Source organism: Microcaecilia unicolor, chromosome 10, assembly GCF_901765095.1.
Source record: "Microcaecilia unicolor chromosome 10, aMicUni1.1, whole genome shotgun sequence".
Classification (NCBI taxonomy): domain Eukaryota; kingdom Metazoa; phylum Chordata; class Amphibia; order Gymnophiona; family Siphonopidae; genus Microcaecilia; species Microcaecilia unicolor.
In genome coordinates this window covers 204,825,187-204,969,365 of record NC_044040.1, presented here as the reverse complement: position 1 = coordinate 204,969,365, position 144,179 = coordinate 204,825,187, and the positions used below count along the sequence as shown (strand labels likewise).

The 144,179-nt window shown below is 43.4% G+C and overlaps 1 protein-coding gene and 1 long non-coding RNA gene across 2 annotated transcripts; both read right to left on the bottom strand.

Moving 5' to 3' along the window:
- Positions 1 to 44,037: 44,037 nt before the first annotated feature.
- Positions 44,038 to 126,857, bottom strand: LOC115479241. The gene is made up of 5 exons (XR_003943635.1): positions 126,787 to 126,857; positions 76,727 to 76,898; positions 72,803 to 72,881; positions 47,706 to 47,941; positions 44,038 to 44,157 (listed from the first exon to the last, which is right to left on the bottom strand). It is a non-coding gene; the product is annotated as an uncharacterized LOC115479241 (long non-coding RNA).
- On the bottom strand, positions 116,979 to 118,558 carry SOX2 (SRY-box transcription factor 2). Its single transcript, XM_030217075.1, has one exon. It carries the CDS (start codon positions 118,236 to 118,238, stop codon positions 117,297 to 117,299), a length of 942 nt encoding a protein of 313 aa, XP_030072935.1. The 5' UTR covers positions 118,239 to 118,558; the 3' UTR covers positions 116,979 to 117,296.
- Positions 126,858 to 144,179: the final 17,322 nt, after the last annotated feature.

The following is a 144,179-nucleotide window of genomic DNA, read 5'->3' as shown; positions in this document are numbered from 1 at the left end:
ACCCACCCTAAATGCCTGATCCCTGCAACACAACAGAAGTAAAGTATGTATTGGACATAACACAACTCTTCCGCTGACTGCTCAAAATGAACTCTTTATTACCACAACATCACTTTGTATTTGTTCACACCGAAGTCTGCGAAGGCCTCTCCGGTACTGTGTAAGACACATTGAGCCTGCAAGTAGGTGGGAAAATGTGGGTGTAATCGATAATACTGCACATAGTTTTTTGAAATGCTGACAATACGCCCATTTCCACATCCATGGCCATGCCCCCTTTTCAACTGCGCATTAGAATTTACGTGCACCACGTTATAGAATGTGCCTAGAAAGTTGTATGTATAAGTTCTCATTAAATCCAATTAGTGCTGCTAATTGGTGGTTAAATACCAATTATCAGCACTGATTACCTTGTTAATCAATTAAACTGTGTGCACAATTTGGCCATGCAACCAAATTAGCGTGCACAACTTAAAGGCGCCAGACCACCAGGGCAGCAATAAGGGGAGGAGGGTGATGGGGAGGGGGAGTGATGGGGTGTGTGACAGGGGGGAGGGGAAAATGTGACAGGGGCGGAGCGAGGGTGTGAAAGGGGGCGGGGCAGTGTGTGAAAGGGGGCATGGTGGGGTGTGTGATGGGGCGGGGCATGTGTCCTCCTTTTGGGGGGACAAAATATGGTAACCCTACTCACGCGCTACCTGGGCGGTAGGCATGCAGGGCTAACACACTGCCATTTACAGCCGGGTAAGTGCCACATGGTCGTGGTAGAAAATAGACCATATTTCCTACCCCGTGTTTTTGGCATGTGCCAAATTCAGAACTACTGACCAGGGCACACGGTAGCCGGGCGGTAATGCCGATTTGGCGCACATTGGACATGCGTAGGCCTTCGCGTACCTTTGTAAGAGGGCCCCTCAAAGCAGTTTACAATCTCAAACAGAAGCAGAAAGGAACGACAATAAACAGATAGGATAGTAAAAAATAATACAAAAAAATAGATAGCATTTCGAATACCACTGCTCTCCAGCTGAAATTAGACACGGCGAATATTCAAACCAACCAATGCATCCGAAATGACAGTGATTTTTGCTTTGCATTTTTCTATGGGAGTGGAAGGGGCGCAGTCTATTTCAGAGAAACTGTTCACCACCATAACAACAAGGCATTAATGTCACTTTCATAATAATGGTGCTTCATTTGTCTAGCCATCAAAAGCCTATTAAAGGCATCAGTACAAACAAATCGTTGGATCATGAATGAGTCTGACTTTGCGATAGGACTAAAAATGTGGGTTTGGAAGAAGCTACCACATCTGAGAAACACATTTTGAAACAACTTACAAATCAACTATCACCTGTCAAACGATATCTCGGTGGAAAATGATGTAATTGCTCTCGGTTTGCTTAATGCTAGGAAAAAGATGACACGGTGGTTCAAGGGAAATAAGGGTTAAAAACAGTTAACATTATTCTGCTTGAATTCAGGCCGCTCTGAGGCCTAGTCCCAGGGCTTATTTGAGGAAAGATTAGCTTGACAAATTGGATAAACATCTTATGCATGACAGGACGCTGATGGAGAGTCTGTTCTGCAAGCACACCTGGTGATAGTTTGCTTAGTGTGTGACCAAGGCGTTCAGCTAACCCTAAGCTCTCTTAGGGAGCTTTGTTTACCGTTTGACAGGTATAGGCAGATCCAAAGTCTAGGCCTTAGTAACCGTTGCTGCAGTCCTTGCAGATGTATTACCTTTTTTTGTTTTTGTTGGATAAAATAACTCCTGGCTAGACTTCTCCATTAAGGCCTACCTACCTCAGATTTTCACAAACGATCATGCTTAAGAAGGCCTGCTGTCTGGTCCTGTCTCAAGCCAACGAAGATGGCAAATGCAAAGAAGCACGCCAAGACGACACCTCTTCATAGCTGCCAAATACACTGGAGTATTTCATACGGTTTTAACGGAATTTTTGATAGGTCTGCAGGTCGTAGGAGCCAATTTTTCAAAATTGTTGGGGGTGCTAAACCCAATGTAAATTACCTCTCCCTGGACACAGTCAAGGAATTTGTCCAATATCGGGGGTGCTCCAGCACTCACTGCACCCACAGAGTTGACTCCTATGCTGCCAGTTAAACGTAAAGGTAACCCAAAATCAAAACAGGGGCTGTTGCTGGGGAAGCTACAATGTAGCCTCAAACCACAAAATAGTCCACAGTGCACAATGTTAAACTCTAGCTGTAAAATGGTGTGAAAAGAACGCTCATACATATATTTATAAATATGTGTACTCATACTTTGGAAGAGACCACCACAGATCTTGAAAATCATATGTCATGTTCACATACTTATAATCACTGCACTCAGGAGCCCTTTTAAAGAGCGGTGGTAAGACCAATGCGGACTTGCCGCTCGCTATTCCAGGACTACCGCTGGACCAATGTGGGCTTACTGCTCACTATTCCAGGACTACTGCCAGCCCAATGCAACCACCGGCGGTAGTTGTGGGTCGAGTGCGTGCCATTCCCTGGGGGGAAAAACCCCTGAAATGGTTTACATGGCAGTAACCTGGCAGTAATCCAGCATCGCCACATCCTGCCTGGTTACCGCCGGGTAACTGCAGAAGCCCTTACTGTCACCTCAATGGGTGAACCAATGCTTACATTTTTTGCTCAAAATGGAGTCACTTATCTTTTGCAGGGTTCCAACATGGCCCACGTTTCGCCAAGTGCTTCACCAGGGAACCCAAAATTCTATATGAGAAATAGTACTTACATAGTAGATGACGGCAGAAAAAGACCTGCACGGTCCATCCAGTCTGCCCAACAATATAAACTCACATGTGCTACTTTTTGTGTATACCTTACCTTGATTTGTACCTGTCCTTTTCCGGGCACAGACCGTATAAGTCTGCCCAGCACTATCCCCGCCTCCCAACCACCAGCCCTGCCTCCCACCACCGGTTCTGGCACAGACCGTATAAGTCTGCCAAGCACTATCCCCGCCTCCAAACCACCAGTCCCGCCTCCCACCACCGGCTCTGGCACAGACCGTATAAGTCTGCCCAGCACCATCTCCGTCTCCTGCCACCGGCTTTGCCACCCAATCTCGTCTAAGCTCTTTAGGATCCATTCCTTCTGAGCAGGATTCCTTTATGTTTATCCCACGCATGTTTGAATTCCGTTACCGTTTTCGTTTCCACCACCTCCCGCGGGAGGGCATTCCAAGCATCCACTACTCTCTCCGTGAAAAAATACTTCCTGACATTTTTCTTGAGTCTGCCCCCCTTCAATCTCATTTCATGTCCTCTCGTTCTACTGCCTTCGCATCTCCGGAAAAGGTTAGTTTGCAGATTAATACCTTTCAAATCTTTGAACGTCTGTATCATATCACCCCTGTTTCTCCTTTCCTCCAGAGTATACATGTTCAGGTCCGCAAGTCTCTCCTCATACGTCTTGTAATGCAAATCCCATACCATTCTCATAGCTTTTCTTTGCACCGCTTCAATTCTTTTTACATCCTTAACAAGATACGGCCTCCAGAACTGAACACAATACTCCAGGTGGGGCCTCACCAACGACTTATACAGGGGCATCAACACCCCCTTTCTTCTGCTGGTCACACCTCTCTCTATACAGCCTAACAACCTTCTAGCTAGGGCCACCGCCTTGTCACACTGTTTCGTCGCCTTCAAATCCTCAGATACTATCACCCCAAGATCCCTCTCCCCATCCGTACTTATCAGACTCTCCCCGCCTAACACATACGTCTCCCGTGGATTTCTACTCCCTAAGTGCATCACTGCATTTCTTCGCATTGAATTTTAATTGCCAAACCGTAGACCATTCTTCTAGCTTCCGTAGGTCCTTTTTCATGTTTTCCACTCCCTCCGGGGTGTCCACTCTGTTACAGATCTTAGTATCATCCGCAAATAGGCAAACTTTACCTTCTAACTCTTCTAACTTCAACATGCTTCAGATAAACTTTGACATGCCGGTCTATAACTGAACAAACGTCGCCCTTAAATTAAACATAAAGAGCAGAATGGTAAAATGTGAAGACGAGGATATGTGTTCCATTCTCGCCATTTAACACCTTTTCACCTAGTCTCAATCTTCCATCTCATCATGATGCAGTCTCTAGGGATGGGCTCTCATTTGCAAGAACATGGGAAATGTTAATGACATCCATGTCATTGGATGTCATTAACAAATTAAAATGAGCAGAAAAAAAACCCACATTTGGGGCTGGATTCAATAAATCACGCTCAAAAATGGGATGCCAGAAAAGATCGGTACTAAGTGCGATTCTAGAAAGGGCGGAATCCCACACCTAAACTTTAAGCATCAGACTTGCACCTGCTGAACCTGGTGTAAATGTTGGTGCCCGAGTTGGACACACTGACCTGATACTCGATAACTTTGCATGCAACTTTTTGGAACACCCCTAACATCAGGGGCGTAGCCAGACAGCAGATTTTGGGTGGGCCTAGTCAAGAAGTGGGTGGGCACCAAGTGTTCTCTTCCCCACCCCCCCAATGCGATGAGGCCAGTATCAGCAGCTTAGGAAGCTTAGACTGCTGAAGTGGAGAGCAATGTTTTCAGCACCATCAGGGGGAGGTCTTCAGCTGGCGAAGCTTGGGATCGCCACTAGCTAGTACTAAATATGTGCTGCTGTTGGGTGGGCCTGAGCCCTAAGTGGATGGGCCCCGGCCCACCCAGGCCCACCTGTGGCTACGCCACTGCCTAACATACCCATATCCCTCCCATAGACACACCACCTTCTAAATCATCTCAACTTTAGGAAATTACTCAAGACCAGCTTATTCGAGAAAGCCTACTCCCAGGATCCAACATAAATCCCAAAGTCTTCCAAAGCAATACATTAATGGACTATTTTGGATTCTTTTATCTTTCCCTTTCTCCTATTTTCTACTTGTTCCTTCTACACTCTCTGTTACCACATTATATTGTAATTGTTTAATAACCGGGTTGGCGATTGCCTTTTCTGTTTAATGTGAGCCACATTGAGCCTGCAAACATGTGGGAAAATGTGGGGTATAAATGTGACAAATAAATAAATTACACGCTGGGAGTTAGGTACACTACCTTATAGAATAGCATGCAGACAGTTATGTGCACAAGTTCTAATCTGTGCCAATTAAGTTTCAAAATTTGTTGTTAGCACCTAGTTCTGAGTCTGATATTCACTTAATTTGCAATGCGCATTTTGGGAGCCATATATAGAAACTGGGGATTTGTGTTTTTTCCATTTGCTGATAATAGTGCACTGTGTTTGCAAAGGGTGCACAATATCCCCTGGATTCTATGCAGCACGCCTGGAGTTACGCATGATTCTGCACATAAATCTAGGTGTATTTTATAACTGCACACGTAGATTAATTGTTTTAACAAGCTGTTAAGCATTGTTAACAGCTCTTAACAAGCAATAATGAGCACTAATTGGTACTGCGCCTAAATTCTAACGTGCACAAGCAAAAAGGGGCATGGTTAGGGGGTGTGGTAATGGGCGTGTTGTGGGCGTTCAAAAAACCACGCACGTTGTTATAAAATATGGGCTGGTGCGCGTAAATCTATGTGGAGGGATTGACACCAGCTTTTCATTGGCCTAAATAGATTCAGTCGCATTAAGTACACCTAAGCGTATTCTAAATACTGCACGTAGATTTATGCATGGTATTTAGAATACACTTAGGCGGAATTGCCTAGTGCATGTTAATTCTAGGCGCCATAAATAGAATTGGGCCCTACTGCCAACTCTTAATGTCGTTACTCTCATAACGACAAAATTTATTTTATTTTTGTTACATTTGTACCCCGCTCTTTCCCACTCATGGCAGGCTCAATGCGGTGGGCAATGGAGGGTTAAGTGACTTGCCCAGAGTCACAAGGAGCTGCCTGTGCCTGAAGTGGGAATTGAACTCAGTTCCTCAGTTCCCCAGGACCAAAGTCCACCACCTTAACAACTAGGCCACTCCTCCACTCCAAAATGGTCAAGAAAACCCAAATAAAATAAATATTTGCATAAATGACAAGGGTGTCAACATGAAACAAACGTTTTCCAGCTGCCTGTCCCTAGTAGTCTCCGACTTCAGCAATAAATACAGCTGATTTCCACCCTAACTGAAAAAGCCACCGTGTATGATAACTTTTTTGTTTGGTGTCCTATCCATTCCAAATCTGCCAGAAATATGAAGGCAGACATGCGAACTCTGACATATACATAAGTGAGGTTAACAAAGTTATTATTATTATTTGCTGCATTTGTATCCCACATTTTCCCACCTATTTGCAGGCTCAATGTGGCTTACATTATTCCGTAATGGCGATCGCCATTTCCAGAATGGAAAATACAAAGTGGTATTGCGTTAATGTTCATAAGTGACAGAGTAGATTAAGCAGTCAAGTATAGAGAATTCGTATTCGGAATGAGAAATAAAGTGGTATTGCATTAAAGTTGTGGAGGAGTGGCCTAGTGGTTAGGGTGGTGGACTTTGGTCCTGGAGAACTGCAAGGGCCGACTTCTACATGGAATGTTGCTAGTGGAATAGCAACATTCCATGTAGAATCTCAAATAGTAGCAACAGTGGAGGAGTGGCCTAGTGATTAGGGTGGTGGACTTTGGTCCTGGGGAACTGAGGAACTGAGTTCAATTCCCACTTCAGGCACAGGCAGCTCCTTGTGACTCTGGGCAAGTCACTTAACCCTTCATTGCCCCATGTAAGCCACATTGAGCCTGCCATGAGTGGGAAAGCACAGGGTACAAATGTAACAAAGATAAAATAGATACTATTGGAGATTCTACATGGAATGTTGCTACTCTTGGAGATTCTACAGGGAATGTTGCTATTCCACTAGCAACATTCCATGTAGAAGGCTGCGCTGGCTTCTGTTTCTGTGAGTCTGACGTCCTGCACGTGCAGGACGTCAGACTCACAGAAGCAGAAGCCTGCGCGGCCACATTGGTGATCTGCAAGGGCTGACTTCTACATGGAATGTTGCTAGTGGAATAGCAACATTCCATGTAGAATCTCAAATAGTAGCAACAGTGGAGGAGTGGCCTAGTGGTTAGGGTTGTGGACTTTGGTCCTGGGGAACTGCAAGGGCTGACTTCTACATGGAATGTTGCTAGTGGAATAGCAGCTATCGCAGATGCTCTGCTGTCAATACCAGATAATCTAAATACATATAAAGCAGAGTTTTTTGTCTATGAGGGAAAAGTCTCAACCACTACAGCTATATTCTATACACCTGAGTGTTCATTTTATAGCCTGTAGAAAAAGTCATCATAGACTTGAAAAACCCTCGATTTTTTTCTTATATAGAATTTTTTGTTTTCTTTATCAAAAAGTAAAATCACTTATCTTGCCAAATATTCATTTGGACAGGCGCTTAGTCCAATTAGATCATGAAATTGCAATGGTTCCTACGGTCCCGTTTCGAGTCTCTTCGTCAGGGAACCTTCTTGCACCTAAAGTACTGCGCCAAAAATAACTTTGTTAGTTTATGACTAAATCAAAGCAGGGAAATTTTAAATAATGTGTTCTTACACTTTTGTGAACTTATATTGTAATCATAATACCTCACAGACAAATCATGTCATCGTACCTTTGTTAGTTTTCCTCTGAGGAAGATCGTGTCTTCTGTAAAGAAATTTGTTGGCGTCCTCACCTGACTTTGTAAAACAATTAAAAGGGAGCTCTAACCAATCCTGCATTAGAACGTCATGTGCTGCACTTGTGACTCAGTCCAATCACTGACTGACACGTCACAGCTCGATCAAATAGTTTGAAAAAGGGCGCCTTTTATCCTTTACAATTTATATGTAAAAGAATATATGTGTGTATGATTCGCGCTGGACACAGAGTTATAGAATGCTGAAATTATAAAAAAGCTCCCCATTGTATGGTCGCATTCAAACCCCGGGGTTCCAAAGTATTTAATCTATGGATCCATCGTTGTTCAGCCTGTAACAGCTGTCTACTGCGATCTCCACCTCTGATGTGTTCAGTCACATGGTCGATCACTGAACATTGAAAATGTCCAAAATTATGTTTGAATTCTTTACAATGGGAGACTAAAGGAGCTCCTAACTTTAGAGAATTGATACATGACTTGTGTTCACTCAATCTTGTTTTTAAACTCCTGTCTGTCTTGCCTATGTATAATTTGTTACACGGACATTTCAAGAAATATATCACATGATCAGTCTTGCATGTGGTGAAATGTCTGCGTTTATACACTTTATTGTCTGAAGGATTATGAAAATTGACACCTTCTATCATTGTATTGCAGAACGGACAAGATCCGCATTTTGTATGAAATCCATCCTGAGTCTTGGTTCTCAAAACGATATCAGCTGGACATAATAATTCTTTTAAATTGCGTTCTCTTGAAAAAGCAATTTGAAGCTCCGATTTGTTGAACATAGAATGTTGTTGTATAATGTCCCAATTTTTTCTAACTAGATTGGCCACCTCTTCCCCGCCCTTCTGGTATTTTATAACAAATGTCTGTTTACGATTTCTGTCGTCATCTCTTGGTCTTGTGTTGTTGGATAATAATAACGATCTGTTGTTGTATTTCGCTCTGGTGAATGATCTCTTCAATACATGTGTTGGATAACCTCTCTGATGCAGCGTATAGGCCAATCCTTTAGCCTGCTGTTTGAAAAGGTTATCATCTGAACAGATTCTTTTGTACCTCAAAAACTGTGAAAAAGGTAAACTGTCTTTTAGTGATCTGGGATGACAGCTGTTGTACTGTAACATAGTATTTTTGTCTGTGGGTTTTTTGAAAACAGTAGTTTGGAAAATACCCGCTATTAATTTGATATCCACATCAAGAAAATGGATGTCGGAAGTTGAACTTTCGCTTGTGAACTGTAAGGCTGGATTTAGAGAATTCAACCAGATGACAAATTGATTCAAAGTATTGTTATCACCTCTCCAGAGGAGAAAAATGTCATCAATAAATCGTTTCCAAATCAATATGGAATCTGTCCACACATGATTCTGGAGATATTTGTCTTCAAAACGTGCCATATATAAATTGGCTACCGACGGGGCAAATGAAGCCCCCATCGCTACTCCTGAAATTTGTTGAAAAAATTCATGTTGAAACAGAAAAAAAAATTTTTGTAATGCTAATTCAGCTAATTCTAGCAAAAATTCTGTAGGAATCTCATGAGGTCGTGGACGTTCTTCTAAAACCTCTCTGATAACTTCCATTGCTTCTACTTGAGGTATTGAAGTATATAAAGATTTTACATCTAAAGTTACCATAATAACCTGAGAATCTGGTTCCAAGATCACTCCACCCAAAATGCTTAAAAAATGAGTTGTATCTTTCAAAAATGCCAATGTCGATGCGACAAAAGGTTTCAAAAAAGAATCCACAAACACTGAGAGAGGTTCCAACACTGAACCTCTCAATGACAAAATAGGACGGCCTGGTGGTTTTTCCATATTCTTGTGAATTTTAGGTAACATGTACAGAACTGGAGTTCTTGGGTGTTTGGAGTTTAAAAATTTAAACTCTTTTTTTGTAATAAACCCGCTCGCTAAACCCTCCATGGTAATAACTTTGATGATGTCTTGAAGTTCCTTAGTAGGATCTTGGTTTATTTTTAAATATGTGTCCGTAACTGACAATTGCGTGAATACTTCCTCTAGATAGCTGTCTTTATCTAACACAACAATGGCCCCCCCTTTATCCGCTTTTTTAATAACTATTGATTCATCAATAGTTTTTCAAACTATTTGATCGAGCTGTGACGTGTCAGTCAGTGATTGGACTGAGTCACAAGTGCAGCACATGACGTTCTAATGCACGATTGGTTAGAGCTCCCTTTTAATTGTATTACAAAGTCAGGTGAGGACGCCAACAAATTTCTTTACAGAAGACACGATCTTCCTCAGAGGAAAACTAACAAAGGTACGATGACATGATTTGTCTGTGAGGTATTATGATTACAATATAAGTTCACAAAAGTGTAAGAACACATTATTTAAAATTTCCCTGCTTTGATTTAGTCATAAACTAACAAAGTTATTTTTGGCGCAGTACTTTAGGTGCAAGAAGGTTCCCTGACGAAGAGACTCGAAACGGGACCGTAGGAACCATTGCAATTTCATGATCTAATTGGACTAAGCGCCTGTCCAAATGAATATTTGGCAAGATAAGTGATTTTACTTTTGATAAAGAAAACAAAAAATTCTATATAAGAAAAAAATCGAGGGTTTTTCAAGTCTATGATGACTTTTTCTACAGGCTATAAAATGAACACTCAGGTGTATAGAATATAGCTGTAGTGGTTGAGACTTTTCCCTCATAGACAAAAAACTCTGCTTTATATGTATTTAGATTAGCTAGTGGAATAGCAACATTCCATGTAGAATCTCCAATAGTAGCAACAGTGGAGGAGTGGCCTAGTGATTAGGGTGGTGGACTTTGGTCCTGAGGAACTGAGTTCGATTCCCACTTCAGGCACAGGCAGCTCCTTGTGACTCTGGGCAAGTCATTTAACCCTCCATTGCCCCATGTAAGCTGCATTGAGCCTGCCATGAGTGGGAAAGCGCGGGGTACAAATGTAACAAAAAAAAAAGTTCATTTGTGACAGAGTAACTGAGGCAGTCAAGAATAGAGAGTTTGGTTTTATCCAGTTCTGGTATGAGTTTCGTTGTCTGATATTTAGGATGTTAACACAAAAGGGGATAATTCTTTTTCAACCAGAGCACTCACATATAATCAAGTACTAAAGTGTGCTCCAGACAACTACTTTCTCTTCATATCCGATTTATTATATACATAAGTGACCATCTCTGGGAAAAGGTGACTAAAATCACTAGAAAAAAAATGAGGTTTTAATGAATTTTGTTAGAGCAAATCATTTGTAATACAACAGTCCCAAACCCTAACCATTTATGTGAAAAAAGAAAAAAAAAAGTTTCAGAAGTTCAAACATGTAACTTTTGAAGGCTGCTTATGGACATTTACCCATGTCCTGAAAAATCGGCCATTCTCAACATTTTGCATCTGTTACTTTAGGGGCCCTTTTAAAAAGGAGCGGCAAGCCTACCCCGGGCTTGCACGGGCCAATTCAACACTACTACCGGGTTCGCACCCCCCACCGCGTGCCATTTCTGGCGCTTAAAAAAATATATATTTTTTTTTAGCTGGGAACCCTTACCACCTCATAAATAGCTGGCGTTAAAAGCTCCCCCAGGAAATGGCCGTGCGGCAACTGTTTAACTTACCGCACGGCCATTTCCCTTTTTTTAAAAGCCTTTTACCAGCTGCAGTAAAAGGGGTCCTCGGTGCATGGCAAATCCACGTGCAGACCCTACCGCAGGGCCCCTTTTTATCACAGTTTGTTAAAAAACTACAAACTGCCCAAAACACAGCAGCTCGACTTATCTTCGGAGCATCCAATTTTCAGCAGTTCCAGACCTCTTCGTGAGAAATTACACTGGCTTCCTGTACAGGAGCGAATAACTTTTAAAATTTGTACCCTAGTCCATAAGATCCTCTATGGAACAGCTCCAGCATATATGGATGCCCTTGTCAACTTACCACCAAGGAATTCATAAGTACATAAGCACCGCCATACTGGGAAAAGACCAAGAGTCCATCAAGCCCAGCATCCTGTCTCCGACAGCGGCCAATCCAGGCTTCAATAATAATAATAATAACAATAATATCTTGGTGATAAAATGGATGTGAATACCTGTGCTCTAATGGCAATATTAGTGCACGGCCATTAATTAAATAAATAGAAAATCTGGGTTTTCTATGGCCGAGGTAAAAATGGCCTTAGCTTGTGGGAAAGACCGGCATACGGGTTTACTAAGGCCATTCTTTACCGTAGCTTAGTAAAAGGATTCCCTAGTTTCTAAGCTAATGATTTTTGAGCTGTTCACAAATTGTCAAATGGCCGAGAAGAAAACTGACTTCTAGTCTGCAGCTTCTTTTTCTGATTCACAAAACTTGCGCCTGAAGTCAGAAGACTTTTGATCAGTAAAAGTATTTTAACAGTTGCGGATGGAGAAACCAAAGCTTCAGTCAATCTCATTGGAAAATGTATATTTTTTCAGCTGAAATCCACTGACTAATGTAGTGCTCTGATGGATAGGTAGAATTTAATGACTGCTTTTCCTCCAGCAAATGTTTGTTGAAGCAGAATCCATTATAAGCAAGTGACTTATTAGTTTGATTTTCTTTCATGCTCTTGCAGTGACCATGCAATTGCTCCTAACAGATAAACACCACAGGGCAATCATTTTTGTACACAACTATGGCATGAATTCAGGTCTTTTTTACTATGTGGTGCTTCCTTGTGGCCAATACACATGTTTGATAGATGTGTTTTTCACCACTTGGAAAATGCTGCGTCAAGTCCTGTAAAGGATCATTTTTATAAAGGTATTTTTATGAGTATATGACAGCATGGGCGTAAAATGCCTCTTATAAAAACAGGTAAAAAAAAAAGTAGGGATGGATAAATGACCTTCCAACTGAACTCAATACGAGGCTTTTAACATTTTTTTTACCTGGTATCAAGCGTAGGGTATATTCGCCTATCTCTTATAAGAGCAGGCCACAATGCACTTACTTTTAAGCAGCTCAGGTGTAGACATTCTCTGGGGCAAGGAGAGAATGTTATAATTCATTAATAGATTTCTGCAACATCCAACACGAAGCAATTATCTCGAATTGTAAATACGTTAATTAAACCAGAATTATCATTGGTCTTAAAAGCCAGATTGTTCCTTAGAAGCTACACTGAAAGACCTTGCACTACTTTTCCAGGAGAAGAGAAGAGCTTTGTTGCGTCAATTAAATCCAGTTTCAGTGGAGCTGTCTGATCTAGCAAAGCCTGATTGTGGTTGACCTCGCGGTACCAGTGAAGCGTTTATGATCAGAATTTGAGATCCCGAGTATGGATGAATTTCTTACGTTATACAATAAATTCTCCAAATCTTATTGTCAGATGGACGCCTTAACAACAGCTCCTTCAGCCTTTAAGATTTGACTTTTTACTACAGTTGTAGAGCATTTGTCTAGGGGTCTATTTTGGCAACGCTTGTGAGATATTTTATTGAAACCAATTTCGAAAGCTCCTACCTCAGATGTCTCGCAAGCGTGTAATTATCGGCCCATTGCGAATATCCCTTTATTTGTGAAAATTACAGAGGGTCTGTGGTTAGACAATTAGAAGACCTACTTGGATCAACATGATTTGCTTTTGAGAACACAATCTGGATTTAGGCAAGGTTTTAGCACTAAGGTGTGCTGAAAAAATGGCCTGCGATGTGTATTGGAGGCACGCAGGCCCATTTTTTCAGCGTGCCTGTGGCAATGGAGGGTTAAGTGACTTGCCCAGGGTCACAAGGAGCTACAGTGAGAATCGAACCCAGGTTGCAGGATCAAAGCCTGCTGCACTAACCGTTAGGCCACTCTTCTCTCCTTTAAGCAGTTGCGCCACTGAATATTCACAGATAACCACGGACACGTGTTTTAAACAGCCAGGAGCCTCTCTGGGACCTGCTTTGAATATCAGGCGGAATTTCTTAGTTCACCTTGATTTTCCTTTCTCAACTAAAATACAGATCTTTCCTATAAAATGCGCAGCAAGTTAATTAATAATATTTTGTCAAGTAGAGTTTCATTCTGCATAGGAAAGTGTTGTTACTTTCTTATAAAGGAATTAGAAGCAGAAAAGAGCCTATTTATCTGCCACATAGTAACATAGTAACATAGTAGATGATGGCAGAAAAAGACCTGCACGGTCCATCCAGTCTGCCCAACAAGATAACTCATATTTGCTACTTTTTGTGTATATCCTACTTTGATTTGTACCTGTGCTCTTCAGGGCACAGACCGTATAAGTCTGCCCATAGTAACATAGTAAATGACGGCAGAAAAAGACCTGCATGGTCCATCCAGTCTGCCCAACAAGATAAACTCATATGTACTACTTTTTGTGTATACCCTACTTTGATTTGTACCTGTCCTCTTCATGGCACAGACCGTATAAGTCTGCCAAGCACTATCCCTGCCTTCCAACCACCAGCCCCGCCTCCCACCACCGGCTCTGGCACAGACCCAGCACTATCCCCGCCTCCCAACCACCAGCCCCGCCTCCCAGCCAATGGCTCGGCACAGACCATATAAGTCTGCCCAGCACTATCCCCGCCTCCCAACCACCAGCCCCGCCTCCCGATCTTGACTAAGCTCCTGAGGATCCATTCCTTCAGCACAGGATTCCTTAATGCTTATCCCACGCATGTTTAATTCCGTTACCGTTTTCATCTCCACCACCTCCCGCGGGAGGGCATTCCAAGCGTCCACCACCCTCTCTGTGCAAAAATACTTCCTGACATCTTTCCTGAGTCTGCCCCCCTTCAATCTCATTTCATGTCCTCTCGTTCTACCATCTTCCCATCTCCGGAAAAGGTTCGTTTGCGGATTAATACCTTTCAAATATTTGAACTTCTGTTTCATATCACCCCTGTTTCTCCTTTCTTCCAGAGTATACATGTTTAGTTCAGCAAGTCTCTCCTCATACGTCTTGCAACGCAAATCCCAAGTTCTGCCCATCCACACAAACTGGAAAACCAAAGGTTTTGTCTTCAACTATTACAAAATGTGGTTATCACATTTTTAAAACTGCTAAGAAATCCAAAAGGCAGTAACCTGCCTTATTAAAGAGGCCTCATCGAGACATCCTGGGGGAAAGAAAGAGAGTATGCCACTTAAAATATGAACACTTCTGATTAAATTCAATTTCTTTTTAAATTAAACTGCATAGTAAATTTATATTTTAGAAAAAAAAATATTGTAAGAAACCACTGGCTTTTTTTTTTAAATTTTTGCCTAACAGCATCTTCCTTATTCTTGTTACTTCAGAACTGGCTTCCACTGTCACAGTTCTCCAGGGTTAGATCCCCCTCCATTTTTAACCCCTTTTTGTCCCTCCAATTGAGCTCAGCCATCCATAGTAACAATCTTTGGCCAGGGACACAAACCATTCACCCTGAGCCTTGCCCAGCAGGTGTTTGCGGTTGCAGAATGACAGGGGCACCCTCCCTCCTCCTGGCTAAAATCACCGCTTCTTGGAAGATCTTGAGAATAAAAACGTATAGCCGTTCATGAGCCAACAGCTTTTGGATCAACTTTCAACTAAAGGTTAAAATAGGTAGTTGGAAAAAGCAGGCAACCTATTCTGGGAAGTCGATACACAAGATATGGTTGAGATTTATAGGGCAGCCCGATTGCAACCGCATTAAAGCTAAGTGGCATTGAGCTTCACTTTTTTGGGCATATCATGTTTGATGTTTATAAATTAAAATTTTTTTTTAAATAATTGGCACAGTGGAGGAAGGTGGGTAAGTGACCGATGATTGATATTGTAGTGACGCTCATAGGAGCACAAGGGTTTCAGCGTGTTCGCTGTATGTCACTTATCTGAGGTCCTTCCCACCATTTCTAATTCAAGCAGTGAATCTGTCTCGTAAACCCGCTTGTATTTTCGTTGTTCATCAGATTTTGTATGCACATAAACTAGTTCACACACAGCATGTTGGTTCTCTGTACCAGCGACCACTGTTCCCTGTTAAGCTGAGTAGGAGTGTTCCATCTACAGTCCTGCCAGTAGGGGGTGCTCTTTCACTATCACATTTTCAATAGTGAAGGACCGGCACCACCCCCCCTACTGGTAGCGATGCAGTGGAGGACACGCCCTCAGCTTAGAGGGCACAGTGCCAGCGACATCAATAATTTGTTATTGTTTTGATTCATTATTATCATTATTATGGTCAATATTCAGCTGGCAGTGGTTAATGTTTCTTTAAATGCTGACTGCCCCTGAATATTCGGGTCTTTGATGATGGCCAAAAATTACGAGGGTGCTGCCAATATTCACTACCGTACCCACACAGCTAACCTGGCATAGCTGCTACTGCCTTCTATGTGGTCCTACATACCCAGTTATCTACGCATGCCGAGGCCCCCTTTTACCACAGCGGGTAAATCGAGCAGCGCATTTAGATTGTAAGCTCTTTTGAGCAGGGACTGTCTTTTCTTCATGTTCAATTGTGAAGCGCTGCGTACGACTGGTAGCGCTATAGAAATGATTATAGAGTAGTAGTAGAAGCCTGCCCTTGCAGATCAGCAACGCGGCCAGCGCAGGCTTCTGTTTCTGTGAGTCTGACGTCCTGCACATACGTGCAGGACGTCAGACTCACAGAAACAGAAGCCTGCGTGCCGCGTTGCTGATCTGCAAGGGCAGGCTTGTACATGGAATGCTGCTAGCGGAATAGCAACATTAACATTCCATGTAGAATCTCCAATAGTAGCAACAGAATCTCCAACAGTAGCAACATTCCATTTAGAATCATTCCTATGTGTCCTATCTGTCTGTCCTGCCCTTATCCCTTCTTTGTCCTGTCTGTCTGTCCTGATTTAGATTGTAAGCTCTTTTGAGCAGGGACTGTCTTTTCTTCATGTTCAATTGTGTAGCGCTGCGTATGACTGGTAGCGCTGTAGAAATGATTTGTAGCAGTAGTACCCGTTTAGTGCAGGGTATACCTACTCTCTGCTTCCAAACATATTTTATATTATTTTAACGCAGGATTGGTGCGTGCTGATCCCAGGACTACCATCTATCATTAAAACTTCCTAAAAATCTTTTTCTCAATGACCACCACAGTTTGAAATTCTAGCGGCTTCTAATATAGCATAATCCTCTCCCTAAGCTCAAAGCTGATCAGCTGGTTAGGAGATTCCAGCTTCTAATACTATAAAGCTCTGATCAGTAACAGAGCCTGAAGATAAGTATTTTGCATAGAGGGAACAATGATCACAAAAGGATAAGAATATAACAGAATGTATCATATATCAAGTGGAATTAAATAACAGAGGATTTGTGAAAAAGCCAGGATGGAATGAATGTAGAATTCCCGCTTATAAAATAGAATCTATTCCCAGCAGGCGCCAGCTCTGTGGGTGCTAGGGTACCCCCAATATTCTTTCCAGCACTGCCCAGACATCAGAGCTGAAATCTTCCAGATGTAGAGCTGCAGGGGAAAGCAGCAGTGTTGCCAGGTGGAAAATATTTTTCCCACCCAATCCAGCGTAAAAACAGCCCAAAACCCGCCCAAACTCAAACCCCGCCCCTGACACCCCCACCCCCGCGTCATCACCCCCGCCCTCACCGTCATCAACCCCGCCCCTGCCGTCACCGGCCCCGCCTCCCCCGTCACCGGCCCCGCCTCCCCCATCACCGGCCCCGCCTCCCACATCATCGGCCCCGCCCAAAACGTCACTAACCCCGCCCCCGTGGCCGAAAAAACCACCCGAAAAAACCGCGGAAAGAAAAAAAAGTAGCCCAAAAAACCGCGACCCGCCGCGGGCAAAATTTCCCGCGGCGGGTCGCGGAAAACCGCCCAATTGGGCGGTAAAAACCGCCCACCTGGCAACACTGGAAAGCAGGAAGAAGGCTGTGTTTCTGCAGCTACTGCTCCCGCCTTCCCTTACAGCTTATTGGCTGCCTAAGGATATCTGACCAATGGGCTAATAGCAAGGAGCAGAGAAGAGCAGGAGTAGAGGTCAGATAGCATTTCTCCCCAGTGTTGCCAGGTGGGCGGTTTTACCGCCCAATTGGGCGATTTTCCGCGATCCGCCGTGGGTAATTTTTGCCCGCGGCGGGTTGCGGTTTTTTGGGCTGCTTTTTGGGCTTCAGGGCGTTTTTTGGGCGGCTTTTTTGCCTTTCCTCGGCCGCGGGGGGGCGGGGTTTAGTGACGTTTTGGGCGGGGCCGATGACGTGGGAGGCGGGGCCGATGACGTGGGAGGCGGGGCGGTGACTGGGGAGGCGGGGCCGGTGACGGCGGGGGCGGGGGTGATGACGCGGGGGGTGGGGTGTCAGGGGCGGGGTTTGTGTTTGGGCTGCTTTTTGGGCTGTTTTTTGGGCTGGATTGGGCTAGAAAAAAATTTTCCACCTGGCAACCCTGTTTCTCCCCGTTCTCTGTGATACACCAAAGGCAGGAAGCCTGAGGGAAGCTAACACACAAACAACAATTGTGCTGTTATCCCCTCAGCAACGCACAGAAACTTCAACAGATGATCATTCAGCAAGCAACACGCCGGCACAGACAAAAACAGAACTTCGGCTGTCGGGGTCCCCCGTCAGCACAGGTACGCGATGGCGGCAGGGGAGTGTTTTCGTTGGGAAGGGGGGTCGAGGGGGTCGCAGCAGGGGGGTCCAGGGGTCCGTAACGCAAAGGGGGGGGGTGTTGAAATTGGAAGGAGGGGGGAGTCTGGAACTCGGTGGGAGGGGCGTGAGGGGGCCTTGAAATGGGTGGGTGGGAGGCTGGGAGCCTGTGTGGGTGGGTGGGAGGAGGGGAGGGAGGGAGGCCTTGAACTGGGAGGGAGGCAGGCCGGCCAGCCTTGAACTGGGAGGGAGGGAGGAAGGCAGTGATGGAGGGTGGGAGGGGGTCTGGAACTCAGAGGGGGACAGAGCGAGACAGCGAGGGGGGGTGGGGGGATTGCCTTGCTAGTGCCCATTTCATTTCATAATGAAACAGGCCTTTTTTACTAGTATATATATATTTAATAATGTTCAATGGACTTTTCCTTCAGGAATCTGTCCAAACCCCTTTAAACTCCGTAAGGCCAGCTGCTGTCACTACATTCTCTGGTAACGAGTTCCAGAGTCCAACTACACGCTGAGTAAAGAAAAAACTTTCTCCTATTTGTTTTAAATCTACCATATTCTAGCTTCATCTGTGTACCCTGGTTTTGTTGTTGTTTGAAAGTGTAAACAAACGCTTCACATCTGTCCGCTCTACTCCGCTCATTATCTTGTAGACTTCTATCATATCACCCCTCAGCCGCCTTTTCTCCAAGCTGAAGAGCCCTAGCCACTTTAGGCTTTCCTCATAGGGAAGGTCGTTCCATCCCTTTTATCATTTCGTCGCCCTTCTCTGCACCTTCTCTAATTCCTTATATCTTTGTTGAGATGCGGCGACCAGAATTGGACACAATATTCGAGGTGCGGTCGCACCATGGAGCGATACAACGGCATTATAACATCCTCGTGTTTGTTTTCCATCCCTTTCCTAATAATACTCAACATTCTGTGCGCTTTCTTAGCCACCGCAGCACTCTGAGCAGAAGTTTTCAACGTCTTATCAACGATGACTCCCAGATCCCTTTGTTAAATCTGCACCAGCCAAATATTTATTTATTTTTTGTTGCATTTGTATCCCACATTTTCCCACCTCTTTGCAGGCTCAATTTTGGAGTTTTCCAAGTCCGTTTAGTAGCGGTTTATGGACAAGTCCATAAACCGCTACTAAACGGACTTGGAAAACTCCAAAATTCCAGGAATAACATGTATAGAATGTTTGTACGTTTGGGAAGTCGCCAGGTGCCCTTGGCCTGGATTGGCCGCTGTCGTGGACAGGATGCTGGGCTCGATGGACCCTTGGTCTTTTCCCAGTGTGGCATTACTTATGTACTTATGTCCTCTACTTGGCTCACTTTGTATTACATAGAGCAGTGATTTAACCTATTGTGATGTCATAGTGGCTCATTCCACCAATAAGAGCCAACCTCATTAGTGATGTCACAATGGCTTGATTGTATAGAATGTTGTACGGTACGTTGGGAAGCTCGCCAGGTGCCCTTGGCCTGGATTGGCCGCTGTCGTGGACAGGATGCTGGGCTTGATGGACCCTTGGTCTTTTCCCAGTGTGGCATTACTTATGTACTTATGTCCTCTACATAGCTCACTTTTATTACATAGAGCAGTGATTTAACCTATTGTGATGTCATAGTGGCTCATTCCACCAATAAGAGCCATCCTCATTAGTGATGTGACAATGGCTTGATTGTATAGAATGTTTGTACGTTTGGGAAGCTTGCCAGGTGCCCTTGGCCTGGATTGGCTGCTGTCGTGGACAGGATGCTGGGCTCGATGGACCCTTGGTCTTTTCCCAGTATGGCATTACTTATGTACTTATGTAGATTTATTTATTTATTTATTGCATTTGTATCCCACATTTTCCCACCTCTTTGCAGGCTCAATGTGGCTTACAATACGTCATGTATCCCCACCCAGGTCACATCCCCTTGGAAAAATTCAGAAAAATACTATAACACACGGTTTAATGTGCATTAACAGACAAATTACTGGAAAAAAATCTTTAAACACGTAGCCTGTTACCACACGCTAACCGCGTGTTAAGTGCGTAACACACTTTAGTAAAAGGGGCCCCTTATTACGGGAACCGTGAGGATATTCCTAGATTTTGCCTTTGCAGGAGCTGCATTAAGGGGTCCTTTGCAGGAGCTGCATTAAGGGGTCCTTTTACTAAAGTGCGCCAAAAAAATGGCCCGCGCTGTTGTAGGCGTGTGTATGAGACGCGCGCAGGTCCATTTTTCAGCTTGCCTGCAAAAAAAGGCCTTGTTTCGGCCCAAAATGGACGTGCGGCAAAATCAAAGTTGGTGTGCGTCCATTTTGGGCCTGAGACCTTACTGCCACCCATTGACCTAGCGGAAAGGCCTCACGTGCTAACCGTGCAGTAATGATGATGATAGACGCTACACTTTAAGGAAATTCAGCACGGATCAGGGGCGTAACCAGACTTCGGCAGGAGGGGGGGCCAGAGCCCGAGGTGAGGGGGCACATTTTCGCCCCCCCCCCGGCGCTACTGACCCCACCCCCTCCGCCGGCCACCAACTTTGACCCCCCCCCCCCCCGGCGCCAACACTTTTGACCCTCTTTTCCTGCCGCACCAACCCTCCCCCACCGCCATCGCCATTGGGTACCTTGCTGGCGGGGGACCCCAACCCCCGCCAGCGAACAGTCCTCTTCTTCGGTGCAGCCGCGATGCTGGCTGATCTGCAAGGCTTCGTTTTGTTTCTGTGAGTCTGACGTCTTGCAGGACGTCAGACTCACAGGAAACAGAACGGAGCCTTGAAGATCAGCCAGCAACACAGCCGTGCCGGAAGAAGAGGACCCTCGTCTGGCGGGGGTTGGGGGTCCCCGCCAGCAAAGGTAGCCGGCGGTGACGGCGGGGGAGGGCTGGCGGCGGGAGGGGGGCAGTCGAGAGGGTCGTCGGCAGGGGGGGTCCAGGGCCAAATCTACGGGGGCCCAAGCCCCCCGTGGCTCCTCATAGCTACGCCCCTGGCACGGATATAGAAAGTCCTTATGTCAACCAGGAAGTGAGAAGGCAGTATCAGCTTCTTGTCTTTCTTCTCTTGGCTGGTTTTCATGTATGACCTCAGACTTGTATGCTCAGGTCAAACTCAATGCCAGTTCACACCGACTGTGCCTGCCTGCCTGCCCATCATACTTTATAATTACTAACTATTTTTATTACTGTTTATAAATGCCAGGCTTTTCTGGAAGAACGCCAAGTGCTCGAACGGCAGCTGTGTTTGCCATGGCTTTTGTCGTTCCTGGAAGCTCCTCCTCCGAAAAAAGTGCGTTACGTTTCCAGGAACCACATTGCCGAAGTCGACTGTTGAGGTTGTAACATGATTCCCGCAAGTGCCGGCCATCCGTGGATCGTCCACATAATGCTACTGAGGCTTTCTGCCATATCATGCTTCCAGCCTCATTGAAGTCTCACAATGGTCTTAATTGAAGGGTAGACACAATAGCTGTGTTTTGGGTCATATGTTTCAAGCAACTTTCACTAATGTAATTGAATCAATCGGGTTTGTAAGTGTTTCATGTGCTGTTGTGCCAAGATTTGGCACAGCATCAGTCGCATACGACCGTTTCCAACAAGTGAACTTATACAAACTACCTCTTGGTTTTCAGAGATTCCTTTTCAGTGTGCGGTTTAACTTTGGCAGCTGCTGGGCTGTGTTTGCAGAGACATCCTATGCCATTATTTTATCTGAGCACTTGTATGATGTCCTAAAACTGGCTACTGTACGACTGATTACATAGAGCTATAGAGAGTTCTTCCACAAAAAAGCTTATAATCTGAGCGAGTGCCTGAGGCAACAAGAGACAAAAAGTGAGTCGCCCAAGGCCACAGTGAGTGCTCATGGCAAATGCGGGATTAGAAGCAAACATTTTCTTGGACTCAGTCTATTATTTTCTTGTCTAAGCACTGATCGCTTTCACTTTTGCAATCTATGATCGTTTTATACGAGACGGAGATATTGTGCCTGGTAAGGGGGTAGCAAACAGGGCAATTGCCCTGGGCCCCCATACTACAGGGGGGGTACCCAAACCTGCCTCAAGCTGAAGAAGGCATTAGCTGAAGACCAGCTTTGCAGCCCTCTTCCCAGTTTTTGCCTTGGAGAAAATACGGCTGAGGGGAGATATGATAGAGCTCTATAAAATAATGAGTGGAATTGAACAGGTAGATGTGAAGTGTCTGTTTACGCTTTCCAAAAATACTAGGACTAGGGGGCATGCGATGAAGCTACAATGTCGTAAATTTAAAATGAATCAGAGAAATGTTTTCTTCACTCAACATGTAATTAAATTCTGGAATTCATTGCCAGATAATGTGGTAAAGGCAGTTAGCTTGGCGGGGTTTTAAAAAGGTTTGGACGGCTTCCCAAAGGAAAATTCCATAGACCATTATTAAAATGACTTGGGGAAAATCCACTGCCTATTTCTGGGATAAGCAGCATAACATTTATTGAACTTTTTGGGATCTTGCCAGGTATTTGTGACCCGGATTGGCCACTGTTGGAAACAGGATGCTGAGCTTGATGGACCTTTTGGTCTATCCCAGTGTGGCAATACTTATGTAACCCCAGCCTTGTGAGTGTTCACCTTAGATGTAATATTTGTGTGTGAATTGCTGAAAACCTTGCTCTTTGTTACAGTCAGGATCTAAACACCCAGAAGGGTCCACTAGAGACTACACTGTTTTTTCACCTGTTGAACTAGAAGGAAAGGTAGAATATTCGTGCAGGGGAACTCAATCTATTCCTCTTAACCTACGAGAGATGCATGTATTTCACAATGGGAACAGGATCTATAAATTTAAGAGAAGTTAATTAGCCTAAACTGTTTTGGTGTAGTATATAGAGAGAGATTCCTCTAGTTCTCCAAAGTGCATACACACCTGTGTTGGTTTAGTCTGGACAGTATTACATCTTTTCTGTAGCCCTCAGGTATTTTCACACTGATGCTAACAACCTCTTTGTGTTCTTATGCCATTTTATAACTTTTTAAACAGCACCAAATGTACTTGTAGAGTATATTGTAGGCACATTGTGGCCTGTGTTCTCATAGTAATCCAATCATTTATGAGCACAAGAACATAAATATCACCATACTGGAACAGACCGAAGGCCCATCAAGCCCAGTATCCTGTTTCCAACAGTGGCCAATCCAGGTCACAAGTGCCTGGCAAGATCCCGAACAATAAAACAGATTTTATGCTACTTATCCTAGAATCTGCAGTGGATTTTCCCAATTCCATCTTAATAATGGCTTACAGATTTTTTTTTAAGGAAATTAGCCAAACCTTTTTTTAAACCCTGCTAAGCTAACTGCTTTTACCACATTCTCTGTCAATTTCGAGTTTAATTGCTCGTTGAGTGAAGAAAAATATTTTCTCTGTTTTCTTTTAAATTTATTACTTAGTAGCTCCTTTGCATTCCCCCTAGTCCTAGTATTTTTGTAAAGACTAAACAAGCGATTTACATCTACCTGTTTAACTCCACTCAGTATTTTATATACCTCTATCATATCTCCCTTCAGCCGTTTCTTCTCCAACTGAAGAGCCCTCATAGGCAAGTCGTCCCATCCCCTTTATCATTTTTGTTGCCCCTTCTCTTTACCTTTTCTAATTCCACTATATCTTTTTTGACATGCAGTGACCAGAACTGCAGACAATATTCGAGGTGTGGTCGTACCATGGAGTGATACAAAGGCATTATAATGTCCTTATTTTTGCTTTCCGTTCCTTTCCTAATAATTCCTAACATTCAATTTGCTTTCTTAGCCAGCACTGCACACTAAATATTTATTTAGATTTTGCTCACACCTTTTTCAGTAGTAGCTCAAGGTGAGTTACAGTCAGGTACACTCAGGGCTTTTTTTGAGGGGGTACTTGGGGGGTACTGAGTACCGGCACCTTTTCCATTGTCTACTAAAATTGACCCATGGTCCCTAAGTTTTAATGAAAGAACTCAGGCTCTACACACCAGTTCTGCCTTGTCACAGATTCTGTGACTGGTTGCAGGGAGCCTGGCTATTGTGGGGTGGGTCCCTCAGTGATCACCCCCATCCCTGAAGAATGGTCTGGCATTTGAGTACCGGCACCTTTTTTGCTAGAAATAATGTACTGGGTACACTGGATATTTCTGTGTCCCAGGAGGGCTCACAATCTAATTTTGCACCTGAGGCAATGGAGGGTTAAGTGACTTGCCCAAGGTCACAAGGAGCAGCAGTGGCATTTGAACCCAAATCGGTGCTTTAACCACTAGTCCACTCCTCCACTCCACTCCTATTTGGTAGGTGGTAAGAGCTCATGAACTAACTCCATGGAAATTGGACAGCATGCGTCAATGTGGCTGCGCTGCCAAATTACTACCAGGATCTTGCCTGGTATTTTGGGATCTTGCCAGGTATTTGTGACCTGGATTGGCCACTGTTGGAAACAGGATGCTGGGCTTGATGGACCTTTGGTCTGTCCCAGTGTGGCAACACTTATGTACTTATGTAACGTCCCCTGCGGTAGAAAATAGAAAATTATTTTCTTCCACGGGAAACTGCGTGCGCCAACTTTAGAACAACTGCTGGGCTCCCGCCTTACCCTGGTGGTAGGGCCAATTTGGCACATGCTACTCACATGGTAGCCCTGTTGTGCCTTTGTAATAAAGCCCCTTAATGCAGTATAGTAAAAAGGTCAAATCGTCTCACAACACGAAACCTTAAGTGTTGACATCTCTTGAAAACGCGAGTTGATATCATGCATTCCCAGAGCCGATTCCACCTCTGACCAAAAGAGGAGGAAGAAAATATAGACCACGACCGAAAATATTTCTCCAAGGAAACATCTGTAAATTAATAACCGTTAGCCAAAACTCCACATGACTGTTCAATGTTTCCAGGGTCCAATTAAGCCTGGAAATTCCTCTTTAAAGCTGAGTTAGACAATGTTCTTACAGTACTACCATTGTATGACTTAATTGATATGAAGCTTGATTAGACTGCAATTTTCAGCAGCTGAATTGCAACAAGATGGAAGTAACACTGATTGTCATCAGCCGCCATCGGTACAATTGCTTCCTCTCCTTTCTTTTTTTGGATGACTTATAGCTGTAGCTAGAAAATATTCATATAATCTTTCTACATAGTTTCCATAGAAACATGACGGCAGATAAAGGCCAAATGGCCCATCCAGTCTGCCCATCCTCTGTAACCCTAAGCGATCCCACGTGCTTATTCCATGCCTTCTTAAATTCTGACACAGTCCTTGACTCCACGATCTCCACCGGGAGGCCATTCCACGCTTCCACCACCCTTTCCGTGAAATAATACTTTCTTAGATTACTCCTAAGCCTATTCCCTCTTAACTTCATCGTATGCCCCCTCGTTCCAGAGCTCTCCTTCAGTTGAAAAAGGCTCACTTCCTGTACATAAATGCCCTTGAGATATTTAAACGTTTCTATCATGTCTCCTCTCTCCCTCCTCTCTTCCAACGTACACATGTTGAGGTCCATAAGCCTGTCCCTATAATTTTTGCATTCAAGACCGCTTACTAATTTCGTAGCCGCCCTCTGGACCGACTCCATCCTGTTTATATCTTTCCGTAGGTGCGGTCTCCAGAACTGCACACAGTACTCTAAGCGGGGCCTCATCCGAGACTTATACAAGGGCACTATTATCTCCTTTTTCCTGCTGGTCATCCCTCTCTGGCTTTGACCATCCCATTTTCTACTTGTTTGGAAGCTTTAAGGTCATCAGACACAATCACCCCCAAGTCCCCCTATATTGTACTGTTCCCTCGGATTCTTGTGACCCAAGTGCATGATCCTGCATTTTTTAGCATTAAATCTTAGTTGCCAAACATCGGTCCATTCCTCCAGCTTTGCTTAGATCCTTTCTCGTGTCATTCACACCCTCCAGGGTGTCCACCCTGTTGCAGAGTTTGGTCTCATCTGCAAAGAGATAAACATTACCAGACAGCCCTTCCGCAATATCGTTCACAAAGACATCTCATTGCCTGCTCACATTTTCTTCTCACCATCCCCAGCACAAATTTAAATTTGAGTAGAGGTTATTGCATTTTCGCATTTTTTTAAATTTCATTCAGAGATGGCTTGCAGTCTGGTTTTCGTGCATCTGTATGGTCCCTTATCTGGGGTTGATATTCAAAGCACTTTAACCTTACCAGACAGATTTGGCTCCTGGCTGGTTAAAATTGCTTCTTTGGGGCAATCCACTGATTTCATCGACACTCAACTGGTTACTACAGCTGAAAATCACCACAGACCACTAAACTGAAACCAGCTATTTTGTGGGCAGTCCAGAGGCGGAGTCAGCACTGATGTAATTAAATCAGACTATATAAAAGTCAGTCCTGTCTTTATGCGGTGTTGCTTATTTATTTATTGTGATTTATTAACCGCCTTTTTGAAGAGATTCACCCAAGGCGGTGTACAGCAGGTACAGTTTTAACATAAAACTTACAATTTTGTTAACAGCATAACAATGGTAAAATGACCAAGAATAAACATAAATACAATAAATGAAGTAAACTTCAAAAGAGTAAATTAAAACCTAGTAATAGGACTTCCATGAAAAGGGATCAAAAATATACACATTTAACAGCACCGAAATTCAGAGAACAGAGATATGATATGATGTCAGCATAACAGTGATGGACTATCTAATAAACACACAATTAGAACAGTCAAATAACGTAGATATGATAGAAATGCTTTTCTACAATACAGCTTACCATATAGCTGAGGGGTCAAATGCAGACATACAGATGGGGACAAGATGGGTGGTACCGAGACAGCTGGGATAAATAGACGGGTGGCTGAAACTAACGGATTTAGAACGCACTGATTAGTGTGCTCTAAGGGTCTTATTCTATGAAGGTTATGCTCCCAAATATACGCTCCCAAAACCCATGCTTCCAAATTCATGGGCACTTATGCAGTTAAGTGCTGAATATGGCACTTAAGCACATAGGAGATCGTTGGCTGCATAAACCCAGATATTGAATGCCAGTGACCTCACATTTAATATCTGGGAATAACGTCAGTGGTGGTAAGAAATTCCTGCTTACCGCCACCAGCAGAATATTGACCCCCACTGTTTTCAGACGAGCTTGCACTTTTGAAGGTGTCTTGCCTACTTAGCTGTCTTGTTTATTTTCTTCTATAGAAAGTCTTCTTCCTCCTCTGCATATCATATTTCCCCCTCCGTATTCCCTCACACTTTTTAATTTTTCCTCTCCTTCACAGGCATAGTTAGACTTTCATATTTGAGGACAGGAGGCTTCATAACTCTCTGCCTGCTCCACTCCTTATATCCTCTTAGCCTGCTCTTCTCACTTCTCCTTGACCCAGCCTTCTGTTTCCTTCTGCTCACCAGTGAGTTCCAGTATAAGTACTTCAATAGAAATCAAACAAAATAAAACATGGAAAAGAAAATAAGATGATACCTTTTTTATTGGACATAACTTAATACATGCCTTGATTAGCTTTCGAAGGTCGCCCTTCTTCATCAGATCGGAAATAAGCAAATGTGGTAGCAGATAGTCAGAGCCGTAGTGAGGGGAGCTGACACCCAGGGCGGGCCGCCGCTGCGCACCCCCCCCCCCCCCCCCCGGGTGCAGCACGGCGCACCCTCCTCCCGCTGGAGCGCACCCCCCCCCTGGAGCGCATACCTCCCCCCCCCCCAGAGCGCATACCTGCGGCGAGGGACGGGCGGGAGGGCCGATCCACCCCGACTGCACGTTGCTGGGGTGTGTCGGCTCCGCGCTGGTTCACTGCTCTCTCTGTCCCGGAACAGGAAGTAACCTGTTCCGGGGCAGAGAGGGCAGAGAACCAGCGCGGAGCCGACACCCCCCAGCGGCGTGCACCCGGGGCGGACCGCCCCCCCCGCCCCCCCTTCCTACGCCACTACAGATAGTATATATGAGAGAAACATCAAAGCATTACTTTGACAGTCTGACAGAGTGGGAGGGTGGGGGTATGCATGGGGACATCAAAGCATTTCATTGATATTCTAACAGAATGGGTGTTGGTAGGTGAGAGGAGGGTAATAAACAGAGAAATAAACAGAGAAATACAGCTTATGGTTTATAATGGGTTAGAAAACCCAGATCCTTATTAAGTCCTGTTTGTTGTGTGTATGCCACACTGGGAAAAGACCAAGGGTCCATCGAGCCCAGCATCCTGTCCATGACAGCGGCCAAAATCCAGGCCAAGGGCACCTGGCGAACTTCCCAAACGTACAAACATTCTATACATGTTATTTCTGGAATTGTGGATTTTTCCCAAGTCCATTTAGTAGTGGTTTATGGACTTGTCCTTTAGGACACCGTATAGCTCTCCCAAGGCAGTTCCCCTTCTAAGCCGGTTTTGCTCACCCATTCCGTCACCATTTCCCACTTCTTACTCTCCTATGAAAATATGAGACTTCCTTCCATTGGAAGGTCTCTTTCTCTCTTTGTGACCCCTCTTCATCTCCCACCGGCTTGGAACGTTTCCATGCTCAACTCTCCTTGGCTCCAGGCATATCCCTGTTTTCGGAGACTGGTCCTGCTTCCCTGCAGCACTTTTCTTGGCAGTTATTGATTTCAGGCCAGTGGCCACCCCCTGCCTGCAGAGTCCCAATGAGGTTTCCTACCACAGTCCCATCCTCAGCCTGGAAGCACAGCAAGGATCACAGCTTGAAACCTTGCATTCTGGGTAGGAGAGCATGTTCCAGTAGCTCTGGATATGGGAGCGTGCATTCCTATTAGTCCACTGTTTTCTGGCCTGCCTACCTGATACTGCTCCAGTGGCCAAATATCCAGTTTGGGAAGCTGAGTCGGGAGCTGGGAGCTATTGGCAGAGCTTTACCAAGAGCAAGAAGGGGATCAAGGATTTAGTGCTTGAGCAGATAGACCAAACAGGAAGCATACAGTTTCCTTTCTTTTGTCTCTATGTTTATATCTTTTTTATACTCAGGCTGTCTCTCCACAGCCTGCTACCTTCTCTCACTGACTTCTAGTTTTACCCTTCCTGCTATTCCCCTTCCTTTCTTCACTCATTGATGCTTCTCAGTACCTTTTCTCAGTCTCCTTCAACTAAGTTCTACATTGTTCCTCTTCCAGGGCTCTTCATCATTCTGCTTCTCTTGCTTTGGCAACCCCCTCACCCATTTCTCTTGGTATCACAGCCCATGCCCCATAGCACCTCCCAGCTTCCATTCCCTTCAGCTCTGTTCTCCTCACAACCCATGCCCTCCTCTCTTTGCCAAAGCAGAAACCTTCTTTCATCATGATGACTCGGAACACCTAAAGCACATCACTGTTAAGTCTAGAAGATGGAATAGATCAAATTAACTCAAATGCAGCAAGTCGCCAGCATTGGTCTACATTCAGCTACAGTCTTAAGAGAGATCAACATTGCTAAGTTTTTACTAGTAATCTGTTGGTCATAATACATGGGGTTTGAAGAGTGGCCAATGTAACCCTTAAGAGAGAAGTTACACTGGCTCCCACTTAAGGAACGCATCACTTTTGAAGTATGCACACTAGTCCACAAAATCATTCACGGTGAAGCCCCAGCCTACATGTCTGACTTAATAGACCTGCCACCCAGAAACGCTAAAAGATCATCCCGAACTTTCCTCAACCTCTACTTCCCGAATTGCAAAGGCATAAAATACAAAGTGCTGCACGCATCAACCTTTTTTCTTATATGAGCACGCAATTCTGGAATAAACTACCACGCAACCTGAAAACGATTTACGAACTAACCGACTTCCGCAAACTATTAAAGACTCATCTCTTTGATAAAATCTATCGAAAAGATCAAAACACTTGAAGTCCACACACACTGTTAGCAATGCATCAATACATTCTCTCCTGAATTCTCATCCCCCGTAATTCTATTAAATTTAAACCTTAATTTACAGATAAAATGTTATACCCGAATTGTTCCCTTACTATTGTTTTATTGCCCTATCAGCTTTCGTTGTTCCTCCATTGTTCTTCTTACATTGTTCTATTCCCCTTAACGATACTTTGACCTTGTCTTCACATAACTCACAATGTAACCCATAATCGAGTTGTAACAAATTGTATTTCCATAATTCACAATGTATTGGAAGCCGCAAATAGGTGGGAAAATGTGGGATACAAATGCAATAAATAATAATAATAATGCCAATTTTTAAAAAGGACTCCCAGAAATTAAATACCGGGCCGTATCTGGCAACTGGCATTGAGGGGCCCTTTTACAAAAATAGCCTGCAGTAGTGTAGATGTGTGTTTTGGGCACGCGCAGAATCATTTTTCAGCATACCTGTAAAAATGTTTGGCAAAAATGGACGTGCAGCAAAATGAAAATTGACGTGCGTCCATTTTGGGTCTGAGACCTTACTGCAAGCCATTGACCTAGTGGTAAGATCTCATGTAGTAACTGGGTGGTAATGGTCTACGCACGTAGAATGATGATTACCGCCCATTTACCTCCCGTGCGCTAGAAAATAAAAATATTTTCCCGCGCACATAGCGGATGCACATCAAAAATGAAATTACCGCGAGGGCCACGCGGTAGCCGGGCAGTAACTCAAAATTGCTATACATTGGGCGTGCGTAGGTGCCTACGTGGCTTACTAAAAGAACCCCTGAATGTTTCAATCAGGGACGTATCTGACCTTCAGCGGTAGGGGGGGGGCAGAGCCGAGGTGAGGGGGCACATTTTAGCCCCCCCCCGGCGCCGCCACCATCATCATCGCCTACCCCCCGTTGCTGTCGCCATCATCATCGCCGACACCCCCCCACCGCCGATGACCCTCTCGACCCCCCCGCCCGCTCGCTCGCCTGCCCGCTCACTGTCGCCGTCGCCTACCTGGGCTGGTGGGGACCCCAGCCCCCGCCAGCTGAAGTCTTCTTCCTTCCTTTCAGGTTTCTGAGTATGACGTCCTGCAGGTGACGCCCAAGTAGGCGACGGCGAGCGAGCGGGCAGGCGAGCGGGTGAGGGGGTCGACGGTAGGGGGGTCCAGGGCCAAATGTAGCAGCGACGCCCCTGGTTTCAATGTTTCTGTTTAAAATCTGGACAGCTTTCTACATTGCCCTTTAATTATAATGAGATCTGAGGGGTTGTAAGTATCATACGTTCATACTTCGTTTGCTGTCAGACTTTACCAAAACTAACTCTTAACACAAAATAATTTGTGAACTACAATATTCTTTTTCCTTTAAGACATTTCCTGTGACTTCCACCATCCTTTTAGAGCATTAAACTCATTGTTTAAGTTTTAATTGTATGGTGTCACCTCGTTTATTGTAAAGACGGCGTGAAGTATTTTGCATTCAGAAGCCTGACACGAAGTGCCGTCCACAGTTTATTTCAAATTCTCTGGAAAATAATTAGCCTGAGAGCTGAAATAATTTTCCAAACTACCAACCACTGGCACTCAAGCCGTGTCAAAATGTTACTGACCAGAAACCAAATTCCGAAAGCCATCGTTGGGAGAAGACATGAGGCCATTGTAGAAAAATGTCATGTCTTGCCACCTGGCTGGGCTTGTTTCACTTATTTTATTCTTTTATTTTTAGAATGGGAAATCAAATTCATCTGGAAAAACTCAATATAATAATCACTTGCCAGTCAAACAATATGTGAAACTGACAGGCTGCTGATTGACATTGTTTCTGCAGAGTGGTATTCAGAGTGATTCTTTCAGTGCAAGAAGACAATGTAGATATTCCATAAATCTGAGCTGTTTATTCTGTGTCCCACGCAGATACATATCATTTGCCATACAAGCTGGAGGGCCACCCCAGAACTTACGGGCACTGCTGCCTGGGCTCAATTCCTGACCACGGGCCAGTCAGTAATTTGGGCTGCAGTGCAAAAATGTTTCATAGAAACAATTGCCCTCAATAACTACATCTCAGACAGGTGTAGTTAAGGTTTTGCAAACACGTCTGTAGAAAAATCGTACATGTCTGTTATAAAAAGTAGACCGATACACATATATAAACAAAGAAATAATTTATTCAAATCACGATAAAAGCAGTACCCGACGTGGCCACGTTTCGCCCTCAGGCTGCGTCAGGGGTAAAACTACAAATAAAAACATAAAAATAGTGATAACATCATCTCAAGTTATGTACATATATATATATATATATATATATATATATATATATATATATATATATATATAAAGTCATAACAGCAAATGATAAAATAAAGTACAATAAATGCATTACACATTCAAAAGTAAAATGGAGGAGGAGATTTATATACATTTTACTTTTGAATGTGTAATGCATTTATTGTACTTTATTTTATCATTTGCTGTTATGACTTTTTATATATATATATATATATATATATATATATATATATATGTACATAACTTGAGATGATGTTATCACTATTTTTATGTTTTTATTTGTAGTTTTACCCCTGACGCAGCCTGAGGGCGAAACGTGGCCACGTCGGATACTGCTTTTATCTTGGTTTGAATAAATTATTTCTTTGTTTTTATATATGTGTATCGGTCTACTTTTTATAACAGACTTTTATGTAGCAAGTAGACTGTTGCCTTTTTTGTTTTTCTTTTGAAAAATCGTACATGGACATTTTTTCCTGATTCCTTTGCAATGACCTCCGCTACGCATACTAGAGGCAAATGAGGACAGCTATTTATTTTTTTGTTGCATTTGTATCCCACATTTTCCCACCTTTTTGCAGGCTCAATGTGGCTTACATGGTACCGTAATCGGCGTTAACCAATTTCGGTATGAACAAATACAAGTTGCGAGTAATATCAAGGTGATATTATGGTAGAGTGAGATACATGTATGGTAAAGACAATTGGGGAGAACTTAGAGAGGGAAAGGAAGGGTTAGGATATGTCCGTTACGATCTTTGGTTAAGTTGTGTCGCAGATGTCCAGGTTTTTTATGTTGGGTCGGTGGGGTATGCCCTTCTGAACAGTTCTGTTTTTAGTGCTTTCTGGAAATTGGGGAGAACTTAGAGAGGGAAAGGAAGAGTTAGGATATGTCCGTTACGATCTTTGGTTAAGTTGTGTTGTAGATGTCCAGGTTTTTTATGTTGGGTCGGTGGGGTATGCCCTTCTGAACAGTTCTGTTTTTAGTGCTTTCTGGAAATTCATGTGGTCGAGTCTGGTTTTTACTTCTTTTTGGCTAAGGCCTATTTAACTGTGTTTTTATCCACCAAATTCTATATGGTTCTGCTCCATCATATATGAACAATCTCACTGAATTACCCCCACGTAATGCTGTATCTGTAAAACAATTCACAATGCCAGTTTCTCATATCAAGGTACTAAAATTTGGGATTCTCTACCAAAACCAATTAAATGCCTAGATGATTACCTGTCCTTTAGAAACCTACTGAAAACTCATTTTTTTTCCAATTTAGCCTTTCAGAATTCTATTTGAGCATTATCCAGTCGTACAATTAAGTTCACGTCTTCTTTCCTCCCTAATCCTATCTAGCCCTAATCGTACCCACATTTATTCATCTTCACTTCTTTGTTTACAAATTTAGGGGTATGATTACTAAGGTGCATTAGCGTTTTTAATGCACCTGTAAATTTAAGGCGTGTTAAACGCTAATGCGCCATTACATTTCTATGGGCGCGTTAGCGTTTAACTTGCGTACACCATTTACGCGCGTTAAAAATGCTAACACGCCCATAGCGCCGCTTAGTAAACATAGGCATTAATTATGATTTAATCTTCTTTTCTATCCATCTACCCTTGAAAACAGTTGAATCCAGGTTAATTCACCACTTGTGTTATATTTGTTTTACAAATCCAATGTTATGAAATTACTTATTGTACTTTATAATAATCTGTTTATGTAATTTTACTATGTATCATTCATTTAATTGTTTGTTATATAAGCCACATTGAACCTGAGTCACTCTCGGGCTAATGTGGGGTAAAAATGTCGTAAATAAATACAAATAAAATACATTAACATTTTGCAGTTGCTACTCATTAATGGCCAAAATGAGCATGTATTAACATCAAAACCTCGGCAATAACAAGAGTGTGCCCAGCATTTTCCCAGAGACAATATGCATGGGGAGTAAATTCTATATAGTGCACCAAAGGTTATAGTAGACGTCAAAATTCTGGGCACTAATTCTGGGCAAATTCTATAATGAGATCTGGGGGGGGCATAATCGAACGGGGGCTCCCATCTCTAAGGGTGCCCATCTCCGGGAACAGCCCCGGGAAGGGGTGGAGCCAACCGTATTATTGAACAAGATGGGCAGCCATCTTTTGTTTCGATAATACAGTCGGGGCCGGCCAAATCTCAACATTTAGGTCAACCTTAGAGATGGTCGACCTAAATGCTGAGATCTCCGGACTTAGAGATGGCCGTCCTCGGTTTTCGCTAAAAGCCGGCCATCTCAAAACCGGCCAAATCCAAGCCATTTGGTCATGGGAGGAGCCAGCATTTGTAGTGCACTGGACCCCCTCACATGCCAGGATACCAACTGGGCACCCTATTGGGCACTGCAGTGGACTTCACAAATTGCTCCCAGGTGCATAACTCGCTTACCTTGTGTGCTGAGCCCCCCAAAACCCAATCCCCACAACTGTACAACAGTACCATAGCTCTTAAAGGGTACCGGGGGGTGCCTAGATGTGGGTACAGTGGGTTTTGGAGGGCTCACATTTACCACCACAAGTGTAACAGGTAGGGGGGGATGGGCCTAGGTCCACCTACCTGAAGTGCACTGCACCAGGGACCTCCATACTGCTGTCATGGAGCTGGGTATAACATTTCAGGCTGGCAAAAAAATGTTTTTAATTTTTTTTTTTTAGGGTGGGAGGGGGTTGGTGACCACTGGGGGAGTACGGGGAGGTCATCCCCAATTTCCTCCAGTGGTCATCTGGTCAGTTTGGACACCTTTTTGAGGCTTGGTCCTGAAAATAAATGGACCAAGTAAAGTCGGCCAAATGCTCATCAGGGCCGCCCTTCTATCCATTATTGGCCGAGGGCGCCCATGTGTTAACCACGCCCCCGTCCCGCCTTCGCTACGCCTCCGACACACCCCCTTAAACTTGGCTGCTCCTGCGACGGACTGCAGTTGAGGGCGTCCATAATCGGCTTTCGATTATTCCGATTTGGCCGCCATTAGAAGGGCGCCCATCTCCTGATTTGTGTCGGAAGATGGGCGCCCTTCTCCTTCGAAAATAAGCTGGCTGGGCACCCAGATTCTGTTATAGATTACTATTGTAAGTCAGTATTCATGTGCCAACACTTAGGTGTGCCAATGTGCAGGCGTAAATTTGCATGCCTAAATCCTGCTCTTTTGTACGTAAATGACATTTTTCTATAACATATGTATGTAATTGTGGGAGACTTCCATGCCCACCCATTTAAACGCTTCCTTGCATTTACGTGCTACGCAAGTTATGCTCTACAATTATGGAATACCACTTATGGCCAGTTTAAATAAATGGCGTGCAATTAAATTGCCTAATCAGCTAATTAGCACCTATAACTGGACACTATCAATTATTGGTATAATTGGCAACAATTTGGATTTGTGACTGCGTCTTGCTAGGGGCTATTCAATAAAGTTCTGAATGCAACTCCAAAGGGGCGTGGTCATGGCAGGAGCATGGACGGGTCGGCGGCATTCCCTAAAGATGTATGCAGTATTACTGAATTTCGGAGGTCCGTACGCAACTTACATGCTGGGATTTGCACCTGGCTTCAGTTTGGTGTAACTCCTCATGCCCAAAGTTGAGTGAGAATCCCAGCGCTACGCACTCGTTTATAAAGGGCACCGATCCCAGAGCGCTTGTTGCAGAATACCATTCAGCACTGATTTTTTTAGGCACCGCATTTTGAATGCCATTGATAGAATTTTCCTCTTATGGGTCCTTTTACTAAACCGTGTAAGTGCCTTAGCGCATCCAACATGTGCCATTTTTGAGTTACCGCCCAGCTACCGCGTGGCCCGGGCAGTTGTTTCATTTTTGGCGCACATCCACTGTGCATGCCAGAAAATAATTCTTAGTTTCTGGCGCGTGGCGCTACTGGGCGGTAAAAGGCATTTGACGCATGTAGACCATTACCACTTGGTTAACGTGTGAGACCTTACCACTAAGTCAATGGGTGGTGTGGTAAGGTCTCAGACCCAAAATGGACGCGCGTCAATTTTTTATTTTGCCACACATCCATTTTTGGTCAAAAATTTTTAAAAAAGGCATTTTTACAGGTGTGCTGAAAAATGAAATTGCGTGTGTCCACAACATGCGCCTACATTACCGCAGTCCAAATTTTCAGCACACCTTGGTAAAAGGATCCCTTAGTGTGAACTAACCTTTATGCAAAATCTGTAACATTCACGAGTTAAGTGCCAGGTATTCAACAGTCTGAATGCACAAACCATGCACAGATTTAAGCACTCATAATGAGGGGATTCGTTTTTACACTCACTCCACACTAGCTGCAAATCCTGGGTGGTCACTGTTATTGTTAATGGTGTGACATTTACCGCACAAGGCTGACACTTCCTGCACATCTTTAACAGCCTCTGAGAAGAAGAAATGTCTGCCACTATGCAATAAGTACTTAGGGTGAATGGTGAGTCCAGAGCCCACCCCTTTAAAGAGGGGACAAGCTAACCCCCCCTCCCCCAGTTCGACCAGCATGGTGGGCTCAGGTTGGGGGCCTCCGCACAGTCCCAGATCACGACTCCACCCCAGGTTTCCTATAGAACTTTTCAATTATTCAATAATTCAAACTATAGCAAAACATAAACGCAAGACTTCTGGCTATTTTATTCCCCCGAGACTATAGCTTCCAATAGCTCAGTTCATAGAAGCACCCAGCTCACAGTCTTATCGTATCAAAGGGAGCTTTAAAATCAAAACTTTCTCCAATTGGCAGCAGCGAAGGCCTCAGCTCCCCTGCGCCTCTGCAATTTCAAAAAGGCATTCCCTCCCCCAATTCAAAGCAGTCTCAAAAGTTCATTCAGCATTTTTGACTTCCTCTAACTAAAGTCTTCTGTACCCGCCCCTCAGAAAATATCCTGAGGAAAGGGGACCCCCCACCCTTTTTACACACCAGCAATTAAACTCCTGGTATCCGTCCCATGGGTCAAATTTTTCAGTATCAGGCTCCTATTCCATTCCCTGGAAACCTGCTCAGGTGCTTCCATTAAACTTTCCACATATTGAAACAAACTCAAAGCCAAGGTTGCTAACGGACCCTTAGATTTCCCACTCTTTACCTTGGCCAGAGCAGACGGTCCATGGGCCCTATTTCAGTCTCTACATCTACATCTTGAGTCCATAAAATCCCCTATGCTGGCATCCACTCCATGGACTCCACCTCTCCTCCCTTCTCCCGCAGATGCTCATAGTCCTTAGCATTAGCCTGTCTGAAAAGGTCATGGGACTCCCCCTCGGGAACCTGGGACTTGTAGTCTGGTATAACCTCTTTCAAAGAGTCCTGTGACCCCCCCCCCCCCCTCCGAGGATCCTGGGAATTATAGTGTGGGTTAACTCTTCTACAGGATTCAAGTGACCTACCCCGGAGAAGCTGGGAAATGAAGTACCTCAATAGTTCCTGTGGACATCTGCCCTTCCAGCGTCTTCTAACTCTTCCGGGTACATCACAATGGCCATGGGGTATTTCCTTTATCGCCGTTTTGTTTTGGGGGGGGTGGAGGGGTTGCCCGAGCTGGAGCTTGTGCAGAAGGAGGTCCTTGCGGATAGTGCGTCAGTGTTCACCAGGAGATGAGTATTGGGCCACAGCTCAATACAAACATGGAGATCCATGTCTGGAATGTTTAGCCTTGCTTTTCTGGTGGGTAAAAAAATTATAGTTGGCTACGACTCCTTGCTGTGAAATGGCAGGTAGTCAGGTTGTTATTTCTAAATAAGAATGTCACTTGTTTTTTTTTCTAGCCAGGGTTTTAATAATATCACCAATAAACAAAGCTGCGGCTTGTTTTATACCAAGTGTGTTCTAGTCTCAATTATATATTTACTAATATTTGCATTCTTCTTGTATGTTATTATGTTTTGAGGGAGAAAAGGGGGGGTGGGTCTTATGTCCCCCGTTACAGCTACCAGCCAGACTTGAGATGCATTGCATTCTGGGTTCTAGAGGGTGTTGTAGTCTGTGGCTCCTCTTGAAGACTGGTGCAACAATGATTGGGCTAGACAGGAGGAGTTCAAAATGTGGTAAAAAACCTGGGGAATGGTGCTACATCCTCAGTAGAAGCCATTCCGACTGAACTGGGAACCAAAAGGGTAGAAGAAAGCTACCGGGCAAACAATCTACAAATATGGAGGGACAGTAGTTGAAACGGTACCACTAGTTAGTTCTCTGGCTTTTTTTCCTGTAGGCTGGTATACATCTGTATTTCACAATATTTTTGGTGGGGTTTACATGGCTTATAAGATGTCTGTTCACATCTAAGAATGTGACATATTTTGGCAAGATCAACACTCATCAAATCAGAAGAAAGAAGAGAAGTTGAAAGGTTCATTCTCATTTGCAGAATAAAAGATGAATGGAGGTGAACATCTCCCAGTTTTTGTTTAGACTTGTTTCATCAGGCACAGAATTTGGAAACCATTTAGATGATTTAATTCAATCTATAAGTGGAAATCATGGAAAAACAACAAAAGTAGTAACATAACATCAAGTCTTTATTCACTTCTGAAACAAACCACATTAACGAACTAGGAAATCAGTTCAGAATTAAAGACCAGAGATAGTATTTGATCCATAAATGAATTTGTCTCACTCTGCTGGAAAGTACACAAAACTTTATTGCTGGGACATTTTTTCCATCAATTTCTTGAGAAGCTCGGATCATAGTGTAGCGTTCCCAATGTCTTCTTCATCGTATCTATCTCTTCAACAGGCATCATCATTCCATTTCTGCTTGACTTTGAAGACTGACGGATTGAACAGGGGTAGCCAATCAGAATGTCCTCCTTTGGAGTCCTCCAGTACCAGTTAACCAATAGGCACAGTGAGCAGGTGCCTTGTAGTTCCCAAGGTTAGGGTCTTTCCCACCCTCATAAGTTGACTGCTACATAGTCTATGCCAGTGGTTTTCAACCCAGTCCTCAGGGATCCCCTGGCCAGTCAAGTTTTCCCGGATACTCACAATGATTATGCATGACGGATATTTGCATGCTATGGAGGCAGTGCATGCTGATATATCTCATGCATATTCATTGAGGATATCCTGAAAAACCAATTGGCCAGGTGGTCCCTGAGGACTGGGTTGAGAACTATTGGGCTAGGCAGTATTACTGACAGCAAAAGACGAAATTGAAATCCAGGCCTCTGAGACCAAGAATGCTCAAAGACCCTGTGTGGCCCTCACACCCTCGTCCAGTATTGACAATGTTCCCTAGGAAACGTGTGCAAGAGGAAGACCTGCAGAAGTACCTAGAGGCCCACTAGAGCCTTGAGGCCCCATGCTGATGTTTTGTTCTGTGACAAGCACCCTATTCAGTCTCACCCCACCCTCACCCCAGCTATTTACATAGTAACATAGTAGATGACGGCAGAAAAAGACCTGCACGGTCCATCCAGTCTGCCCAAGAAGATAAATTCATATGTGCTAATTTTTTTATTTGTACTGTCCTCTTCAGTGCACAGACCGTAAAAGTCTGGCCAGCCCTATCCCCGCCTCCCAACCACCAACCCCGCCTCCCACCACCAGCTCTGGCACAGACCGTATAAGTCTGCCCAGCACTATCCCCACCTCCCAACTACCAGTCCCGCCTTCCACCACCAGCTCTGGCACAGACCATATAAGTCTGCCCAGCACTATCCCTGCCACCCACCACCGGATCTGGCACAGACCATATAAGTCTGCCCAGCACTATCCCCGCCGCCCAACCACCAGCCTCGGCACAGACCGTATAAGTCTGCCCAGCACTAGTCCTGCCTCCCAACCACCAGCCCCAGCACAGACCGTATATGTCTGCCCACACTAGCCCCGCCTCCCAACCACCAGCTCTGCCACCCATTCTAGGCTAAGCTCCTGAGGATCCCTTTCTTCTGTACAGGATTCCTTTATGTTTATCCCACGCATGTTTGAATTCCGTTACCGTTTTCATCTCCACCACCATTTAACTGTGGCTGCAACAGAGTATAGATATATTCAGTACATAAACCTTAATTATTCATATAGGTAAGCTTTATAGAATTGTTTTGGCTGCATTATGTTATTGTACATTGTTTTATATTGGATTACATGTGTTTGTTATAAGTGGTTTGGTTTTTATTGTTAAATTTGCCTATGGTTTTGGATTGTATGTTTGGCTGTAAGTCAGTTCTTCTTTTCAAGCAGTTCCCAGGGAAAAGAGAGAGTGTAGCAAGGTTCATGGAATCTAAGAATAAAACAGGAGAATTACATAATTTCAATATATCAGAAATCAAACAATTTACAAATATGTTTAATTAGTAGGTCTTCATCTGGAACGGATAAAAGATTACAAAAGATAGTACACTTCATCAGGTGCACTGGCTGTTCATTCACAAAACTGAGGCAGCTCAAGACAAGGCCCTTTTATGCATTGGGGGTCTGTTTACTAAAGGAAATTTTATTTATTACTAGTCTGATTACTAAACTGAGATCAAGTTCTTTAACTGCAAAATGTTGCTGCACAGAAACGTTCTTTACCACCCATTAACATGCTTATTTTAGAAACTCTGGGGTTTAGATGTGCATAAACTGACATTTAGACATTTATACTGCATAGAGGGGCATAATCGAACGGCGCCGCAAAGAGCAGTCCCGAACCATATTATCGAAAAAGATGGCTGGCCATCTTTCGTTTCGATAATACAATTGGGACCGGCCAAATGTCAGCGATGGTCAGGTTTGAGATGGCCGGCATCGGTTTTCGCCCATAATGGAAACTAATGCCGGCGATCTCAAACCCGGCCAAATCCAAGGCATTTGGTCGTAGGAGGGGCCAGCATTTGTAGTGCACTGGTCCCCCTGATATGCCAGGACACCAACCGGGCACCCTAGGGGGCACTGCAGTGGACTTCAAAAATAGCTCCCAGGTGCATAGCTCCCTTACCTTGGGTGCTGAGCCCCCCAAAACCCACTCCCCACAACTGTACACCACTATCATAGCCCTTAGGGATGAAGGGGGGGCACCTACATGTGGGTACAGTGGGATTTGGGAGGGTTTGGAGGGCTTAACATTTACCACCACAAGTGTAACAGGTAGGGGGGATGGGCCTGAGTCCACCTGCCTGAAGTGCACTGCACCCACTAAATACTGCTCCAGGGACCTGCATACTGCTGTCAGGGAGCTGGGTATGACATTTGAGGCTGGCATAGAGGCTGGCAAAAAAATATATATATTTTTTTTGGTGGGAGGGGGTTAGTGACCACTGGGTGAGTAAGGAGAGGTCATCCCTGATTCCCTCAGGTGGTCATTTGGGGCACCTTTTTGAAGCTTGGTCCTGAAAAAAGAGGGACCAAGTGAAGCCGGCGAAATGCTCGTCAGTGCCGGCTTTCTTTTTTCCATCTCGTGAGCACGCCCCTGACCCACCCTGTCCCACCTTCGTTGCCCTACCAACACGCCCCCTTGAAGTTTGTCCGGCTCTGCGACAGAAAGCAGTTGGCGCCAGCCAAAATCGCCTTTTGATTATACCGATTTGGCCAGGTTCAGGAGATTGCTGGCCATCTCGCGATTTATGTCGGAAGATGGCTGGCGATCTCCTTTGAAAATAAGCTGGATAGTCATCTAAATCCTGAGTTTATAAATCTGGGATGTACACGTCTAAGCTTTAAAATATTCATATGGCAAGGAGACTTGGACTGGGTGTGTTCTGGGCAGGACTAGGGAGGATGTAAAAAATAAGCATGTGTCCCCCAATTGCATGTCTATGTCCAAAAAGATTGACATTGCCCTAGGATGCTAAGTTTTTGGGAAAATGCTCCTATTAAGCAGCACTCTAAGCAAAGTCACCCCCCCCCCTTAATCCCCAGTGGTTAATGTCCCCCTCGATAGTAAAATTGGCAGGGATACTGGGCTCTGTGACAGCTTCAGGAGAAATAAGCATTTATGATTCCAAAATGGCTGACATAAACATTTATGTTCTTATGTCATAATTGTTTTGGCTTCATTATGTTATTGTATATTGTTTTATATTGGATTGCATTTTAGAATCATAAACGTTAAGTGACTCTGTTGACCCATCCATATTTTAAATATTTATGATTCTAAAATGGATGTTCCTGCTGCATGTAATTTGTGTACAAGTGTTCACTTTACCATATTTTTTAGAATAGGTTGTATGACAGCAGATCCTGTTTTTAAAATACTAGTGGAACTTCCAACTTGTACATCCCTTCTAAAATCCGCCTCCACCTGTATTTGCAGTTAACACAGGTGCACAACTGATAGCACACAGCAAAGTACCATGAGCTAACTCTCAACCTGCCCTCTACGCCCATTCTCTGTCCATAACCAACCAAGTTCCCGCTCCCATAACACAGCATGTAGTGAAAACACAAATTAGTGCATGCTGTCATCCCAGTGTGTGCTAATTCATGAACTGTTTATCGCACTTTAGAAAACAGGCCTCTTAGTGTTTCGCCTGGGAAAGTCTATTGTTACCTCATCAGGTGAAAGTCTATTGTGACCTCATCAGGCGAAAGTCTTTTGTTACCTCATCAGGCGAAAGTCTATTGTTACCTCATCAGGTGAAAGTCTATTGTGACCTCATCAGGCGAAAGTCTTTTGTTACCTCATCAGGCGAAAGTCTATTGTTACCTCATCAGGTGAAAGTCTTTTGTTACCTCATCAGGCGAAAGTCTTTTGTGACCTCATCAGGTGAAAGTCTATTGTTACCTCATCAGGTGAAAGTCTTTTGTTACCTCATCAGGCGAAAGTCTATTGTGACCTCATCAGGTGAAAGTCTATTGTTACCTCATCAGGTGAAAGTCTTTTGTTACCTCATCAGGCGAAAGTCTATTGTTACCTCATCAGGCGAAAGTCTTTTGTGACCTCATCAGGTGAAAATCTATTGTTACCTCATCTCCCTCTCCTTCACTGCGCATATCCAGCAGACAGCTAAGACCTGTCGCTTCTTTCTCTATAACATCAACAAAATTCGCTCCTTCCTCTGAGCACACCACCCGTACTCTCATCCACTCTCTCATCACCTCTCGCCTTGACTACTGCAACCTACTCCTCACTGGCCTCCCACTTAGCCATCTATCCCCCCCTTCAATCCGTTCAGAACTCTGCTGCACGTCTGATATTCCGCCTGAACCAATATACTCATATCACCCCTCTCCTCAGGTCACTTCACTGGCTTCCGACCAGATACCACATACAGTTCAAGCTTCTCTTACTAACCTACAAATGCACTCGATCTGCAGTCCCTCAATACCTCTCTACCCTCATCTCCCCTTACGCTCCTACCCGTAACCTCCGCTCACAGGACAAATCCCTCCTCTCAGTACCCTTCTCTACCACCGCCAACTCCAGGCTCCGCCCTTTCTGCCTCGCCTTACCCTATGCTTGGAATAAACTCCCTGAGCCCATACGCCAAGCCCCCTCCCTGCCCATCTTCAAATCTTTGCTCAAAGCACATCTTCAATGTCGCCTTCGGCACCTAACCATAATACCTGTATTCAGGAAATCTAGACTGCCCCAATTTGATTGTCTGCACTTTTTGTCCTTTAGATTGTAAGCTCTTTGAGCAGGGACTGTCCTTCTTTGTTAAATTGTACAGCGCTGCGTAACCCTAGTAGCGCTTTAGAAATGTGAAGTAGTAGTAGTAGTAATTGCAGAGAATAAATGCTCATTGTGAAAGAATGTCTTTGAAGATGGACATGGGGATTCCAACGTAACTTCTCTATGTGAAATATCAGCTGTCATTTCTCCCTTCCTCCTCCAGGTTACATCCCAGGTAGCTATAGGCAAGTGAACTGTCATTAATGCACATCTATACAACATTTCCACTTTATGTACACCAAACGATTGAGAAGACATAAGAAGAATGAGTTTGAGAGGAGATGTTTTGGCAAACAGCCTCTGCTTGGTACTTAATATAAAAGTGAAGCATCAGAAATGTGTGCAGTTTTGGTACTTTATGCAAAGTGCTGTTAAGTACAGTTTCTGCTTTAACTTGGCTTAGTTTCCAGACAGAAGAAAAAAAAAATGTTAAAATATCTACTGTGATGGTGTGGAACTTACAGAAGAAAGCTGTCAATCAAGCTAATGCCAACCCTCCGGGCTGATGTCAGCAGGAAGCTTTTGCCACCAGTGGGACTGGGAGCCAGGGGGAGCCCCACCCGCAAAGCCAGGTGTCTGTGATGTCAGAAAGGAAAGTCATGTTTTGCACAAGGCAGTTTTCCAGAAGGATTCAGGGGAAGGTGGGAGGGAGGAAGGGAACAACGGAAGAAGTGGCTATCACTGTGGGTCCTTTATGTGAAGCTGCCTTTGAGAAGTCTCCAGCATATGAATACCAGGCAGTCATGTGGGCTCAGGCAGTGATTCTCTCTCATCATCTCCCAGACCGCCTACAATAGAAAACAGATACCTTGGAAGGGCTGAATTGCCCATTTATCGAGTAATGAGAGCGAACACTTGGAAGTCCTGGCAGAACTGCATAAAAAGCACCTACTGGCATCAAGCCCTCATTTGCTCTGCTTTTTGCCAATTTATCACCCTTTCACTGTAAGTAAAACAGTGCTGTCATTTTTAGAGGCATAAAAAAAAAACGAAAACGAAGAAGGTAAGATTTCTGCCTGATGTCCTGCAGAAAGAAAATGCTCACAGTGAGGTTTTAGGCATTTCTATCAGATAATCCACTGCAAAACCTTGTGTTTGTTATCAACCGACTGGGCAAACGCCGTTGACGGTACTATGTAAGTCACATTGAGCCTGCAAATAGGTGGGAAAATGTGGGGTACAAATGCAATAAATAAATTACATAAGTACATAAGTAGTGCCATACTGGGAAAGACCAAAGGTCCATCTAGCCCAGCATCCTGTCACCGACAGTGGCCAATCCAGGTCAAGGGCACCTGGCACGCTCCCCAAACGTAAAAACATTCCAGACAAGTTATACCTAAAAATGCGGAATTTTTCCAAGTCCATTTAATAGCGGTCTATGGACTTGTCCTTTAGGAATCTATCTAACCCCTTTTTAAACTCCGTCAAGCTAACCGCCCGTACCACGTTCTCCGGCAACGAATTCCAGAATCTAATTACACGTTGGGTGAAGAAAAACTTTCTCCGATTCGTTTTAAATTTACCACACTGTAGCTTCAACTCATGCCCTCTAGTCCTAGTATTTTTGGATAGCGTGAACAGTCGCTTCACATCCACCCGATCCATTCCACTCATTATTTTATACACTTCTATCATATCTCCCCTCAGCCGTCTCTTCTCCAAGCTGAAAAGCCCTAGCCTTCTCAGCCTCTCTTCATAGGAAAGTCGTCCCATCCCCACTATCATTTTCGTCGCCCTTCGCTGTACCTTTTCCAATTCTACTATATCTTTTTTGAGATACGGAGACCAGTACTGAACACAATACTCCAGGTGCGGTCGCACCATGGAGCGATACAACGGCATTATAACATCCGCACACCTGGACTCCATACCCTTCCTAATAACACCCAACATTCTATTCGCTTTCCTAGCCGCAGCAGCACACTGAGCAGAAGGTTTGATGTGCTGTTCACAAGCAGGAAGAGATTCTCCCAGTACCTTAGCCTGCTTATCAACCATTGTGCTGGCTAAGTTTTACATTTCATTAACATAATCTTGGAGTACAATAATGGGATTTTAAAATTGTTTCTAAGGTTCAGATGATAGACCATATGAACGTTAAAATTGCCGCATGTCTATTTTGAGTCTGAGACCTTACCGCCAGCCATTGACCTAGCGGTAAAGTCTCATGTGGTAACCGGGCGATAATGACCTACACGCGTCAAATGCCACTTAGCACGCGTCCAATACTTGCGTCTGAAAATAAAAATTATTTTTCGGATGCACGTATCGGACGCACACCATAAATGCAATTACCGCAAGAGCCACGCGGTAGCCAGGTGGTAACTCCATTTTGGCGTGCGTTATGTATGCGTAGACGCTTACGTGGCTTAACATAAGAGTAGCCATACTGGGTCAGACCAATGGTCCATCTAGCCCAGTATCATGTTTTCCAAGCAGTGGTCAAGCCAGGTCACAAGTACCTGGCAGAAAGTCAAATAGTAGCAACATTCCATTCAGAATCTCAAAGAGTAGCAACATTCCATGTAGAATCTCAAACGTAAGAGTAGCCACACTGGGTCAGACCAATGGTCCATCTAGCCCAGTATCCTGTTTTCCAAGCAGTGGCCAAGCCAGGTCACAAGTATCTGGCAGAAACCCAAATAGTAGCAACATTCCATGTAGAACCTCAAAGAGTAGCAACATTCCATTCAGAATCTCAAAGAGTAGCAACATTCCATTCAGAATCTCAAAAATAAGAGTAGCCATACTGGGTCAGACCAATGGTCCATCTAGCCCAGTATCCTGTTTTCCAAACTGTGGCCAAGCCAGGTCACAAGTACCTGGCACATAAAGATCACAGTCAAACTAGGGATGGAGCAGGATAGAACTATATAAATTTGCTAAATAAATAAGAACATGCCTTTCTTTTTTTTTTTATTTTGTTTGTTACATTTGTATCCCACATTTTCCCACCTATTTGAAGGCTCAACGTGGCTTACATAGTACCATAAAGGCGTTCGCCAATTCCAGTATGAACAAATACAGTAATGTTGTGGTAGAATAAGGTTCGTGTGTACAGACACATTAGGGAATCGTAGAGAGGAAGAGTTATTATATGTCTATTATATGACCTTCATAAGGAGAGTATTGCGGCTCCCTATAGATGAAATACTTCAAGACCTGTACATATCCATTTGGTCAACTCCTAATTCAGTTAGACCAACTAAACGAAATTCAGATTGGACCAATATTGGAAGGGAAATAAAAGAATGATTGCAGCGTGTGTTTGTGCATGTGTGCGTGGTGGTGGGGAGGGGAGGGGAGGGTCACATCATCTTTTGAGCATAAAGCATGAGAGGCACTGGCACTTTGTTTCTGCTAACAGCCTAAGGCAATGTTTATCTTTGGTATGCAACAAGTGTGGGTATTTTGCTTAGCTGCGAAAAGTTTCTTGTTAATACAAATTTCAAGCTTTTGCCCAGAAAAGCTCTCTGTAAAAGTTGAAAATGCAATAGACTTTTTTTTTTTTTTTTTTTAAGAAACGATTTAAGCTGAAAACCGATGGAGAGGAGCACTCACTGCCTCTAAAAATAACCATTTGTAAGTCTTTGACTCAGTTCTGTTTGGAGCCTTTGTTCGGAGCAGGTCATCCATTGAAAATCAAACCCTGCAGCTCATTATGTATTCTGCGCCAAGGGTGACCAGAACTGTGGTCCTGAACCCTGGTCCGGGTGATAATTACCTGCTCAAGCACCTTGTAAATATTTCACAGAAGAGCTCACGCCACATTTTCTGTTGTTAACATGGGTAGGCTAAAGCGCCCCATTCAATAAAGTGGGCAGTGATGAAATGTTTATGCAGCCCAAGTCGACAGTCTCCGGACAGCTCACTGTACATCATTTCCCTCCACATTCATCCAGCAGGATGACATTTTCTTGCTCGCTGCACAAGGATAAGGCCAGAAGATCTTCTGGTGATCTGAAAATGCAAATGAGTGCCTTAGAATTCACATCACCACTGCTTTATCCATCTCTGTATAAAGTAGAAGGGCCCTGTGCCCTACAGTGCAAACTTTCAAAGAAGGTCCCTTTCCTTTTGCTCCATGAGGCTAACCACAGAATATGCACATTTCACTCAGATTAAAAAGGAAACCATGACACTGCCTCGATCACGACCTCGGCATTGAATGTAAGTGCTTGTATTTCAGCACAATTATAATAACCTCCCAGGTCCACTTTCAGGCTTATTTTCGAAAGAGAAGGGTGCCCATCTTCCGACACAAATCGGGAGATGGGCGTCCTTCTCCCAGGGTTGCCCAGATCGGCATAATCGAAAGCCAATTTTGGGCGCCCTCAACTGCTTTCTGTCGAGGGGACGACCAGAGTTCAGGGGGGCATGTCAGAAGCATAGCGAAGGCGGGACTGGGGCGTGCTTAACACATAAGCATCCTCGGCCGATAATGGAAAAAAGAAGGGCATCCCTGACGAACACTTGGATGACTTTACTTTCCCTTTTTTTTTTTTACGACCAAGCCACAAAAATGTGCCATAAATGACCAGATGACCTCCCCCTACTTCCCCAGTGGTCACTAACCCCCTCCCACCCTAAAAAAAATTAAAATATTTTTCCAGCCTCTATGCCAGCCTCAAATATTATTCCCAGCTCCGTGACAGCAGTATGCAGGTCCCTGGAGCAGTTTTAGTATTCTGTGCATTCACATGCACAAGTGGCATGTAAATTTGGGTGTCCAGTCATAGAACTGCCCTTATAAATTATATTAATCTATATGCATACATGAATAATCTAGGCATAAACATTTTATATCTGCTCAAGAGCAGGTGTGACTGTCCCCAACTGCAAGGTAGACATGATTTAATAAGAACATAAGAATAGCTATATGGGGTCAGACCAATGGTCCATCTAGCCCACTATCCTGCTTCCAACAGTGGCCAATCCAGGTTACAAGTACCTATAGCAGCAACATTCAATGTTATCAATTCCAGGGCAAGCAGTGGCATCCCCATGGATGTTTCCTCCAGGAACTTGTCCAAACCTTTTTTTCAAACCCAGATATGCTAACTACTGTTACCCCATCTCCAGAAATGAGTTCCAGAGCTTAACTATTCATTGGTGAAAAAATATTTCCTCCTATTTGTTTTAAAAGTATTTCCATGTAACTTCATTGAGTGACCCCTAGTCTTTGTACTTTTTGAAGGAGTGAAAAATCAATTCTTTTACTCACTCTACACTATTCAGGATTTTGTAGACCTCAATCAAACCCTCCTCAGCCATCTTTTTTCCATGTTGAAGAGCCCTAACCTCTTTAGCCTTTCCTCACATGAGAGGAGTTCTATCCCCTTTATCATTTTGGTCGCTCTTCTTTGAACCTTTTCCTAATTCTGCTATATCTTTTTTAAGATATAGCAACCAGAATTGAATGCAATACTCGAGGTGAGGTTGCAACATGGAGCGATACAGAGGCAATATAATATTCCTGGTCTCATTTAACATACCTTTCCTAATAATTCGTAGCATCCTGTTTGCTTTTTGGCTGCTGCTGCGCCAGTGGTGTAGCCACAGGTGGGCTTGGGTGGGCCAGGGCCCACCCACTTAGGGCTGAGGCCCATCCAACAGTAGCACATGGTAATGAAAATGCCGCTCTCCACAATACTGGCACCTTCGCATGCTCAGTTTTCAGCGCATGCCTGCTGCAGACTACCAAGGTGGAGACTGGAGAGAAGCATTTTCCCACCAGCTGAGATACTTTTTTTGATGTGGGGGTGGGGGAGAGGACATTTGGTGCCCACCCACTTCTTGCCTAGGCCCACCAAAAATCTGCTGTCTGGCTATGCCCCTGTCGCACTGGGCTGAAGATTTCTACCACTTACATTTTTATAAGAACACATAGAGGGGAATTTTCAATGAGCTAAGTTCGACTTTGGATGTTTTGCTGAAAATGTCCAAAAATCAAGTAGTAAAAACATCGATCTTTTTTCTTTGAAAATGACCATTTCCTAGATATTTTTGTGCTTAGTACATCTATCTTTTTGGACCGTTAAAAAAAAAAAGTCCACGTGCAAAACACACAAAATCAAGCCAGTGGCACGTAGGAGGAGCCAGTTTTCCTGGTAGACCTGCCACACAGGCATCCCAACAGAGCAGTGGGGCACCCCTGGGGGCACTACAGGGGACTTCACATAAAAGTACACATCCCTTATATTGTATGGTGAACCCTTTAAACCCCATGAAAAACCTACCGTACTCAACTATACACCACTGCAATAGCCCTTATGGCTGCAGGTGTCAACTATATGTGGGTACAGTAGAATTTGAGATTTTGGGGGGGGAGGGGAGCTGACACTTTCCACCGCATGTGTAGTAGCTAGAGTGGATTGTGGACTTGGGTCACCTTCTCTGCACTGCACTGACCACTAGGCTACTCCAGGGACCTGCTTGCTGCTCTAATAGGACTGGCCATAATATCTGAAACGGTCATAGAGGCTGGAATGTCCTGTTTCATTTACATCTTTGCAGGGTGGGAGGGGGTTAGTGGCCACTGAAGGAGTAAGGGGGTGTCATTCCTTTATTCCTGCAGTGGTCATCTGGTCATTTAGGACACTTTTTTGTGGCTTATTCATTAGTAACACAGGGCTAGGCTAAAACTTCCAACTTATAGCCCTGGGTGTTTTTGTTTTGTTCCGTCACGGCAGAAAAACGTCCCAAGTGTTAGGAACGCCCTAATCCCGTCCCCGACACATTCCCTTGTGATTTGAATGCACTTCTGATGGACTTCATAGAAAAACGTCTAAAAATTGGTTTAGAAAATACCAGTTTGGACTTTTTGGTGAGAAAAACGTCCAAATGAGAATGTATGCCACTTTTGGGGCGTCTTTCTGTTACATAAGTACATAAGCACTGCCACGCAGGGAAAAGACCAAAGGTCCATCAAGCCCAGCACTCTGTCTCTGACAGCGGCCAATCCAGGCCCCAAGAACCTGGCAAAAAACCCCAAAATTGAATAACGATCGATGGACTTTTCCTTCAGGAATCTGTCCAGACCCCCTTTAAACTCAGCAAGGCCAGCTGCCGTCACTACCTTCTCCGACAATGAGTTCCAGAGTCTAACTACGTGCTGAGTAAAGAAAAACTTTCTCCGATTTGTTTTAAACCTACCACATTCTAATTTCATCTTGTGTCCCCTAGTTCTATTATTGTTAGAAAGCGTAAACAAACGCTTCACATCTGTCCGCTCTACCCCACTCATTATTTTGTAGACCTCTATCATATCACCCCTCAGCCGCCTTTTCTCCAGGCTAAAGAGTCCTAGCCGTCTTAACCTCTCCTCATAAGGTAGTCGTCCCATCCCGTTTATCATTTTTGTCGCCCTTCTCTGTACCTTCTCCAATTCCTTTATATCTTTTTTGAGATGAGGCGACCAGAACTGAACACATGGAGTGATATAACGGCATTATAACATCCTCATGCTTGTTTTCCATCCCTTTTCTAATAATACTCAACATTCTGTTTGCCTTCTTAGCTGCGACAGCACATTGAGCTGAAGATTTCAACGTCCTAGCCACGATGACTCCCAGATCAACCTTGTAACAACTTTTTGAAAATGAGACCCGGTAGGCACCTCTGCCTTTATTAAATGTTGTCTAAGAAGGTGCCTATATGGCCCCTTGACCCAGGAGTCCTGTTATGAACTTACCTCCTTTCTAATAGGTTGTTGGCGTGCAGTACTGTTCGGTTCAGTTCTACATCCGATGTATCTGAGTTGGCAGTGTTGAGTGGAATTGAGCAGGTTAGTATCAGCACTGTGGTATGAGGGATCACTGCGGTGGACCAGGAAAACCCGTGAAGCTTAAACATTTTTCAAAAGGACAAAAGATCTTCCTGCAGACTGTAATAAAGTATTAGCACTGGGGTGATTTGCAAGCATGTAATGAGCTTTTGTTGGGGTCTGTTCCTCTGTCCTTTCACTTATTCTGTGTCTGCTCCCTGCAGGATCTCAGTGTTTCGCCTCCTCAGCTACAAAAGTTCAAAGTTTGAGTCCCTCCTCCTGCTATTTTTCCTGCCACCCTTATCCTGGCCATGCTTCCACGTAGTGTTTCATCAGAAGATTGTTAGTCAACCTTGTAACAACTTTTGGGGGGTCTGTTTATTGACTCTCCCACACGGCAGTGAATTTATTATTCATAACTTGCTCATGGTAAAGACAATGCTGGTAGAGGAAATGTTGAAGGAGTTGGAATATAAAAGCTACACAAAATTACTCAAGGGTGGTGGACTTTGGTCCTGGGGAACTGAGGAACTGAGTTCGATTCCCACTTCAGGCACAGGCAGCTCCTTGTGACTCTGGGCAAGTCACTTAACCCTCCATTGCCCCATGTAAGCCGCATTGAGCCTGCCATGAGTGGGAAAGTGCGAGGTACAAATGTAACAAAAATAAAATAGATACTATTGGAGATTCTACATGGAATGTTGCTACTATTGGAGGTTCTACATGGAATGTTGCTACTATTGGAGATTCTACATGGAATGTTGCTATTCCACTAGCAACATTCCATGTAGAAGGCTGCGCAGGCTTCTGTATGTGCAGGACGTCAGACTCACAGAAGCAGAAGCCTGCGCGGCCACATTGGTGACCTGCAAGGGCCGACTTCTACATGGAATGTTGCTAGTGCAATAGCAACATTCCATGTAGAATCTCAAATAGTAGCAACAGTGGAGGAGTGGCCTAGTGGTTAGGGTGGTGGACTTTCCAGCTTATAATCGAACGAGAAAAACGCCCAAGTTCCGACCTAAATCGGGAGATGGGCATTTATCTCACAAAAACGATTAAAGCGGTATAATCGAAAGCCGATTTTGGACGTTTTCAACTGCACTCCGTCGCGGATGCGGACAAAGTTGATGGGGGCGTGTCAGAGGTGTGGCGAAGGCGGAACTGGGGCGTGGTTATCTGCCGAACAGAGATGGGCGCATTTCACAGATAATGGGACAAAAGTATGCGTTTTTAGCTAGAATTTAGGGCACTTTTCCTGGACCCTGTTTTTTCACGAATAAGGCCCCAAAAAGTGCCCTAAATGACCAGATGACCACTGGAGGGAATCGGGGATGACTTCCCCTGACTCCCCCAGTGGTCATAAACCCCCTCCCACCACAAAAAATGATGTTTCACAACTTTTTATTTTGACCCTCAAATGTCATACCCACCTCCCTGGCAGCAGTATGCAGGTCCCTGGAGCAGTTGTTAGGGGGTGCAGTGGACTTCAGGCAGGTGGACCCAGGCCCATCCCCCCCCTACCTGTTACAATTGTGCTGCTTAATGCTTAGTCGTCCAACCCCCCCCGAACCCACTGTACCCACATGTAGGTGCCCCCCTTCACTCCTTAGGGCTATAGTAATGGTGTAGACTTGTGGGCAGTGGGTTTTGAGGGGGATTTGGGGGGCTCTACACACAAGGGAAGGGTGCTATGCACCTGGGAGCTCTTTTACCTTTTGTTCTGTTTTTGTAAAAGTGCCCCCTAGGGTGCCTGGTTGGTGTCCTGGCATGTTAGGGGGACCAGTGCACTACGACTCCTGGCCCCTCCCACGAACAAATGCCTTGGATTTATTCGTTTTTGAGCTGGGCGATTTCATTGTCCATTATCGCTGAAAAGCAAAAACGCCCAGCTCACAACTTGGCGAATAAAACATGGACGTCTAATTGTTTCGAAAATACGCTTGGGTCCGCCCCTTCACGGACCCGTTCTCGGAGATAAACGCCCATGGAGATAGGCGTTTCTGTTCGATTATGCCCCTCCAAGTGTCCTGAGGAACTGAGTTTGATTCCCACTTCAGGCACAGGCAGCTCCTTGTGACTCTGGGCAAGTCACTTAACCCTCCATTGCCCCATGTAAGCCGCATTGAGCCTGCCATGAGTGGGAAAGCGCGGGGTACAAATGTAACCAGAAAAAAAAAAAAACAACATTTCACAAAGTGGTTGGCATCTGCTTCCAAATGAAAGGGTTTGGGATGTAATTCAATAAAGTACATGATAACATTTACCTGCTGATTCTACCTAAGCCCTATTTGGTAGGATTGGGTAGTTTGCAATGACATGGACAACATCAACGACGTTGCCCATGTCATTGCATGCCATTAACAAAGGAAAACCCTCACAATGTTTTGCCTATAATAGTGTATAATCTTTGTAAAGAGGACACCCCTTTTTTTTTTTGCAAAGAATGCAAACTCTTCCCTGATAGTGCATGCATATGTCAACCATTGTGTAGGTGTGAATTCGTGAATGCATGCACACACTACCAAGAAAGGGTGCTCTTTCTTTGCAAATTCTGTACACTCTCAATGATGCTGCTCCCAAATAACATGAAAATTCCCACAACCAACAAGGGAAACAACATGAAACTAATATTTGCCGGCTGTCCATCCCTACCGTTCTGTACATTCACACATATCTTACAGCAGTGTTTCCCAAGTCGGTTCTGCAGTACCCCCCTGTCAGCCAGGTTTTCAGGATATTCACAATGAATATGCATGAGATTGATTTGCATACACTGCCTCCATTGTAGTCAAATCTCTTTCATGTATATTTGTTGTGGATATCCTGAAAACCTGACTGGCAAGGGGGTACTCCAGGACTGACTTAGGAAACACTGTCTTACAGGTAGGCACATACAGAGGCAGAGTATGAGCAGGAATCATACATGCATAAGTTATAGAATAATGGTACTAGAGGTTATGCACGTATCTCTGGCATTCAAGAACACACACTTATCTCAGCGCTATGGCTGGCATAAATGCCTGCCATCTAAATAATCTATATATATAAAAGGCAACCCCAACGTTCTGAAGCCTCCACGGAAGTTGAGGCGCCCGAGATATCCGGTGTGCCCTAGAGTGTCTGCACCGCCCTCGCGTCAAAACGTCATGACGTCAAGGGCGGAGCTATAACACTCGAGGCCCGAAACCGAAACGCCACAGGCACGGCCACGGAGGCGCAGCAAACAAAAAAAAAACAAAACCCTACCCACACACAGCGACGCCAACACCGAACAAGGCAAGTAGCTCGGAGGGAGGGGGCCCCTTGCTAGCACCCGTTTCATTGCCCTCAGAAACGGGCATTTATTCCTAGTAACTACATATTTTTGCTGTTACACTAATATTGTACAAAGCAGTCATTCTCAAGCCAATCCTCAGGCAGTTACGCCATGTAAAACTTGGATTTGTGAAAGACAAATTCCATGATACAAGTCATATCTTCAGAGTTTATAATCTGATTCAATTGCAAGATTTAATTTGAGGCGTAAAACAATCATTTTCCATGGTGTAGGTATTTTATGCTCATGAAGGATCTAAATGCTATAGATCCTTCATGAGCTAAAGATATAGTGGAATTAGAAAAGGTGCAGAGAAGGGCGACGAAAATGATAAAGGGGATGGGACGACTTCCCTATGAGGAAAGGCTAAAGCGGCTAGGGCTCTTCAACTTGGAGAAAAGGCGGCTGAGAGGAGATATGACAGAGGTCTATAAAATAATGAGTAGAGTTGAACGGGTAGATGTGAAGCGTCTGCTTACGCTTTCCAAAAATACTAGGACTAGGGGGCATGCGATGAAGCTACAATACAGTAAATTTAAAACGAATCGGAGAAAATCTTTCTTCACTCAATGTGTAATTAAACTCTGGAATTCATTGCCAGAGAATGTGGTAAAGGCGGTTAGCTTAGCGGAGTTTAAAAAAAGGTTTGAACGGCTTCCTAAAGGAAAAGTCCATGGACCATTATTAAATGGACATGGGGGAAATCCACTATTTCTGGGATAAGCAATATAAAATGTTTTGTACTTTTTGGGGATCTTGCCAGGTATTTGTGACCTGGATTGGCCACTTTTGGAAACAGGATGCTGGGCTTGATGGACCTTTGATCTTTCCCAGTATGGCAATACTTATGTACTTATGATCGATTTATATTTCCTTGTCCCCCAACAACTGATAGTTTGATTGTATTTAATTTTTTTTAGATGTGATCAAATTTCCATCAATTGATTTATATTTCCTTGTCCCCCAACATCTGATTAAAATGGCACAATATCTTTATCTGAAATGTGCCCCAGTACCTCAAAGTAATATAAGATCTTCCTCTCAGAATGAAGGATACATGGGAGAGCTTAAATTTCATAAGCATCTACTGATATGTTATACTCACTGAACTAATATAAAATAAACATACACTACTGAGACCCTAATGCACTTTGCATGTGCTTAGGATGCACAGGGGAAAAAAAAAAAAACAAAAAAAGGTTAAATGCGCTGACTGAGCTGAGCATCCAACGGAAAGCGGGATAGTTCCATTGTAAGCATCATTTCAGCATGCCTGGACACTACATGTCAGTCAAACACTATAGTCACTTCCACAATGGCACAGGATAGAGTCAGCTGTCAGCCTCTAAAAGGACTTTATCCATTCTAGCCCCTGCAAGAATTCCAGAACCACTAGGATATCTTCCGCTCCGGCGCACCCGAACCTCCTGGCACTTTGCTTTTCAGAGAAAAAGCTCCTGGAATGTATGGTATTCTCTGTGTGCAGTGTGGGGCAATGAGAGGCTGACAGGGAAGAAGGGGCAATGCTGTTCCCACAAAGGCATGCACCTGCTTCGGGAGTGAAAAGTCACTCATTAAAGAAGCTTAATTCCAAACAGTAACAAAAATCCGAGGTGTCTTGCACTAGCAGTAAGCTAATCTCATCAAAACTATCATTTGAATATCGCTATAGTGCCAATCTTTACATACTTTCCAGTGGGATTTATACAGAAAGATTCAAACCATAAAGTAGCTTAGAGATGACCTCTTTTCAAAGAGATACAGTTTAGCTGAAATCTTCTGCTCAGTGTGCAGCGGCAGCCAATAAAGCAAACAGAATGTTAGGACTTATTAGGAAAGGGATGCAAAATAAGACCAAGAATATTATATTATAATGCCTCTGTATCGCTCCATCGCATTCAATTCTGCTCACCGTATCTCAAAAAGGATATAGCGGAATTAGAAAAGGTTCAAAAAAGAGGGACCGAAATGATAAAGGGGGTGGAAATCCTCTCACATGAGGAAAGGCTAAAGAGGTTAGGGTTCTTCAACTTGGAAAAAAGATGGCTGAGGGGGGATAAGATTGAGATCTACAAAATCCTGAGTGGTGTAGAATGGGTAAAAGTGAATCGATTTTTCACTCTTTCAGAAAGTAGAAAGAGTAGGGGACACTCAATGAAATTACAGGAAATACTTTTAAAATAAATATTTTTTTTTTCATGCAAAGAATAGTTGAGCTCTGGAACTCACAGCCAGAGGATGTGATAACAGCGGTTAGTGTATCTGGGTTTAAAAAAGATTTGGACAAGTTGCTATTGGGATAGACAGGTGGGAAGCCATTTCTTGCCCTGGAATTGGTAGCATGGAATGTTACTACTATTTGGGATTCTGTCAGGTACTTGTGACCTGGCTTGGCTAATGTTGGAAGCAGGACACAGGACACGGGGCTAGATGTACCACTGGTCTGACATACGTGCAGGACATCAGACTCACAGAAACAGAAGCCTGCGCGGCTGCATTGCTGATCTGCAAGGGCAGGCTTCTACATGGAATGTTGCTAGTGGAATAGCAACATTCCATGTAGAATCTCAAATAGTAGCAACAGAATCTCTATAGTAGCAACATTCCATCTAGAATCTCCAATAGTAGCAACATTGCATGCAGAATCTCAAATAGGGAAAGGGAACTAGGACTTGACATACTGCCTTTCTGAGGTTTTTGCAACTACATTCAAAGCAGTTTACATATATTAAGGTACTTATTTTGTACCTGGGGCAATGGAGGGTTAAGTGACTTGCCCAGAATCACAAGGAGCTGCACTGGGAATTGAACCTAGCTCCTCTGGATGCTGTACTAGCCACTAGGCTACTCCTCCACTCCACATATTAAATATGATTTACTAGCATAGTTAAGAAAGTACTATAAAGTTATATCTTGTCTGTCTCGGAAAATGGACAGCGTACAGCAGTTAGCGAGCTGTCACCACGCTCCGATGCTAGCAGCCACTGACGCAGATAGCACGAATACACTTGGGGGGCCATTTTACAAAGGCACGCTAAAAAGTGGCCTGCACTAATTTTAGCAGATGATTTTCCCGCACACTCAGGCCGCCTCTTAGCACGTCTACCGAAAAGCTGAATTTCTATTTTTTTGCAATAGTGGCCAGCAGTGGCGTAGCTACGTGGGGCCAGGGGGGCCTGGGCCCCCATAGATTTGGCCCTGGACCCCCCGCCACTGCCCACCCGCCATTGCCTGTCTTTGCTGTTGGGGGACCCCAACCCCTGCCAGCCAAGGTCCTCTTCTTCCCATCAGACTCACATGAGGACATCAGAAACAGAAGGAAGCCTTTTGCGGGAAGAAGAGGACCTCGGCTGGCGGGGGTTGGGGTCCCCCACCAGCAAAGGTAGGCAACGGCGGGTTGGTGGTGGGAGGTGAGGGGCAAAGTTGGTGGCGTCGGGGTTGGCAATGGCGGGGAGGGGGGTTGGCGATTCCGGGGGGCTAAAATGTGCCACCTCATCTCGGGCTCTGGACCCCCCACCCACCGAAGTCTGGCTACGCCCCTGATGGTCAGGTGTTAAGTCCAAAATTAGCGCCTGGCCATTTACAGCATGAGCCCTTACCACCTTCTATTTACTTGACAGTAATGGCTCGCGCGCTAACCCTGCGGTAATCAGGCAGCACATGGCAAGGTGGCCAAACTGCCGATTATAGCTGGGAACGCTCCCCCAAGGTAGAAAATAGAAAATGATTTTCTACCATGGGAAACTGCACACGCCAACTTCAGAACTATCACCGGGCTTCTGCGCTACCTCGGTGGTAGGGCCAATTTGGCACTCGCTACCCGTGTGGTACAGTACAAAGGCCCCTTATTTAGGAGATGGTAAGGGCAGCCGCGTCACTTTTCAATACACTTACTACATGGCAAAGTGCTTTCCTGAGTGGTAAGAGGACAGGAATATGTTGGAAATGCCCTCAACAGTACACAATCGTTACACTGATCACACTGTAATTTGGGAACTTGTTGTGCGGTGAGTTCAAATCTTTTCCAGACTTTAGTAAAACGCCATCCCCTCCTCCTCTAGATTACATCTACCATCAAACATAATTCATTTTAACTTAATGGTTATGATTGTTGTATTAGAATACCACAACAAAGTGGAGGAGTGGCCTAGAGGTTAGACCACCAGTCTTGACATCCAGAGGTGCCCAGTTCAAATCCCACTGCTGCTCCTTGTGATCTTGGGCAAGTCACTCAACCCTCTAGTGCCTCTGGTACAAACTTGACTGTGAGCCAGACAGGGAAATGCCCAGTGGACCTGAATGTAACTCACTTGAGCAAAATATAAATAAGGGACTATGGACTCCTTGATAGCAATCTCAATGAGAGGCCAAAACCATGGGGGAATGTAACTCACTTGAGTTGCTACTGAACAAGACATGAGCTAAATCCAAATAGCATGCTTTATAAATGAATTATTTCTATTAAATTTGTAAAGTTTTTGTTGTTTAAATCTCAGATTCTTCCACAATCAATTGACTGTTGTGTCTTAGTGCAACATCAACTTCCTTTTCATGATTTTATTTACGTATAAGCTATTAAAATGAATGAAAGAAATGTACATTTCAAGTGATCTTCCAGTATCTGCCATTGTGTAAGTTACAAAAAAAAATTGCAATATGTTTATATCTGAAATATGAAGGAACCAAAGATTATTTTAGGCTCTTTCATTCAAAAGTAAGTAGGATACAATGATCCTAAGATAACACATTTTTTAATGTTAAGAATTTTATTCATTAAGTTTTATTTTGCTTTTCACTTTATACAGCGCATTCTTGGTATCAATGAGGAACTGTCCCAGGCCTCAAGACCGCAAGGAAAAACTCCAAAAATATAGTGAGGGCTGTACTGTATTCCCAGAATGAAGTTCAGTGAGAGGAGATGCCCAGCAGCACATTAGGACATTTTGGCTCTGAGGAATGAGTTGTATTATTTGTTTCTTCCCCCTGCAGCTGCCTCCCCCGTATTTGAGTCTTTGTTGTATGGAAGCCTCTAATGAATGGAAGTTGCTGTTTTACAGTACATCACGCTTACACGACTTATCTCTAGGCCCACCACAAATTTCACTGATCAACAGCAGGGCACCACCATCATAATTCTTCCTAGAGGCAGAAGTATAAAAAGGGTTTGTTGGGGGTTAGTTGGGCCTGTAAAGAGTCTTGCCTGCAGGGCTTACATTGCCATCACTAGCTACTGTGGTCTTTGGCCTATTAAAGTACAGAAAACAAAGCCTGTTCACTTGTTTTACAGCACTACAGTACCGAAATGATAGGAGGAGTCAGCAGGGGCACACATCCAAGTGGAATGTAGGCCACCACTGCAACTTTATGGGGCTGACTGGGTGGCAGAGCGAATATTTGAGGTTTAAAATCCCAGTAGCCTAATATAATTTATTACATGTCATCTGGAGTTAAGAGTAGATGACAGTATGTGTCCGGTTTGTCTGTGCTAATTAGATTGTAAGCTCTGTCAAGCAGGGACTGTCTCTTTAAGTCCAGTGTACAGCGCTGCGTACGTCTAGTAGCGCTATAGGAATGATAAGTAGTAGTAGTAGCAGTCTTTGGGATTCTAGAATCTTGCTACTCTTTGGGGTTCCTCACGGAATGTTGCTACTCTTTGGGATTCTGCATGGAATGTTGCTACTCTTTGGGATTCCAGAATTTTGCTCTCTTTATCCTTATCTCTTATTTGTCCAGTTTGCCCTAATTAGATTGTAAGCTCTGTCGAGCAGGAACTGTCTCTTTAACTCCAGTGTACAGCACTGCGTATGTCTAGTACTGCTATAGAAATGATAAGTAGTAGTACTAGTAGCAGTCTTTGGGATTCTAGAATCTTGCTATCTTTGGGATTCCGCACAGAATCTTGCTACTCTTTGGGATTCTAGAATCTTGCTACTCTTTGGGATTCCACATGGAATGTTGCTACTCTATTGGATTCTAGAATCTTGCTACTCTTTTGGATTCCGCATGGAATGTTGCTACTCTTTTGGATTCTAGAATCTTGCTACTCTTTGGGATTCCACATGGAATGCTGCTACTCTATTGGATTCTAGAATCTTGCTACTCTTTTGGATTCTGCATGGAATGTTGCTACTCTTTGGGACTCTGCATAGAATCTTGCTATTCTTTGGGATTCCAGAATTTTGCTCTCTTTATCCTTATCTCTTATTTGTCTTGTTTGTCCTAATTAGATTATAAGATCTGTTGAGCAGGGACTGACTCTTTAAGTCCAGTGTACAGTGCTGTGTATGCCTTGTAGCGCTATGGAAGTGATAAGTAGTAGTAGTTTCCCAAATATTTCAATGTATCTACACTTCTCTGATCTTCCAAATCATGGGGTCCTTTTACTAAGGTGCGCTGAAAAATGGCTTGCGGTAGTGTAGGCGTAGGTTTTGAGCACGCGCCAATCCATTTTTCAGTGTGCCTATGAAAAAGGCCTGTTTCTTTTTTATTTGCCGAAAATGGACGTGTGGCAAAATCAAAATGCTGCGCGTCCATTTTGGGTTTGAGACCTTACCGCCAGCCATTGACCTAGCGGTAAAGAATCTGGGCAGTAATGACCTACGTGCATCAAATGCCACTTGGCGCGCATCCGTTACGCGCATCCGAAAAGAAAAAATATTTTTCAGACACGCGTATCGGACACACGCCAAAAATGAAATTACCACAAGAGCCACGTGGTTGTTGGGCGGTAATGCCATTTTGGCACACATTGGGCGCGCGTAGACGCTTATGCGGCTCAGTAAAAGGGCCCCCTAATGAGGTATTATCTTCAAGTGGCCCAGAAAGAACAAGACAATTCAGACCCGAGATTTCTGCCAAAGAATTCAGAACTCTGCATACCTGTCCTCTGCTCCCTCCCCTCCCCCATGGCTCTCTTTGAATCAGATGCAGATCTTCTATACATAATGGTAACCTATTATCTCACCCACCTGCTGGAATCTCTTCAATACAATTTCACTTCCTAAGAAAAAATAGGAAGGGATCTAACAGTACAGCAAAAAATGAAAGATGAGAGAGGGTAGCCTTGCCATTTTCTTCTTTGTTACAAAGGGTTCAGATATGAAACACTTTTTAAAAAAAAACCTTTTGCAGCAAGCCACTTTAGAAATAATCTGCATCCAATTAGTAAAAATTTCTCCAAATCTAAATTTAACCAAAAAAGCTTTACAGTTTCAGGAGCTCCTTTGCTTCCACTGCTAAAATGCAAATGTCTCCAGGGCCGGCCTTAACCTATGGACCAAGTGAGGCTCTGGCCCAGGGCACCAGAGATAACGGGAACCAAACTCCTCAGCCTGTGATGTCATTGGCCCTATAGGTCAAGCTGGTCGCTGGCAACCCCCTTCCTCTTTCTGTCTCAAGTCACCTTCCCCCATCTACCTTTAAAGGCAGTTTTCCCCTCCCAAACACTGACAGCGTTTCACCTATCAGTACCCGCATCAGCGCCCTGGCATCTTCCTTCTGCCTCGCCCAGCCCCTCCTTTGACTTAACTTCCTGTTTTCACAGGGGTGTGGCAGAGGGAGGGACCAATGCGGATAGCTGTAGTTGAAATGCTGTCTGTGTTTGAGAGGAAAAAACTACCTTTAAAGGTAGACAGGGCCGCTGAGAGGGGGGGCGGGGCAAATTCCCTGGGCCTGGCCTCCAAGGGGGGCCTGGTGCCGGGGTCTCTCTATCTCTCCTGCTCCTGATGGGCCCCAAGTGATTGCGTCCCAACAGAAGCAGGAGAGAGAACTCCAGCGCTGCGCTATGCTTACCTCTACTGCCATGCCGAGCGGTTGCTTTTCCCCTCAGGCGCATGTCAGTTTTGAAACCGAGCATGCGCGACAAGAGAAAAAAGCAGCCGCAGGGGCAGGGCAGGTATGGAGTGAAGAGCAGCGTCAGATTCTTCTGCCCGCCAGCCCCAAGGTATCTTAGTTGCGGCAATCCTGGGTGGAGGGAGGCGGCAGCAGCAGTGATGATCTTGGGGGGGGGGGAGCGGTGGTGATTCGGGGGGGGGGGGGTGGCGGCAGCCCTGCCCCAGACCTGGCTCAGTCTCTCAGCAGCCCTGAAGGTAGATGGGGAAAGTGGCCTGAGACCGAAAGAGGAAGGGGGTTGCTGGCTGTTCTTGTTAGGAGGAAGTCTGCCTTTAACGGTAAACTGAGAGGAAGGAAAGCCGGGGGGGGGGGGGGTGTACCAATGGGAGGCTGTCATGGTTCCCTGAGCCGGCTCTTAATGTCTCAATACAATCAAGCAGTGACGTTCCTAGGCTGGCTGACATCCGGGGCGGATCGCCGATGCGCCCTCCCCCCCGGGTGCAGCGTGGCCCCCCCCAGTGAAATTACACCCCCCCCGGGTGCATTTTTACCTGCTGGGGAGGGTGCCGTGCGCCTGTCAGCTCCGAGTCTGCTCGTTCCCTGCTGCTCCCTCTGCCCCGGAACAGGAAGTAACCTGTTCTGCACAGAGGGAGCAGCAGGGAGGGAACGAGTGGACTCGGCCAACAGGCGTGCGGCACCCCCCCCCCCCCAGCGCCGTGCACCCGGGGTGGACCGCCCCCACCGCAGTACGTCACTGCAATCAAGCCCTCCAAATTGGGTCCATCTGGGATAATTGCTGACTGCACTGGATGCAATTGTTGGTGCTAATTGGTTTTAATTAAAACGTATTACGTACCAATTAAAGGAACACGAACACACCTTTGCATACTGTCAGGTCACTATAAATGTACTCACTCTGCTGCTCCCCAGTATCTCTCCACACTCGTCCTTCCCTATACCCCTTCCCGTGCACTCCGCTCCATGGATAAATCCTTCTTATCTGTTCCCTTCTCCACTACTGCCAACGCCAGACTTCGCGCCTTCTGTCTCGCTGCATCCTACGCCTGGAATAAACTTCCTGAGCCCCTACGTCTTGCCCCATCCTTGGCCACCTTTAAATCTAGACTGAAAGTCCACCTCTTTAACATTGCTTTTGACTCGTAACCACTTGTAACCATTCGCCTCCACCTACCCTCCTCTCCTCCTTCCTGTACACTAATTGATTTGATTACTTTATTTTTTGTCTACTAGATTGTAAGCTCTTTGAGCAGGGACTGTCTTTCTTCTATGTTTGTGCAGCGCTGCGTACGCCTTGTAGCGCTATAGAAATGCTAAATAGTAGTAGTAGTAGTAGTAGTAGCATTACATTCGGTCTCTGCCGTCTGAAGCCCTGGGAGCTCGGTGGGGGGGACAAATTGAGGAACTTTTTGGAGATGGTTGCTGAGGATGCCCCCATGATATCTGATTTGCATAGGGTCTTATGGCAATTCTGGGGAACCAAAGGTATAGAGAGCATTAAATGCAACTGGGAAAGGGATGTGGGAGGTCAGCTGGACACATGGGACTTTCTGGTTTCTATTAAGAGCATCCCACGCCTAACTAGCAGCGCTGTCTAAGGGGAGTGTTCTTTTCGGGTTTACTACAGAGCTTATTTTTCCCAGGCACAGCTTTTTTCGGGCGGGTGGTATTGCGTCGCAGAAATGTCTCAAGTGCAAAACAGTGGACAATACCTTCTTTCATGCGTTTTGGGGTTGTGTGGAGATACGGCGATTCTGGCGTTAGATTATTGACTACTTATTGCTAATTTTGTCTTGTAGGGTGGCTTAATCTCCTCTTCAATTAGTGTTGGACTTCCCGGGGGGGGGGGGGGGGCTTTAGTGGACCTGTAGTGGCACACAGAATGTTGGTTTGTAAACTCTGCTTATTGGCAAGGAAGTGTATTTTACAGACCTGGATCTCTGATCCCCCCCTCCCCCTGAATTTTGGCACTGGCGCAAAATGGTGCATCAGTTGCTGTCTTGGGAGGCTCGGGAAGCAAAAGGCTCTTTTAAACATAGGAGTGGTTTTTTGAAAGTGTGGAATCCCGATTTGACCTCTAGAGACAGAAGCCTTATTTTGAATACGTTGACATGTCAGTGAGTTTGTCAGTGTGTCGGGATAGGGAGGGAGGGAGGCGGGGGGGGGGCTTTTGTGGGAAGTTTGCTTTGGTGAGATGTGAGGGGTGAAGTGTTTTTTGGGGGGGGAGGTCTGGAGTAGGGGAGGGGGGAGGGAGTGGGGAGAAACACTCTGGTGTCAATTGATTTTATTGTGGTTATAGCAAGATTTTGATATTGTATGTGAAGGTTTTTTTTTCTTATGCTGAAACTTCAAAAAAAATGTTGAAATATAAAACTTATTATGTAAATTTAGGCATAGGATCCATGCATAAATTTTACATGCAGGTCCAAAAAGGGGGTGCAGCCATGGGCGGATCAGGGGTGGTTTTTTTGTGCATTGTATTAGAATAAAAGGGATCTATGCCTAATTAGATGTGGGGATTTACACCAAGGATTCATTGGTGCAAATAGTCACGCCTAAATGTAGTCATGGTTCCAGGCGATAAGCTCTGTTCTATAAACAGCATCTAACTTTAAGCGCCAGTTATAGAATAGTGCTTGAAAATGAGCATGCAAGAAAACAGAATTAGGGGCTATATGGACAAGTTATATGTTTGACTCAGATTGCTCAAGTTTCCCACGTCTGAGTTAAAAGTATGATTAATATGTAGAGAGACCTAATATCAGCACCTACACATATTATTTAAATGTTTTTGTGGCCCTGCCCCCTGTATGGCCTTACCCTGCCCTTTTGGCGGTGCAGAAGAGGAGGTTTGGACAATGCCCTTGAATACAGAGTTTACTGATCAATCTACAGACTCGACACGGCCGTGTTTCGGCCAAAGGGCCTGCCTCAGGCGTCTTGGACTGCTGCATTTAATAAGTTATATTAAATGCATATCTCGACTCAGGCTGATTAAGTAGCAATCGGTCAAAGCTAGTAGTGAGTCTTGGTGGGAAAAATCAAGAAACCGCCATTCCCTCCAGCTAAGAGATTCCATTTTGAATCCTTACTGAGCATTCCAGTTCTTACATTAACGGCGTTTTTTAAATTTTCCCGCCAAATTTGAAGGCACGGACACCTGACTCATAAAGGGATCCTTTTACTAATTCGGTGAAAAAGGCCCTGCGATAGCAGCGGAGGCCATTTTTCCTACGTACCGGGACCCTTTTTACCACAGTGGGTAAAAGGCCCCATAAAAAATGGCCATGCCATAAGAGTACTCTTACCACATGGCCATGCAGGGACAGAGCACTCACCACCACCCATTGAGGTGGTAGTAAGGGCTCCCACGGTAATCTGGCGGTAACCAGGCAGAACGCGATGATGACCGATTACCGCCGGGTTAGCACCATGCTATTAAAAAATATATATTTCCCAGCATGCTGTAAATGGGGCATTCTCGAGCTGGAACTACTGCCGGCGGCCATGTTGGGCTGGCAGTAGTTGCGTGATAGCGTGCGGTAAGACCGCGTTGGGCTTACCGACGCTTTGTTAAAGGTACCCTAAGTAAGGTTTCTAGTCCTTTGAAAATCAATCTATATACACTTTAATAAGTCCTCATATTTTTGGCATTTAAGACTGTTTCTGAAGTATATAGGTTGTTTTTTTTTTTTTTTTTTTTTTAAATTATATTCTGTAAATCCTATGCTGCTATCAGCCAGTTGTGCAGCTGTCTGCACTGTACCTGTGTATGCAAAAGTCTTGTTCAGCCTCTTTTGGGAACCATGAACTGTCGCAGATACCACAGAGAACTGCCTTTTTCGTATTGTTCTCCTGCAACTTAAGCTCTTCCACTGCTGAGCTGATAAATCTCCTTTTTCTAATGCCAGCATGCTTTTCAAACAGAACTGTCATGGGATCTGATGAGTAATGCCAACTTGGCAAAAAAATGTCCTTTGTTGACAGTCAATGGCTACTAACTTTACAGATTTCTCAGCATTAGGTTCGAGATTTAGCCAACATTATGCTGCAAAAGCTGCTAAAAAGACAGCTGCAATGTAAAAAGACGAGCGAGTTCACTTTAGTGAGACAAACCAGCAACAGAAAATATATTAGACTTGAAGTTATTTCTCTTCAGCAAGCAAACGCCATGTCAGCATCACAAAGCTTGCACTAAGGGGTCTGTGTACTAAGCTGTGGTAAAAAGTGGCCTTAGGACACCCTTACGAAGGTCTTTCCCACACATTAATCCACGGGATTATCCACGGTGAATCTCCGGGCTACGTGCTCAATCTGATTAACCTTCCCTCCAGAAACAGGTCTAAAACTCCGCGAACTTATCTCAACCTACATTACCCCAATTGCAAAGGACTCAAGTACAAAACCTACTATGGATCCAACTTCTCTTTCTTAAACAGCCAGCTCTGGAATGCCCTCCCCAGACCCATCCGATCAATCAGTGACTATCTACCCTTCCGGAAATCACTAAAAACCCATCTGTTCAAGCAAGCCTACACATATAACCCAATTTAATCCTATGACCTGTTATGGTATAAGCCAATCATCAGAATTAAATATGTAGCATGATATTTTGCTGGATTATATATACACCAATATATTTGTGCAGCTTTTATATATTTGACACTGCAGCAGAGAGAATAGTTTCATTTCAAGCCCCTCACTCCTCATCCTTTTTTCTGGGAACTTCTGAGAGCAGGGATAGTCAATTACAAACACTTAACAAAGACAAAAGAGCTTCCTCTGCCCTCCCACCTAACAGGGGCTTGACTAAGGTGGGCACCTGAATACCCCATTGAAAACAAAGAACTCAGAGGAAAACCATAAACAGGACATTTGCTTGTCAAAGGTATACCTGCCCCTCCCATCAGCTTTCAGACATGTGCAGAAAGGAAGGACTTGTAATGTGTATCTGCTCCAGAGACTGAGCAGGAAGCCCTGTACATCAAAAGACCATTTGCCAGCAAAATCCAGACAGCAAGTCTGGTGATGTCATAAGACATGAGACCAAGACTCAGGGGTCGTGTGCAGACATGAGACCAAGATACCAAAATGCTTTGCAAATGCCCAAGGGTCGTGTGGAAAACCAGGAAACCAGGACAAAGATCCACATGGCATATCCTCCTGCAGCTTGCAAGGTATAAAAGGACAAGCTGTTTCCCAAGAGTCAGATTCTCTTCAACTGCAAGCAACTCAGATCCACTCACTGCAGAAGCTCTCTCTCTTCTCTCTTCAAGACTCTCCCTCCAGGAGATTCTCTCTTCAGCACCAATCCAGATGCCTTGCTCCTGATCTGCAGTTCACCTGCCTCATGGCTCTTCAATGGACCACAAAATGCTTTTGCAACAGACTGCTTTGAAAGTTATAACTTTTGATCTAGACCTGCTACTTTACCTTACTTAAGCACAGATTATCTGTAAAGATCTCTTAAAACCTACCTCTCGTGTGCAATTGTATATTAAATCAATCTTTTTGAAGCTAAAAATACGGTCTCTTTGTGTTCTGAGTATATGGTATCTTTTATATATACTTAATCTATTTAATTTATTGCAATTATCACCTTTGGTGATTGGTGGAGAAATTAATATCCTAAAACTTATAAATACAGCATCTGCTCTTAAATTATAAACAGTAGCGAGTGCTCTCGAGCTATTTTCCCCAAAATAAATAATTTCTTGTAACAGACCCATCTACCCAACACATATCCAGGTGACAATGACCCAAACTATATCTCCCACCAAATCTCCCTACGCTTATCCCCTGTCCCATCCTCTCTACCCCCCCCTCCAATGCTCACCTACTCCCTTCACCCTTACCCATCTCTACCCACCTATCTCTTTTTATTATTCTGCTATAAATATCTTACATTGTCTCTATCAATACTCTGTAATCCTTATTATTATGTAAGCTGCATTGAACCTGCTTTGAGTGGGAAAGCGCGGGGTACAAATGTAATAATAAATAAATAAGGCTGAGGGGGGATATGATTGAGGTCTATAAAATCCAGAATGGTGTAGAACGGGTAGAAGCGAATCGATTTTTCGCTCTTTCAAAAAGTACATAGATCAGGGGGCACTCAATGAAGTTACATGGAAATACTTTTAAAACAAATAGGAGGAAATATTTTTTCATAAAAAGAATAGTTAAGCTCTGGAATTTGTTGCTGGAGGATGTGGTAACAGCAGTTTTATCAAGTTCCTAGAGGAAAAGTCCATAATCTGCTATTGAGATGGACATGGGGGAAGCCACTGCTTGCCCTGAGATTGGTAGCATTTCAATGTTGCTGCTAATTGGGGTTCTACATGGAATGTTGCTACTATTTGAGATTCTGAATGGAATGCTGCTACTCTTTGAGGTTCTACATGGAATGTTGCTACTATTTGAGATTCCAAATGGAATGTTGCTGCTCTTTGGGGTTATACTTGGAATGTTGCTACTAACTGGGTTTCTGCCAGGTACTTGTGACCTGGATTGGCCACTGTTGGAAACAGGATACTGGGCTAGATGGAGCTATTCTTATGTTCTTATGCTGTTTTACTGCGGCCATAAAAATAGCTTTTTTCTATTTTTTGCAGTAATGGCCAGTAAAGGAGATAGAGCAGCTTTTAAACTAGAAATGGGGGGAAGGCCAACAGTCACTCAAAAGTGCATGGTTCGGGATAAGGTATCTTTCAAAGATATCACTAAAACAGGGAAGATAGGGTTTCCTGATAGTGAGGTTGCAAAAGAGACCATAGTAGATCAGGTGCCCTTAAATAAAAATAAAAAATCAGACAAAAGATTGCAAATTAATACTGTCAAGTACTAAGCATGATGTAAATAGGAACAACAAACATAGTTTGAAATGTTTATATGCGAATGCCAGGAGCCTAAGAAATAAGATGGGAGAGTTAGAATATATTGCACTAAATGAAAAATTAGATATAATAGGCATCTCTGAGACCTGGTGGAAGGAGGATAACCAGTGGGACACTGTCATACCGGGGTACAAATTATATCGTAGTGATAGGGTGGATCGAATTGGTGGAGGGGTAGCATTGTATATTAACGAGAGCCTTGAATCAAATCGATTGAAAATTCTGCAGGAAACAAAACACTTCTTGGAATCACTGTGGATTGAAATTCCATGTGTAAAGGGGGAAAGGATAGTGATAGGAGTGTACTATTGTCCGCCAGGCCAGGATGAACAGACGGATGCAGAAATGTTAAAGGAAATTAGGGACGCAAACAAACTGGGCAACACAATAATAATGGGTGATTTCAATTACCCTGATATTGACTGGGTAAATGTAACATCGTGGCATGCTAGGGAGGTAAAATTCCTTGATGAAATCAAGGACAGCTTTATGGAGCAGCTGGTACAGGAGCCGACAAGAGAAGGAAAAATTCTAGACCTAGTCCTTAGTGGAGCACATGATCTGGTGCGGGAAGTAACAGTGCTGGGGCCTCTCGATAACAGTGATCATAATATGATCGGATTTGATATTAGCTTTGAAGTAAGTATACATAGGAAATCAAATACATTAGCATTTAACTTTAAAAAAGGAGACTATGATAAAATGAGAAGAACGGTGAAAAAAAACAGAGGAGCGGCTGCGAGGGTCAAAAATTTACATCAGGCGTGGATGCTGTTCAAAAACACCATCCTGGAAGCCCAGGCCAAATATATTCCGCGTATTAAAAAAGGAGACAAACGACAGCCGGCGTGGTTAAAAAGTGAAGTGAAGGAAGCTGTTAGAGCTAAAAGAAAATCCTTCAGAAAATGGAAGAAGGAACCAACTGAAAATAATAAGAAACAGCATAAGGAATGTCAAGTTAAATGCAAAGCGCTGATAAGGAAGGCTAAGAGGGACTTCGAAAAAAAGATTGTGTTGGAGGCAAAAACACTTAGTAAAATTTTTTTTAGGTATATTAAAAGCAGGAAGCCAGCAAAATAATCAATTGGACCGCTAGATGACCGAGGAGTAAAAGGGGCGATCAGGGAAGACAAAGCCGTAGCGGAGAGATTAAATGAATTCTTTGCTTTGGTCTTCACCGAGGAAGATTTGGGTGGGATACCGGTGCCAGAAATGATATTCGAAGCTGACGAATCGGAGAAACTTAACGAATTCTCTGTAAGCCTGGAGGATGTAATGGGGAAGTTCTACAAACTGAAGAGTAGCAAATCTCCTGGACCAGATGGTATTCATCCCAGAGTACTGATAGAACTGAAAAATGAGCTTGCGGAGCTATTGTTAGTAATATGTAATTTATCCTTAAAATCGAGCATGGTACCAGAAGATTGGAGGGTGGCCAATGTAACGCCAATTTTTTAAAAAGGTTCCAGAGGAGATCCGGGAAATTATAGACGTCGGTGCCGGGCAAAATGGTAGAGACTATTATTAAGAACAAAATTACAGAGCATATTCAATAGCATGGATTAATGAGACAAAGTCAACATGGATTTAGTGAAGGGAAATCTTGCCTCACCAATCTACTACATTTCTTTGAAGGGGTGAACAAACATGTGGATAAAGGTGAGCCGGTTGATAATGTGTATCTGGATTTTCAGAAGGCGTTTGACAAAGTACCTCATGAAAGACTACAGAGGAAATTGGAGAGTCATGGAATAGGAGGTAGTGTTCTATTGTGGATTAAAAACTGGTTAAAAGATAGAAAACAGAGAGTAGGGTTAAATGGTCAGTATTCTCAATGGAGAAGGGTAGAGATGGGAGTAACTACTGAGATAATTAAATTTGCTGATGACACAAAGTTATTCAAAGTCGGTTAAATCGCGGGAGGATTGTGAAAAATTACAAGAGGACCTTTCGAGACTGGGAGACTGGGCATCTAAATGGCAGATGACGTTTAATGTTAGCAAGTGCAAAGTGATGCATGTGGGAAAGAGGAACCCGAATTATAGCTACGTCATGCAAGGTTCCACATTAGGAGTCACGGACCAAGAAAGGGATCTAGGTGTCGTTGTTGATGATATGTTGAAACATTCTGCTCAGTGAGCTACTGCGGCTAAGAAAACAAATTGAATGTTAGGTATTATTAGGAAAGGAATGGAAAACAAAAATGAGGATGTTATAATGCCTTTGTATCGCTGCACCTCGAATATTGTGTTCAATTCTGGTCGCCAGACCTCGGCGGGAGGGGGGGCCAGAGACCAAGGTGCGGGGGCACTGTTTAGCCGCCTCCCCTGCCGCCAACCCCCCCCCCCCCCCCACACACACACAAACACACACACTGCAACTGCAAAGCCCCGCCACCCGCCACGCCGCCGCATCAGGTACCTTGTTTGCTGGCGGGGGTCCCCAATCCCCGCCAGCCGAAGAGTCTTCTTCACCGCCGGTCGACTCCGGTGCCTTCATTGTGTGATCATCTGTTTCTAACGCCTTACGTCCTGCACGGGGCTACATGCACGGTGCAGGACGTAAAGCGTCAGAAACAGATGATCACACAACGAAGGTGTGCTGGTCGACCGGCGCTGAAGAAGACTGTTCGGCTGGCGGGGTTTGAGGACCCCTGCCAGCAAACAAGGTACCTGATGCAATGGCGGGGCGGGGAGGGGTCAAATGTAGAGGGGGCCAGGGCGTAATCTGTGGGGGCCCATGCCCCCGTGGCCCCACGTAGCTACGCCCCTGGTCCCTAGCAATTGAAAACGCAACATTGAAGCACTGACAGCAGTTGAGTTGGAGGACAACCCACTCAGCTTAGAGGGAACAGGGCTTGGTAGGGTGTAGTTATTCACCGATCACCAACAAATATAGCTTCACTGCACTGCTCTGGGACTAAGAGGAATGGAACGGAATGAAAATGCTACACAAAAAACAAACAAACCACCAATAGCTCTGATTATACTTACTACTTAATTACGTTCCTCTAATGGTGACCTTGAAGGGCGGCGTAGCTCATATCTACACTCTCTTTGAGCCTTTAGGATGCTAAAAAGATAAAGGACATGAATAAGAATCAGGAGTAGACAAGCCAAATGTCTCATTTTGTTTAATTTCCTGTGTTGTCTGTGTGGGGGGGGAGGGGGGGGGGAGTTCACTAGTTTTGTGTACTTATCTTTTTATTTCTAGTGTAGACTGTTGCTCAATAGTGAGCCTATTTGTCAACAGGTACACTATTCAGATATCCACCTACTAATGGATTCTCTACGTCGTGCCTAGTGTTCCGCTCGGAAATCCAAACATATTCTAGAACAATGCACATAACTTAATTGGCTCATAAGCTAATCAGCATTGATAACAGCACTTAACAAGAAATAATTAGCAATAATTAGAATTTACACGCACAACTCGCTAAGCATATTCTGTAACGCAGGGTGTCTAAATTCTAATGTGCACAGCCAAAAAGGGACGTGGTTAGGGGCGGGGAATGGGTGTTCCAAAATTTATGAACACTGTTAAAGACTATGCCTTTCTGCGCCTAAATCTACGCACCAGTATTTATGCCACATTTTCCTTGGTGTAAATGGATGCAAATAGTTCTAAACGTATTCTATATACCGCACCTAAATTTAGGAACCACTTATAGAATATGCTTAGGCAGAAATTTGATCCGTGCGAATTTTCAGGCACCATATTATACAATCCGGAGGCTAATGTTAAACAGTGCGTATATTATTATTATTTATTTATTGCATTTGTACCCCGCATTGTCCCACTTATTTGCAGGCTCAATGTGGCTTACAGAGTGTTGTTATGACAAAGTCATGACAGGATATTAGATACAATCAAAAGTGCGCAGAAGATGGATGAGGAATTAGAGAAGATGTTGTTAGATAGGATAGTTTAGGAGGTGAATTTGTGTCTTTAAGGGGTCTTTTTGTAGGCTCTATTGAAGAGATGTGTCTTCAGAGATTTGCGAAAGTTGCTTAGATTATCCATAGTTTTTAGGGCTGGGGGTAACCCGTTCCATATCTGTGTACTTCTGTAGGAGAAGGTAGTGGCGTATGCCTGCTTATATTTAAGTCCTTTACAACTGGGGAAGTTCAGATTGAGGAATTTGCGGGCTGATCTCTTGGCATTTCTGGGCGGTATATGTGTAAATGACTAGAACACCAGCATCTATGAATGTACTTGCCCCTTGATATTTAAAAGCATTTAACCAGCCAGGATTGGCACCTGGCCAGTTAAGCAATCTGCAAATTTGAAGCGGGACATGGCCGTCCATGACCCGCTGAAAATGTGCAGTTAGCAGCTAACGGATAGTTGCGCGATATAACCGACTATCTGCCGATTATCAGTGCAAGTTTGGTGGCCATATTTGGCCAAGGTGAATACCAAGCCTATCTTTGGCTGGTTCAAACTTAACCAGCCAACACTGAATATTGGCAGGTTAAGTTTGAACCGGCCAAATATAAAGTGGATAGTCAATGCCGATCACCAGAAAACAGCCTGGCATTTAATATGCGGGCTCAGCGCCAATCGCTGGAGTTAGCCGGGCTAACTCCCCTTGTCTGACTATCGGGCCCTTGAAGCTTAAATCTATACAGCTGCTTATACAATTCCCCCTCAGTGTGAAGCTAACGCATAATGTTGTACAAGTTCCCATATCAAGCTCTTTAACATTCTTTAGTAAAAGTGACCATAACAGTCAGATTAAAAAGGATTTTTCAAATGGCAAAGAAAACTATATTACTGGACGGGCTGACACGGCATGCTCCTTCTACACAGAAATGGCGAGTTCAAATGATCACGCTGCTGCGCATAGAACGCATGGCAATCCGTAACCGCCCGCCAAGGGAGTTACAGCATCTGCAAGACAGCTGGGGCCCATTCTGGGACACCCTCATGCCTCACACTAAGAGCCAAATTTTGAACATGTGAAAGTCAGTTTGTGTTATCCTGTGGGGGACAAAGTAGGGGAGGGGATAAGTATAGGATGTTTAGAGGGGATGGCAGCGAGAGCGGGAGGGTGGGAGGGAGGGGGTAATAAGGGGGGTTTTAGATTGGTAAGTGGGTTTTGGATTTATAGATGATTCCCAAGTTTTGGAATATAAAATGATTGAAGATAAGGTATAAGGTTGGCAGGGAGGTGGGGAGAAAAGAAAAATTTTGATGATAGTAGTTAATGACTTAGGCACGTAAGTATGCGCTGTTAATCCAACTGCCAATAGTGAATGGTAAGAATATGTTACTGTGTTGAATCATCAATAAAAATATTGAACCATTAAAAAAAAAGGATTTTTCATCATGTTGGCCATTATCCCACAAATTCTATAAATGGCGTGCATGCAAATTTGGGCACGCACAATTTAATTAAGTAATGAGCCAATTAATGTCAATTTAATTAGAGGCTTTCTGTGCACATAAATCAGCATTTAATGCCTGGTTCTATATAGCACGCCTAGAGACCCACACCAAAATCCAGGCGGATTCTAGAACAATGCACGTAACTTAATTGGATTAACAAGCTAATCAGCATTGATCAGCACTTAACAAGCAACAATGAGCACTAATTGGTAATAATTAGAATTTACGCGCACTACTTGCTAAGCGTATTCTGTAATGAACTGTGCCTAAATTCTAATGTGCACAGTTCAAATGGGTAGGGAAATGCGCATTTTATGGACGTTCCAAAACTGACATGCGTAGTTCTAAAATATGGCCCAGCGCATGTAATTCTACAAGCAGGGATTTAATCCACATTTTCACTGGTGTAAATGGATGCGCATAGTTTTAGGCTCAGGGATATCTAGGCTCCGCTTAGAGAATACACTTAGGCGGGAATGTTTGCCGCGTGGATGTTTTAGGCGCCTTAGAAATCTGGCCCTTTATGAGGAAAAAGGGTTTCCAAAATGACCTCTTAAATGCACAAGTCATGCAATAGAATCATGAGTACATTTTTGGATACAGCCATCTGTGCCATGGGCAGGTCAGGGACCCTCCCATAAATTACGTGCAATGTTATGGAATACTTGGATTTGCAGGCCCAAGTACCACCAGTCGGGTGCAAGGATTTACAACAGCTTCTGGCCTTTTACAAAATATTAGCTTAACGCAGAGCTTAACACTGCCTAACTTTGGCTGCCATTTACTGAATGAGTCCCATAGTTCCAAGCCTTGCCTCAAAGCCTCTCCCGGGAACACCTCCCCCAAAACAAGGAAAAGTACACACAAAAAGGTCATGGGGAGGGCAGGTTTCTAAAAGCCCCTTGTTGTGGGCAAAGCACTGTATTAAGGAGGAGGTGATCCACCTAAGTGGATGAACGCTAACTCCCACGAAAATATAGCAGTATAAAGGGAGTGGGAAGTGGACCAATGACTCCAGGGAAACGGGATACAAGTCTACAAGGTACCACTTTATTCAATGCCTCGACACAGTGCTGTGTTTCGGCCACAGGCCTGCCTAAGGAGTCTAAAATAATAACAACAATCAATTAGAAAATATAAATGTAAACAAATAGATAAAACCACCATACAGATTTACATAAAAAGTATACATAAAAATGTTTGAATAAATGTATATCGTTTGGACATGAAGAATATAAAAACATATATATATGAACACTGATATATATATATAAGCAATAGATATACATGTATATGAATTATAAAAATATGAATGCAAATACAATAATATACATTGTTATTCTGCATACATATATATGCGTACTTTATGTGTGTAAGTGGAGACAGAATGATATGGATTATTCACAATCAAATATAGGGATGTATATAAAGAAATGTAAACCTTACATAATGAAGATGTGGAAACAGAAATAAATAATAATATGGAAACAATTTGTACATTAAAAATTGAAGAGTACATGTATTACCTTCAGAAATGAGTTTGTAAATTATCCTTCCTGGGTCTCCAAATTTTAAAGGTTCTGACGGAAAACCACAAAACCTGAGGATAGGATGTGGCTGCTGATTTTGTTAGTGCTGGAATGTGGCTGTATCAGCTCCAGGAAAATGTGATGCTCGTCTCGGAAAACAGGCACATTCCTGCCGTGTAAAAAAAAATTCAGAGCATCTTAAAATATACTCTTTTTTATATTTTTTTTTTTTACCAACTTTCCAAACAGCTCAACATTTATTTTTACTATAATTTCAAAAGTTGCATACAGTCATCCTAGAACAAGATTTACCTTCTAAATCTGAGGTGTTTTTTGTAATACATCAGTTCCATTATAAGTACATAAGTAGTGCCACACTGGGAAAAGACCAAGGGTCCATCGAGCCCAGCATCCTGTCCACGACAGCGGCCAATCCAGGCCAAGGGCACCTGGCGAGCTTCCCAAACATACAAACATTCTATACATGTTAGCTTGACGGAGTTTAAAAAGGGGTTAGATTCCTAAAGGACAAGTCCATAGACCGCTATTAAATGGACTTGGAAAAATTCCGCATTTTTAGGTATAACTTGTCTGGAATGTTTTTACGTTTGGGGAGCGTGCCAGGTGCCCTTGACCTGGATTGGCCACTGTCGGTGACAGGATGCTGGGCTAGATGGACCTTTGGTCTTTCCCAGTATGGCACTACTTATGTACTTATGTACTTATGTTATTCCTGGACTAAGCATCTATTAAATTCAAATCATGTAACATTAAAAAAGAAGGTGTGAACACAATTAAAACACGTTTACACTAAACACAGCATTTGAAACACTTAATATAACTGCAGCATAGTAAAAGATGTTCCATACCAAATCATTCTTGTTTCTTCCATTGTAGTATTACCTTGAGAAAGATTTAAAACCTTTTAAATTTGTTTTAATAACCTTTGCTACTCACACCTACGTCTTTGCTTCTCAAACTGTTTGCACTGTCCCCAATAACACTTGGCAGAAAGCTGTCATCCCTGGCTAAATCCTTTCTTAGGTTAGATGCTACGCCTCCGTTAGACAGGATCAAAAGGTCACAATCGATTTTAGAGGCCACCTGGAGGGTTCATGCCATGAACTGACTCAAAAAATTTATATCAGAGCTAGGCCTGGTCTAACACTCCAACTGCAGGCAAGGGCCTGCCAGGCCTAGCTCAGAAAGAGGCTGGAGTTATTGACCCTGTTACCTGACCTCTTCAAACTTCAGGCGAATTTGTCTGGCAGTTACCACGGTGACTGGGCATCCCAAGCTTATCCTTCTTACTGAAAAAAAAATGTTTTTTTGACTAAAAAAGATAGTTAAAAACCACCTTGTCGAAATGCCTATCAAGGGGCAAGTGCAAATATTTTAATTGCTTTCTTAGAAATTCTGTCCTATCATTTTCTCTTTAGAATCTACTGGCAAGTAAGCAAAGACTTCCAACGTGAAAGTATTTCGAATACTTTAAAATACAGAACGAGGGATCTTTTCCAGCATGTAAAACATATTGCTTAACCCAATAATTTTGGTAGGGCACAAAAATATTAAGCACAAACCATAGATCTGCATGTCTTGGAGTCTTAGTTTAAGCAGCTCAGGTTATTTGAGAGAAATCTAGAAAATAAATAATTTAAACCAGTGCAGTTTTTCTAGCAAAAAAGGTGCCAGTACTCAAATGCCTGGTCACCCATCAGGGGTGGGGTGATCACTGAGGGACCCAACCCACAATAGCCAGACCCCCTGCAACCAGTCACAGAATCTATGACAAGGCAGAATTTGCGTATAGAGCCTGAACTTTTCCATTAAAACTTGGGGACCATGGGTCAATTTTAGCAGGCAATGGAAAAGGTGCCGGTACTCAAATGCGAGGCCACCCTTCAGGGGTGGGGTGATCACTGAGGCCCCCTGCAACCAGTCACAGAATCTATGACAAGGCAGAATTGTTGTGTAGAGCCTGAGCTCTTTCATTAAAACTTGGGGACCATGGGTCAATTTTAGCAGGGAATGGAAAAGGTGCCGGAACTAAGTACCCCCAAGTACCCCCTCAAAAAAAGCCCTGATTTAAACTGTACCACTAAAATCGGTTCTTTTTGCTAAGGTGTGGTTGACTCACCATTTAAAACCAGTTATGTTTCCTGAATATCTACATCCTATTATGCTTGAAGACTAACAAAGAATTCATGAAAATGATGTCAAACTGAACTCCTCCTTTTAATAACTAAAATCATTTAATTCAGAGACCTTTTTACTAAGGTGCAGTGAACCCTGAGTTTAGCAGCTAGCCTAACGGTTAGTGCAGTGTCCTGAGGAACAGGGTTTTGAGTCCCGCTGTAGCTCCGTGTTACCCTGGGCAAGTTTTCTAACCCTCCATTGACCCAGGTACAAAAAAAAAGCCTTCAATTGTGAGCCCACAAGGGTCAGAAAAATACTTGCATAAGTAATATGTAAATCCCTTCAATTGTACCACAGAAAAACGGTATATCAAATCCTTTTCCCATTTTCTCTCTTTTGGAAATTCTTAAAAAACTTATATATATGAATCCTGGAGGTTAGTGATGTTGGATTTTGTTTTGTTTTGATGGGTATATATATAAGGGAATGGATTGTTTTTACTTTTGTAGTTCCCTCTGCTAGAGAAGAGTTTTTAAGTTTCAATTTCTACACTGCCATGAAGTCTATTGTGGATAACTGGGCGGTATATAAAACTTTTATAGCATAGCATTTCCTGTCTCACTAAGCCCGGAATTATCACAACAGGTCATGTGCTAATGTTCCCAATAGCACATGGCACCTGCAAAAAAAACAAAACAAAGAACAGGAGCACTTACCACCACCGTTTATCGTTTATTTGCGAGGCGCCGACAAAATTCAGCTTTAAGCGCTAGTCTATAAAGAGGGGCATAATCGAACAGGGAGGACCATCTCTAAGGGCGACCATCTCTAAGGAACAATTAATGGTTCTGTATCACAGTGGTGTAGCTAGGTTGGGGCCATGGGGGCCTGGTCCCCCCAAAAAAATTTCCTCTGGGCCCCTGCTTTTGCTGGCAGGGGTCCCCAACTCCTGCCAGCTGAAGCACTGTCCAGCGCCGGTCTCCAGCGCCGCCTCATTGCCTGCCCTGCTCTGTCTTCCCCTCACGTCTGGCACGCTCCTTTGAGTGAAATTGACCATGTCAATTGACCCATCCCGGGGGGGGGGGGGGAAACGGCGGTGGGATGGCAGACCAAAATGTGTCCCCCCCCCACCTCAGACTCTGGCCCCCTCCCACCGTGAGGTCTGGCTACGCCCCTGCTGTATCATGATGCTCTTTTCTCTCCTATGTCTGACTGCAGCGATGTGGGCCAAGATGTAATTACCCCTTGCTGAAATTCTTCCCTAATCCAAGGCTCAAGTGCCCGTAAGTAAAACTTCAGGACAAATGTATTGAAACTGACAAATACAGGCTGACAAATAATCAATAAAAGTCCAGTTCAGCAGCTGTTATTATTTTCATGGAGTAACACGAGTAATGAAGACTCCAATGGAGGAGTAGAGGAAGGCGCCCAGGTAGAAATCCGCTTGAGTCCAGGTTTTATTGGAGTCCTAGGGAATGTCTGTAGACAGTGCAGAATGCCGCATTAAGACTGATTAACTCAAGTAGGAAATCTGATAGAGTGACCCCTTTGTATGTTCAGCTTCATTGGTTGCCTATAGAGGCCAGAGCATTGTTTAAATGGTACTGAATGATTTTCATGATTCAGCAAGAAACAGCTCCTGTCTATATGATTCAATTACTTGATTTTTCATGTGTCTTCCACAAATGTTTTTTTTACAATCTTTGAACCATGTTTTCCCGATCCTAAAGGGATAAGATCAAAGAGACTTTTAATTTTTTCTTTTCTTATCAGGCAGAGAATTAAAGAACAAAGTAGAATTTTATGCTATTTAGAAAAATGATAAAAACTACTCTTTTTTGTGTGAATATGTCACTTTTAAACTGATTTCATCTAGATTTGTTGTTTTTGTGTTTTGTTTTGTTTTTTTGTATGGTCCTAGGTGTTTTACCTAGATTTTCTTCCTTGTGATCTGCTTTGAACTCATTGCCCATTCTGCCTCACCTCACCCTATGCGTGGAATAAACTTCCTGAGCCCCTACGCCAAGCCCCCTCCCTACCCATCTTCAAGTCCTTGCTCAAAGCCCACCTCTTCAATGTTGCTTTTACCTTTCAGGAAACCTAGACTGCCCCATTTTGACTGCCCCCACTTGACTGATTGTACATTTGTCCATTAGATTGTAAGCTCTTTGAGCAGGGACTGTCCTATGTTAAATTGTACAGCGCTGCGTAACCCTAGTAGCGCTTTAGAAATGTTAAATAGTAGTAGTAGTAGTGGTTATTAGCGGAATACAAGAACAGATTTTAATATAATGCAGCATAAAAAGGTAACCTCAAAACATATGCAGGACAATCACATTTTAATGAACTCTTAACATGCCCTTTGCCCTGTTTGCATGTTTCTGCTTCAGAACTGAATTATGTTATAAGCCTATGTTTTATTTTTTCTGCTTGACAATTTCCTAAATCTCTACTACTGAAGATTTTGGAGGACAATGGGTTTCTCAGCTGCTACCAATTGCTCAGTCTCCAACCTGGGCAGATTTTAATATGACTAGAATGGAGCATCGCCAAGAACCAGCTGGTTCTCTTGCTTTGCTTTGCATCTGGGCTCAGTCTTTGCACTCTGGAGTAAGGAAAGGTGGTGTACTTTCCCTAGGCTCTCACATTACAGGGACCGTTCTGGTCTTCCCAGTTTTTAAGAGTATGCACATGACCAGCAGTGGCACATAATCAATAGGAAAAGCCCAGCTGTCAAGGATCCTCACCAGCTTCCTTTCAGTGGAATAACGTGATTTGTCATTTCACAGATTGGGAATACGATGTGTGGACATCCAGTGAGGCCATTCTACAAGGAAAAGAGCTTCCAGCGATGCAGGACCTTTATTGTGGATTACATTACCATTTAATGTTAGTGGCATGACAAGCTACTGTGGTTTTCGCAAGGTGTTAAAAACTTGGATCTTCCAAACGTGTTTTTGATATGGAATGGAGGAGTGGCCTAGTGGTTAAAGCACCGATTTGGGGTTCAAATCCCACTGCTGCTCCTTGTGATCTTGGGCAAGTCACTTAACCCTCCATTGCTTCAGGTACAAACTTAGATTGTGAGACCTCCTGGGACAGAGAAATATCCAGAGTACCAGAACGTAACTCACCTTGAGCTACTACTGAAAAAGGTGTGAGCAAAATCTAAATAAATAAGATTCTGGAATCTTAAAGAGTGACAAGATTCCATGCAGAATCTCAAAGAGTAGCGACATTCCATGTAGAACCCTAAAGAATAGCAAGATTCTGGAGTGGAGGAGCGGCCTAGTGGTTAGAGCACCAGTCTTGCAATCCAGAGGTAGCCGGTTCAAATCCCACTACTGCTCCTTGTGATCTTGGGCAAGTTACTTAATCCTCCATTGCCTCAGGTACAAACTTAGCTTGTGAGCCCTCCTGGGACAGAGAAATATCCAGAGTACCTGAATGTAACTCACCTTGAGCTACTACTGGAAAAGGTGTGAGCAAAATCCAAATAAATAAATACAAGTTACATCAGACAAGGGCAAGACACAGGGAGGGAAGGCTCAAAGGGAGGCAATCTGCAGACTGCCGCTGCTGCGCTTCTTTCACATGGAGCGAGGTTGAGGTGAGACCCCTATGATTTGAATTCAGGGGGGCCTGGGCGGGGGGAGGGGACTGTGGTGCCGGGCCCCCCTTGGAGGCCCTGGGAATTTTGTCCCCCCTGCCCCCCCCTCTCGGTGGCCCTGCAATATAGTGTTGCATTTATCATGCATTAGATGCAAAACCAAGCACGTGCTTTTCTAGGGCCCCTTTTACTAAGCCGTGTAGGCACTTGCGCGCGCCACATGCGTGCCAAATTGGAGTTACCACGTGGCCCTTGTGGTAATTTCAATTTTGGCATGCGTCTGTTACACATGTCTGAAAAATATTTTTTCTTCTCTGGCACATGTAGCAGATGCGTGCCTAGTGGCATCTGACGCGCTTAGGTCATTACCGCCAAAATTCTTTAGCACTAGGTCTATGGCTGGCGGTCAGGTCTCAGACCCAAAATGGACCCGCGGCAATTTTGATTTTGCCGCACGTCCATTTTCATTTTAAAAAAAAGAGGCATTTTCTGCAGGCGTGCTGAAAAATGGACCTGTGTGCACCCAAAACCCAAGCCTGCACTACCGCAAGCCATTTTTCAGCATGCCTTTGTTAAAGGACCCCCGTTTCCTATGTTGTTCACAGTTTTCATTTTGTTTTGTATTTTTTTTGGGGAGGGGGAGAGAGAAGCAATATCGTAGTGCATACTCGTTCAGAAAATGTTCGCACTCTTCCAAAAGAGTGTACATTACAAAAACACACACTACGAATCCACAAGAAACACTGCATTCTTTTTCCTCTCTCCTTTCACATGGACTTTCTCCTTTCACTCCCTATTTACCGTCACAGCAATCTTTCTTTAAATTCTTTTAAAGTTAATTTAAAAACTTCTCTTTAAACAGGATTTCAGAGACACAGGGTGATGGACCAGCCAGCATGGGATTTTTGTCTTTAATGTTCTACCAACCTGCCTTTCCTATTTTTTAAAGCGTGAATGAATATTTTTTCAGTTATTTATATGGTGTTCCTTTCCATTGTCCTATTTATATATTTTGTAATTTTTATGTAAACCGGATAGAGCGGTATAACAAGTTTTAATAAACCTAAACATAACACTATCAGGAAATAGTGCACTATTTGTAATGAGTGCAGACTATTGGGGAATTGTGTGCACTTTTTCCTTTTAGTGCACACAAATAGTGCATGCATGTGCACTTTATTGAGAAGGTCCATGAATGTTTCCCAATTGTGTGCACTCTTGTGGAAGATTAACACTATCCCCCAGATTTATTTATTTATTTGACATTTATATCCCACATTAGCCTGAGTAGAACTCAGGTTCAATGTGGCTTACATAACAATTAGAAAAACATAAACATCTCCTATATAATAATTTGTCAATCTGCATCCTTGGATGGATGGCTGGCTGGGTTCGTAACCGTATGCAAATTAGCTACTACATAATCGGCTCGCCTCCAATCTTTCCTTCCCTCTCAGCGTCCTGCCCTCCTCTGACATAATTTCCTCTTTCCGCAAGGGCGGGACACTGAGAGGAAAGGAAAGGGAAGGCTGGAGGCGACCCAAGCCGAGCCTGCCGCTTTCACTGCCACCGCTGCGCCTTGAGGTAAAATAAATGTTTTAAAGGCAGGGTGGCAGGAAGGAAAGGAGGGCTGTTGTGGGAGAAGAGGGCGGGCAGGTGAGGGCTGGGGTTGAACTGGAACTTGGGTGCTTAAAAGAGGGGCAGGTGGGGGCTGGGCAAATCACTGGACATAGATGGGAGGGGAAGGGAGGAGAGGGCAGAGTAGAATCGCTGGACATGGATGGGATGAGAGGGCAGGGGAGAATCACTGGACATGGAGGGGAGAGCAGGGGAGAGAGGAGCAATCACTTAGATGATAGCCTTCCTAGGGCCCATTTCATTTTTCGCAAAATGGGCTTTTTTGCTTATGTTCAAAATATATTAACAGAAAGTAAAATACATCATATAATGTTAGACCAGTAAAATTTGAGTTAGGAGCAGATGTAATTAAATACCTTCTATATATGGTGCCCAGATTCGCACACCCAATTTTGGACACACACCCAAGATGCGCATGCAAATTAATTGAATAACGATCCCTTAACTATCAATAATTGGGTGCTAACAGCCAATTATTGATGTTAATTTGCATATCTGGTTGCGTGCTATTCTATAAGACATGGCACCTAACTCTACTAGCGTGAAAAGGGGGTGTGGCCAAGGACAACTCAGGGGTAATCAAAACTTTCCATGCATATTTATAGAATACTGCCTCAGCGCATCTAACATGGGCACCAGCCTTTACACCGGATTTCAGCAGGCATAAATCTGGTGCTTAAACTTAGGCGCAGGAAGCGGTGCTATGTGAGATTCTATAAATGGCCTATTTTTTATGCGCACATTTTGGAAAATTATTTGTAGAATTTCTCCTTATATACAACACAGGAGAAAAAAAACAAACATTTCAGATTGTTTCCTGTCATTTTGGGCAAAAAAACAACACAAACCCACAAATTCTATAAATAGCACTAAACATTGTGTGTACAAATTTGGGCACATGCAGCTTAATTGAATAACGAGCCAATTAGCACTGATTGGCATTAATTCCCAACCTATAATATGCACCATAAAACTATGAACAGTTACCCCTGTATTCTATCAAGGTTGTCCAAATTTGAGTGGAGATCTCAGATCAGCACCCAAAATAATTAGCTAATATACTCCAATGATTTAATTACTGGAGTTAACAAGCATTTAATTAGCACTAATTATATTTGGGCACCGATCTGGCTGTGTGCTATTCTGTAACAATGGATGCCAAAATTGGAACATGCGCAACTCAGAAGGGGGAGTGGCCATGGGAGGTGCATGAGTGTGTCAGGGGTGTTCACAAAAGATGCACACTGCGTTACAGAAAATATGGATTAGCACACACTGAATGGCCACGTACTGCAGGACACCTCAGCATGTCCCGTGGTTCACCAGTTTAAACTGCATTGGGCACATGCTAGCATCTAACTCAGCTTAGTAAAAAGTACCCTTAGACAATTATTCTCTATGTGCCTTGGTGGACTTTCTACGTGGATCCTCCCCAAACTAAGGCAAAATATCAAGTGATCAGGGAATTAGGATTTCAAAATCAGCAATTCTTTATTTCATAATTTTTTTTTTATGTAGAAGTAAAGTATATAGCCCTCTATAAGGACATTTAGATGGTACAATGCTCCTGCCATAGTGGCATGAGTGAAATCATATCCACCCAGATTCTATAAGGGCATTCAAATATTCGCATCCAAATTTGACACAATCCAGACAAATGTTTGCAACCTAATTGATTAACGAGACAATTAACATCAATAATTGGATGCTAACAATTATTGATGTTAATTGGCACCAATTAGGGGCTGTGGGCACATCTGACTGCATATTGTTCTATAAGCCTAGGTGCCCAAATCCCATAGCACGCAACCAAAAAGTGGGCATGGCCATGGGAGAGGCATGGTGGGTTAGGAACATTCTCAAAAGATGCATGCAATGTTATAGAATTCTAGGGATCCGCTCCCAACTTGTGTGCCAGGATTTACACTAGGTTTCAGCCAGCGTAAGCCCTTGCATCCCAAAGCTGGCATGGGAATCCCCACTAAGTGCTGGTTTATAAAGGGTGCTCATCATGAGTGCCCTTTATAGAATTATGCTGAGCACTGATTTTTCTTGGGAACACCGGAGAGGGAAACCAAAGTACACTCACACAGGAGTGAAGAAAGAAAAGCACAAGAAGCCTTTAAGATACGGGGTATCAACTCAAATTTTATTGGACAGATCCAACACGGTCCGTGTTTTGGCAAAACTGCCTGCGTCAGGGGTCTTGAAAATAGTACACAATGTCCACAAAAAGCATAAAATTGCAGAGAGGCACTGCTCGATCTGAAGACGCTAAACAGAAGCCAAACGGAGACCAGCAGAGAGATGTTTGAAAGGTCAAGTAGTGATGCGGTGCCTATTTTGTTTGAAGGAAAGTGTGTGGTGACTGGTGGAGCAACAGCATTACCAGCACTAACCCCTGAAGAAGCCAAATTGTTTGTGCGAAACATAGCAACATAGTAGATGACGGCAGAAAAAGACCTGCACGGTCCATCCAGTCTGCCCAACAAGATAAACTCATATGTGCTTTTTGTGTATACCTTACCTTGATTTGTATCTGCCATTTTCAGGGCACAGACCGTAGAAGTCTTGCCCAGCACTAGCCCCGCCTCACAACCACCATCCCCGCCTCCCACCACCGGCTCTGCCACCCAATTTCCGCTAAGCTTCTGAGGATCCATTTGTTCCGAACAGGATTCCTTTATGTTTAACCCACGCATTTTTGAATTCCGTTACCGTTTTCATCTCCACCACCTCCCGCGGGAGGGCGTTCCATGTATCCACCACTCACTCTGTTGGGTATTTTGTAAATTTATTTTGTAAATTTATATTAAAAAAAAGGTTTTGAGGAATGAACATATAAAGATAAATTAAATTTTAAAATAAAAAAAAGGTGGCAGTTTTATAAGACCAAATATTGAGATTTGACCCTTATGATGGAAAGAATAAAAATTCATATATACATCCTAGAGTCTCTGAGGTCTTGTTCTCCCCATACATAAAATATAAAAACTCAAAGAAATATATATCTATAAGAAATAGAAGATTTGGTGAAATAATATCGTTTATGATCGATGTTGACACCTGGTATTTTCGGATAGTTGTTACTATTTTCAAGACCCCTAACGCAGGCAGTTTTGCTGAAACACGGACCGTGTCGAGTCTGTCCAATAAAATTGGAGTTGACGTCCCCTACCTTGAAGGCTCCTTGAGCTTTTATTTCTTTGCCACCGACTTTTCCTGACACCTGTTTTTCCAGTGTCATTTACTGAATTCAACCTTTCTTGCTTGTCTGTGCTAACAATTCTTACTTGTAATTGGCATTTTCAGCAAGTGTGATTAACAAACCCTTTACTAACATCACCACTGCTACCACTGAAACTACTGCTACTACTGCTACTTATCATTGCTGTAGTGCTGAGAGAAGATTTTGGCAGAGAAAAGCATATCCGTGTTAGTTAGGTAGCTACTTTAATGGCTGTTCGTTGCACAAAGGTTTACTAACTGACATGAACACGGAAGAGCGGTCATGTTTTTCATTATTAATATAGAAGTTTAATTAGTTTTAATTAAAATTTTAATTGAAAACATGACAAGTCTTCGAAGTTCATGTCAACAATTCACAACACGTTATTTAATTCAGAGACTCTGCATTGCATTGTGGCCACGTTTGACTGTCATGAAAGTTCATAGGATGTCAGGTTATTTATGCAAAACTGCGTGCTGATAGGAATAACCCCTTATATAACTGGGGAGAAATATACTGTCTTACATTTTCAAAAGCTTAGGGATATAGTTTAAGAAGTGTATTTTTTTTTTGTTACATTTGTACCCCGCACTTTCCCACTCATGGCAGGCTCTGTGCGGCGGGCAATGGAGGGTTAAGTGACTAGCCCAGAGTCACAAGGAGCTGCCTGTGCCTGAAGTGGGAATCAAACTCAGTTCCTCAGTTCCCCAGGACCAAAGTCCACCACCCTAACCACTAGGCCACTCCTCCACTGTTGCTACTATTTGAGATTCTACATGGAATGTTGCTATTCCACTAGCAACATTCCATGTAGAAGTCGGCCCTTGCAGATCACCAATGTGGCCGCGCAGGCTTCTGCGAGTCTGACGTCCTGCACAGAAACAGAAGCCTGCGCAGGCTTCCACATGGAATGTTGCTAGTGGAATAGCAACATTCCATGTAGAATCTCAAATAGTAGCAACATTCCATGTAGAATCTCCAATACTATCTATTTGATTTTTGTTACATTTGTACCCTGCGCTTTCCCACTCATGGCAGGCTCAATGTGGCTTACATGTGGCAATGGAGGGTTAAGTGACTTGCCCAGAGTCACAAGGAGCTGCCTGTGCCGGGAATCGAACTCAGATCCTCAGTTCCCTAGGACCAAAGTATTCTGAACACATGCACAAAAGTTTGGACACTCCTGGTCAAACTGTATGTTTCAAAATGAATCCATAAAGTGAACAAGAACTTTATCACAGTATTACTGTGGTAATGGGGAAAATGTTTTTGATTCATATGGTAACACTGCGGTAATGATAGACCGCCATGCAGTATTGCCACAGGAATGGGGACCAAAACTATGTACTCCCATGGTATTAGGGACACATCGCTGGCTGGCTGCCCCACCCTGAGTCTCAGGGCTCTCCTTGGGCCTATCTTAAAGAGCCCTGGTGGTCTAGTGGCCTTTTTGGGGACAGGAAGCAACCTCACTCTTTTTTGCCCACTGCCGCTGCTCTGCCTGGTGCCACCTCTTCTTCAAAATGGCTGCTGAGACTTCCTGCAGGGAGGGGGGCTGGAGCGTGTGTGCAGCAGTGGCGTAGCTACATGGGGCCTGAGGGGGCCGGGGCCCCCACAGATTCACCCCCGGACCCCCTGCCCGGCGAAGCCGCCCCCGCCGCCGCCTACCTTTACTTTTGCTGGAGGGGGATCCCACTCCCCGCCAGCCGACGTCTTCTCAGTCCTTCCCTGAGTCTGACGTCCTGCACGTACAATGTGCAGGACGTCAGCAAACAAATTGAAGAGCAGGAAGCGACTGAGAAGAAGACGTCGGCTGGCGGGGAGTGGGATCCCCCGCCAGCAAAAGTAAAGGTAGGCTGCAGCGGCGCCGGGGGGGAGGGCTAAAATGTGCCCCCTCCCCCTACGCCCCTGGTGTGCAGTGAGGGGGGCTGGAAAAAAATGGATGGAGTCTGGGGGCTGAAAAAAGGTGTATAAAGTTTGGGTGCAGGGAGGGGGCTGAGAAAATAGATGGATAGAAAAGGTGGATGAGGTGTGTGTGTGTGCTCATGCATGTGAACGCCATGGGAATGGGCTTTGAGGTCTGCATGAAAGTGCATGGGAAACTGTGGTGGGGGTGGGGGGTATTTAATGCCTGGGGGGGGGGATGCAAGCCCTTAAAATAGGGGAATAAAATGACGAACCTGAGGCTGTGAAAAGACTGACGTGCAATGCCTGTTAAGCCCATAAAATTGCATAAAATCTTCCTTTCTGATTTGAGCAGGGAGATGTGGGGAAGAAAATTAAGACTGTCACGTCCCGACAGGAGCAGGAGAGTTTTGAGACTGAGCATGTGCGCCCTGAGGAAAGCAGCCGGAGGGGCAGGCAACGCTGGGCAGAGGAAGGAGCCGTATTGCCTGCAACTGTTGGGGCCAGCCAAGGTACTTTGGGTGGGCGGGGATGGCGGCGGTGATGACAATTCTGCCCCAGGCCCAGTGGCGGCCCTGCCCTGGGCCCGGCTCAGTCTCTCGGCGGCCCTGATGCGCTGAAGAGCTGTGCTTGCCACACAACTCTCCAACGCACGCGCCAGGTACCATCCTTCTGCTTTACTTCCTCATGCTCAAAGCTAATAGTTCACATATGATGCTGTTGTTTTGGTATTTTCCAGTGCTGTGTCATGCAGCGCCAGAGTTTTGAGCATCTAGGTGTAACTGCAGGTTGCAATCCTTTACCTTTCTCTACCCATAATCTACTCATTTCCTGTCCCCCCCCCCCCCCCCCCCCCCCACAGCATGCAATTAATACTCAAATTAGCAAATGCTGTCTTGCTAATTTGGTCGCTGCATCTCAAGAAAGATATAGTACAATTGGAAAAGGTGCAGCGAAGGGCGACTAAAATGATAGCGGGGATGGGACGACTTCCCTATGAAGAAAGACTAAGGAGGCTAGGGCTTTTCAGCTTGGAGAAGAGACGGCTGAGGGGAGACATGATAGAGGTATATAAAATAATGAGTGGAGTAGAACAGGTGGATGTGAAGCGTCTGTTCACGCTTTCCAAAAATACTAGGACTAGGGGGCATGCGATGAAACTACAGTGCAGTAAATTTAAAATAAATAGGAGACATTTTTTCTTCACCCAACGCATAATTAAACTCTGGAATTCGTTGCCGGAGAACGTGGTGAAGGCGGTTAGCTTGGCAGAGTTTAAAAGGGGGTTGGACGGTTTCCTAAAGGACAAGTCCATAGACCGCTACTAAATGGACTTGGGAAAAATCCACAATTTTGGGAATAAGTTGTATAAAATGTTTGTACATTTGGGTAGCTTGCCAGGTGCCCTTGGCCTGGATTGGCCGCTGTCGGGGACAGGATGCTGGGCTCGATGGTCCTTTCCCAGTATTTTTTTTGTTCTTGTTACATTTGTACCCCGCACTTTTCCCACTCATGGCAGGCTCAATGCGGCAGACAATGGAGAGTTAAGTGACTTGCCCAGAGTCACAAGGAGCTGCCTGTGCTGGGAATTGAACTCAGTTCCTCAGGACCAAAGTCCACCACCCTAACCACTAGGCCACTCCTCCACATTACTTATGTACTTAGCCATGGTAAGTTACCACACTTTTTCGGTAAAAATGCATGCTAATTCAAGTGTTAACTACTTGACTCGCTTTACGTAATAGGTCCCTGTAGTCATTAGACTTGTTACTGTTCCAGCTGTATTAGGGATCATTTTTGCTCTTGGACTCATGAGGGACAGGGGAATCAACATGGTACAGTAACAGGAAAAGAAATCATACAGTACACGTTAGCTATAAAATGATAGTTGCATGTGTAGAACAAAGAGGTGAAACCCCATCCAGGGAGGAAAGCTGGCCATTTCTGAGGGAGCTGTCATAGCCAGCAGCAGACACAATGACAAGCTGGGAGAGTGCTACAGCTATGATCTGTAGTGAGGAGAGATAACCACCTCGTTCAAATAGGCTTCTTGTTCTCATGTTATTTGATCGGCTTGTGAACTTACCTTATTTACAGTCATAAGCACCAAGTGTCACTGGTCGCTGTGCACCTACAGCTTCCACCATTTACGAGATCATGTGTTTAGTAGACAGTTTTGGACATTTTATAAACGCATGAAGAAACAGAGAGGCTCATAATGTTCCCCATAAAATTATATTTGTATTAGTAATACGTCCACAACTGAATGGAAGTCAATATATTTTGCTGTTCTACTTTGAAATGTTTAATACTAAATATAGAGTTAGTGGTCTTTTATGTCAAAACAGATTCCTCCCAAATTTCACCACAATACATCTCTGAATGGGTTATTGGGCAAATTAAGTCTGATCACGATATAACCTTTCCTTAACTGAATTTCCTCAATGCACTTTGATCCTTATCAGTACTGAACAGTACCTGCTTGTACGATCACAATACTATCGCTAGGGAATTCTCTTTTCTAGCTAAGATCTGTCATTACACCATCGTGCTTTTGCTGCAGATTAATTAACAGATCCAAAGTATATATTTCACTCTACTAGTCATAGCATTAATATAAGAAGCTGAACGCTCCGAAGGTGCAGTTTGGTACTCCAGGTGTTGGAATAGTAAGGGGCACTTTTACTAAGCCCACGTAGGTGCCTACGCACGCCCTATGTGCGCCATTTTGGAGTTACCGCCCATCTACCGTGTGGCCCTTGCGGTAATTTCATCTTTGACACGTGTCCGCTATCCGTGCCGGAAAATAATTTTTGTATTTTCTGGCACATGGCAGAAACCAGGCGGTAATTGTCATGCTACGTGCGTAGACGATTATCGCATAGTTAACACGCGAGACCTCACCACTAAGTCAATGGCTGGCGGTAAGGTCTCAGACCCAAAATGGACGAGTGCCAATTTTTATTTTGCTGCACGTCCATTTTTGGCAAAAAATTTTTAGGCCTTTTTTTTTTGTACAGGTGCGCTGAAAAATGGATCTGTGTGCCCCCAAAACACGCGCCTACGCTAGCGCAGCCCATTTTTTGGTGCATCTTAGTAAAAGGGCCCCCTAAGAAGGAAATGTGACAAGGGCAGCCCAGGACAGATCCATGTTTATTACAACCTGATTGCACATTGCTGAGCTTTACGGGGCCAAAAAAAACTAGGGAAAAAAAGTTGTTCTGTTTTATCACCCTGCTACTGATGCTGCTCACTGCAGGACAAAATGGATCTTTGTTTCTTGACATCTAGAGAATCTGATCAAGACAGCTCTCTGGGCGTCTTCTTTCTCGACAATGGTAGCCAGTCAACGTACGAGAAACCTGATCGTTTGTGTTTCATCAATAAATGTTTTCTTATATCACTAACTCTATAAAGTTCAATACAAATATTAGCCACATAAGCCTGGCTTGCTAGAGGCTGGTGAGGAGCAGTTGCATAATTACAAGCCTGCAGATTATTTAATAATCATTTTCTAAATATGAATTAATTATCTCCTACAAAATGAGCTACTGCATATTTTTTCTGGCTGCACATATTATTCATTTAATGGATGGGCCAGTTTGAAATAAAAGTGCGGTTGGGCTTGTTAATGATAGCATGCCTTAATGCTTAGAGCAGCAGGCTAAGAACCAGGGAAACCAGTGTTCAAATCCCACTGCTGTTCCTTGGGATCTTTGGCAACTCACAAACTCAGGGGCCAGTGGAGAAAGGTTTGTGGTACAGCACCTGGCTTCTATCCAGTGTGTTTTTTTCTAGCAAAAAAAGGTGCCTGTACTCAAATGCTAGGCCGCCCTTCAGGGGTGGGGTGATCACTGAGGGACTCACCCCACAATAGCCAGGCCCCCTGCACCCAGTCACAGAATCTATGACAAGGCATAATTGGTGTGTAGAGCCTGAGCTCTTTCATTAAAACTTGAGGTCCGGGGGGATCTCGCGATGCTATGAGCTGATCAGTCGCTTCGCGCTACAGCTCCGGGACTCCGGCTCCTAAACGCCCCCAAAATAACAGAATAAGACTGATTTGCTCCCCTCACTTGACTATAAGCAACGGAGAATTTTATGGACAGATATCTACGCCGTTCACCCGGTCAGATGGCGCACAAAGCGGTGAAAAAAGAGAAAAATAAAACCGGGACTGAAAACAAAATGGCGGACAACGAAGGCGAATTGAGAACGGAGTTCTCGGAAGCCCAACTAACGCAGATTACAACAGCGGTTATGAAGGCACTAGCCCCGCAATGGGACTCCTTGTCCGAAAAACTTGATAGTTACGCAACTGGCTTTGATGGCTTACAAACCCGCGTGGGAGACGCGGAGACTCGAATAACGGCTCTGGAAGATGATGTGAGAACACATGGGCCTGAGATCGCCAACTTGAAGCAGCAATTGCTAGATCTGACGGATAAGTTTGAAGATCTCGAGAATCGCTCGCGGAGAAACAACATAAGGTTAGTTGGCCTACCCGAAAGCATACCGGAGGCTAACATGGCAGAGTGGCTGGAACATTGGCTGGGCAAGGAGCTGGCTCTGACCGATTCAAGGGGACCATTAGTAGTAGAAAGAGCCCACAGAGTAGGCCGCAAAACTGAAGACACTAATCGGCCCCGAGTGGTAATAGCTAAAATATTGAATTATAAACATAAGCAAGAAATCCTACAAGGCTTCAAATTAAAGAGAGACACTCTGACCTATAATGCCAAACGAATATTGATCTTCCAAGACTTTTCCCGGACGATACAAGAAAAGAGGAGACAATTTCACCCCCTCTGTACAATGTTGATTAAGAAAAAAATCAAATTCATGCTAACATATCCAGCTCGGTTGCGAATATTACACCAAGAGAAGTGGCAGCACTTTGACACAGTACAACTCGCAAGAACATTCTTGAGCGGCCACGGATTGCTGGCGGGAGACTGAGAGTGGCTGGATAACCACGGGAGTTTGGTCATGAGGCATAAGTCACTTGCAAGGTGAGGGAAACACGAAGAAAGAGGGGGGCGGGCGGGAGTCGGGGTTCCTTGGTGTCATAAGAGATCCTCGCTTTCAGCTAGCGCTGGAAGGTAATACAGGGTTTTGGCAGAGGGAGAGGGGGGGAGGGGAGGGAGGGAGGGGTGGGAAGAACAGGCAATTAATAATGTGTGAAAACGAAGCTTCTGGGCAAGGAGGACGGCGATTAACAAGGGAGGGCAGATGCCGTCGATCCCCGGGAGGGGAAGGAATAGACAAAAAATTAGGCATAATACATAGATCGAGGACTCATACAAAACAACACCATGTGACGTAAACATGCCAATTAGACTAGCTACATGGAACGTAGGGGGCATAACTTCCCCCATAAAAAGAACAAAAATCTTAGCTGCCCTAAAGAGACATAAAATAGACATCGCTTGTTTACAAGAAACGAGGCTGTCGGACCTAGAACATAAAAAACTAAAAAAGCAGTGGGTCGAAGAGGTTTATGCAGTGTCGGCCCAGGGGCGGAGGGGAGGGGTGGCTGTCCTGGTAAAGAAGGGAGTGCCATGTAAATTAACTACAGTAGAACGAGGAGAGCAAGGGAACTACATGCTGCTCCAGGGGTGGGTGCAAGGGGAAAAATTCCACTTGCTAGTACTATACGGTCCCAATATACCGGATAAGCAATTTTTCCAACGTCTGATGGCTAGATGTTTAGCAATTCGGGAGGGGGAGCTGATGGTAGTGGGAGATTTCAATTTGATTTCTGACCCCTCCCTAGACTGCTCAGCGACCGCATCCCCATATTACAGAGGTTATAGATCTCAGATGTGGCAGACTTTCACCAGCACACTGGGACTAGTGGACACCTGGCGGACCTTCCACATGGGAGAAAGGGATTATACTCACCGTTCCCGGGCCCATAACACACAAGCTCGTCTAGATTACATATTAACAGACCGGTCTCTGTTCTCCCGGATACAGGCAGTCCACATAGGCCCTGAGGAGATCTCGGATCATGCCCCGGTGTGGGCAGATATTGCATTTACTTTGGGGACAGAGGGAAGTGGCCCAGGCTGGCGTTATCCATCTTATTTGGCTGGGGACCCTCACTTCAACCAATATATACATACTAAATGGGCTGAGTTCGCAGAGTATAACGCACAACATAAGGACCGGCCTAAACTATACTGGGCATCCTCGAAAGCAGTGCTGAGAGGTGACATAATTGCCTATGTGTGCAGAAGGAAAAAACAATTGGCGAACAGTATACTACAATTAGAAAAACAAACCCAAGTAGCGAAAAGGCAGTATATTAAAAATCCTAATGCGCACACTATGGAGGCCCTGAGGGCGACACAGATAGCTCTTAACACTCTTATACATGAGAAGACTACTCACTCCATGAACTATCAGAAATATAGGCTAAAGCGATTTGGGAACAGATCAGGGAAATTGATGGCCAGGTTAATTAAGGGGTGGGGAGGTTCCAGGGTTATAGAAGCCATTAAAGGGCCTAATGGACAGATAATAAATAACCATAAAACAATAATCGACCAGTTTACGAAATATTTTGCCTCTTTATATGGGGCAGATGTGGGGGAACAGGGGGCGCCCTCGGAGATCCTACACTATTTAGAGCAGGCGAAGGTCCCCAAGCTCACAGAGCTAGAACTAGAAGCCTTGAATGCACCTTTACAACTAACCGAATTACAGGCAGCGATAAAAACTTTAAAGACATGCTCAGCCCCGGGACCTGATGGATACCCTGCAGAATACTATAAAAACCTACCGATGGAAGTAGTGGGAGATCTACTAGCTTATTTCGAAGAGGTAGTTGAGACAGGTTCATTTCCCTTACATGAAAATACAGCACTAATAACCCTGATCCCGAAACCAGAGAAGCCCAGAGAGCAGATGACGTCTTACAGACCCATCTCCCTCATAAATGTAGAAGTAAAGCTGCTAGCTAAGATAATGGCGGAGAGGATGGCGGTGCCTCTTGCTAGGATGGTGACCCCTGAACAGGTGGGTTTTGTCAGAGGGAGACAGTCTTCCTTTAATGTCCGACGTCTGCTGCTGGCAGTGGCTCGCTGCCGGGCGGGAGGAAATCCTGCCCTGGTAGTGAGCCTTGACGCAGAGAAGGCTTTTGACAGAGTCGCCTGGCCATATCTTTTCCAAACGCTAGAATACATGGGCTTTGCTGGATGGTGTGTGGAGGTGATACGGGCACTTTACAAAGATCCACGGGCGGGACTGTTGGTGAATGGAGTACAGGGACCGAGTTTCCCGATAATGAGGGGGACTAGGCAGGGTTGTCCCCTATCGCCACTCCTCTTTACTGTAGCCCTAGAGCCCCTGCTCCGAACTGTGATATTAGCGGAGGAGGTGAGGGGGGTTGTTCTGGGGCGTGAGCAAGTCAAACTCTTAGCTTATGCTGATGACCTACTCCTGGTGCTGCGGGAACCAGCATGCTCTCTCCGGGGCATGTTGACCTGTCTAGAGACCTATGGACGCTACTCTGGATTTAAACTGAACTATGACAAATCCTGGGCACTCCCAATAATGCCCTCGGTGAGGAGCGCCTGGCGTGGACCTTTCCTCCTCAGATGGGCAGAAGATTCCCTCAAATATTTGGGAATACGGATACCAGCAGACTTGAAGAAACTATATGAACTTAATGTGACTGTTTTAATGGCAGATACTAAATCAAAGCTGGAGGGATGGGAGAACCTTCCAATATCCTTATTTGGACGAGTGGCACTATACAATATGTTCATTATCCCAAAGTGGCTATATGTCTTCCAAACAGTGCCCCTTTACCTTTCCAAAACGGATGAACGAAGGCAGAATAGACTTTTAAATAAATTCCTGTGGAGGGGAAAGAAGCCACGGCTCCCGTTAAGGATAATGTGCACCCCAGTGGAATATGGGGGGGTGGGCCTTATTAGCTTGCGTCATGCGACTGTCGCATGTGAAATGCGCCATATCAATGACTGGCATAGGCGAACCTCAGACTTTTCAAACACCCCCCTGGAGAGGCAGATGTCCCCGGCTATAGACTTGGGATGTCTCCTGCATTTGCCAGATGGGGAGACTCCTACGGAATTACGTCAGTCAGGCATAATACCGGCGGCGCAGGCCGCGTGGCGCTGGATATGCCGACTCCATCATTTCTCACCAAAGGTAACACCATTCCTGCCCATATGTGGCAATCCGGGGTTTCCTGCAGGTACTCTGTACCCAACATTTGAACGCTGGGGGAGACATGGACTCAAATATTTGCTGCAAGCAGTTACCGATGAAGGGAAAGTTAGGCCTTTTGTGGAATTACAAAGAGAATACAATATCCCCAACAAAGACTACTGGCACTATTATCAGCTGGCACATTATATTCGGGGCCTCCCTTGGACGGACCTGACTGAAGATGTCAGGGAAGAACTGTCGTCGGCACTCTCCTTTGAGGCTCAGCAGCGAGTGCCACTGACCTTCCACCACAGATCTATCAAAGACTCAGCCTCTGAGTTGGATTATAAAAAATTAGCGGAGGCCTGGACCAGGGACCTTGGGACCCCAATTCGAGTAGAACACCTCAGGTCTTTTATTCTGGGCATTCGTCAGAGATCCAGATTCACTGAGCACTGGGAGATCTGGTATAAATTGGCGCTCAGAATGTACATTTCTCCACGTAGAGCATTCCACATGGGGGCCTCCGCCTGGGGAGAGTGCCCGAGATGTGGTGCAGAAGGCGTACTGATTGGTCACATGTTCTGGGGATGTGGGAGTGTGGAGAGGCTGTGGAGAAAGGTGCTGTTGCAGGTCTCTGCTTGGTGGGGAGCTAGGTGGCACTACGATGTCTTGTTGCTGTTTGGCAGACCCCGCCTAGGATTACCAGCGCCTAGAGGCTATAAACCTTTTGCCAATAAGGTGACTCTGACAGTACTTCAGTTGCTTCTGACGGGATGGACGTCCGGACAGTCCATAGGAATTCAACAATGGCGTATCAAGTTGATTGAATTGATGAGGCTTGAAAGGCTGGAGATACAGGACTGGAATTCGGAGAGAGGTGTGGAATTCCAGGACTGCTGGAACCCCTTCTGGAGATCGTTGTCATCTGGAGCTCGAAGCAGACTGTTAAATGTTTGAATGTTTAAATACTTGCCTGTTCTTCTACTGGGGGGGGAGGGAGGAAGGGAGGGATAGGGAGTTAACAATGGGAGGGGGAGGGGGACAAAAAATAAAATGTTTGGTGACGCAGTTAGAGATGAAGTTATGACATGATTTCGTTTATGTTCGTGTTGGAGCATTGTAACAAGTGTGTTACCAATAAACAGATTTAAACATAAAACTTGAGGTCCATGGGTCAATTTTAGCAAACAATGGAAAAGGTGCCTGTACTCAAATGCTAGGCCACCCTTCAGGGGTGGGGTGATCACTGAGGGACCCACCCCACAATAGCCAGACCCCCTGCAACCAGTCACAGAATCTATGACAAGGCAGAATTGGTGAGTAGAGCCTGAGCTCTTTCATTAAAACTTGGGGTCCATGGGTCAATTTTAGCAGATAATGGAAAAGGTGCTGGTACTCAGTACCCTCAAGTACCCCCTCAAAAAAAAGCCCTGCTTCTATCACAAGTGTAACAGTATGCCATGCAGAAAGTGAAATGTATTCTAATTTAATGCACAGAAAACTTGTGGCTAATGGGGGCGGGGAGCTTGCCAGGTGCAAGTGCAGAAAGATTCCATGTTAAGCGTGGCTTCTTAGGCACATATCCCCCCCCCCCCCCCCCCCCCCCCCAAAATATGGAAGTGTCAAGACACATCAGCAACTGTTCTGCATCTAAATCATGCAATTTTTGCAAGACTCTTATTTAGGCACAGAACAGATGTAAATGTGTGCTTTCACTTTCAGTTTTGTTCAGACAATCATCACACATGCCTGTAACTTCCTGTCTGCCTTTGGACTTTGCAGGTGCTTCCTTCAGGTTGCAAAAGAAGACCAAATCAGCGGTTAAATCGCAAAAACCAGCATGAAATCCTCTCAGTGAACCCTTATACACAGCCCTGGACCTGGTGAAAAAAATTATCATGGTAACCAGATGACAAAAGCCTCTGTTTTCCTCTCTACATTGCTGCGGAATACTCAATGACCTCTTCAGCATTCAATTTAATGTAATGTGTGCGACCATGTATTCCTCATGGGTTAGCATCCACACTCAATCCCTCTCTGCATTGCTCACTAGTACAATCCTTGGTAACTGTATGGTTGGGGCCCACAGTACCTTTCTGATTGGCCCCTTCAATTGGAAGCAGCCCTCCAGAGACAGGAAAATACCTAGGGTACCTCAACGTAAGTCACCTTGAACCACTGTGAAAGGCATTACACAAAATCCATCCACGCCTTTACACAACTCATCTTCAACTGTCTTGATCTTCTATGCAATTCTCAAGGTCAATTTCAGTCATAAAAAGTTATCTAAAACAGAGCAGCAAAACTGTACAAAATCACTCAAAGTTAAAGAGACAAATGGCATTAGATACAAACAACAAAGAATTTAGTCACTATCCCTGGAATTCTATATAGTGTGCAGAGATTTCCACGTGAAAATCGAAGCGTGTTTCGTCACAATGTGCATAAGCGAATTGGTTAACAAGCTGATCAGTGCTAATAATTGGATGTTAACAACCAATTATCAGCACTAATTGGCTTTAATTAGAATTTATGCACACTACTTGTTAAGCGTATTCTGTACCACGGTGCACGTAAATTCTTAGGTGCATAGTTGAAAAGGGGGTGTGGTCATGAGCGTGGATTGGGCGGGTCACGGGTGTTTCTAAAATCTATGCGCGTTCTAGAATACACCCATTCCGCACCTAATTTAGGCATCGGGATTTACACCAATTGACGTAATTGGCTGCAACTAAACTGAAACGCGTGGACCAGCGCTTGGCATATTTTATAAACCGCATGGAAATTTTGACTTATTCTATAAAGTACGGTGTGTGCCTTATGTTATTCTGGTGCCAAATTTTTAGGTGATATATAGAATCTAATCCTTTGCACCTGTTAGAAGTTATCAATTTCTATATATCAATTAGATCTTTACATGTTGCTTTCTAGACAGTTCTGCTTCTGTCTAAGAATACTGCAAAATCTGCAGTAATTTTCCCTTTTTTTTTTCTTTCTCCCATAGACTCTGCAGTGATTTTGTTTTAATTATTATTAATCTGTTAGTTACCATTTACAGTATTCATTCATGTCCCTGTCAGGCACCTTCCTCTTGGTTTCCTTCCTCTCCCCTGTGGCTGCTGTTTCCCACTACCAATCTACCTTTCCTCTTAGAGTCCCGGAATGAGCCCGTGGGTATATTTGAAAGAAAGACCCTTTGCATTCAGGCACTCCCCTTACCAAAATGGTAGGACCCAAAGACCACACTGAAGCATTAATTAGACCGATGCAATCCATAGAAATGTATGGATTCAGCTGTAATCGAGTTTCTAGTGCCGTCTATACTTAAGGAATACATGAGCAGCTGGGAGAATAGAAACTTCTGTTCAGGTGAAGTCATGCGTGTAATTGAGTATATTTAACTTAACCAATTTAATGATCAGTGATTAAAAGTGCATCTACTTAAATTGTATACCTCCACAATTTGTCCAAATCAACTGTAAAAAAGCAGGCAAAGAAAAAAAAAAGTCAACATTTAAATCGATAAACAAGCTGCTCTTTCACTGCTCTTGGCTCGGGTAAGAATTACAGTACAGTTATCTTTAACAGTATTAGCAGCCTTTACCCATTGACATCAGAGCGGTATTAATCATTATTTTGGCACGCTTCGCTTCCAGTTCGTATAAACCATACAAAAGGATATAATGATTGTTTCTTAACTTAAGAATTCTATCATTAACCAATTACAGATTATCCCTTTTGGATCAAGATAGCAGCTTAATGACAAGTTGAATTCTTAGAAAACGAAGTCCAGGTTTACCATCAGTTTGGGGGGGGGGGGGGGGGGGGGGGGGGGGGGGAACCCATTAGTGCAAGAACATATTATATAACGTCTATTTTTTGGGGAGGGGGTTAAGTAATAATTCAAGTAACTTTTCTAAAGTTCAGATAAGACAGAAAAATGGTCCTGTCTTTCTTTCACATGCCTGTACAATGAGAAATTAGCAGTTGAAATCGGCCAGGGGGAACTGCTTCCATGCAAAACCCCACGCGTTTGGAGGCTGAGCTGCTGGAGGCTGGGTGCAGGGGGATAAAGAGGGGCATTGTGAAACCGAGACAGAAAGCAGCCCGACTTTTTTTTCAGGCCTTTATGCTAAAAAGAAAAAAAAAAAACCCACATAGATATACAGAAACGGAAATAGCCAAATTACTTCCACAAACATAAATACCTTATTGGTAATTTGTATGTGTTATATGTCGTGAACATAATTTGGCGATTGAGTTATTCTACATTTTATACTGTATTCAGTGAAAACAGTTTGGGCAGGACAAGGAAGAAATACAAATAAGAATAATTTAGCTGCCACAGTCTAATGAGATTTAATCTTTGTTTTTTGCTGGTATAACGGTTTGACTTCCAGGTATTGAAGATAGGATATAGTCAGTCTTTCAGGCGCTTTGCAGAGATGTACAGGGGGCCTTTAACTAGTTTTGTACATTTTTATTTTAGTTACCTTGTGGATCAGAACTAATTATCGCTCTAGAATCTGGCCCAGGTATTCCGCGCAAGGAAACAGGTTCTAACGCGCGGTATCTCGTGGCACATAAATGGGATGCTGACAAGGAAACTGGGAGATTTATATCTTTTGGAAAGTAGGACAAGCCAGATGGTAATAGCGTCATTAACAAACAAACTTGGGTTTTGGAAGTGAAGCTTGAAATTGGGAAAGAGATGGGGAGAACAAAGGCTGCTCCTGTTGAAAAAAAAGCCCCTCTTCTCCCGCCAAAGCTAAGAGCGCATTCTGGAGCACTGCTCCTGCCCAATGCAAATAATAAATGACTGTTTTTTTCCCCCTCCCCTGTTGTGTCTTACAAAGGACTGAGAAAACTTTTGCAATAGGCAAATGTGGCATTTATTTATGGGTAACCCTTCCTTTTCTGAAGTGGCTCAAATGCGCCTTTAATTCAAAATCCCTGGGGTTTTTTTTTTAATAAAATCTAGAGATTGTCAAGATGATCTGCTAGAAATTGAAGCAATGTTTCTATACCTAAGGCTAAAAAAAAAAAATTCAGTTATTGTATTTAACTACACACGGGATCAAACCTGAAGACCGAAATAAAAATATTTCCAAGCCTCAAACTTTTTTTTTTCTTTTTGATACACCGACAACTCTTTGGGGTTCAGTGTCTTCAAATGACCTTGTTCATTTTCACGAACATATGTGTAATTTCTGTTGTAATGTGTTTTTTTTTTAATATATATATATATATATATAAAAGCCTTTACAAACAGCAAATGGAGCAAAAGATCCCCCAAGAGCACAGGAATAAGTTTCAGAAATAGGGTGTCCAGGAAGGAACAGCTTTGCCACTGGTTACCCCTTCTATATCAGTCACGCAAAACACCTCTGACAACATTTAACATGTCCCATATTTCTAATCAAATACAAAGCATTAATTAGAAAGCTCCATATGCTACACTGTCAAAAATGTTTATGATGGTAGCTAGTAGGGTGTTAATAAGGCTGACGATACAGAAAAGTTGACCCAGCCAAACTTTAAAACTAAAACCTAACACGCGTTGTTCAATGAGCTTTAAAAGCCCTGTGGACTTACCCTGAAGGCATTATTCAAAGAAAAACCGAGGCTGCCTTTTCGTCACAGGCAATTGCGGCCCTTTTCAAAGGCTCGATCAAACGAGTTGGGAGAGTAATCTACATTAAAGTCCGGATGGCAGTGTTACAACAGGCACCTGCAGGTTATTTGCAATCCATTCCGAGCCCCCTTCCACAGCTACAAATCACCATTAGAGAAAGCTGCTTAAGCTACCCTCTTTGGTTATCAGAAAGAGTTGCTTGTGCTCTCTCACTTTGATATTTATATGCCTTGCTATTGATAAGTGTGTTAAACAATCAAAAGATCTGGCAGATGAAACGTCTCTGGACAATGTTTTTTGGGTTTTTTTTTCAAAATGATACTGTAATCATCTGAAAAGGTAATGTTAAGAGACTGACAACCCGCAAAAAAAGCCATGTCAGATGTCTACAGTTTACTACTGTATGTTCAGAAGTATTTAACTCTTTTTTTTAAATGAAGATAGACGCGCAGATTCTTTGTACGTCTTGCCGACCTTCCTTTTAAATGATAAACGACCTGGTCGTCCTTGTTATCGCTTTACAGATTTCGGATAAACTCTAGATTTAGGTGGGTGAAAATTCATAATCTCACTATCAGAGAGGTTGGAACCTTAAGGGTCTCCTGGATGGACATTATCAATGATAGTCAAATCCAACAATAAATCAATGTTCTAACCGCCCTTAATGGCCCTTGAAACCCAAGTGAAATGCGAGGCTTTGGCAAAGGGATTTTCTCTGTATCGGAATCAGCTTGTTTAAGCAGAGTGAAGGATTCTTCTGCGGACAGATTCCAGAAGTTTGCTGTTTATGCAGTGGGGCTTTACATTCTAGCTCATTTGTGCTCGTATGTTATAGATTTGTTTCAATATTTGTACCTCCTCTGCGGCCAAACAAGGTTTTAACCTGAACGGTTGATCATGTTGGAAGCATTATAGTTTTTAGGGTCCCTTCTTAGCATTACATTCTCTGTTTTGTTATTAAATTGTTCTGATGCAGTGTACCAGTGCCTGGATACATCTTTTGAAGGGGGGGGGGGGGATCATCTGCAGTGGTTTGGGTTAGTGCTGTTTGGGTGTGGGGGGGGGGTGGGGACAGAGAAGAAAGTGCATAGGAAAAAACGCATCTTGGAAGCCAAAAAGCATTGCAACACAGGTCAGGATGAACGTGGGTCTTATGTTACTCTTTGTTCTAAAAGATCAAATATGGTTACCAACATAAAGATCTCTAAAGCGTTCTTATTAAAAATGGGGATCGTTAAATTAATAAGATGTCTCTAAGTCAGGGGTTCTCACCTTAGCCAGTCAGATTTTTCAGAATGCCTACAATGAATATGCATGAGAAATTTGCATACTATCTTCATTCTATGCAGATCCGTCTCTTGCATATTATTGTGGGTGTCCTGAAAACAAGGTTAGGTGTGTCCCAAAGACTGGAAGTGAGAACCTCTGTTTAAAAATTAGACAAGATCCATAGGTGTTCAAGAAAGTTGACAGGTTCCCGGAGGAATTCCGTTTTGTCTTAAACCAGAACTGCTATATCGAACGATGCAGTCATGTAAGGAAAACACTGTTTACGTCAGGTTCCAGCGAGTCTTACCTTACTGGCAGCATTCTCTAATTTTGTTAACGCAACCTGACAGTTTGGGCCATAAACAGAAAAACCACAGAGTTTAGCTGCAAAGATTCAAAATGCAAAAACCAAATGAAAAGGTTAAATGCAGTTCTTATTTCCCCAAAATTGAATTCACAAACACAAATTGGATATATAGAAAAAAAAGAAAATCACTTTTGAAAAAATAGAGCATTGCAAGGAAATTGTAGTGTGCGCTATTACTTTAACACGCCCTCCTGACTCCTCCCCTCCGCTTTTCCCCTCCCCTAGATATGCTGCGAAGTGATGGAGAACGATACGCCTCATCCTTAAACTCCTGCTGACCGAACTGCAGAGAACACTAAAACTCACGTTGGTTCACATCTGGGATGAACACCGACAGTAGTGGAAGGGTATTGTTCTTCCAAAGAACCTCTTTCCTGCAGTTTTGCTGGGAGAGAAGCTACGAGTTCTTCCCTGATAGCAGGGGGCCAAAACTCCGTGTATTCTGAGAAACAAAATGCTTGGGCATTTGACTTGGAATAACTTAAAATAAGCTTTTTTTTTTTTTTAAGACAAAACGTGCCTTTACACTTGTTAACACTCTCCTTGCTTACCAGTACCGTGTAAGAACCACTTTTTCCCACTATATCTAGGTACTTTTTTTTTTTTTAACTCCTCATCTTTTTCAGATCTGTAGAAATGCATCTGCTTTGTTTTTGGAAGGGAGTAGACTAGTGGTACTGGGGAGAACACGACAGTCCTTTAACTTCTGAAAGCCGACTGTCCTAAATTCAGAAAAGAACAAAAACCCCGAATAAGTTAACTTTAGCAATATTTTATATAATCAGAAATCCATTGTTAGATCTTAAAAGTGTCCTATATACCAACGTCTGGATTTCCTGAACTCTCAATCAGACCTGCTGTTTATAGAGTTTCTATTTAAGGGGGTCTTGCCGTTCATTTGCTTCAAATTTTTCACAAGAGTTGAAGAATTGACTTTCAAAAACTAAATCATTCAGGGGGCTGTTTCCTATTTTTAGCGTTCACGGGCGTTGGAATCTTCAATTAAGTAATATTATAGGTGAAACGGAACTCTGTGCGAAATTTTGAAAATGGAAACCTTAAGGGCTAGACTTGCATACTAATGAGACTCGCAATGTGCAAAATAACCAACTGTGTTAAAAAAAAAAAAAAAAAAAAAAAAAGACCCTGCAAAGGCATGCTAATGGACTTTCTGTGCGTTTTAGAACTGAATTGCAAACATTTTTTTTTTGAAAAAGCTAGATGCATCCTGCAAAATGCACTCATTCGGTGTGTGCATAATATGAATACTTTACTATTTAAAGTCTGCAACATAAAATAGGAGAGGAATAGGGGGGGTATATTTGCTCCTGGAAGATTTAGGTTTGTTGCTAGGATCTGAGAACAAAAACAATTTCCAATAAGTCCTGGTGAGTGTGTGAGGGGCTGGTGGGGGAGGGGTTAGAGCATGACACAGGGAGAGAAGTGCAGAGACCATCTGCTGGAACTTCCATATCTGAGCTGTTCACTTCCAGGAAGCCAACTCCCGAAATCTCCACAATTAGACGGCATTGTTCCTTAACAACGCAGCCTAGAAAAGGAAGATCGTCTCTGTCGGAGCCCAATCCAAGGAAGCGTTTGACGTTATTAAATAATAAAGCCATTGTGATTTTACATTGTTGTTCCAAAAAAAAAAAGGGCCAATTATCCGCTGTTCTGTTGCCATAAAGATCATATTAACTCGAATTAGTAATCAACAATAGGTTATCGTAAAAGTATAGGGAGGGATAATGTCAGTGGTACAGTTACATCTTCACTTTTGACTGTAAACCACTACCAGGAATACCATTGAAGGATGGTGCATGGATGGCACAAAACCGGAAGGTAATTGCACACTCAGAAGAGAGAGAGAGAGAGGAACAAGTGGTGATTACTGATTCCCTCTATAACTATTTTCAATGGAACCATTCTCCCTGCAAGCCTCTGCGCTATCAAAGTAAATGTTTACAAAGAATGTCATTTTAAAAGCGTGTATCAGACAGCTGTGTCGTTGTAAATATTTCACTTAAAAGCAGTTCACTCCAATTTTTTTAAGTACAGAGACTTAAAGCCCTGGGTTCTCCCCAGTGATTGTGCGAAGCAGCACAGAAGCATTACAGGCACCTACATCAAATTTCTTCATGGTAAAGTTAAGCTTCTAGAATCGAGAAATGCTTACAAAATGCGTTAATAGACGTGCAACATTTTGCCCACTTAAATTTGTTCGACCAACCAAAAGAGATCTCAGTAGGCTGAGTTGCCCCTCGGGTATTGAATGTAAGCATTAATCAGAAGGATTCATTACGGGTGTGTGCAGCCATGCCACACAAAAGCCTCAAGTAGCGCTGGGGGGGGGGGGGGGAGTGGGAAACTGAGGGAAGAATCAAGGAGTTCAGAGACGGCCGTTTACTCTCGGTTGTCACAGATTGCGGTTGACGGCGCCCTGCATAACTAATCCGGAGGAGAATGGCACCCAAAGGGCATCCATCAGCCTTTTTTCTGAATAGCAGAAGACCCTCGAATTCCCGGTTCCCAAACGTGTTTGTCATTATTTGGAAAAGGAAAGAAATAAAGAAATCAACAAATTTTGAAGAGGCAATTTTAGTAACCACTTATGTGAATCCTATCTATGTAAATCAGTTTGGCGACTGTAGATGAGACCTTCTTTCACCACGATAGAAGACGCCTGGTCATCATCTTACACGTATTTTAATACATGCACTTAGGCGGGCAAAGCACACAATTGCCCGGTTCAGAGCGTTCTTCCAATCCGTTTAAAAACTGTTACATTCCGTGTGCTCGTTCACCTCAGAGTAGTAGGCTGTCAATGTCCCTCTTTAACGCTGTTGAGGTAAATAATGACTTGGAAAGTGTATCAGAAGTTAATGCCGTTTGTTACCAGGAAGACAACTTTTACGCTTAAATGGGGTTTTTTTAAATATGCAAACACGGAGCAATTTTTCTCAGTGCGATGCATCAGCCAAGTATATCCAAAGGGGTTCTAATCTATTTCTCGCAGGAGGTGTAGCGGAAGATAAATCAACCAAACACGCTGCAGAGTTTCGGCTGCCGCCCCGAAAATGCTGGATCATCTCGAATTTTCCTGCGAAAAAAATGTTATACGTAAGAAACAAAAAAAAAAATCAACCGGAACCGTTAGCATTATTTAAGCAGTGTGAAAGCTTGGTGATTTTGCAAAGCGAGACTTGAGTAATCAAGTACAACAACTTAACAGCTGAACGTTACAAAAAAAAAAAAAAAAAAGCCTAGGAATGAGATAGAAATAAGCCAGGGAGGTACGCTGTGCTATCAAACTTCGAGATTCTATGACATTGTAAGCGCGTATCTACTAGACGTAATGTTGCGTTCAAGTTAAGAATGCAACAAGATATATATACGTTTAATTTAATGGAATCTCAGAAAAGAGTTGACTGAAACAGAAAACGGTACACCTTTGTAGGCTGCGATTAAGGCATATGTGACGGTACAGAACCCCGCAGGTTCAATGTTGGTCATACGAATCAACAGTTTTCATTAAAGAATCTTAACCGGTGCTACTGTATAGACTTTTGTGAACTGAAAACTGTGCACAGTGCGCACACACAAGTCTGAAAGTGTGAGTTGATGCCATGCTGGCTGGCAGTGTGTGGTCTATTGTAGAGAATGGGCTTTTTTTTTTTTTTTTTGGCTGAAGGCAGAGGCTCCCCCTCCCCCTATCCCCCCTCAGCACTACTGCACCTGCACTGGATCAGGGAGCTACTGCCATTCACCACAAGAGCTGGTTCAAATTGAAGACGTCGCAGACAGGGCTCAATTCATTCCAATCCTTCCTGCTTTTCAGCCAGCACAAAAATTAGTCTTGCGCTTCAGTGACGGAAGGGGGGGGAGGGGGAACCCCTGGTACAATAACTTATAGCCGGACCTCATTTGGGATTTCACTAATAAGAGGAACCTGTTTGTGGTCCTTGTACCTTTGAAAGGTTAAGTAACCGCTCAATTAGTATTATAACTGCAATGCAACAATTTGCCAATATGTTCAAGTTAACTGCTGGTGACACTTTTTACAATTTAGCAGGGGGAAGTAGTGTAGACCATTGTGGAAAATCAAATTGATTTGCTATTTAAAAAACAAACAAACTTCATATCGTGTTCAGAAATATTTTTTAAAAAATAATTTGTTTTCCCCTATGATTAGATTCAATAATATATTCACAAAAAAATGTAACACAATTCCCCAAATTCAATAGGAGGGAAAATATACAGAGGTAAAAGCATTAAGATGAGCAACGTTAAGGAAACCAGAGCGGAGAAGTAAATACATATTTGAATATCTAAAGTTTTATTGCAGGTACTAATGGGGTTTGTGACAGAAGTGGCCCATCTTACTCCAGCGCCGTAAGAGGTTTTCTCTCGCGAGATCTGGATACTTTGGTGCGGATTTATCTAAGCTTTGTCCGTGGTTTGCGCCAGTGTAGAAGAATGATCAACAAAAACCGAATTCATTATTTGCTTCTTACTATGTATGAAAAAAATGAGGGCAGAGGGTAGCGAGTTCCAAATAGTGCTGAAAATTAATATGTAGAAGACGTTCCTTATTTAAAAAAAATAGGTTTTCCAAAGCTTAAAGCTGGCCTCCAAAACTTAGCTGAAGAAATTTTGGGGAGACCCAACTGTAGCTGCAGCTCCTGGTTTCCATGACACACTGGTCAAGCAATAGTTTTTCTGGCTCCCAGTATAAAAGTGATTCCAACTTCTGGGGTAAATTCTAAATACTTGTTTTTTTCTCAAGATATGTTCCCCACAGCTTAATAGACTGGTCAAGGCTATTAACAGTTGGCCTCTGGGAATGACTTCACTATTGCAACCCCCCCCCCCATTTTTGACCCCGATAAAATCAGGCAGCGTTATAACACTGCTGTGCACTGAAGATGTTCTCCCATTTTGTGTCCAAGAGAAAGATGTTTAGTGTATACCCCCAATAACACATAGGCTAATTGAATTGCCTCCCCAAAGTTAAGTGAGCTTCAATGTTCTTTTAAATAGGTCATATCATGTCTTTAGCCTGAAAATAATGAAATGCAATTTAAGGTTATATCTGGATTCTAAAGGGCCTTCCCTTATATCTTAAACTGATGACAACTTACTTTCATACACCCTTAGTGCAATTCTGAAGAACTAGATTTAAACAGCAAAAGTATTGCACTTAAAATCGCTCTTAGATATTCAGAACAACACCTTCGATTGTTTACCTAGACATTCCCATAGATAATTCTCTTTAAAAAAAAATGCATTCAAATGTCTTAGAACGCCAGGAGTTCCTTTGCTTTTCATTTCTTTGGCTTCTAGAGCTAGATATCTAATGGTTATATGTTATTTTTTTTTAATTATTATTCACAGATTAACAACAGAAAAAAAAGCTACTGCAAAATACTGTCATCAAATTTCTTGAGAGAGAGAGTGAAAAATTAGAAAAAAAATACACACATATTCTCTCTTTCTCTCGGGACTCAAATATCATAAACTGGAAACTGAAATGACAATAAAGGAAAGATTTCTTTCCCTTACAAGCTAAAAAAAAATAATGATTTCAGAACGGATTCCTAAGTAAGTGGGGTTTGAGTGACGTCACGGACAGTATTAGCATAGATTGTTGTTAGTCTGGTTGAAGATGATAAGGTTCTCCTGAGGAATTCATTGCTTGTTTTAATACATTAATTATTTCCCTGTCTTCAGCAATTTTGCAATTTGTAAGAGCTTAAAGAACCATCATTTCAGAAAATGCCAAAGGACACATTTAAGTACTTCTTACATTGCAAAATGGGTTGGTAGAAAAAAAGCAGACATCTCTGTGATATCCTAGGCAAATTACTTCTGTTTATTTACAATCGGTGCATGTGAACCTGCTATATAAGTCCAAACCTGCACTTCACTATTTTTATGCAACGTATAGAAAATAGCTTTGAACTGTATTTAATCATTAAATAAATGTCTACCAATCCCAGTTATGCAAACATTTATGTCTTTTGATGAAAAGCCTGTGTGTGTGTGTAATATATATATATATATATATATATATATATATATATATATATATATATATATATATATATATATATATATACATTGTTTTTAGTTGGAATGAACAGTGTGTCTAATTTTGAAGAGCGGGGTTGAAACTGATGGATCAAGTACTTCTTTTAACGCGCTTGAGAATAGTTATGTTGTGGATCTGTAAATAATTCTTTCTGAATGGACAGTTCAATATCCTATTTAGCGTTGTTATTGTGATCAGATTAGGCACTGGCAAGTGTATGGAGAGGAGATGCTTTACAGAAGGTAAGAACTCCTTGATGGCTGTAGAACCCTTGTTTTTTTTAATTATTTTATAGGGAAACTAACTCAGAGAAAGTCAGTTCATCAAAGGATAGGCGAGGCCCGGGAAAGTTAGTTGTCAGTAATATGACGAACTATATTGTATAAGATGCTGTATTTTTAACATTGGGGTCTTAGAATTACCCCATCCCTCGTTCTTGGCCAGCACCCCCATCTTCTGAATCAATATCACGGAATTGTAATACATTTTGCATATCTGCCATCAAGTACACATGTTGACCTTGAAAATCTAAATGCAGCCATGTTTACAATTTCATGCACCAACGGACATTGTTTCCGAGTATTGTTAAAAGTAATATGGCGACCCTGCTCAATAAACTTGCCCCATGCTGCACTTCCCCTTTGGATTTTTAACAACGGCCCACATAATGAATCGATGATTTCAGAAGAGAATTTCTGAGCTGTTTGGAGTCGTGGGAAAGGAACAGAGGCCATGGGCCAGTGACGTCATCATAAACGGTTCCCACCAAATCACACTAATCTAGGCTCTACAAACAATTTTTGTGCGCTCGACTATTTTGTACTGGTATTTAAAATAACATCGACTGTCACTATTGACCTGAGCAGTGTTAAAATACATCGTGGAATATCAATATTTAATCCTATAACAATTAAAATGTATAACACTTAAGAAATTATTCTCAGTTAATATCCTCTCACGTCTTTGTGTTCTTTCTCAGCCTATACAATGAAAGCTATAAATAGTTTCTTCTTTAGCCCTTCCCATTTTGAAAAAAAAAAAAACAGCTCGTTTTTACCCCGTCTTGATTTTTAGCTATGCAATTATAAATGAGTACATGCATCACATAATTTTACAACAGAATAATGTACATCTATGAATTATAGCTCTTACTATCCGCGTTTCCTCATTTTGTGAAGATAGAGCGATAGTATAGACAAGACTCGGTCTTCACTTATACATTAGAAGAAAAAATGAATTAAGTCCAAAATTAAAATAAATAAAAAAAACATTCATTTTCAAAATTGATCTTAAGTTGTTATAGAAAAAAAACTCCTTTGGATTTGTTATGAATCTGGTGTCATATTTGAAAATAAATCAAACACTTTTGTAGGAAATTGGTAAAATCTGAACACTCCAGCCATCAACATAACCCAGCTAATACTTTTAGTATTTATTGAACTAGGATATTAACTATTCAATGCAATGCATGATAGTGTAAAATGAAATGTAAAAATACTGAATCGTAGAAGCTGGCATAAGTAATCTGTTCAGAGAAAAACAGTTTCAAAAGTTTAAAAACATGAATTTAAAGCTTATAGACCTAAAGTTAGACACAATAATGTTTGATAAGAAACATCTCTAGACTTCTTAGTAAAACTGAATCAGTGAGAACTTGCAGAGATTCTTTCTTATCTAAAAACTTAGTTGCAGGGTTTTTTTTTTTTTCTATTTTAAGGCCTTACTATTTAGCAAACCAAACTGCCAAGGTCACTTTAAGGAAAACCATCTTGCCACGTCCACCTGCTCGGGATGTTTGCATCTAAACATGTTTTCCCTTTCTCTTTATTATTTAGACAAAAGTTTTTAGGGAAATAAATATGTAACGAAATGAAACTGATTTCGCTTGGACCAGATTTCGTAATAGCAAGATACGATAAGGCGTCTGTTTCTTAGGTACTCCGGATTTTCTCTGGTGCTCCCCCCATCTGCACGGGAAGACTGCACTGGAACAAAAAAAAAGGGGGTGGGGGGAAAGGAAAAAAAGTATACAAACTCAGGAACGCATTTCTGAGCAGGAATTCTGTGCAAAAGTGAGCTGCCCTGTCTAAAAAGCACAAATAAATAAATACTAGATAACTTTAAATGAAGACAATAATTTTAAAAATGCACTTTGCAATTCCTGGTAGGTATCAAACCATTTTTTTTTTTTTTGTGCAAAAAGTGCTGTGCTACAAACCAGCGACCGATCAAACCACAATCAAACTTCAGTCTCTGAACAGTTAGCTAAAAAGTGTCAGCAACTGTAAAGTAAACCTGGTGCAAAGAACTCTGTTTAATTTTCTTCTTGTAATGGCTCTAAATGAGAAGGCCCATCGCTTTGCAGTTAAGCGCTATGGCTTGTCCCCCTGAGGCGCAGATCGTCGTCTTTATAATGTGAGAAAAAAAAAAAACCTGGCTGCTCGCAAACCGTCAATGGAGACCAGCACAAAAGTCCTGAAAAGCTGAATGAATTTGGCTTTGTAATTATCGGTTCCCCTTCCCTAGCATCTTATCTCTGTTCATCCAACCTATATTATTGTCACCTAATCTCACTTAACAGTTTGGGTTTGTTTTTTTGTTTGTTTTTAGCATCCATTGTGGTTCTACAATAAAACCAAATAAACAACAAAAATACGTCGAAAATATATTGCAATGGGCTCAGTGCTTGCAGTAAAAGAGATCCCCATGTTCTAGGAGGTAACATTTACAATACCTCATAATAAATACTTATTGCCGACTTGAAATTAAATAGCTGAGTAGTGTATTTTGAACACAATCATTATTTACCTAGCGTCGCATTAAATTGTGATAATTATCCTTGTTACAATTTGTCAGTTACAAATTGCCTAAATCCCTACTAGAAAAGTGGATGTTTTTCGGAGTCCGCTTTTACTATCGTTCTCATTTTTAGCCTCAGTGTGGGTTTAAAGCGCCTGGTTAGAGAATAGTAAGACGGAAACAATCTCTTGATTCCCCTACTGTAAGAATTTGTCGGTTTTAGAAGCAAGTCCTGCTAGAACAACCAAATCCACAAGCAGTATCAATAATTAATTGAACCATTGCTCTTTGACCCTTTGAAAGTCCAGTAGGGACGCATTTGTAGTAATAATACTTCAGAATGAGCCCTTGTCAAATATTCATTTAGCAGCTAATGTGAGCTGCCTTCCCCTGGGACCATCTGTAATACCAGCTTCACAGGCTTGGCAAGGTATCCTACTAATCTATTTCTCCAGTTCAGTAAAATATCTTAAGACCAAAAAAACGCCAACAAATCACAGGGGAAAGGGTAATATTTTCCTTGGTTTCACTTCTGCTCTATGGTTAGTGAAACATTATAATAACTCCCATTTGACCAAAGTGTGCAGTGTTCAGTCCAAAAAAAAAAAAAAAGGCAAATGTGAACACAATTAAAAAAAAAACTTCCAGTCAAAGCAGATAAAAATCAAAGTCAGACACTGAATTTGTCAAGTGAAATCAACAATAGGGCAGGTTAAAATTTTAATATAGATATGACGCATCATGTCATTCTTGAGCTGGAACTGACAAAGGTCATTGTCATTACTCAGTAAGATTCGACAAAACCAAACTTAAATTTCCATTTGTGCAGAAAATAGCTTTGCAGAGAAGTTTTAAAAAAACATGTTTATATGACACATAGTAAAAGTTTAAACAAGGAATGTTTGCTTCCGGTGCCCACACCTAAAGTTGACAATTAATATGAAAAATTGGGATTTAAAATTGCCAGCCATTTGTACCTTTGGTATCTTGTTGTAGCATTGAATCAATTTTCTGTTGTTGTTGTTTTTTTTTTATAGTTTTGTTTTTGCATCATTTAAACACTTTCATTGTTATCCCCGATTGTTTTTTTTTTAATTAGCTAAAATTCAGGAAGTCCTTTAATAAATAGTAAAAATCGATTAGATCGTTATTCAAAGCTCTCTTTTATTCATATGTGCAAGAGCGCCAAATGTGCTCATTACCACGTGAATAATCTCCATATACATTACAAATGCTCTGCAATTCTACGAAATTGTTCTTAAAAGTTTCTGCATTAATTAAAAAAAAAATCGCTTCCCAGCAGTTTACCATCTGGAATAAAAGTTTGGCCTGTTTAGGTACAGAATAGCCGAAACAGTTTCAAACAAATAAATGTGATCAAGAAAAAGTAAAAAAAAATCTGTAAACAAGGTGTTCTCTCAAAATGCTTCTCCTAATGTCCAGGTGCTACTGTTGTCACCATTAAGCCAAGGCCAAATCTTGGGAGCAATCTAGCAGTGGAAACAAGAAACCCATTGAAACAGCATTTTACTACACATGCACCCTCTGAAAATAAACCCACCTCTTGCCCATCTCAAATAAAACTGAGCTGTGCTGGTTTTTGTATCTTTTTATTTTTCGGAAATTAATTTATAACAAGTGCCGCTACAATTTTCTATCCTACATTATTTTAAAAAAATTAGTGCACCAAAATTATGTACGAAAGTTAAGGGGAAAATTAGATGGTTGTTTGAGAAATAAACCTGTTTTGTAAATCGATAGAAGACTATTTCAGTTGGGAGAACCGACTATAAAAACCATGACTCTGCTTTTCGAACTGTAATCACTGGCTAGTTCCACCGCTCTCTTCCAGCTTATTAGTCAACCCCTTAATATCAAACGAAGACATTTGCACAGCTCAAAAGCGCAGTCATCTCATGTTTAAATGTGATTTGATTAGACCATAAGTACAAGTGAAAGACTATCTCGAGGTTTGTTTTTTTTTTTGTCTTCTCTAATTTGACTTCCATGATTTCTCTTTGGGGAGCTATCAGTCTTTAAATATTATCTGAATTTGGTTTTGGCGGTTTAGCCCCTAGCTGTCAATTTAGCAATACGATTTTAAAATAGCATCTGAAGTACGTGACAGGTCTACAAGTTTATTCCATTGTAAAACAAAAAAAAATAAAAATCAAACGCTGTTCACAAAGCCCTTACATTATACCGACATTGTAATCGTTTTACTGCATTTATGCTTTCTAAAACTGTACTGGGATCTGCACGATTGTCCGTTCAGCAACGCCATATTTACTTCCTCCCGTGGTCATTGGGAAAGCTATAGACCGTTTTTAAAAATCGCTGCAGTAAAAGAGAAAGTAAGGTAACGCCTCTTATGTTCTGCCCTTTCTCTCTTCCTGCCTCTAATTTTGGCAACATTTTATTTTAATGGCCAACAATGCTTCGGTTCAAGATGAATTTCTGGCAACAAGTTGGAAAATTCAAAAATCAAGCATAAGATCTCTGCCCTCCATCAAAGCATCTGTCCCTTTGAAAGACGCTTTCATGCATTCCTTAATTTATCTGGTTGTGCTTTATGATCAAGGCTGGCTATTTATTATAAACAATTAATATTCAACTGAACAAATACATTCTATATGCATTTCTTTAAAAGATCACTATTACTGTTTATTAACTCAGCCGATCACATAATATGTTTGTCTGCATGGGTTCAGAAAAATATTTGCAGAAATATTTGAAAATAGCGTAAACATATTTAAAATAAATCCAAGACTCAAATGTAATTTCAGTGTCCATATTTCAAAAATTTATTTATCTCAAACTGTGCATAATGGAGTAAAAACTTAAGTTGAAAATGTACCTGTTATAAGGATGGTATTAGTTCAAATATATACATGGGAGTCTCGGCATACTGATTCAAATAATACAGAGCCGAATCTTTAAAATACAACTACGGAAAATGAGAAAAAAAAAACCTTTAAAATATCATCACAATAAATTTACAGAAATATTACAAACCATAAGAAAATATTTCAAACACAGTAGTTTAATGGGTTTCTTTTATCTGAACAGAATGAAAAGTTTGGAAAGAAAAGCTATTATAAATTAACAACGTTGTGAAACTGCCTGGTCATTTTTGTTTAACAATACGTAAAAAAAAATGATTTTTTTAGTACAATCTAAACTTTTTGCCCTTTTTTTTTTTTATATAGAAACCAGTTAAATGGTTTTTGCAAGAACTCCTTCTGCTCTGAATTCCTTTTGTACAATTTCTAAACAATTAAAATGTCCAAATTTTTAATAACTCTCCATTTACAACTGACTTAAGGAGGCAGTTGTGTTATTCTGACGTCTGCAAGTAGATTGTTTGCTCTTTTTTTTTTTTCAAAAATATTGGCAATATTTTTCAGTGTACAAAGAGTGGACATTTTGATTGCCAGGTTAATTTGATAAATACTGTACAAAAGTTGCGCGCAAATATTAAAACGTGTTCTTCCTTTCGAGACTAGCTCTAAATATTACTGGCAAAGACTTTTTGCAAACTTCCTGCAAAGTTCCTACCGTTTCACTAGAACTTTTGAAAAGTTTCTTCCCTTGAGTTCTATACAGGTTCCTCTTTTCCCTCCCCAAAGTTTTCTCTGTACAAAAATAGTCCGAGAGTGAGAGAGAGAGAGGTCCAGGCTCTGTTAAAAGGGGTTCTCTCTTTACATATGTGATAGAGGGAGTGTACCATTAATGGCTGTGCCGGGGACAGGTGCACTCTGATAGTGTTGTGTCATGTGCAGTCTGCTTGGGGGAGCAGCTTCTGGTACTTCAGCCCCTGGCAGATACATGCTGATCATGTCCCGGAGGTCCCCAGCCTGGCACGGAGCCCTAGAATGGGAAGAAGTGACTACAGGTGGGCTGGAGCTGGATTCTGACTTGACCACCGAGCCCATGGATCCAAGGGTCATCCCGGGGGTCCCTTGCTGGGAGTACGACATACTGTAGGTGGGCGAGCCGTTCATGTAAGTCTGCGAGCTGCTCATGGAATTGTACTGCAGGGCGCTCACGTCATAGCGGTGCATGGGCTGCATCTGAGCCGCACTGTGCGCGTTCAAGCCCGGGTGCTGAGGGTAGCCGAGCTGCTCCTGCATCATCCCATAGCCCCCGTTGGCCCAGCCGTTCATGTGAGCATAGCTGTCCATCCTTTGGTTCACCCCAGCGCCCAGGCTCGCCCCAACGCCAACCCCGGAGCTCATGCTGTTGCCCCCCGGGGCCAGTAGCCCGCCGGGCAACGTGTACTTATCCTTCTTCATCAGGGTCTTGGTTTTCCTCCTCGGTCGGTATTTATAATCCGGATGCTCCTTCATGTGCAGTGCTCTCAGGCGCTTGGCTTCGTCGATGAAGGGTCTTTTCTCAGCCTCGGACAAAAGTTTCCACTCCGCCCCGAGCCGCTTGCTGATCTCCGAGTTGTGCATCTTGGGGTTCTCCTGGGCCATTTTCCTCCTCTGGCCCCGCGACCAAACCATGAAAGCGTTCATGGGTCTTTTGACTCGATCCGGGCTGTTTTTCGGGTTGCTGCCGGCCGAGTTGGAGTTGCCCGTGCCCCCCGAAGTCTGCTGGGGGGCGGGGGGTTTCAGATCGGTTTCCATCATGCTGTACATTCAACCTGCTTTGTCCCGGAACTGCAGCCCCCTCCCCCCAAAAAAAGTTTGCAAGCAGAAGGCAGGGGAGAGAACACGCAGAGTCCCAGCAGCTCGTCTGGAATCTGATTCGTATTTCACAGCTCCAAAAGTGTCGCTCTGAACCCAGCACTCTTCTTTCCCCTTAGTTTTAGTCCGGAGAACTTCTTTCCCCCCTCTTTTCTTTTTTTTTTTTTTTTGTTAAAGTGTGTTCCTTGCCTTAAAGAGCCAGCAAAATTACTTTTCCCCCTTTCCACGCGCACACAGAGCCTTGACAACTCCGGATACTTTTTTGAACAAGTTAATAGACAACCATCCATGTGATGGGGGCTGTCAGGGAATAAATGTGTTTCTCTGGACCAATCAGGGCGCACCCGCTCCTCCACTGAGCACAGAGGCTGCCGTCTTCTTTGCATGAAAAGGGGCGGGGCCACGCGCTGCCGGGAGGGCTCGGCGGGGAGGCGGGCCCAAGCCTCCGGCAGCCACTAGCGAGCCTTCGGAGCTCGTTGCAGCAACAGGTCACACACGCCTTGTGGAGGAAGTGGGTAAACAACGTTGTTGTTACATTAAAAAAAAAAAAAAAAAAAAATTGGGGGCTTGTTGAGGACTCAGAAGATGCAAAGGGCGCGTGAGCTCCCGTTAGCCTTATCCGCTTATTATTTGGTTTTTTTTTTGTTTTTTTTTGCAATAAGAAACTCTTATCTAGTCCAACATTTTATGGTGTACTTTAACGCAGGGCCGTGTTTTCTTTGCAAAATATCAATTTCTTTCCCTAATGCACGTATATCTATTTAGAAAACTGCAAGCTTTGACCTGGGGTTTGCAGGTGTCTGGTGGGGAGGGGGGGGGGGGGCTCTTGGCAGCTTCCTCTCCCCGCCCGCCCCTCCCCCCACCAGCCCTTGAGTGAGTCTCTGTTTAAACAAGGCAAAAAGCTCCCCTGGCAACGGAATCGCTCTATAATTCAACCAAGAAGGGTTAGTGTGGCAGGCTGGGAGAGAAAAAGCAACGTAAACAATCAATATTTCAAAAAGAGAATGGCAATTTTTTTTTGGAAGGGGGGGGGGGTGTATTTTGTAGCTGAGGCTGCACATCACTAAAGTCCAGAATATAAAAAAGTACACTATACTAATTACTTTTCCAAGCAATTTAAATATTAGTGGAAATTTTGTGTCCGTATTGATCTAACACCGAATGACCCCCCCCCCCTTAAAAAAAAAAACCCCGAAACCTCTTAAGCGATTCTAATTACATCGAGCAAAGAACGGGCTGGCTTCATTGCACCATAAGTGCCTGATGTATCTGGCAACAAAGTTGCCAGAATTAGCTGACTGTAATTTTAGACGCTGCTCCATTGTCCGAATGTAAAAATTTCAATGGGGGGGGGGGGGGGGGAAGAGCATCAATACCAGGAGAAAAAGCCAGCACGTCCGTTACAAATAGCTAGTTTTGTTTCTCTTGTTGTCACTACAGGCTATCAGACAAAAGCCCAGTTAAGTTTACTTCCACCCTGTTGTTGGAAGCTGTGTTGCTAAAACGCACTTGACTACGAAATAAAAAGAAAAGCAAACGACTCAGCTCGTTTCTGGTCTCGTGAACTGCTTCAAGCCCTTCTCTGGCTACAGATTTTTACCAGTTTTCGTGTACAGGGAGTCCAGTGTCTTGCTATGAGACTTATGTTCTCCTTACGTCTCAAATGGGTTTTTTTTTTCCTGTCAGCCTTTCAGAGACAGGATTTCAAATTCTTTTGGTTAAAGGTGCGCAACCACAACAGAAGCAACAGTAAAATCGGCCTCACCAGCTGCTCTCTCGACTACTTTGAAATGTTTGATTAAGCGTGTGCATTAAAAAAAACCAACCTCCGCTGCAAAGATTTTTTTTTTTTTTTTTTGCTTTCCCTCTTGTCTTTATGCACAAAATATTGTGCCTTCTTTTTCTATATTTAAACTCTTCCTCAGATTAAACCAAGAATTATTTAAAGAAAAAAAAGGTAGCAAAGGCGGTTTGGAACCCTTCTGGCCTCCAGCTCTTGGCTGTAGTTGTGGAGCTGGTGCGCCTTCTAGCGGCTGCTTTTCCAAATCTTTCTTAAGAATAAAGAACGGATTTCAAAACAGTAATCACAGGTGCCTAAATGTGTGTGTGTGTGTGTGTGTGTGGGGGGGGGGGGGGAATCCCCTTCGACTAATTAACTATATAATATATGGACTATGATCCTAGGTTACCAGATATTTATTTATAGTTAAAATGCATGCATGTCATGGATGGCTGAATCACGAAAATAGGTACAAATTATTTCATTCATCCTGTGAATGCATTGTGATTGCCTGGACAATATAAAAAGGGTGAACGGAGTATTTGCTCTGCTACTGTTTATACCTGGGTCTGTACTTGATAACATTATTCGAAGACGTTATTGATAATTAAGTACGAAGGTAAAGGGACAGTGTTGGGGTGTTACTGGTATACACATATTTTGGAGCTCTGTAACCAAAATTTTTATTTTGCTTTTGTTTTCGACTGAAAGATGAGGGATGCAAGATTAGTTGATTTTTCTCACACAATTCAGAAAAGTGCCTGATTTTACAAATACAAAATGAATATTATTTTTGTACGAATTCTATCATAATACAAATGAAAAGGTATATTAACTTCCCTTTTATGTAAAAACAAGATTTAGCATTCATATTTTAGTTACTTGGAGTGTTCCTTTATCTGTAGAACAAGCAGAGAAATAGAGCCAATGCAAATTTATGGTGACTCTAAAAATTAAGGCCAGGGCGGATAAATTACTCGAGATTATAACCGTCTGTTTCTTAGAAATAAACGTGTATTGTACAATAATTGAACGTAGGTTCACTGGGGTAATGCTATGATTTTTAAAAACGTACTTCGTGTAAGCTGATGCAGCAAAAAAAAAAAAAAAGTGTTGTCAAAAGCTGTGTTTGTATCTATTCAAAGACCCTCTTTCCAAGCCAAGAAAATATAAGTATGCCATTATGTTAATGTTTGGTAAGATCTTACTTTGGCAAACCTAAAGTGAACTTCCCAAGCTACAGCAGATCCATATTTTGTTGCAGGAGGCAAATAGAGGTTTAACTTGTGGTAATTAGGTGAGAACTAGCCAAGCATCTTACTGCCATGATGCTTGTTAAAAACGCTTCTTGTCTGTATCTGCATTCGAGTGCGCTCCCCCCTCCACTCTTAATCTTCTTATGGAAATGAAGGAGAACCGCGGGGAACCTGCAGAGTCTTGGAGAATGTCCTTGTTAACTGGAATTTGTCAGCGCTGCTAATTAGCAAAGTCTGGCGACCACCAGTATTGGGGGGGAAAAGCTCTGTTTAACCACTCACAAACCCTTCCGAGGAAGAGCAGGGCTCATTTTATTTTGCAATTAAAATCTGAAAGGGGCCTATTTGACAGTTAGGGCTATGAGAGTTTTATCTCCCTGTGAAATAATTACTGCCTTGATAACTCAATTTTGTGCAAAATGTCAACGGAGAGATGCAAAAGTTTTCATTTCATTACATGCAAAATTATGTGAAGGGGGAAAGAGTTCGGAACAGGAATGTGTAATTCTGGAGCGATTTAGACGGCGAAGAGAAATTCACATCGGCACGCTTTAAAATTATTTTAAAAGCTCTAATTCCACTGGTGTGACGTAAGGAAGGATCGGCCTGCTAAGAGAAAGTTAAGACAAAATACCATTTCAGATTAATTATGATTTGGGGCAGAAATATTTTAAAATATTAACTATGAAATTTGTTTCGGTGACTGTTAACCGTTATTAATCCAGAGAGTTTGGACCAAGGAATGCAACTTATAATTTTGTTTTAGACAGAAAAGGCGTTATTTCTAAGCATTCACTAACAGGTGCATACGTTTCAAAATGTCACAAAATTGCCAATTTTTTGGGGGGGTGCTGGTGTTGGGGGTTTGTTATGATGACTTTAATTTTTGGTATTCACAACTTAACCAGCAGATTCAATATTAGCTTAGGTAGGACATAGAAGAATCTGACATTTTGTTTTCTTATGCGACTTAGAACAAAATTACACAGGGCTGAACAGTCCTGTTAGTGTAAACACAAACTTTATTATAAACTTGTTCATTTACATTAAAGTTTAACTTCAGCGATATTCTCAAACCTAGATGGAGAAAATATTAAAAAAAAACATTATTGTATTAGTTTTAGCAAACTTTTAGACTTGTCAAATCTAGGGGAAAACGTCAAAAATGCTTGCTTTTCAGATACTGATTAAACCCGAAAATCGACCTTTTTTTTTTGTTTTTAAGTCCATGCTATCCAGGAAAAACATCCATTTTTCTCACAAGTGGTTTACAAAGTACAAGCGAGTACGAGGATAACAAATATTCCTTTCAACCCAAGTTTCACCCAATTTTATTCAAGGATATTTACTAGCCCCTTCTTCTTTCATCCAAAGTCTCGATGATGGTGGTGATAATAATGATGATGAGGATGGTGACGACAGAAGGAACAACAACAAGGAAGACGATGATACAATTCAACTGCTTCCAAGAGAAAAATTACACATATTGAGGATCTCTTCTGCAAACATCTATGCTGGAAAATCGCCAGGGCAGTTTATATTACAGTAAATTTTATGTTAAGAGATTTTATTCAAATCCCTCCCTACCTTTCCCATCTCCAGGATTTCAACCAAATACCAGAAGTATTTAAGAACGAATAAAAACTGTATTAAAGTAACGGAATTCCTAGCGACCCTACAAAACTCTCCAAAATGTGCTGCACAGATCCAGCCAGGTTTGAATTAAGTTTTGCAGCAAGTGGTATGAAAATGAAATGCCGAGCCTAAGTTAAACTGCAAGATCCATAGTTTTTTGACATGCAAATGAACATCCTGAAGTCTATATAGATATATATGATGTAAGAAACACACGTTAATCTATTTCTCTTCCCCCTCTCCCCCCCACACACTTTTCTCTATAATTCATTGCTTATGATCTGATATTCAATGTACTGGATAAAGTTATATTTTTGTACCCTCCCTTTCTCAAGTTGCTGAAATGTTGTAGGGTTAAGACCCTCTGTGTAGCGAATTGACCTTTTCACTTTTTTTTTTGCAATCCATAAATAGCTTCAATGTTTTCAGTTTTCTATTTATCACTAGCATTTGAGTATCTATCCCAATAAACTCTCGTTATGTTCAGTTTTTTTCCACTGAAAAACTATTCAACCTTCTATCAGCCATAATATTAAGGGGCGATTTCTGCACATAGTTGCATTTTCGTTTTCTGAATTTAAGATCGCTCACTCAGACTAAGGAAGCTGCAGTTTGAAAATATGAAAGATCTCAGGTACATCAACTATATAGGTAACTGTTGTAATACTACAATTCAGGCTACCGCCGGTTTTCTCCTCCGTACTGCTAGTTTGAAATTCTGTTAGATAATAAACGTTGTCTTTATAGGATTCTATTCCAAAAAAATTAAGAATCATATTTATCTTTTCTCCCTGTTTAATAGAGATCTGTTTTCCAACACGCCCAACAAAAAGTTAATAAATATAAATAAATAAAATCAGACCTATACACAGTTTTCTCCATGCGCGATAGTTTTGGACTTGTACCTTTAAATCATTCATCGTATAGCTATGCAGTAAAAATTGGGCTTTTAAAAATGCAAGAAAGCTTTGCAGAGCATCTCCTTTTGGAAATTAAGGGTTTCCACTTATTTCTAAATTTAAACATTTGTAAAATTACATACTATCTGACAATTTTGATACAGAGAAAAATGAACACCTATTCCTACGGGGGAAATGTTTTTTTTAATGTTTCTGGTAGAAGGGAGGCAGTTGAAAGTGTCTTTATTATACTTTTTTTTTCTACCAAGACGTTAATACGAATTTTTATTTCAATTAAGATCTTGTTATAAATGGTTATGTAATTAACCATTGTTACCATTAGTATTTATGCGTGTGTTGGGGGTGGGGGGGGGGGGGGAGAGGAGTCATTGCATACAAACCAATGTACAACGATAGGTGTCCTGCTTTTTCTCTCTCCATATTTAGCCTATATAAGAAAATTAAATGATGAACATGCAGTCAATAAGGTAAAATGCTCATTCTGCCAGTCTACCGTGATGTCATTCACCACATTTTTATTTCCCTTATACCCCATAAGTACCTTCAAAACTTTTTAAGAGCCTTTTGTCATCTACTTAACCCTCTTCATTCTCTTAAGTGAACAAACGTTGTTATGGTTGGTAGGTAGAGTTACATTTTTTTTTTAAGTATGTTTCTTTTTTAAAACATGAATCCTAGCATGGACAAGGCCGGTTCTAGCAATTCCCAGGACCGGCGCTGTGCAACTCCCATTGTGTCCAACAGGGGGGGCTGAAGACAACCCACTCAGCGCCAGCTCACATCAGAGGCAAACTCAAATCACTAGCTGAAGGGACAGCTCGTCAGCTTAGCAGGGTCGAGAACAGATCTTTGGTCTTCATGGATAACAGAGAGGGCTCTATCTTTTATATATATATATATATATATATATATATATATATATATATATATATATATATATATATATATATATATATATATATTATTTATTTATTGCATTTGTACCCCACATTATCCACCTTTTTGCAGGCTCAATGTGGCTTACAGAGCTTTTATCCTTTGAAAGAAATCTTACAACTGTTGAGCAACAATTCCAGTGCCAACAAACCATCCCCACCAGGGTAAAATAATTCTTTTAAAATAAAGGTTATCATAGTCACACAAACGTGGTATTATTGTTGTTGGAAGCACTTAAAGTTTCACACCTTAATATACTTTCGTATCGTCAAAATTGGGGGTTTTACTTAAAAATTGCGTGGCGGTTTTCACAAATATTGGCTAATACCGGGCTTACCTAGGTTTGCTTTCACTGTTTTATAAAGGCAAGCGTCATTTTCGAGGTTCAAACGAAAAGAAGTAGAGTTAACAAAGGGTGGTGACTCGAGTAAAAAAAAAAAAAAAAACCTACTTGTATAACTAAATTGTCGTGCATACTGAATATCGTTATGAACTCAATGCAAAAGAAATAATTAAAATCTATTAATTCGGGTTTTAGTTGCATACATATCTCTATGCTATACAGTCTTAATAAAGCAGCTCCCAACCTAAAAATATCCTTCACCTGTATTTAAATAGCATGTCTTTAATTGCAGCAGTTGGGGGATGTATGAGGCTGAAATGAAATTAGCAGTCATTACCCAATCCTTTTACTCTGTGGTGCTTTTTGATCAGTACTAAATTAGCTTCCAATCCTAACAAAGGCTCCGTAGCCTGTAAATAAGACAGATCGGCCTGCCCTCAACACCTTTTCCCTTAGTCAATCACAGCTCTGTCACTCAGACCAAGATTAACCTTTCTCTACTACATTCTTTAAAAAAAAGCCCCCTTTGCTAGCAGCAATCGGAAAGAGCTCCATAAAATAGTTTTAATAATTGGCCAAAGTGAAAATACCCGCCATTTCCCAATCAGATTCACCTTGGAGGTAGATGTGACATGATGCGCCAGGCAGACCCCCTTTACCTGGGCATCAGTTTCAGTACACGTTTCTACGGGAAAGGCAGGCTGGCTTTTGTTTTGGAGGCGGGGCGGGGGGGTGGGGGAGGTGGAGGAAAGAGAGAGGATGTTTCCCCAATTCGTTAGGCCTTCACTGCAAATAAGCGGTACCTTCATGAGCCTGTGGTTTTTAGTTCAGGGAGGCACAGTTCCGGTTGGCACATGATGCCAGAGGTTATTTTCAGGTTGCCGTAAGGGGGCGCCAGAGAGCGGGTCGCAGGCTCCCTGGCACTTTGGAGAGGGAGCTATGCCCACCCAGAGATCTCACTGGTTCACCACACTGTACGGGCTCTCTCTAGGACAATCTAAGGAGAAGGCCTCCCCCCCCCCCCCCCCACAAATATGAAAAATGGGGGGGGGGGGGGGTTATCAGACTAAACACTGGCATCTCTCCTGGCACCTTCTCCTAAGTAAATAATTTAGCATCTCAAGCATTTTCGATCATATTGCCCCCCCCCCCCCCCCCCCCCCACACACACACACACACACACTTCTTCTTTTCTGGTTCCCACAGCCTATCTGAGCTTCTCAATGCCAAGGTCTGAATGGCGACCGGCCAGATCAAAGACAACAGCTTTACCCTGCAGTAGGCGTCAAGTTGAATTTTTCACATTATTCCATTCTGTGTAAACGCAGAATCCCAGACGACTTGCCTCGTTTCGAGCAAAAAAAACAAAAACCTGCGGGGCAACTTACTTTCCGCCTATCATTCTGTTGGGGCTTATTGCAATGAAATAATGTAATTTCAGAATCATTGTTTAAGGAACAAGAAAAATATAGGAAAACAAGAAAACAAAAGCGCCCACTTTTGAGCCGAGCACCGCAGCCTTCCAGATGTCAGCTCGAGACAAGACGTGATTGGCACATGGGCGGATTTCCAGATCTTTATAAGGTTAAAATAAAGCTGGGAATGTCAAAGTTGGTTTGCGGTTACTTACGTGCCAGCGACTCAGGGCGCTGTCTTCCTGAAGAGGGTGATTGGCAGGGTCGGGGGAGGAGGCGAGATTCCTCGTGGAAAGCTGGCTGCAGCTCCCCCCCCCCTCCCCACCCCGATCGCTGTCGGAACCGGTGCCGGTCCGAGCTGCACCTCTCTCTGCTGCTCCGTGCTGGAGGACACTGATCCGCGGAGCCGTTTTCTTTCCCCCCCTGATCCAGAAGCGTTGTGTGCGTGTCTCTCTCTCCAGCCTCCTCCATCCTCTCGCCTCTACCTACTCCAGTCCCAGTTTAGCATTTGAGATGCAATCCTTAGAAAAGGGGGGAAAAAAATCGTTTTAGCTTAAAACCCAAATGACTGTGTGTGTGCGCGTTTTTTTAAAGCAGAGAAGAATGCTCTGACAACAACAAAAAAGTCAGTTATAGTAACACTGCAGTATACCCCCACCCTACAAAATAAAAGGAAAAAAAAAAGGCTTTATATTTTTTTTTCACTGGGTATTCAAAGATAATTTGATGCCATTGTTTCTGCTACAGATGGTTCTTTTAATACAATAACACTGCTCTTTGTGCGTACTACCCACAATAAAAATCTAAAGCGTTCTCCTGAATAACCATTTTGTTCTCTCTTGTAAAGAGGCAACAAAAGCTGCCGTGAGGTAATGGGTTTCTGTTTATTGAAGCCATAGAACATGGGTTTGCTAAAGATTTTTTTTTTTTTTAAGAAAAAGACCTTGCAAGGTCGAACTGAGCTCCTCATATTTTTATTAAAATAGGTTCTCAATAGATTTTTTTTTTCAGATGCTAAGGGTTTTTTTTTTTCTTTTTTTTCATTCAGACCAAACATCTGTTTCTATGGATATTTCCCTTTGCATCAGTGTTATACTCGTAAACATATACTTAGGGTGCCTTAAATGGAAAACTGGAGTTGTAACATTTCGAAGACTGAATCTGTTTCTAGTAAAAAAAAGAAAAAAAAGAAAAGAAAAGAAAACACTCAGGTGTCAGACATAACAAATACAATAATCTGATTTCCCGGCTTTCTTAGACGATATTTTTAAAAATAAGGGCCTGCAAAGCATCTCATCATCATTATTATTATTATTAATGTGATCTTTATAATGAATCTCCATGTTAAATGCTAAGCCAAAGTCACAAGAATGTAAAAGCTTCAATTACTAAAAACCCGGTTTCTGCAAGAAATTACTCCCATTTAGGGTGTATTTTATAGCTAATTGAAGGTTCAAACGTAACTGGCAAAAACAATATTTTGAATTTTACGTCAGTTTATGGAATTCTGTAAAAAATGAGCACTGTAAAATAAATAAATTAATAATATAAATTTATTGTTTTAACAGTGGCACTGAGTGCTGACCGTAAACACCCATCTTAACTGGCAAGTCAAGTGAAAGGGATCATTCAAATTCCGTTGTCAACCAGACCTTGGCTTTGCTTGTGGCGGAGTTTCTGTGTCTATCACGAAAACGTCTTTAGACAAGAGATCCCTGCGGGAAGGGGTGTTAGTGGCTTCCAATGTTTGTCTACCTTTCTATAGGAATTAATGCCACAGCTCTGTCTTCCTTCGGAGTCTCCAGTGACAATAATCCACCTCTGTGACTTCTGCCCTTTGAGGTTTTCTGGAATAAGACTCACTCCTAGTACTACAAGAATAATTTAACCATGCAACTTTCTTTGACTAGCTGCTTTTTTTTTCCTAGGAAAATCAAAGAGCTTAAAAGTCTCCTCTCCCCGCCCCCTTAAAAACAAAACAAACTCAGATCTATTTCAATTCCACTCTTGTAAAGGAACCAGGACGTTATTGGTTTCCAACTCATCTGAAGTCATCTAATAGGGATTACTGAGGATCATTACTTACACACACCATTATTATAAAATCCAGAAAACAAAGACATTGCACCACATCGGAACATTAAACTATTTTCACATAGCTTGTTGCGCAATAATCCTGTTTATTCCTTGGGATAAACATGTCTAGTTTCAGCTGCCTGGAGACCATATCACTTGAACACCAGACCCAGACTTCTTACGACACTAGTGAAAAGTGAAACGTAGAGACTGAGAGACAAACTTTCGTGAAATGACTTTCCTGGATACAGGAAACGTGTGTGCCCTTTCTGTCGATCCAGCGTATGTGAAAGAGTAGGTATTATTGCTGTGTTATATTTTATGTGATTTTTTTTTTTTAATTTGCTTTATTTTCCTAACACGTTTATTATGGGGCAACAGTAACCTTTACAGAAGCATGCCATCAAGGCCATCTGAACTATTGAATTTCTTGCAATACTGCGCCACTGAATCCATCCAGCACCCCTCCCCCACCAATAATTTAAAATACTAGAAAAAAAATCTGACCATGGGCGAGAACAACAAGTCGTACACCACCACTTACCATCACCACCAGCCACCACCACCACCACCACCACCACCTCAAAAAGGATCTATACAAGTTTTAACTAGGAAATGTCGGTTTTATCCTTCTCCCTCTCCATTCAGAACCTTCCATTAAGAAATCTAGGGTGTGGATTACTTTCAGGAAGTCCATTTATACTAACTCACCTGAGGCTAAAATCTCCATGGGCAGGATGCCAGGAGTTTCCAGACTAAAAGTAACTAAAATATTCGTCCCAGTTAACTCTTATAAAAGTAATTAATCCTCCAGGAGAGGACACGCTATAATGGAGTCACTTATTTACGATACTCATTCAGTGGAAACCCCCTAAAAGTTTGCACTGCGAATATTTGCCATTTTTTTCATTTTCAGATTGTGGTTCCTTGACACCTGGGGGAGGGGAGAGGGGCAAACGAAATATGTGAACTGGCATACTGGACCAAGAACACTCTGGATAAAAGAATGCGGTGGAAATCTGTTTGAGAATTGCCAGTGGTAACATATATTTGGGGGGTTATGGTCAGACAGTAAGTACTTGACTGGTTTTCCTTGTAAATTAATCTGGATATTTACCTAAGTAACGGCATTGCATCTAAGTATTGCTTTTTTTCATTTCCCTTGTTGGAAGACAACACCAAAACAATACCTGGCAAATGTAAGAATCGTTTCCACGATAGGAAGAAAAGGTGTGTTATCAAATTTTTAAAACACTTTTGTATTTTCTGTTACGTGACATTAGGTATCAGAGTTCACCAGGTAAGACGCAAACAAGAAATGTAAATAGTAGGTAGAGAAACAGATGTCTCGTATTTATTTTTCTTGCTCGAACGAGGATGATTACCTAGAGAGAGCGACTCAAATTTATCAAAAAGGAAGATTCTAACCTTCTGCTTCTTTCTTGCTTTAATGGTGGATAAGTAACATTCATTTAATAAAATGCACTTCATTTTTTCCCCCTGAAGGATTGTTTATTTCCTGTTGTGACACCAGTGTTAAAATGATGTTGCTATTAGAACATGGTTCCCCTCAGTGATCTCCCATTTAAACTTGAAAGCTTTCCTAAAAAAGCGGGTTTAAGAATAATCCTAACATTAAGAACCAAATATTTGACATTTTAATATGAATGCCATCTCACAAAATCAAGAAGTATTTTAGTTAACACCCGATGTATTTTTCTTTTCAAAGCTATTTTGAAATGCTTAAATTTCCGAACGTGATTTTCCTTAAACGTGAAAGTAAAATAACAAAACCTGAGATTAAGAGAGTTTGATCTATATAGGTTTGAATAACCGGCAATTGATTGAAAGGATCAATGAGTTTCCGTTTGAGGCAGTAACATCATTTACTTGACTTAGTTAAAATTAATTAATTAGAGGTAAATGATCAATAATAAAACACGCACTAATCCTTGCATTGTTGCTCCTAAAATGTAGGGGGCGATTTATTAAAAGTTTGTTTTGTGCAAAACCTTAGCAAGATTTAACGTCCGATTTTTCAAAATGGGGACACGACTGGCGTAGAATTGGGGGCGGGGAGGGGGTAGGAGGTGGTGATGGGAAGTGAATCAAGCCCAAAAGTAATTATTTCCACAGAAATTACTACCAATTAATTGTCTTCCAAAGATTTTGCGTGTGGATGTAGGGGTGAGAGAAAGTGATAGTACATTAGCGAAGTGTGCAACAAGATAGGGAAGAAGTTGGTTGAATCTTAAGTAATGGGGGAGGGAGTGTTTATGGGACATAAAGCTGGATATCTAATATATATTTATAACTGAGGTAAAATTATGAATAAAAAGTGTAATCAAATCTAGGTAAAATTGGAAGAGATATCTAATATATCAAATTGTACACCAAATCTCTCAAACTCTGCATAAAATATATCACTTATGAACATTGCTATTAATTATATTGCTACACTCCTAGAACACAACTATTAATTTAAGAACAGGAAATATTAATATTATGTTATAAATAAGAGTGGATAAGTAGCCCAGTGGTTAAAGCCTCCGGCTGAGAACTAGGAAAGCCATGGGTCAAAACCCCACAGAAGTGCCTTGTGACATTAGGCAAACCACTTAACCTTCCATGGCTTCAGGTATCACATAACCTTTAGCAGCTCAGGGGCAGTAAAACAAGGAAATACCTATTGTACCTGGATGTAACTCACTTTGAATTATTAATGAATGGGTGTGAGCTAAGCCTAAATAAAACAGTTCACTATCCTCACCTGTATATTATGAAAACCACATTTACACTTTCAATTTCCCTAAACTACACTGGCTCCCAATCAAAGAACGCATTGCTTTCAAAATCTGCAATCGGGTTCACAAAATTATCTACGGTGAAGCCCCGGGATACATGACAGACCTGATCGACCTACCAACAAGAAACACATCCCAATCAACACGAACGTACCTAAATCTGCACTACCCAAGCTGCAAAGGACTCAAATACAAATCAAGTTACGGCGTCCAGTTTTTCCTACATAAGCACACAACTGTGGAACGCATTACCAAAAGCCTTGAAAACTACGTACGACCACCTAAACCTCTGGAAAAAAAAGCTAAAAACTAACCTGTTTAAAAAGGCATACCCTACTGATCCAACATAAATGCCTGATTTCTGCAACACAACAAAACTAAAGTACGTAATGGACATAACACAACTCTTCCGTTGTACGATTCCATAATGTCGCTGTGCCACATGAACTTTATCTTACCACAATATCACTTTGTATTTGTTTACACTGGAGTCTGCAAACACCTCTCCGGCAGGGGCATAGCTATGTGGGGCCATGGGGGCATGGGCCCCCACAGATTACACCCGGGCCCCCTCTACATTTCACCCCCACCGTCACCGCCTGCCCCCGCCCCATCAGGTACTTTGTTTGCTGGCAGGGGTCCCCAAAACCCGCCAGCCAAAGAGTTTTCTTCAGTGCCGGTCGACTCCGGCGCCTCCGTTGTGGGATCATCTGTTTCTGATGCCTTACATCCTGCACCATGCATGTAGCCCCGTGCAGGATGTAAGGCATCAGAAACAGATGATCCCACAATGAAGGCGCCGGAGTCGACCGGCGCTGAAGAAGACTCTTCGGCTGGCAGGGATTGGGGACCCCTGCCAGCAAACAAGGTACCTGATGCGGCGGCGGCGGGTTGCAGCAGTGGTCCAAAGTGGCGGGCGGGTGGGTGGGGTTACGGTTGTGGCGGCGGGGTTCAAAGTGGCGGGGGGGGGGGGGGGGGGGGTTGGCAGTGGGGGGAGGTGGCTAAACAGTGCCCCCCACCTCGGGCTCTGGCCCCCCTCCTGCCGAGGTCTGGCTACGCTCCTGCTCTCCGGTACCATGTAAGCCACATTGAGCCTACAAATAGGTGGGAAAGTGGGATACAAATGTAACAAATAAATAAATTTAAAGAAAAAGTTCTAGATGTTTAGGTCTGGCTCAGTGGCATCTGGAGGAAGCTGGGATCAAATCCTGAGTAAAGTCTTCTGCTGGCTGAGGGACCGATGCACAAAGCTACTGCAGGCAGTCATGCGGTTAACGAGAATTCTGCACATGCATTATTGACCGTACGATGCAGAAAGGGGTTCACTGTATCAGTTAACTCACGTTGTACACATGGGTGTACAGTATATTAAAATGAATCGTAATGAGGTCATTAGGTATTCCCTCCCAATGCACAGAAGTAAACAGGGGATTTTAATTCACATGCCACCTGCGCACTGGCAGCATAGAAGGGTTCATTGAGAGGATTTAATGGTGTTTTTTTTCTGTGACTATATATACCTGCAACCTGAACAGAAATAACAGAATCAAATAGAAAAAACTGAATAGAAGTAACAGCGTTGTGTGGAGATAACCAGAGCTTCACTGTGCATGTGTCTGGAGAAAATAAAAGTACTGGCCAATGCATAAATATTACCCGCAGAAAAATGTTATACATAAGAGGGGCATTTTCAAAAGGGATGTCCTCGCAAAACGTCCCGATCCAGGGACAGGGAAACCCATATTTTCGAAACTAGATGGACGTCCATCTTTCGTTTCAATAATACGGTCAGGGACGTCCAAATCCTTAAATTTGGTCGTTCCTAGATTTGATTGTCCCTAGACTTGGCCATTTCTGATTTTCGGCAATAATCGAAACCGAGGACGTCCACCTCAGAAACAACCAAATGCAAACCATTTGGTCGTGGGAGGAGCCAGAATTTGTAGTGCACTGGTCCCCCTGACATGCCAGGACACCGACCGGGAACCCTAGGGGGCACAGCAGTGGACCTCATAAATTGCTCCCAGGTACATAGCTCCCTTACCTTGTGTGCTGAGCCCCCCAAACCCCACTATCCACAACTGTACACCACTACTATAGCCTTTACGGGTGAAGGGGGGCACCTAGATGTGGGTACAGTGGGTTTCTGGTGGGTTTTGTAGGACTTGCTGTTTCCTCCACAAACGTAACAGGTAGGGGGGGGGGTATGGGCCTGGGTCCGCCTTGCTGAAGTGCACTGCAGTACCCACTAAAACTGCTCCAGGGACCTGCATACTGCTGTGATGGACCTGAGTATGACATCTGAGGCTGGCATAAAGGCTGGCAATTGATATTTTGAAAGATATTTTTTGAGGGAGGGAGGGGGTTAGGACCACTGGGGGAGTAAGGGGAGGTCATCCCCGATCCTCTCCAGTGGTCATCTGGTCAGTTTGGGCACCTTTTTGTACCTTGGTCATAAGAAAAACACAACCAGGTAAAGTCGTCCAAGTGTTCATCAGGGACGTCCTTGTTTCTTTCGATTATGGGTCGAGGACGTCCAAGTGTTAGGCACGCCCAAGTCCCACCTTCGCTACACTTCTGACATGCCCCCTTGAACTTTGGCTGTCCCTGTGACGGAAAGCAGTTGGGGACGTCCAAAATTGGCTTTCGATTATACCGATTTGGATGACCCTGTGAGAAGGACGCCCATCTTCTGATTTATGTCGAAAGATGGGCGTCCTTCTCTTTCAAAAATGAGCCCGATAGTACCATATTAGATGACGGTATATAAGACCTGCACAGTCTATCCAGTCTGCCTGAGTAGATAAACTCATAACATGTGTGAGAAATTTTTGTGAAGCTAATACTTATGAGCAGAGCAACATTCTGGTTCATGTGCAGATGTGTGCAGGCACTTTCCTTTTCTTTGGATACACACACAATGGGCCCAAAATTCAGACCGCGGAAGTTAGCTGGGCTGCCTCCCGCAGTCAGCATTGAGCTCGGATATTCAATGCCGGGCCATTTCTGGCCAAGCCAATATTCAGCACTGGTCAGTTAAGTTTAAACCAGCCAAAGATATACCTGCTATTTCATCAGCCTAATTTGGCTGCCAAACTTAGCCGGTGATGCGCTATATAAATATTATCAGACAGCTGGTTATATTGCATGATATAACTGGTTATCCACTAAGTGCTAACCGGCAATATTCAGTGGGAGATAACCAGGGCCGCCGAGAGCCAGAGCCGGGCCCGGGACAAGGCCGCACCCATCCACCCCACCCCACCTGAGGTCATCGTCGCCGCCGGGCCCCCCCCTCCACCCGCTACCGGGCCCTGAGCTAACCTTAAACGCCTCCTTCCTTTCACCACCTTTGCGGCAAGCAGCAGCAGGGCAGGCCACTCCTTCCTTCCGTGCTCTGCCCTCGCGGACGTTACGTCAGACGAGGGCGGGACACGGAAGGAAGGAGTGGCCTGCCCTGCTGCTGCTTGCCGCGAAGGTGGTGAAAGGAAAGGAAGGAGGCGTTTAAGGTTAGTTAGTTCGGGAGCGACGGCGGGCGGGCCTGACTGCGGTGGCGCCGGGCCCCCTCCGGAGGCCCGGGCCCGGGGACTTTTGTCCCCCCTGTCCCCCCCTCTCGGCGGCACTGGAGATAACTGGTGATCTGTTGAATAGTTGCTAGATAGTTAAGTGCCTGGCTGGTTAAATGGTTTTAAATATCGGGCGGAGTGAGTCCGCTCTTACTGCAGAATCCTTGTGCACATGTGTCCATGATTAATGCACAAATTCTAAGTATTTTTTGAATTTGCATTTCAATAACTTACAGCATCACCACAGAATATTTTTTCGCTAATCTCATGGTTGAAGCTATGTGCTCAGTGATCGGTGTGTGGCTGCACCATGTGGCTTTCTGCATTGGCCCCTGGGGCCCCGATGCTCATAAGTAAAGACAGGCGCTAGAGGTCATTAGCCTGCATTTCCCTACGCAGAATGTTCAGAGGGGTCTAGCGTGCCAGGCACTAGCTCAGATAGCATGCAAATGTGGTCAAGCTCATGCAAATGAGATCATTTTGTATTCCTCCCCAATGCTCAGAAAAGAGTGTCTGAAACAAAACTGTTTTACTGCCCAGGTTGGTGCAGGGCCACTGAGAGACTGGGCCAGGACCGGGACAAGGCTGCCCCCGGGCCCCCCTCCACCCACCACCGGGCCCTCTGCACTGACCTTAAGCGCCTCACCTTCGAAAGCACAGCAAGCGGCGGCAGACCACTCCTTCCTTCTGTGTCCCGCCCTCGCGGAAGTTACGTCAGGCGAGGGCAGGACACGGAAGGAAGGAGTGGTCTGCCGATGCTTGCTGTACTTTCGAAGGTGAGACGCTTAAATTCAATGCCAGGGAGCGACGGAGGGCGGGCGGGTGCCGCCCCCCCTCCCCGGAGGCCCAGGCCCGGGGAATTTTGTCCCTCATCCCCCCCTCTTGGTGGCCCTGGGTTGGTGCAGGTGTTAGGGTGGTGGAAGAGGATTTCTCATGATTCTTTCTGCAAAAATCTGCCAGTTTTGATTGCTTTTGGAAGCAAAAGGAAGCCCTGCAAGCCCTTAAGTACTGGTCGTGAGAAACAACAGGCTCAAGCAAAAGCACACATTGGAGTCTGTTTCCTGCATCTAAATTTAAGGCATCCATGCTAAAAAAAAGTAAAAAGAAAAATGCCCAGTGACAGCACACATTGGTGTCTGTTTCCTGCCATCTAAATATAAGCACCCAAGCTAAAAAAAAAAATTTGAAATGCTTGTATTTAGGCTGCAGAAAATGTGTTCCTTCACGTTCAGATTTTACCAGGCGCATGCGCATAGTATCCAAACTTACCGCGGAACTCTTCTGCGCATATGCCAAGCGCAATCCTCCTGCACCAAAGCACAATCCTCTCGTCAAACTCCTTAATGCTCAACGCTATGAGCACGCCTATATTTGCATCTCATTAGTACTGTTCTCTTGGTTCTGGATTCCACACCTTGCTCCCATTGAGCTGGGAGCCCAAAGAAGGAGGAGACTGCCAGGTTAAAAAAAAATTAGGCTTGGGTTCCAGCTAGAACTAAAGGAGCTACTTTCTGGGACATGCATGGGTTCCAAACCCTCCCATCCCTGCTTGAGTTCTCATATCCACTCCTGAAAATTTGGTGTAGATAGAGCACCGAAGTTATTATGGACATACATACATGCACACACGTATGTACACAGACATAGCAATCATAAAAGTAAGAGGGCTATTGCTTGGTTTGGACCACGCAAGAAGTATCAGTGAAACATTTAAAAATATATGACGTCCCTGGTTGAGCTACAATTTTACAAAGATCACAGTTTTCAAAAAGACAGGTAGAAAAACACTAGGGAAATGTGCAATGTGATTGTGTAAAGCAGTGTTTCCCAAGTTGGTCCTGGAGTTCCCCCTTGCCAGTCAGGTTTTCAGGATATCCACGACCACTATGCGTGAACTTGATTTGCATACACTGCCTTCACTGCATGCAAATCTCTCTCATGAATATTCATTGTGGATATCCTGAAAGTCTGACTGGCTGAGGTGCCTCAAGGATCAGGTTTGGGAACCACTGAACAAGCGATTAGCTCCATGATTCAACAATTATTATTATCATTTGTATAATACTAAGAAATTGCACACAATACTTTACTACGGTCTGTGCCCTGAAAAGGACAGGTACAAATCAAGGTAAGGTATACACAAAAAGTAGCACATATGAGTTTATCTTGTTGGGCAGACTGGATGGACCATGCAGGTCTTTTTCTGCCGTCATCTACTATGTTACTATCCTGCTTATAATCGAACGAGAAAAACGCCCAAGTTCCGACCTAAATCGGGAGATGGACGTTCATCTCACAAAAACGAATAAAGCGGTATAATCGAAAGCCGATTTTTGGACGTTTTCAACTGCACTCCGTTGCGGATGCGGACAAAGTTGATGGGGGCGTGTCAGAGGTGTGGCGAAGGCGGAACTGGGGCGTGGTTATCTGCCGAACAAAGATGGGCGCATTTCACCGATAATGGGAAAAAAGTATGTGTTTTTAGCTAGAATTTAGGACACTTTTCCTGGACCCTGTTATTTCACAAATAAGGCCCCAAAAAGTGCCCTAAATGACCAGATGACCACTGGAGGGAATCGGGGATGACCTCCCCTGACTCCCCCAGTGGTCACTAACCCCCTCCCACCACAAAAAATGATGTTTCACAACTTTTTATTTTCACCCTCAAATGTCATACCCAGCTCCCTGACAGCAGTATGCAGGTCACTGGAGGAGTTGTTAGGGGGTGCAGTGGACTTCAGGCAGGTGGACCCAGGCCCATCCCCCCTACCTGTTACAATTGTGCTGCTTAATGCTTATTAGTCGTCCAACCCCCCCAAACCCACTGTACCCACATGTAGGTGCCCCCCTTCACCCCTTAGGGCTATAGTAATGGTGTAGATTTGTGGGCAGTGGGTTTTGAGGGGGATTTGGGGGGCTCAACACACAAGGGAAGGGTGCTATGCACCTGGGAGCTCTTTTACCTTTTTTTTTGGTTTTGTAAAAGTGCCCCCTAGGGTGCCCGGTTGATGTCCTGGCATGTGAGGGGGACCAGTGCACTACGAATCCTGGCCCCTCCCACGAACAAATGCCTTGGATTTATTCGTTTTTGAGCTGGGCGCTTTCATTTTCCATTATCGCTGAAAAACAAAAACGCCCAGCTCACACATTGTTGAATAAAACATGGGCGTCTATTTTTTCCCAAAATACGGTTCGGTCCACCCCTTCACGGACCCGTTCTTGGAGATAAACGCCCATGGAGAGAGGCGTTTTCGTTCAATTATGCCCCTCTATGTTATGTATGCTACTTTTTTTTTTTTTTTTTTAATTTATTCAATTATTCAAATTAGTCCAAGAAACATCTTGTTTAGAAAGTGTCATACATATACATAAATCTTTCTCAAAGAAAACTTAATCACAAAAAGTAAAATAATTTCACTCTTCATAAGAAATTGACACTCAAGTCCATAAATCGGAATCCAAAATATAGGAAAAATACTGGAAACTGACAACAGAAAAAGAAAATATAACTGGATATCGCACTGCATTAAGAGGGGATGCCTAATTATTTTATCGTTTATCCAATTTTGCTGAGGCTATAAGTGCAGAGACATGAGCAGGTTCCATAAATACATATTTTTTACCCCCAAGCCTTATTATGCACTTGCAAGGGTATCTTAAAAAAAAGGTAACCCCCAAGTGTAACACTTCAGGCTTTAGGAGCAAGAATTGTTTCCTCCGCCATCTAGTCTCCTTAGAGACATCTGGAAACAGGAGAATTTTAAACCCTAAAAAAGGCTTTTCTTTATTACGGAAAAACATGCGGAATATCCAATTCTTGTCTGGCAATAATGCCACAGTCGCCACCAAAGTGGCGGCTGAGGCAAGTTCAGAGTCAGTAGTTTCAAGCAAAAGAGAAATGTCTATTGGTTTATCAGGTATCCGATTCGGGTCTTTCCCAGGAATATAATAGACCAAGGTAAAAGGTGGAAGATTCTGTTCAGGAATATCCAAGATCTCACGCAAATAGCGTTTTAACATTTCTTGAGGAGTTACATTTTGTGCTCTAGGAAAGTTGACAAATCTTAAATTATGACTTTTAGTATAATTATCAAATACTTCAGTCTTCATCCTAAGACTGGTCAAATCTTTTATCATCGTAGATTGGATTACTTCAAAATTCGAAATTTTTTTATCAACTTTCTCCTCTAATTTCCCAAATTTGTCCTTCAAATCTTTAAACTCCTCTTCTTTTTTTAGGAACTCAGTCTCCAAAGATTTTAATCTTGGTAACATCTCATTATTTTGCTTAAGAAAAATTTGACCCAGTTAGACACCAAATCCCATAAGGTATCTAATGTCACATCTTTTGGTTTTTCTACTAACATTCTGGGAATTTCAAACCTTGTGGAAGTCTGCTCCGGAGTCCGACTCTGTTCCTCAGCTCCTCTCCCCTCACTCCGCGGCGTCTCATTAGGCAAAATGCCCTCCATTCTCTTCTCCGTTGTTAGCTGTGCTTCCAATCGACGCTCTACAGGGCCCTCTGTACCTTCCGGGGTAGACCCTGTCGATTCAAGAAGAAAAGAACTCGCGCCAATCGGCTGGGGAGGTGGTGAACGCATAGCGGGGCTTAGCGTGACATCAGGGCCAAAGGAAGCCGAAGTCTCCAGTTCGACGGCGTTTCCAGCTGGCAACATCCCGCTTAGAGAGGCAGGACCCGGCGGTCTGAAGAATCGATCGATGGTACCAGGCAATGGGGGGGGGGGGGGGTAGCGGGGAAGCTCTAGCCGCTACTCTCCCTCGACGTTTAGGCATTTTTCGAAGGTAAGATCCCGACCTGCAGCGTCTTAATGAAGTGCGGCCATCTTGGATCCCTCCCAACTTCATGTATGCTACTTTTAAAAAGGTCACCTAAGAATGGAGAGTAAGCAGGTACCCTTAGTGGCTTTATAAAATGCTAGGGGTAAACTGGTAGAAATGATGGCCACTTTTGTGGCTCCAGACATTCTCTGGCTGAATTCGACCACAGAACATTCCTGCACATGTGTCATATAAAAAGCACGCCTACTTGTCCCCATGCATATTTTTGCACATGGACCATCTGGGGTAATTTCATAAAAGCCCTTTATACACACATCAAACATGGTTTAATACTGAGAAAAATGCTACTAAAATTACCCCCATAATGGACAGCCCTTGTCACGACAGACAAGACGCACAACAAGAAACACCTGGGAGGCTTGAGTTGGCCAGCAAAGTACCTACTCTTCAAATATCAATCATAAAATACCCTTAGCAACTTGGGGGTATTACAGCATGAAAATAAATATTATTAAGTATTAAAGGTTTGTTAAAGTTGGTCACTTTAAGGGAATAGTTTCTAAGAAATGTATCCAAAGCTCTGTGGCCCTTAAAAAAAAACTGTGATACACACTAATGCATGCTTAATGCAATAAAAATGGTGTACCCTGGGGTGTGCTGAGGTGTCCTGGTGTAATTTCGGGTTGTGCGCATGCTACTCATGTGCTAAAAATATAAAATGTATTTTTTTTTTGCAGTGGAGGCACGTCTGGGGGCAGAATGTGGGCATGCACTGCAAATCACATGCTAATTAGTTAACTACATTGCTGCATGCTAACCAATTAGCATGTGATTAGCAGTGCATGCAAATCTCTCTCATGAATATTAATTGTGGATATCCTGAAAACAGGGGCGGGCTGACTATTCAGGCAATTGGGCTCTGCCCAAGGACCCAGAGGCTGTAGGGCTTGACCCAGAGGCTGAGAGGACAGGGGAACAAAATTCCCAGGGCTTGGCTTCCAAGTGGGGCCTGGCACTGGGCCCCAGGGCCTGTCTCTCTCCTGTTCCTATCGGGAACCAGTCCCGGAACACTGGAGCAGGTGAGAAACAGACCTTAAGTTGGCCCTATGTTAGTGCATCAGCTGCTCCCCAGACTCTAAGGGGAGCCCAGAACTGGGATCTGGTGGCAGATGCTGGGTCTGGAGGCTGCATCCCAAGTGTGGGTGGGAGGATCCAGCAGCTGTGTCCTGAGTGGGAGGGAGGGGGGGCTGGCAGTGGTGGCCCTGCCCTGGGCCCAGCTCTGTCTCTTGGCAGCCCTGCTCTAGGGAGCCCAGAGGCTGTCTCCCCCTGCCGCCACCGCAGGGGCGTAGCCAGACACCCAATTTTGGGTGGGCCTGGGCCAAAGATGGGTGGGCAGAAGAACTCTGCCCTGTCCCACAAGTGATTTGGTCCCACTCTCTCTCGCCTGCATGCCATATGGTGTCTCAAACATCCCCCCTCCCCTGCATACCTTTTAAATCGCAGATTTTTACCGGCAGCAAGCAGCAACTAATACGCACTGCTCATGTTGGCCCCACAGCCTTCCCTCTGAGGCACCATCCTGTTCCGCATAATCAGTAATACATCAGAGAGAAGGCTGTGGGGCCGGTGCGAACAGTATGTATCAGTTGGTTCTCGCTGCAGGCAATGATCTGCTATTTACAAGGTATGCAGGAGGGACAGTTGTTGGGAGTTTTGGGCTGGTGGGGCTTGGGGATCCCTGCCAGTCACATCATAGGTGTGCTGCTCTGGGTGGGCCTGAGACCAAAGTGGGTGGGCCTGAGCCCACCCGGGCCCACCCTTGGCTACGCCACTGCGCCACCGCACACTACAACCCCTGAGCCTCAGTGGCTTTCCCTGATCCCACCTTGAAAGGTTCTGGTGGTCTAGTGGCCTCTGTGGGGGCAGGAAAGAACAACACTCCTGCCCACTGCCGCTACTTTGTCTGGCACCACCGTGTTTTAAAAATGGCTGCTGAGACTGTTGAGACCTGCGACATTGCCTTGGGACGTCTCAGCACCCATTTTGAAAACACTGCGGTGCCGGGTAGAATAGCGGTAGTGGGCAGGAAAGAGAGGGGTTCTTTTTCTGCCCCTGAAGAATCCATTAGACCACCAGGGGCCCTTCAAGGCAGGACTAGGAAGGGCCCACTGAGGCTCAGGAGACTGTAGTGTGTGGGAGGGGGCCAGCGGTGGTGGGGCAGCAGGCAGTGTCCGGGGGGGGGGGGGGGGGGTAGGATCCAGATCACTGTCAGTCCACCCCTGCCTGAAAACCTGACTGGCTGGGGAGCCACTGGTGTAAGCCCTTACTGCTTCCAAAATAAGTGGTGGTGAGGGCTCATGTACTAGTCTGTTTTAATGGCCAGACACTAAAATGCAAAATTAGGGGCCCTTTTACTAAACCATGGTAGCACTAGTGCATGGCTACCGTGCTCTAAAAAGCACGACTGCGGGATGAACTGAGGCTTCCCATGGTAGTGCACCACTCAACATGCACTAATCCCATGCTGGAAAATATTTTTAAATTTCCGGCATGGGAAGAGTGTCCATGGGTGGAGAGTAGGGGTGTGCCCTGTGCAAATCAGGTAGCATGGGCACGTTGCCGTGCACGGTCTGATTACTGCAGGAGGGCTCCCGTGGAAATGGCCACGTACTAACTGGGAAATTAGTACGTGGCCATGAATAGGGGATACAGCAAATGTGGCCATTTTACTGCCACGCTAAAAGTGGCTGCGGCATGCCACTTTTTATCATGGCTTAATAAAAAGACCCCTTAGTGCGTGGCCATTAATAATTTCCACTTTTTTACCCCAGCGATAAAATGGCCTTAGAGCGTGGGAAAGATTTATTTTATTTGTTACATTTGTATCCCACATTTTCCCACCTATTTGCAGGCTCAATGTGGCTTACATAGTGCTGGAGAAGCGTTTGCATATTCCGGTGTAAACAAATACAATTGATGTTGTGGTAAGATAAAGTTCATGTGGTACAGCCACATTCGGGAATCGTTCAGCGGAAGAGTTGTGTTATGTCCATTTCGTACTTTGGGTTTGTTGTGTTACAGAGATCAGGCATTTATGACGGATTAGTAGGGTGTGCTTTTGTAAACAGGTAAGTTTTTATTTTTTTCCGGAGGTGGGGGGGGGGGGGGCTGCTAGCATGCAAATGCATATTGGACAGGGCTCACCATTTCTCCCTAATGGTCTGCAAACCCTAACGCCAGCTCCGAGCTGGTGTAGGGTTTGCCACAGACAGTGCAACAATGTTTGGTGTGCTGCTCGCTGATCTCAAGGGAGGAATACATTTACCTGCTTATAATCGAATGAGAAAAACGCCCAAGTTCCGACCTAAATCGGGAGATGGACGTTTATCTCACAAAAATGAATAAAGCGGTATAATCGAAAGCCGATTTTTGGACGTTTTCAACTGCACTCCGTCGCGGATGCGGACAAAGTTGATGGGGGCGTGTCAGAGGTGTGGCGAAGGCGGAACTGGGGCGTGGCTATCTGCCGAACAAAGATGGGCGCATTTCACCGATAATGGGAAAAAAGTATGCGTTTTTAGCTAGAATTTAGGACACTTTTCCTGGACCCTGTTTTTTCACGAATAAGGCCCCAAAAAGTGCCCTAAATGACCAGATGACCACTGGAGGGAATCGGGGATGACCTCCCCTGACTCCCCAAGTGGTCACTAACCCCCTCCCACCACAAAAAAATGATGTTTCACAACTTTTTATTTTCACCCTCAAATGTCATACCCAGCTCCCTGGCAGCAGTATGCAGGTCACTGGAGGAGTTGTTAGGGGGTGCAGTGGACTTCAGGCAGGTGGACCCAGGCCCATCCCCCCTACCTGTTACAATTGTGCTGCTTAATGCTTATTAGTCGTCCAACCCCCCCAAACCCACTGTACCCACATGTAGGTGCCCCCCTTCACCCATTAGGGCTATAGTAATGGTGTAGACTTGTGGGCAGTGGGTTTTGAGGGGGATTTGGGGGGCTCAACACCCAAGGGAAGGGTGCTATGCACCTGGGAGCTCTTTTACCTTTTTGTTTGGTTTTGTAAAAGTGCCCCCTAGGGTGCCCGGTTGATGTCCTGGCATGTGAGGGGGACCAGTACACTACGAATCCTGGCCCCTCCCACGAATAAATGTCTTGGATTTATTCGTTTTTGAGCTGGGCGCTTTCATTTTCCATTATCGCTGAAAAACAAAAACGCCCAGCTCACACATTGTTGAATAAAACATGGGCGTCTATTTTTTCCCAAAATACGGTTCGGTCCACCCCTTCACGGACCCGTTCTTGGAGATAAACGCCCATGGAGATAGGCGTTTTCGTTCAATTATGC

Bases quoted from the DNA above. Each gene is read 5' to 3' on its own strand.
- SOX2 (XM_030217075.1), bottom strand. From the start codon at position 118,238: ATGTACAGCATGATGGAAACCGATCTGAAACCCCCCGCCCCCCAGCAG.